The sequence below is a fragment of the Anopheles arabiensis genome, chromosome 3 (genome assembly GCF_016920715.1).
Source record: "Anopheles arabiensis isolate DONGOLA chromosome 3, AaraD3, whole genome shotgun sequence".
In the NCBI taxonomy this organism is placed as follows: Eukaryota; Metazoa; Arthropoda; class Insecta; order Diptera; family Culicidae; genus Anopheles; species Anopheles arabiensis.
In genome coordinates, this window is record NC_053518.1 from 14,686,400 (window position 1) to 14,830,578 (window position 144,179).

A 144,179-nucleotide genomic window follows, 5' to 3' on the forward strand; every position below is an offset into this window, starting at 1 on the left:
TAACAGATGTGTGTGAGGCGCTCTAACTTCTTTCTGCAATACGCATTCCTTTCAGTAGAAGTTTTCCCATTTGAGCGAATCGAATAATATGTCACCCAAAAGTCATCGAATCAAACGCCAGCACTGGAATGGTGCCAATCCGGCTGAAATCCGGCTGAAACGGTCGAAAAGTTTGGATCGAACCCCTTGAAACGACTGTTTACCATATATTAATACCTTCGAACTTTCGAAGTCGTCCGAACGGCTGCAGCAAAATAGAAAGGTGTTTTGTAAAATATGTGCGAATGAATTTCGCCAACACACTGTCTGCTGGTAGTGCTGCTGCTGCTGAATCTCTAGCTGTGTGTGTTAGTTGAACGCTTTCGGATATTTTACGTTTTTACTCCAAATTCGATATCGATACACACGAACAGGTTTACCCATCCGGGTGCCACCCGGTCCGTGACGTTTTTGGAACGTTTGATGCCTATTATCATCGCAATTTACTATGCGGATACATTCGCAACAAAACCCTAACCACGGCACAAAGAGGTAGATGGATAGCTTGTAGGATACTTTCGTTTTTTTTGAGTGAATCATCCTGAAGTTTCCTTCAATGTTTTCGCTTAAGACAACTGTAAGAACATGCGGAAATTCCACCCCACCGAATGAAGCGTAATGATGTCATTTGATTCAAACCAATCCCGCGCAGATCTCGTTAACCGAAACAAGCTGCTGCTGAAAGGGGAATTTCGACTTCAAGGTTTCGGTTTGCGTGATGCGGGATCGGGCGGCTTAATAGTTCTTGCGCTCCGGTGCTCACCTTCCTTGATCAGTGTTCCGGTTCAATGACTGTAGAACAAGTCTAGTCTAGCATAGCTAACTTAACGAACCAACCAACCAACCAACCATGCCACTGATTGAGAGGCTAGACATTCTTCGAAGGTGTTCTGGCTGAGAGCGCTTGACCAAGATCAAGATCGTGGCAGAATAAAGCACGCAAAAGAATTACCCATGAATAGTTCGGTCGGCTGGGTGGCTACGATGCTTCCGGAGCACACTCTTAGACTCAACATTTAATTGTAAAAAGGTTAATCTGTTTCTTCAAACATGTTTGTGTAAGGGTTCAACCGAACTAGCCTGCAATAATAAAAAGCATTAATTGCGTGTTCTCTCAAAAGTTGGTCAAGTTTCTCAAGCAAGCCACCGGCAACGGGGAGTTTTGTAGCCGTTCGCCGCCGTAATCGACGATTTGTTGAAGGTCGCATAATGAGCGCGGCAAGAGGGAGGGGGTCTTCAATGCGTGTGTGCGTGCGGGATGGCGCGCATAAGCCTATGGGGTGAATTGTTGTTTTTTGTGTGTGCGGTTTTTGCTGCGCTATGCAGCGGACCAACGATACGCAATACAGCGTGGTGTGGCGGTAGTCCCCTCTCCAGCATCCAGGCACCGAGCTGTTGGCATAAGCGACGCGCGGGTCAGGGTGAGCAATGCCGACGCTGTCGTAACGATTGGAATCCGCGCGGAATGACCGTGGCAAGCTCTTTGAGATGATTAATCAAATGCGAACAAACACATTGCACGGCCGGACGATGGCGCTCTGTTGGGTGTACCGTTCCGGAGAGTGAGCGCACTGAGGCTCTTATGTGTGGCCCTTCTTTGGACAGTGAAAGCAACTGCTGTATCGTGTCGTCCGCCAGTGCTGCCTATTTTGGGCAGGGAAAACAGCGAACATTAAATCCGTCAAAACGCCACTGTTCTTCCTCCGGGCTTCTTAAACGAAGATGTTCCGTGTGGATAATGGTGTGCTCCCTGCCGCCACCTGAACTCCCGGGAGCGTAGGTTTTACGGGAGGATAAGTGTCCCAGTGAGAGACACACAGGACGGTCGACTGCGGCTGACAGCAGCACGTACAAAATCTAGAACCGGCCGGGCGACGGGCGAATTGATGACTTTTCCATTTTTCATGTCCATTCCCATCGTCTGTTGGGGCCGACCTTCCGCCCCTGGTGTCGCATGACTACCAAGTTCTATTCTTTTGGGGTTAGTGGTGTGTTGGTGTGAGGATGTTAGGCATTCAGGCGAATAACAGGCAAGAGACTAGAAATGATAGAACGCGCATTCACGCTTGAAGGGAATTTGCCTTTTCCTTTCGGCGAAGAGATGACATTTTAACGAACGTCAGCCAGAAGGTGTGCCAGATCCTTATCACTTTGGTTGAGCTGTACCGCAGAAGTGGGTCATTAGTGCCGGGGTGAGGATCTTAAGATGACGAATCCTCTCGTCGTATCGATTCTCGGTGCGATGTGGCCCGGGATGAAGGGTCTATTTTGCTGCGTCGAGTGGTGGAAATTTGGCAACGCTTCAATGAGAAGACGGGTCGAGATTAGTGGTGGGAGCTCGAAACCGGACCTACCCCTGATTCGGATTCCGTGTTCGGAATCAATCCCGGAGCCTATTCCGATGCTAGAATCGATTCCGATTCTGGAGCCGATTCTGGATGTGACTCCGGTGTATGCGCCAGAATCGGCCAGACTCCGAAATCAGAATCGGCTCCGGAATCAGAATCGACCTGGGAAAAGCAATTTCCTCGGGTAATGAGAATTGGTTCTTGAATTGAAATAAGAAGTTTCAGAAGCGAAAACAGTCCGAGAATGTCCATGAGCATGGATCGTTTATAAATATTGATTCTTTGCGGCTATCAATACGTAGCATCATTGCATCCCAACGTCTATTCTTCTAAGAATGCCGAAACCGACTCCGATTTCGAAGCTGATTCTAACCGTTTTTGATTCCGGAGCCGATTTCGATTCCGGAACCAATTCCGGAGCTGATTCCGATTGCGAAACCTATTCCGGAGCCGATTCCGATTCCGGAAGCAATTCCGGATCCGATTCCGAAAACTGATTCTGGACCTCAATTCCAGAAAATAGAGATTAGAGATAGAGGGACATGATTCTGGTATCGATACAAGGAAACTTCGGAGCTAGCCGGAATTGATTCCGACGAAAACTTCATTATTCCCCTCACTAGTCAAGATACAGTTCCTGGATTTTTGAAGCATCGAAATTAATCACCTTATTCTGCTAGTTTAGTGAGGATATAAAGTGTCTTCTATACAAGAATCTTCTTACAGATGCGGTTTTTATCAAATTAAACCTGAATTGCTTTAAACATGTTTCAGAATACATGTAGCTATTCCCGTTCCCAGATAACTACTTAGGGGTTTGAAGTAGTCAATTAGCAAATTAGCATGCCAAGTGCGATAAAACGTGTAGATGAATTAATTACCAATTATTTAACCTCTAAAAGGACAACTCCCGTTTCTTAGTCGAGCTGTGAAGTGCTATCCTTTTCAAGTACTTTCCTAACTATTCATTTTGTTCTTCTGTTTTCTCTTCCAATTTCTGCCTCTAGGTGGCGTTCCTAGTTCTACAAGGGGAGAGTGATTAACATTCTACTTCATATCCTGTCCCAGTTTTCTTCGCTTCAATCCCGGCGGCATAGAGCTAGCTTGAAAGTGTCGCGATATTATTGTTAACCTTTCCAACGTACGTCTCACCTTCTGCTACATTATTTACACACCGCACCCGGCCACACAAGCTCAGAATCAAAGGCTCGAAAAGGCTCCGCCGATAGAGAGCGAGACAATAATGACACTGTCGCTGCTAGGTGCCAACACGGCCTGGATGGTCGCAATCTGGGCCGGCTTGCTGCTCGTCTTCAGCCCGGTCCTGTTCGTAGTGAGCGTGTGTCTGCCGGAGCTGCCCTTACTGCTCATTAGGCGCCTGCATTACATCCCGTTCGATTCCGTTTGATTGGCGACCACAATGGTTCCTCCCGGGAAAGGCGAAAGGGCCACAGATAGAACCAAGCAGGGCACCAAGTCCGCAAGTCCTACACAAAAGGAGAGGGAGGATAGTGATTAGATGGTAGCTAGGAGTAGGACTTCTTCGATTACTGTTGGAATATGATCAGACTCGGGTAGCTTCTTCTCCTATTGGATTTCGGTCAATTTTGGTGCCTTCTGCCCGCTACTAGGAAACGAATAGGGGAAACCCACCACACGCCACCAACCGGCACTTCTCAGAGACTGCTTATTTATTCTAGTGAGAACACGAGACAAAAGAAAGGCTAAATTAATTTATCGCATAGAGTGTGAGGCAAGATTTTGGGACAGGATTGAATTGTGCCCAACAAATAAGATAGATAGGCGCACACACGCGAAAAAATGTCGATCTGTCACAATGTGTGTGTGTGCGTTAGCAGACTTACCGTACGTACCTGTCGTCCCTTCTCCCCGGAGGCCATTAGCCTAATTAAACGTGATAGAGCAACGGAGCGCCACTACTGCAGCCTTGTTACTACTGGCTCTGGATGCAGCGTCGCTGCCCCGCAATTGTAATCCTTAATGGGTTGGGTAGAACATACCCCGGTGCTTTGATTGCAGGAGGATGCAGGATAACCAGTGTTGTCCTGTGCTCGGCATCACCGTGCAAGCACATTGTCTGATTAATTTCTACATTAGAAAGCGCAAACATCGACAGCAACGCGAACGCGAGAAGCAGAAGTGCCTTAAACGAGAAGGGAAGAATCTGAAATTTTTGACTATACAAACGAACGATGATGATATTTTGACACCATATTTTGTACATTCTTTATACCTAAGTATTATACCACATAATGTGTGCAAGTGCCGTTTTAAATAAAGCGACCATTTTATACAACTTTTAATTTTACCGTTCGAAATAGAAATTCTGTACAAAATCCGAACTGCAATTGACAACTGAACAACTGAACTCGCAGCAAACATGTCCTGATTTCGTTTTCGCCCAGTGATGGCCTCTTTGCACACACAGAAACACAGCTCGAAGTAGCCATCGAATTGCAATCGAAACTGCCATGGTTACGCATCGAACGGCGGGCCTTTTTTCCGCCGTCGGCAGTGTTGGTAACCCTACGAAACTGCGGGTCGCTATTTACCTGCAATAAACAGCAATCGAGCGTTATCCTTCAATCCGGGCGCTCGCGTGTGTTTGTGTGTGTGTGTGCGCGTTAGAGTGAGACCTCCGCGAGACGAAAAGCAAAAGGGCAAGCAGAAGTTTCTTCAGGCCAAGGAGTTTTCAGCACTTGAGAAGTTTTTTGCTCGCGGGGCTCGAAATCCGAACTAAAGCGTCGAAAATAATTAAAGCAAGCGTGGTGCAAGCGGCGAAGGTGACGGAGTGTAAAAATCAATCGAAATCCGGTTATCTAAATTTATCCTTCGGGGGCATTTAACGTTTAACGAAAACAAAAAAAAAACAGGATTGAATTTAGGCAAATTTTAACCCCTCCGTCCTGCCCCCCAGATTGCTGCGATCCGCGCGGCGTAGTGTGAGTGCTGTTTGGAGGGCCTCTATTTTAAGGCGCCTGGTAGGTAGGCAATCGAGTGTATCGAAAGCGGTTGCGCGCGCGTTCACCCCGCTTTTTTCTTCGTTTTCGGTTCGACCAGGCGCGTTTATCGTTAATTTGTGAAAAGCGGATAAAAAACAAAAAGTTGCGTTTGTTATTTTTTTCGTCTTTTCGTCTCTACTCGACGCTAAAAAAAAACAGGCTAATCGTGATCCGTACCGCCGCCGCCGCCGCCGCCGGGAGTGTGCCGTTATAAATTTCATCCATTTCGATCGTCACCCTCGTCCCCTTTTTGGGCTTTCCGTCGCGCCCATCGATTGTGTAACCGGAACCGCGAGTAGGCGAGTAGTGCTGTTAATATTTTGGACTGTCACGGGTAGGATTACGCCCGATAAAAAAAGAAGACTCCCTGTGAGTTCGTTGTGAGGTTAGACGTCACGACTGGCGGCAAACGGATCGAAGCTCGGATCAGCAGGACGAAGGAGGTGGTCCAGTTGACGGGTTGATTAATTAGCCCAGCGACAGCACGCCGCTGAACACTGAAGGAAGGAAGTCTACCCCAACACACCACCACCAACAACAGAGCCAGGATGCCGCTCAAGAGACGTAACACGGTGCATACTTTGTTTTGACAGTTTGGTGTAGCTGCCGTAGTTTGATGGTAGAATAGTTCCTTTTTGCGATACACAACCTAAACACATCGTATTTTGTACATTTTTAGCGTAACCTGGCCAAAAAGCTTTCGGTGAAGCTGGTTGCAAGGTGCAATGGGAAGAGCGATAGAGTTCCACACCGATAAAGAGCGGGTTGATTTATGGGCTTTGCTTTTGCTGCACCGCAATGCTCCCGCATGTCTCCTCCCCTGCCCAGCATATCCGTTGCATGATTCCGAGACATTACACCCGTATTGATTAGTCTTCTGCGCCAGTGACAACCTGGAAGGGCACCCATTTTTTGGGCCTGTTTTTCATTTTACATTTTTCCTCTGTCCCCCGTCGTAATCGACGTCGTTGAACTTTGGTTTCGCGCTTTTCGTTTTTTTTTGTTTTATAAAAAAAAGGCACGACTCGTTTGGCGATGCCCCATGAATGGGACAACAGTTTTTGAGTCGTTATGTAATGGAGCGTGGCGTTCTTTTTTTATTGGATGTGTCTCCAAGTTTCTACTATTATCTGTCTACATGTCCTTTGGCAGAACGGGGAGGACTTTCCTTTCTTTTTTTTTGTTGCCCAAGAAAGTTTGGTTTCCGCCTGAATTGCGCTGGCAGCGCTGGAAACAGTCAGGAGACTCTCTCTGAGCTCGGGATGGTATGACTTACCTCGGCGAAAAGGGCTGATGAAACTTTACTTTACTGAGACTACTGGCTGCTGGCTGTTTCGTATCTGGTGGAATGGTGATAAGCACCACACGGGACGTGCCCGGAGGTGGTGGCTGCTGTTCAAGTTGTGGAAAAGTTTTTCCACACAAAACGTATGATTGTCGCTTGTGTGTGGGGATGGGGAAGAGTTTTGGGATTGGTAAACGAGAAAATGAATATTGCACATCGTTCGTGCAGGTCTCGGTCGTAAGTGGGTAATTAGAGGAAATGGCAGTTTGGAGCAATACGATTCAAATTCCTTTACTTTGTATTGAAATATGCTTACGATCATTGCTATAGATTGGAATAATAAGGCCAGATTTAAATGAACGCCTTTTAGGGAAGATATTTAGAAAGTTTAAACGGAATTAGACTTTTCCGTTTAATCCCTTTTTGAAGCAGTTTTACACATTTGTCTATATTCCATGATTTCCAAGCTCCTCTCAATGCTTGAAGTATTCAAAACCTCAAGCTCCTCAAGCTCAAGTATCTAAGACCTAAAAGCATTCAAACCCCGTGTGATTCTTCCGATCTATTTTTTCTGCTCGATTTTGTACGACCAAAATACGTCCAATGCTCTGGATTAAGTGGATCGAGGTCACATGCCTTGCAGTGGAAAAAGCTTTGAAAAAATGTCCGGAAGCGGATTTCTTCTCTCCACAGCGGTTGGTTTGCGCTGCCACGTGTGCACCAGTACCACGTTTTTGCGGCATCTTTCTACCTTAATTCTTCCGATGCAAGTAGATTCCTTTTTGCAGTGCAGCGAGGTCTACACTACACAAGTTCATAATGAATAAACATGCTAATAGCAATGCTAATCTTGCGCCAAATGCGCCAATGCCAATGAAAATATTTGGCTCGTTGATGGCATGTGGGTTGTGCAGCCGGGAGAGAAGCAGCCTGTAGAGCTTGGAATGCACCAAATTTTCATTGAGAGAACATCTTTGCAGTTGGCACGCCTTTCTTTGTCAGCTATCTAAAGCTAAATTGGGTTTAGAAAGTAAAGCGTTAAAAGTATGCCATATGATGCTTCATTTGTTATTTGTTAGTTTTTTATGTCTTTAAACCTATATTAGTGTGTTTTTTTAAGTATATAAACTATTTTTATGCAAAAAATATTGTGATGTTAGTATGTGGGAAATTGTTTAGTAATATACTTTTGACTTACGCTCTCGGGCGGTATTTTGGCATGTTTAACGTCCCCTCATGAATTATTTATTACTTTTTAAAGAAAGTATTAAGTATTAGCCGGTCTCGTAGTACAGTCGTCAACTCGTACGACTTAACAACATGCCCGTCATGGGTTCAATCCCCAAATAGACCGCGCCGCCATACGTAGGACTGACTATCCTGCTATGGAGGGGAATCAATTAGTCACTGAAAGCCTAAGCCCACAAGTGGGTACAGGCAGGCCTTGACCGACATCGGTTGTTGAGCCAAAGAAGAAGAAGAAGATTTTTTACTATTAATTCTATAATATTCTAAAACAAATTTGTTCATTTAGAAATTTGTTGCAAATTTGTTGAGGAATTTGAAGTAGAATTTGGACCTCCATTTTAACGAACTAGTGAGATGCACAAAGGGCCAGAATATCTTTTTAATTCGTATCTTTTGAAACCCCTTTATATGAAGTTAGTCATTATTCACCTAAAAGTAGGTAGTTATACACGCTATAATAAGATTCACAGGTCCATGATTTTTTGGATGTTTTCAGCGTTTTTTTATTTAATATTTTCCATTTATTTTTGTATTCTTGTCCGATTTATTAAGCGTTTCTCAAAACTGTTTGAACCATTGGATCAATAATTTGTGCGACAAATCCCAACAATTTACAAAAATAACTAATAAAAAAACACGGGAAATTTTGCATCATACCGATTTCTGGGAAATAAGGTTCGTTAGCGGTTTATTTCGAATTTGGAGCTGCAACATTTAACTTTGTTAGTTTATAGCATTAAAGTACTCAAGCCTTTTACATCTGGAAAAAAGCAAATTCCGGTTTAGCTTCATTTGCTACACATGTTTGTTTTTAAGACATGGCAATACAACTATAAAACATATTAAAACCTCTAATTATTAGTTTAATGTGTATGATATAAAACTAATAATCAAACAATAAATCAATATAAGCTCATGAACATAAGTATAGACCAAATAGGGTAAAAGTTTTATAAATATATTTTTTCTAAATTTATCTTTTTTTTCATTTTATTAGCTGTTTCATTTTTAATGATTATTTATTTAACAAAAACTAATTTATATTATAAAAGATTAAAGTAAAAAAAACATTACTTCAATTAAAATGTGTGAAATATTCGCATGTGCCCTTGTCTAGCATCGATTTTGTCATATTCAAACTCTAAATTTATGATAGCGTAATTTAAGCAATTATTAAAAGCTATAGTTCCTTGTACATTCTCTCACTCTTTCTCTCTCTCTCTATCGCTAGCCCGGGAAACCGTTTGAGCTCGCGTGTTGCCAAAACTTTCCAACGGTTTATTGCGATGGAAGCGAGCAGTTACGATTTAAAATCCAATCCCTTGCCGCTCCTCTCCGCACGGGATAATCAATTTAGCAGTTTTATTCCACCCTTACCCGAATTTTGAGCGAAACTCTTATCAAGTGGCCACAAAAAGCCAATCACGAAAACGCTTCGCCGAGGTTGATTTATAAATCGCAGCACGATGGATCAGTCGTGTGCTTTCGTGTGTGTGTTGAGGGAAAATAACTCATCCAGCTACATAAACACGACGGGACATGATAATGCTGCCAGGCCAGCCATTGGGCTGTTTCGCCCTTTCGTGCCAGCGAGCGAGGATGCCTGCTTTTTTTCTCCTGTTCCTCTTGTTGTGCTTATTTTTGGAAACTCAATATGGTTTTGTGCGCCTGCAAAAGCATCAAGGTTGACGGAAAATGAAAGCTTTTACCCCACCACTGTCCTTCGCCATCCATTCGAAGGATAATCCTGTCCCATTCCGGTCGGTTGTTTGGCAAATTGTAAACAAAAGTTTTGTTTCCTTCCAAAAGAGCGAAGAGCGCGGTAGGGTGCTGAGTGGGTGGAACAATCCATTCCTCCTTTTTGTACACGTTTGCCCTTGTGTGTGTGTGTTGGGGTGAGCGAGTAGAAGCGATTTTGCCGAAAAATTCACTCACAATTCGTCTTCAACCCCACGTTTAAACTCGGCCTCGCCTTCCAACGGTGGTGAGCTGTGCAACAAGGTACACCCGATTTAATGCTTCCACCTCCGTGAATACCTCCCCCCCCCTGTGGGTGGGTCGGCCTGAGGGGACCGGCGGTAGCCATAACGCTCCGAGGGACATGATCGTAGATTAGTTTTCATATTTTTTACCAGTTCGCGACTGCTATCTGCGGTGAAACGATCGGCTTTTTTGGAAAAGTTTTCCCGTTTGCCGGGGGCTCTGTTTTTAGTTGTGGTGCCGCCACTGCCGGTGACGAACCCCCTTTGCACCCCGTGGACGTGCTGTGTGGATAGTTTTGTATCGTAACATTTAACAGTAACTTTCGTTGGTTCGTTGGAAACTTGTGCTGTTTTTTTGTTTTGCTTCTTGATCCTGTGCTTACTCTTCTGCCAGATTTACAGAAGTAGTTTACAGAACGACCGAAAGAAAAGGTGGTAAAAAAAGAAGGCAAGCTCCACCGGCAGTAAGGTGTGGTTGTGTGTACTGGGCGGTTTTTTTGTGGCTTTCAACAAGAGAAAAGGTAAATCAACTTGTAAGATGCAAGTGGCGTTTTTTGTGTGTGTGTATGTGTATGCTCCAGCAAGTAGATGGAAAATAGAATTTTAATTTAATGTCGTAAGTTAACTGTTGAGCACGGCGTTTAAGTTTCGCCCTCTGTTGGCTACAGTACGAGAAGCATATAGGAAAACGTGTCCCCGTGCGGTTGAGTTTCTGTTTGCTTTGCGTTTGCGATGTTGATTAATTAACATATTTTTGCAATTAACTTCCCTGCATATTGAAGTGTTTCTCTTTCTTCTCGCCACTGGGCGTGTGTGTGTTCGGAGCATTATTGTGTTATTAATTAATGTGCGCTTGAAGCACTGCTTTGACAGAAATGAGGTAGAGACAAGTGAGGAATTTTAAAAATATGTGCTTGTCACAATATTGATTTGTATGGTTAAAACAGTGTGAGAGAAATGCTTTTGCTCTGTTTATGGAGCAATCGATTGGGCAGTTGTTTCATTAATTTCAATTTGTGATTGTTTAAACGAGGTTATTCTTTACTCTGCGCAAATATGGTCTCTATTGAGTGAAAGGACTTTTTTGCCAAATTGCAATTATTTTCAATATTGTAAGAAACATATCACACAGCAAGTAATAAAGTAATTTATAAGTGGTGCTACCATATTCTTGACAAATTTCATTTATATCCGAGAAAATTATTGTAAAATGTACGAAACGAATCTTTCTAGGTTTGAGAGACACAGTATTTTTTTATGTATATCTAATGACAACAACTGATAACAGTTATACAAACGAAACATTCCATCTTCTAAGGAATGTGAAATTTTATGATTTTTGTTTCAGTCTTATTTAAATATAATTTGCATTCCACGTTATTTTCAATTTCGTGTACTTTGTACTCAAATTTCCAACAGTTCACATTTGTATGAACTTAATATGCATACTTAGTCTAACTAAAAAGTACCGACATAGAATGTTATCAAGATCGAATGGAATAATCGAGAGTTTAGAGTTTTGGAGTAGTTAACAATTAATTCACAATCTGTAATCCTTTTCCAACATCAACTTTGGATGCCAAATTATTATAATATTAGTTTAGGATTAAACTTGCAAGTTGAATGTTTTATAGGTTTACTTTTATTTTGTATCCAATTCTTACTGAAAATTGATGAGTGACTTGCAGCGATTAAAATAGCACGTTTATTCTAATTAAAAGAATTCTTAATTAATCTTGATTTTATTAGCAAATATAGCAAATCAAAATGAATAAAATTTCATCAGTGTCATTGAAGCACGATTTTGGAAAGCTTCTCAATATCTCTACGAGATTGTTTTATTGGGTTTTCCAAGTCAGTTTCGAATGTAAATACTGTTATTCATCGGGTGCAAATTGTTATTCCATATCGATCGGACATGTCATCTCCACCATACCAGTTTATCCAAGTCAGTTCTGTTCTTACACAAGATTTTCAACACTCTACAAAGAACTGTCAAACTTAATCTTGCTTGATACGTGTTGAAAATCATGTGGATGTATTGAAACACTACTGTGATGCAAATAGAACATTTGACTGCTGTTGAAAAACATCTCGCATCCAAAGAAATGTTGTAAACATTGGAAATCAACTCGGAAACCCCTAATACAGTTTTTAATTTCTTCAGCATGATTTTCAACACTTCAACCGGCTACTGCCATTGTTTTTTGAAGCCGGGATTTGAAGCCGGATCTCATCACCCATTAGCAGGTGAAGTATTGAAAATCATGCTGAAGGAATTAAAAAATATTGTGATGGAAATGAAATGCCAGATTGATGTGGAATAAGATTTCGCACGTGGTGAATAAAAATGTTTTCATTCGAAACTGACTTGGAAAACCTTGTATTGGTTTTGCCTACATCGGAGAATTCAAGATTAAGAAACTTGCTGCATTGTCGGTTGTAGAACCCGATACATCTCCTATGAAAAGAGGCGAATGAGCCCAATTGGCTCAATCTCCTATGAAACCACAGTGTCGAATTACTTAGTTAGGAATTAAAGTCCATGACAAGTCTTTAACAGAGCAATTCACGTTAAAAATAACAGGCTATTTGGTTGATAGACCACGATGAAAATGTCTGAAATGTTTGACATAATTAGTCATTAATCTGTCAACAGAGTTAAACCTTTTCTGTGAAGTTTTTGGGGTGTATCATTTTCAAAGCAAAATGACATGTTTTTTCATTACGCAATCGTGTTGATGAAGGAATAAGATCGTGTTACGAGTTCGCGTTAGTTCAATATAAGCCCTTGATTTAACATTGAACCGCAATGTCTCTATAAAATCAAATCAAATTGTTATGGGCTCTGTTTTATCAAACATTTGTCTATCCAATAATTAATGAATTAATGATAAATATATCGTGAAACACACTGAAATGAAGAATCATATGCTGTATGAAATGCTGCTCGTCATTTGACCCGTTTTTTGAGTAATTATAGTTATATCCTCACAAACAAAAGCAAAGTTAGGCCATTGAAAATGTGACAAACATTCTCCAAAAACACTCTCCGGCAAAAACTCTAACACCACCAGGTGACAGCAACCGGACCCCGGCATCAGTCCATCATACCCTTAAGGCATGCATGTCACTTTTAATTTAAAAACTTTACTGCTTCCGTCCGTGCGATTGCACTTTCTTTGCTTGCCTTTCGCTTGCACACACTTTGAAAGACGAATTGTGCGAAAAATTATTATCCTCCTTGCTGATAGTGAGCATCAAGCATATCCCCGAGAAAGAGGAGAGGGACACAACGTCCTTAAGATCAACGCAGGTCGGGAGCGAGTAAAACGCTTGAGATGAGTTATGTGGTAGTATGAGAGTTTTACCAATTTTCTTTTTTTTTGTTATGCACAACTTTCTATCCATCCACTCTTCTCTTATCCTTACTCTGGGTGAGTTTATAGTTCAGAAGGAATAGTTCAGGCAGCGGATCTGTCTAGTGCATCTAAAAGTTAGGGCAAATATTTTGCGATGTTAAAAACTGAGCGCAAATTTCGCCTTCCGCTCACTTGCACGTTGTTAGTGTGTGTGTGTCTGTGTTTCCTGTTAAAACATAAGTTTAACATCGTTAAGCGAAAAGAGGAAGTAGGATAATAAAGAGTGGAAAAAGTCAACGGGACAGGAGGTGTGTGGTACGGTTTTCGGTGATAGTATTGATTTTTCTCTTCAACCTTAAACCGTCGTGGTGCGTGGTGATAAGTTATAATCGTCGAAAACACACACACACACACACACACCACCACCAACAACCTTTAAAGAGGTTGTTTTTGGGAAGAGGGCAATATTAGCAGCAGTTTTACCAGGAAAAAGGGAAGGTTAATTATGATTACATTCTTTTGTCTTCAGCATTTCTTTATGTCACTTCTTAAACAGGGCAACGGTGAGGCCAGGATGTTTCTCCTTTAGCAAAATTGTACCTTTCGTTCGTTTTTGATTCCTTGCTTTTCTTTTTTGGTATGTCCTACTTTTCCCACCGTGCCACAAACCGAGGAAATTAAAGCACGTGCCTCCTCTGCGTTGGCTTCACTGCTCTACCATACAGTTGAGCTTTTTGTGCTGTTTTTTCTTCAGTTTTTCCGCTTGAAAAAAAAGAAAAAAAAAAAGAATGAGCACACTTGTTGCAGAATTTATTGTTGGCACTCGGTTCCACATCGAACCGCATTGCAACGGCATTAAAAAGGCATAAAGCTGGTATGGCGTTTGCTGGTGAAAGTATGTATGCGGCCGTGCCTGCTTCAAAGCAAACGCGTGACGATTGATCGACCGTTGGGATGGATGGATGGATGGAGAAATTGCTGTGAAGGTTGCTGAAAGTAAACTTGTGTGTGTGTGTGTTTGCTCCAAGTAATAACGAAGCAAATGAGAAAATTCCTCGTCCTTTTTCTTTTTTAAACGAAACTCCTTCCTTCATCCTAGTGCAGGCAGAAGAGTCTGCTGCGTTGAGAACTTTGTGGAATGCAGAAACAATATATCTATAGCACCATCGCTGTGTCCGTTCGGGCGTGTCCTCGTCCGTGTGCGTCCGCAAGGTCCGAAAGTGGAAAACACTAACCGACACCGCACTGGACCGACCGACCGAGGGAGGCCGGGAAAGCACCAGAGCCGTGTCGTTTATTGTGCTTAGTTTTATGCGCACGAAAATGTCGGCAGCAAATGAAGTTATGGTTAGTAATGACATCATTGGTCGGTTTTATGAGGCTTTAGTAGTAGTGCCGTGCCGCTACTCGAAACCGGTACACTTCCCCATCGTGGCCAGGCAGGCCCCCATCTATCTCTCCCTCTCTCGCTTTGTGTGCCTCCCGTTGTCGTGTGGCTACACACAACATTGTCCCCATGCTGTTGGCGTTGGCGAAAACTTTTTCCTGCTGCTGCTAGGTTTTATTTTGGTTAGTTCGTTTTTTCTTCTGCTTCAATATTTTGCTGTTGGCTAGCAAGCTTGGAAAGCCACCAGGGCAGTGATGTTGGAATTTTGTGGACGCTATTTTTGTGCACACTTCTAATGGTGCGGAGTAAATGTGGCGTGTTAAACGAGAGAGAGAGAGGTGGATCCAATGGAAATAGTAGTAAAAGTAATGCTGCGTAAGTAACGAACACGATCAACACACTGCGCTGGACAGGGAGGGAAAGGCCCGTGATGTTATGAGGCTTATTGCTAGCAAAGTTCACATTTGTGCATTGGGTGTGTTGGGGAAAACTACCTCCACCAGTAATACACCTTATGCAGCACGTGTTTTGTGAGCCTATCGAGTGAAGTTAATAGCGAGCAGTGCGAATGTGGATCAGGTTGGGGCTCCGTGTGGAGCTTATCACGCTCGTGGGGATGCTGTGACGTGGTCGATTAAACTTGGAGCCTTTATTTAGTGCAGAGTGAGCTTCTCCACTTCATTGCTCCTCTAGGTGCTCTCCATCTCTCTTTTCGACTGTATGAAAGTTTGGCACCCACGTACTGTAGTAGTTTTATTGCTCTATGTGTACGGTATTGCGTGTTTTGTTTTATAGAAAACGTGTGCAGTGCGATATCACTTTCTTGCAATGAGTATTTCAATCAAGAATAATTGCCAATTCTGTTCTGTTTTATGGACCGCATCGTTTCGGTATTATATTGTAATGAGTTTGCCACATATGTTGAGGTATGTGTAGAATATGCTGGGTGATCATCAAACATGGAACTCTAGTTTTGTAATTAGTTGTATCTACGCATGAGCATATGTTATTTGAATTCCTTCCACAAGCCTTAATATCACAAAAATATAAAGCAGATTCTGGGAAAAGTTATTTAAACACTTTATATTGAATAAATAATCTACACATAATTTATATGAAAATGCTGAATATTTGAGTACTCGGTAAATGATCCTTTTTTATTCTAATTACATTTCAGGGGCTTCGAAGTCATTTTCGAATGTGCACATAATTATTCACTGCATCCAAGCTTTTTTTCAACAGCTGTCTAATAGTGTATTTGCTTTGATATAAAAGTTCCATACAGGGTTTTCCAAGTCAGTTTCGAATGTAAACATTGTTATTCACCGCATCCAAGATGTTTTTCAACAGCTGTCAAATGGTTTATTTGGTTCAAAATAAAGTTTCAGTTTCAACACATGATTTTCAACACATAACGAAGAACTGTCAAGCTCAATCCAGCTTGAGTCGTGATGAAAATCATGCTGTAGAAATTAAACATTATTGTGATGGAAATTAAATGTCAGATCGATGTGGAACAACATTTTGCATGCGGTGAATAACAATGTTTACATTCGAAACTGTCGTGGAAATCACTGTAATGCATACAGGGTTACCATCATAATAATTATTAATTTCTTCAGCATGATTTTCAACACGTCTCAAGCTGGATTGAGTTTGACAGTTTGTGTTGAAAATCATGTGTTAAAACTGAAATTTCATATGAAAGCAAATACACCATTAAACAGCTGTTGAAAAACATCTTTGATCTGGTGAATAATTACATGCACATTCGAAAATGACTTGGAAAACCCTGTATAGTAGTAGCTGCATACTTCTTTGATACAACTTAGTTTTAACAAGCTACATATATTTTGAGATACACACAATGGATTCTTGATAAGGTGTAGCAGATTTCAACAGGTAGATGCTTTGGCAGCTGTGACTGAATCAGTTGACATTTATTAACAATCTATCAACCTAATCAAGTGTCCAATTCTTCTTCTTCTTCTTCTTTGACACAACAACCGTTATCAGCCAAGGCCTGTCTGTACCTCCAGTGGGCTTGGATTTCAGAGACTTGTTGATTACCATAGCAGGATAGTCAGTCCTACGTATTTTCAGGGCTTTAACCCATGACAGACATGTTGTGAAGTCGAACGAGTTGACGACTGTACCACGAGACCGGACCTAGTCCAATTAGTATAAATAAAATATACATTGCTTGCCAAGACTGAATTACAAAAACGTATGCAGCTTCTCTAAACTTAAGTGTAAAACCCTGTATTTGCCTACAAGCTCATATTATAAACTGAGTGATAATTTGTAACTTGAGCATGATAACGCATAGGACCTGTTTTCTTTTATCGATATTGACCAGTTTGATCACTTGTTTATGTTTGGCCATTGAACTGTTGCGAATCGGGTGAGCTAGTATGTTGTTAATCAATTTAATACATTTCAACCAGAATAATCTCTTATTTGCGTATCGAATTACTTTAATCTATTTCAAATTCAGTGAATTTTAATTGCTTTAAAATTATTTAACACAAATTAAGTGAAAGGATGAACAATAAACCGTTCATTCCGAATAACAAAAAATCTACGAAACCTTGATTTGCTGGTCTTTTTATCCGATAGCGATTAAATCTCGCCCGGATACTGGGATTCTAAGGATAACAGGCCTAAGTGAAGGTCACTCTCCAAAGTTTTCATAGCAATGTTTGAAAGTCCTTGGGTTGTTTTATGTGTAGTATATTTGTTAAACAAAAAAATTGAAATTTGCAGTGAAATGTAGTAGTTTTAGTCACGATAGTCACTATCCGACCGCTGAACAAACAACTTTTCAGTGTATTTTTTGGTATTTTTCGTACAAGAAAAACATAGTGTAGTTCGTGTTTATGAAAAATAAATATTCTTGAATAATAAAACAACACTTTTAAACAAACATTAAGGCCTTCAGTCTCGTGCACGATTAGCCTTTCGAGCAGTTAAATAAATCCATAAATTTAACAGATAATGTGTGCCAAAGATCTCATGCTTTGTTTTATCTTATGCAATGGACTTTTCAGCACAAATCTTAATGTTTCGATCTTCAGTTTAATTACCCCATTTTCACGTAAAACTTCTCCTTTTTGCTTTGCACGGTGGTTTGCGAAAGAAAGAGTGAGTGAGATGTAATTTATGATAATGCTTGTTTTCATTCCTCTTCTTCCATCACAAATATCTAATGCAATAAGATTAATGCTGTGTCTGGATCTGATACCTTCCCGTTACCGCCTAGCGACCGTGTGCGATGCAACCTTCATCCTTTAAGCATACCCGCAATGGGAAGGAAAAAAAAAGACATAATGGCCCGATACAAACAATATGCAAACAGACAACCAACGGCCCATTCCGCGCGCAAAGCGCTGGCTTGCAATCGGATTATATAGTGAGCTTCCCAGAGAGGAAAAAAAACATAAACCTGGCACGAAAAGAAAGAAGAAAAATAAGCCCGAGTAAAAACAATACGGTGTGGCAGTACAATATGAATAAAACAATAATATGGTACCTTTTTCTTCTCGGTTCAGGGGGTAGGGAACGAGTGTGGTAGTTGAGCGGCGAATGGAGGAATAGACAATGGAAGGAAAAATAAGGTTTTGGAAAACTTTTCAAATATAAAGCGAAATCCATTATATGATGATTTATCTGTTGTCATCAGTGAATGTGCCCGTAGTGCCCGTGGGCATGGGCTTTTCTTTCGCTTTGCTTTGGTTTGGTGGGAGGAAAATCGGTCGCAAACTCTTTCAACCCTCCCGTCCGTCAACGTTGGGGGGGAGTTCTGAACAAATCCGTCCCCAGCTGAGGACGTACAGAGCCGTCAGAATCGCAGAGGGAAGTTCTTGGAGGAACCAAGGACCCCGCATGGTTCGCATTATGCAAAACCTTTTCTGTTGCTTTTTTTGTTAGTTTGTTTGGTACTATTTTTACGGAAGCGAAGGAAAACTGTGGAATGAAGAATAAAACAAAAAAAAAACAAACCCTTCCAACCATTTTCTGGTTCATTCATTGTCTGAGAAGTTTGTTCGTTCGTGAAAGATTGGATCAACTAGATTAGGATGCAGCTGACAAAGGAGGTGCTTTCGTGGGAAGGGTTACGGGAAAGCGTGGCCGCTCGCGTTATACAGGGGTTTTCACGAGTTCTCATAGCCGTGGTACACTTAATGAACTCTTTCTACCGTGAAATGAACTTAATGTAATGGGAATTGAACTCTATAGCACCCTTGCTGGACAAATCCAATAGGAATTACGAAGGAGCCTGTCCAAAAAGGGTGCCATAGAGTCCAATTTCCACCATATGAAGTTCACTTCCAGTAGGAAAGATTCAAGGATACACAACTATGATGAATCCCTGGAAAACCCTGTAACGCAGTTTTTTGTATCATCGTGGAAAGCCCAAAACTTGTGCTACCTTAATCTTTACCAATCCAACATTTCCTCCATCGGCTCAGCTTGGCTACAACACACAGAGGCAAAGTAAACACCTTAACTCTGTACTAACGAACTGGGTGAATTGGGGTTCGATGGGCGGTTGGTGGGGGAACGAACGAATTATATATTTTTAATATGCAGTGGCAATGGAAACTTGACACGCCAGCTGGCGTGTGTGTGTGTGTGAGTTGCTAAACATGACACGAACAAGTGGACCGGTGCGACAAGCGAAATAACAACTGCACACGGGCAGAGGTAACAAACAAACAAGCAGCAGCAAAAAAAGGATTTGACGACAAGCCTGCCAGACGCTCCTCTTTTCCTCCCCGAAGGGTTAAAAAGTTAGGCATAGCTAGGGTTTCGGAAGTGGGGGGAAAAAGTTGTCGCATTCGTCGCATTCTCCAAAAACCGGCGAGAAACCGCGCCGCAAGGTGGTAAATTGAATGTACCTTCGGCGGGCTGGCAGTTAGTCTAGCCAGGGCTGTCGCTTGGGATGGATAGTTAGCACTGGTTGTGTCCGTCCGAGAGGCAATCTGTGCTTTTTGTACTGTGTGTTGGGCCAGGAAAATCTAGCGATATAAAGAGAGAAAGGGTCTTGGGAGGGTTGTAGTGAAAAGTTAAAAAAAAAACATACCAGCATGGCATCGCCAGCCTCTTTGGCCAGCTACGACAGTGATGGTAGCGATGTAATCTTCGTCCAGCAGCAGCAGCAGCAGCTTTCGCATGTTCAGTTCACCGTACTAATGCGCTCTGTGTATCCTATTCTTTCATCCATTTCCCCAATTTTTCCGGCTGTAGAATCGAATCTCCTCGATGCAGAAGATCGGCAAGGGAGAACCGGTCGACAACGATGAGTTCGACACGTGGATGAAGTCGAAGCAGCTGCTCAAGCCGGACGATCAGCTCGACCTGACCGAGGCGGAGCTGGGCGAGGAGATCCCGAAGCTGCTGTCGACCGAGAACCGCCACCTGCCGCGCAACCTGGTCGTGTACGACTTCCGGGAGGGTGCGTTCCTGCCGGTGCCACCGCCCGAGAACACGATCACGCTGCTCGAGTTCGAGGGCACCTCCATCCACAAGGACACGGACGAGGCGAAGGAGCAGATCTCGCGCAAGGGCACCGACGGTAAAGCGGATAAAATTTGGTTATTTTTCCTTCTTCCTTTTTTTTCAGCGAGCATGTAAACACATACACACTCACACACACCGAGACACACAGCTGCAGAGAAAAGACATTCGAGCTGTTCGTTCCGTTTATTTCGCGTTCTGTTTCCGCCCGTGGCGGGTCTTTCCGTTCATTTATCCCGTGTTAAAAGTAACCCTCTCTGCGTGGTGTGTTGGTGTGCGCGCCGCGCCTGGATGTATGCTATCCGTGCGTGGTTTTCTACCTAACGTGCTTAACAAGACTGAAATTTAAGCAAATTGATACCGAAAATAACCCATTTCAAGGCTGTGGATCTTTTACTTTACCTATCCACGAGCGCACTGCACCATGAAGCAACTGCTCCTCTGTTCACCTTTTTCTCTCTCATACTTTCACTCTTGTCGCTGGTGCATGGAAAGACTTTAAATATATTTTTAATAATGGCATGTTTAAGTACTTTTGTTTCTTGATTTAGTTCAATATCAACTATTTTTGTAAGTTTTTGTTGTCTTTACATTAATCCTGTCTATTATACTCAGTTTTCTTAAAAGCTCCTGGTCTTGTGTCTTTCTCTTAGCATGTACATTAATAGAGACAACTAGCAAAGTGTACGAGCAGTACTGCTCGGATAGTTTTCATACTTGTCACCTAAAGATACTAACAGATGGTATCCTCTCAGTCTAGTATGTAATGTAAACCCCGAACGATAGAGAAAGTCTTGTGCCTGTGTAATATTTTAGCATTAATTGGTATTAGCCCATCATGATAGATTTCAGTTGTGGGGATTTTCCCTTTAAACAATAATCCTCCCTGTACAGAGTAAGTTAACAGCATTGAAGACACGCAAAGACTTTCTTCGGTCGTTCCCTGACGCTCGCAATACCGTATTAGACCGTTTTTTCCCACCTGTATACCACTCTTGTATTAATTCCATTTTTTCCACAACCCTCACCGACGTTCTGCGCCGGCCTGTTCTTTCCATTTTTTTTCCTCCCTTCACCGAAACACAACCACCGCCACAATATTCACACTTCAAAATGCATGATGAACGTTTAAAAAAACTCATATCTACAATAATGCGAAACACTCGAAAATGAAAACAAACAAACAAATCAAAAACGAAAAAAAAAACGAACAAAAACTCGTCACCGTCATCCGTGCGGCTTTTCGTTCCCGACACTGCGAAGAGTTGAATGTCACGCTGGACAAACCGAAGGAAACTCTCGCCGAAGACCAGGAGGACACGAAAAAGCCCGACACACCGGAAACTGGTGACGGCGAAGAGGGTGAACGGGATGAAGGTAAAGCGCAAAGCATTAGGCAAAACAAACCCCTAAACCAATTGCAAAACCAAGCAAATCCTAAATCCGTGCAGCATCGATTTGAACCTTTTTGTCCGCTACCGTTGTTTGCTGTGATATTCTTCTCAGCTGTTTTATTCGTCTCTTTGTTCTTGTTCGTTGACTGCCTGTTGTTGTTGCTGTTGTGCGTGTTTCGCTAGCCGCTTTGGTAGATGTACGGTACTTAGATGTAATTTCTATTACTTAACTTTTTGTAATTAATATTTAGTAAATTACATCATTTAATATGTAGTTAATTTATCTAGTATTGCCGTTTTTATATCTAGCTTAACATTTTTACATAATAATTAGAGTAGTGTAATATTCTGTACGATTATCATACCCTAGTTTCGTTTTCCATCAGTGTAGTTTATATTCTAAAATATTAAATAACATAAAAGCTGATGATTTAAATGGAATGTGTTGAATTTTTTTTATATAATCATTGAACTATTTAAGAAAGCGATTTAGGATCTAAATGTAAAAAAATATATTTTTCTATAATATTGAGGCATTTTTCAAACTTTTATTAAAACTTTTTGATTGTTATTTATCATAGTTTTATTAAAATCGTTCCATTTTCAATATTGTGGGATTCCCATTGGTTACTACCTGAACCTTTTTAGGTTTTTCTCGTCTTATTCGTATTAGATTAAAATAATGCCAATAATGCCAGAGAGAGAGCAACAAGAAAAAAACTTATTTATACCTGTCAATACTATTTGATTACTATTTGAAACTATAGATGATTCAATACGTTTTGTGGCCCTATAATTCATTTATTATACTCAATACACTCCACATGCAATAACGTTAAAATATTTATTTAAATTAAATTAATTTTTTTAGACTGTACATATTACCTAGATCCTCGTTTTCTGTAAGTAGTAGCTCAATAATTCCCAATCAGTTAAATGATGTGTGTATTGAATGTATCCATTAACTTACGTCTTTTTTCGCTCTAAGCAAGACATAATGGCTGCAGTGGAACGAGGAAAATGAAACAAAATCCTCGATCATCTTTTAATTTTGCGTATTTATTTCACTCGTAGATGAAGCGGAAGGTGAAGGCGAAGGTCAAGAGCAGGAGGAAGAAGTACAGCCTCCGCCGGAAGAGGAAGCTCCAAAGAAAAAGCTCACGAATCAGTTCAACTTTTGTGAACGTGCCGCCTTGACGATAGCGAACCCGTCACGGGTAAGTCATTGTGCCTTAACCGTTTGAACTACTCTTGAACCACTCAACCACCTTCGATCCTCTGCCCAGTCCGTCGACACTCAAACGATACCACCGCCAAGATCATCGTACGGTGCCAGCGTGCTCCAGTGGGTGATCTACGATTCGTACATCGAGGATTACGCGCAGCAGCAGCGCGAGAAGGAACGCGAGAAGGAGAAAAAGCCCGGCCTGCAGCGGCGCGACGAGAAGAGCCGCAAGGACGAGAAGGCCAAACAGGCGGAAGAGTTTAACAAGCGCTACCTGCAGGCGTGCCAGATCATCGAGCGGATGGTGAACCAGAACATTTACGACGAGATCGCCCAGGACTATCGCTACTGGGAGGATCCGTCCGACGAGTTCCGCGAGGAGGAGGGCACACTGCTGCCGCTGTGGAAGTTTTCCTACGAGCGGACGAAGAAGATGTGCGTTACCGATCTTTGCTTCAACACGCTGTACTACGATCTGTTTGCCGTCTGCTTTGGGACACGTGAGTACGGAACGATTTTTCGATTGAGAGTGTTTGCTTTAACGGAAAATGGAAAATGTGCCAACTCCCTACGGGGGGAGGCAAAAAAACACGGGAACAGAGGGACAAAAGCGATGGGATTGTCACAAATTGACGACATGAAATTGAAATTGATTGAAATGTCCCGTCCGTCAAACTTCATTGCGACCCCTCGGAAGTGATTGGGGTGAGCGTGCTACGGGGCCGTACCCGGACGCAAGACACAAACGACGCACCGCAGACCAGAACGTGACAAGCGCGCCGTACTGCAGAGGCAGAGAGCCCGTGCGTGGAAGAAAGTTGCTCCCAGCCGGTGGTGCCACTGTCCCAGTGTTCAGACCGCACTGAACCGGGTATCCGGGTGCGATTGGTATGCATGCCGTCGTTCGGTTTGTTCCGTTATTTATGGCTTCATTACGTGCTGCGGAAGTTTTGATGTTCCGCCAGTAAACGCCAGAGCCTGCGGTAGAAGAAGGAATCGGAAGGGGGGGGGGGGGAGTTTGACTGACACACAAGAACGACACAAACATAACACGAAAGATATAACACCACCCGGATGGTATAGGTCAGGATGGTTGCCTTCACTCGGTTTTGGTTCCAGCTGAGACCGAAAGGTGAAAAGACGCTAACTGCTACTGCCGCGCAACAATGAGGAAGACGACAATGACGACGACGACGACGACTACGACACACGGACGATGACGGGCCGTAATCAATGAAGAAATGTTGGGCAACGGATATTAATTGAGAGATATGGCCTGCTGCATTGACGTTGCCAGCTACTTGCACGCGGCTGGTTGGCAATGGCGGGGAAATGGATGAGCCATGGCAAGGCTTCCGATTGGATCAACGGGAATCAGTTTAGCCGCTGTGGTTTATTCAGTAGAATGTAGAGCTCCATCGTGATAATGGTGCAAGGCATGGCGGGAGAATGGGAAAACATGTTTTGCTTGCTAAATATATTACAGTGCGAGGGATAATGGGACATAATGAACCCCGATCGGAGCTGGTTCGCTGTCGGGGATGGGGTTGTGATGTTGTGGCGAAGGGAGGGCGGCCTTGACTAGATTGATTAGTTTCACTTGTTATGAGAGGGGATGTATCGATGTTAATGTAGAAAGCTAGCAACCCAGAAAGTTTTAGTGTTACGCCTGGAAGTAATCTGTACCTGCAAGAGGGTGTGTGATGGTGCTTTGAAGTATGAAAAAGCTTTAATTTATATTAAAGTTGAACCCATCTACTAGTTCTATGTGAGAGTGAAGCAGCTCCTATGGGGAAATAATAATTAATTAATGGTATTGAATTATTTGTCGTTGTTATTGAGCATTGGAAGGTTTGAATTTGCCCAATTCGGTTGACTGATTCCATTATATTATTGCAAACTTGCACAAAATGTTTGCCCAGTTTTATTAACCAGCTTAAACAACAAGTGATTGAAATGTTCCTTTGCATGATAATTCCATGTTACTCATGAATTCTGTATTGGTTTAAATAAAATTGCATGGAATAATTAAATATACTTCAGTTATTTGATGTCATGATATGCAATATTTTTTTATTCCACTGATACATGTTTCGTTTATTCAATCGGAATGCGTATTAATGTATACTCATGTATGAGTCGACTACCACTTAAGCGCGACTACATTTAGAATCATTTTAGGAAATTAGTACTAAAACAGACTCTTGTTAAGCCTTCGTGGTTTACGGGTAATTTTGTTTAATAAACAACAATAAGCAACAATACTTTAGACTAACAGACTTGTTAGCCACAGCTTGCTTTATGCTGCTTAGCTAATATGCATCGGTCAACGTCGGTATTGTAATATGCGTAGTCATTTAATCAGTTTTTATTTTAAATTTTCTATATAAGGAACTAGTTTTGACATTTTTAATTCGAGCAATAAGCTCGCAAAATATATGAAATTATTGGAAAAAAACAACAAATCATTTCCTTAATCTCACAATAGTCTCTATAGTTAATTTTGTTCTGCCAGCCGCCTGTGAAGGAGACGCCTGGTACTTGTAGTAGTTTATTGGTATCACTGCACAGAACACTTTTTTTACTGAAGTTCTGTAAAATTTTACTGTTTTTTTTTTGGCTGTAGATTCAGTGATCTTTTCATTAAAAATATTCTTTACTGAATCATTCAGTAATGTTCGGTAGTCGCCAAAATGACAGCTCGTTTACTGAAACCACGAATTTTCAGTAAGCACAGTTAATTGTAGTAATCAAATAGATCTTCTTTCAAAGTAAATGTCTGAATCTCAATAATCTTCACTCGCTTATTAAAAAATAACTGCTTATTGTTCATACCAATGTGGCTATTACGAGTATTGTTAGCGGATAGCTAGTAATTAAAAAGGGCACGTTTGTATGAAGACTGTACGGAGAATGTAACCCAGTTTTTGGGAAAAATTATTTAAAATCTCTTGATTTATTAAGACAAACGAGGCTATTCAAAATTTCAAAAGTAAATGTGCAAAACGAGTTTAGACTGTATCGATCTAAGTTGTAGATTTAAATATGTAAAATGCCTTTAAAATATCTTTAGAAAGTGATTGCAGAAGCTTTAGAATATTTTTAAAATTTCAAAGAAGTTCAACTCTTTAACAAACTGTCACAAAAACTCTACCCAGTGATACAACCCATATGCCGGTTCAGTGTTTTAAATATTCTCTTATCCTTAAGTTCTCGTTCGAAAGCCTCCAAATCTCGTCATCCTTATCCCCGCGGGGCAATTTGGGAAAGAATGTAATGGAACATTTATTCCATCTCCATCACTCAGCATTCTCTCTCTCTCTCTCTCTCTCTCTTTCTGTCCCAACCCATTTCTCATCTTTTCAATCCATTGAACAGTAAACCATAAAATCAAGATACCGTTACAACCCATTAAACCTTTACTGCGTCGACCGTCGGCGACTTGGCGACCGCTGTTCAAGTGGATCCGTGGGAAATGGTAACAACGAATGTGCGCTCCGTGTGTCATTTGAGGCTCGTCGGGTCCACCAGTCGGCTCGGGACCTGTCCGTTCGGCATGGTGACGGCGTGGAACTTCACAATGTTCGCTCATTTTCCTTCACTCGCCTCCTCCACTTTTCCATCGCATCACATCGTCCCATCGTTGGTTTTTGGTCGTAAAAAAAGGTTCATCGCGAGCTGTGAGTTTCATTTTCTCGGCCGGACAGCTTGCTGTTGTTCTCGCTAAAGCCTCCAGCTTAAGGTGACGTTGTGTTGTGGCTGTCGGGAAACCTTAAACAACAAAAAATGGGACACGCTCTACCACGCTTGTGTGAGGAAAATTCGCGAGTTTTCCGTTCCCGTTCACGGTGCTTCCCCGCGGGAGTTGGTGGGCAATAAAAGCGCAGTAAAATCAAAATTAATACCACTCCACTCTTTTATGACACTTTGCACACCTTTTATCCGCACGGGGTAGTTTCACTTTATTTTTCGCTCCCTGCATTTCTCGGCCCGGAATGTACGCGGGTTGTTTGTTGGCGCTGGTTGCTTTAAGAGGTGCGATCCCGTGAGGTTGCGTTCCCGTCACAAGAAATTGGATTATTAAATGAAAATAGTGAATTGTTTTACCCTTTTCGTTGGACATGATGCTGTCTCCGCCCTTGTCCCGTGACGGAGCTGTTGCACTGAGCTACGGAAACGGTATTTAAAGAACGCAACCGGTCATGTGGGAGGGTTGAATTTACGGGAAAACCATATGGTGGTAGTTGCGAGTACATGCTCTAGATTGGAAAAGTTAATTTAATGAGAATAACATTATGCATTCCCTTGTGGGCTTGGTCATTTCTGTGCGGTCGAGGATCTATTAATGTGTGGGCAATCTGTCGGGTCGGTTATACGTTTGGGGATACATCCTGGTTGAGGTCGTCCTGGTTTATGTTGGATTTTGTGTCGTTGGCTTTTGACGGCCAGGGTGTTGAGTCAGGTACCAAAGAGAGAGTTTGTTTGAAAATTAAATATAGAAGCATAACATTTTTATACTTTTCAATGTTGCTGAATAATATAACTAATCACACAACGTTAAGTATTATAATTGATTCCTCTATTTTGCAAAATGTTAACTAACGCCATTATATAGAAACAAGCAATTTGAGATACGCCTAGAATTATGGAATTGAATGTACTACAATTGATGCTTTTATAGTGAATAACAAGCGCCATTCTCAGCCAACACTGAAATTATGTACTTAAATGACAGTTTAGATGAAAATTTCAGGCAAAGTCGGACGTCGACGAGCATGTTTTTTAGTCGTGATAGTGTACCATGGGACGGTCGGTTTTACTATATATGTTATACTGTAGTTTATGAGGTGTTTTTTTAACACTTTGACCGCCGGCCTGACGTCACAGTTTTTCGAGTGAGCATGTAGCGCATGGCAAGAGAGCGATAAGAGCGACAATTTCTCGAGCGATTGTTATCACTCTTTTGTTTCATTGCGATAAGCGGCGTAGCACATGTCGTACTCGTTCTCTCTTTCTTACCTCATTCGTTATCAAGAGAATCACTGAGCGTCAGATACAAAGTGGTATGCAAAGCCGTCATGCGAAATCATATGACGCGGCGCTTAAAGTGTTAAATCTAAAAATGGCCAAACTCATGGTAGAAAACATGACAATTTCGGATTGAGTACGGATAATTCTAAAGATCATCAAAATATTGAAGGGGTTTTAAGGGTAGTTTAACAGTTGGCAGCTAAAACCATGGCCAATACTTTATACAAAACCACACGCCGAACTAAACGTCCTATGATTTTCAGCCTTAAAAATACGTGAACCAACGCTGATTCATCGCAGGCTCTCTCAGGTTTGCTCACGATTGATTGATTTTATTTCAAAGAAGCATAAATATTCTGTCAAGAAATGTTAGAAACTGTTTATTTCTATATTTTTGAATTTATTAAAAGTGCTTAAATGCATTTGAAATTGAAAAAAAAAAATCATTTTTAAATGCATCTTTGTTTGTATTAGAATGATGAAATCCCGAAAATTACATAAAGAAGGACCATTGTTTGAATATGATATTCTGCAATGCTTTGAAGACTATAGTAATAGATCACCAAACAAATCAATTCACAACATACAGCCTCATTGATAAGTTTTATCTTCCCATTCCAGTGGACTTTATGAAACAGAACGCTGAAGGTGCCGTTTGCTTGTTTACCATAAAAAATCCCTCCTTCCCGGACTACAGAAGTATGTACCACAATCACCCGTCAGGTTACTAAAAAAACACAATACTAACAAAACACTATCCTATCGCTTTTGCAGTTGCCACCGAAAGTGGTGCCATGTGCTGCGACATTCACCCCAAGTACCCGTACCTGATTGCGATCGGCCTGTACGATGGGAACGTGATCGTGTACAACCTGCAGGTCGGTACGAAGGAGGGCCCGGTCTACATCTCGCACGGCGTCAACGGCAAACACGCGGAGTGCGTGTGGGAGATCAAGTGGGGCCCGGACATGCAGGATGGCGAAATCAACTTTTTCTCCGTGTCGGCCGACGGGAAGGTGTTCAACTGGGTGCTGATGCAGAACAAGCTGGCCATTACCACGATCATTACGCTGTTTCTCGAGCTGGATCAGGTCAGCGGTCCCGATGGCAGTACGCTGCGGTTGAAGGGTAGCGGCACTTGCATGGTGTTCCATCCTCACAATCAAGAAATTTTCCTCGTCGGTACGGAGGAAGGATACATCTTTAAGTGCAGCACAGCGTACAGCTCAAAGTAGGTGTGAGAGGACGTTTCCCGGTTTTGGCAGCATTTATAATCACGACCATTTCCATTTTCCTTTTGGCACAGATATCTAATGACGTATCATGCACACTATCTGCCGGTGCATCGGATGGATTACAACAAGTTCAATTCGAACATTTTCGCCTCCTGCAGTGGCGATTGGCGGGTGAAGATATGGGAAGATATGCGCCCGTAAGGATACGAAAGCTTTTGCTTTGTCAGAAAGCCAAAATGCGTGTGCGAATGCTTAATGTGAGTTATGTTTCTTCCCTCCCCCCTTCCCCCAGTGAACCACTTTTCATCTTCGATCTGGGCTCCTCGGTGGGCGACGTGAAGTGGGCACCGTACTCGAGCACCGTTTTCGCGGCCGTCACGACCGAGGGCAAGGTGTTTGTGTTCGATCTGAACGTGAACAAGTACAAAGCCATCTGTACCCAGGCGATCGTTTCGAAGCGCAAGAACAAGCTTACCCGGCTGGCGTTCAACCAGAAGCTGCCGTTTATCATCGTCGGGGACGATAAGTGAGTATGGGGTTGGGTTGGTTCGGGTGGGTAGGGGTGAGATTGTTTGAATATTTGATTGCATACGATGCCCGTAGCCGGGGCGTATGCTTGCAAGGTATCGTTCTGTTTCTGTTCTAGTGGTGTTGATGGGTTCGATTTGCGATTGCATGAAGTAGAGCTCGCCGGCAGCAATCTGGTGAAGGCGAGGATAGATAGTAGTGTAATGTATGGAAGGCATGGAAAGGAAGGCAATTTTTATTGATTGCACATTGAATCTATGGGGCAGGAATACTCGGCTTGCATATTACTCCTATATTACATTCAGACGGAGACGGAGCTATAGCATAGAGAAAACTGAAGGTAGTGTCCGTTATGGATAAGGATACTGACCGACAGAAGCACTGGGATTGCTACTTGGAAAGTGATTTAATCTTGACGCAAATGAAGATTAGATTCAGAACCATGTCATATCATCAAACTCTTCATGTGCTATTATCTATCCTCAATAATTAAAAGTACTATAGATGTTGTCTCTTCAAGATGAATTGTATCTTTAGGATGAAAATTTTGACGGTCCCGATATATTCCATACATTTTATGTCTTTTCAAGATGAATGTCTCCCCAATGCGAATATCCTTCAAGCTGCATATGCGATTTGGCAGCCAAAATTCTCTAAAATAAATATTTAGGCGTTCACAAAAATATTGGTCAAAGGATGCCATGTTTTTCTCCTAGTATCTTGGATACTTCATACTTCTTTATCAGTTTCCTCAACATGAATATCTCTCTACGCCGACGGTCCCTTGAAGATTTACCTTAGAGAGATTTCACTGTAATTAGTTTCCTTGTGCTTAGCTTACTCACCTACGGGCATATTCAGGTCATACCGGCCTTATCCAGGTGTATTAGATTTATTTGTAGTCCTACATCACCGGATATTTTATCCTTGACACTCCTGCGAGACCCAGCATCATTTCTCGCTCTTGAAGGAAGCCTTTATTAGTAGTTTTTAATAGACCGTTTAGGGTGTAAATGCCCGACTAATAGAAATTATTTATATCACAGCCAGAAACAAAAACATGATAGTCATCGTCTGAGGCACTAAAAACCAAAAAAAAAGTAATTTATCTCAAAATCTGTATAGTCAGAACATGCGAGTAGTGATGGGAAAAATGAAGTTTTTGTCGGAATCGATTCCGGCTAGCTCCGCAGTTTTCTGGAATCGATTCCGGATAGTAGGTCCGGAATCAGTTTCCGGAATCGATTCCGGAATCGGCTCCGGAATCGGAATCGACTCCGGAATCGGCTCCAGAGATGATTCCGGAATCGGCTCTGGAATAGGAATCGGTTCCGGAATCGACTCCGGAATCAGCTCCGGAATAGGAATCAGTTCCGGAATCAACTCCGGAATCGACTCCGGATTCGGCTCCGGAATCGGAGTCGGTTCCGGAATCGACTCCGGAATCGACTCCGGAATCGGTTTCGGAATCGAAGTCGGCTCTCGAATCGGAAATGGCTCATAAATTAGAATCGGCTACCAAACGGAGTCAGTTTCCGCATCGCCATAAAAAAAGGCGTTTGGGTCCAATCATACTACTTATTAATAACCGCAAAAATCCAAATTTACTTGTAAAAGATCCACTCTCATGGAGATTCCCGGACTGATTTCGCTCCGGAGTCAACACCGGAATCGGCTCCGGAGCCAACTCCGGAATTGGCTCCGGAGCCAACTTCGGTATCGGCTCCGGAATCGGCTCCGAAATCGGCTCCGAAATCGGCTCCAGAATCATCTCCGGAATTGGCTCCGGAATCGGCTCCGGAATCGGCTCCAGAATCGGCTCCGGAATCGGCTCCGGAATCGGCTCCGGAATCGGCTCCGGAATCGGCTCCGGAATCGGCTCCGAAATCGGCTCGGGAATCAGCTCCGGAATCGACTCCGGAATCGGCTCCGGAATCGGAATCGATTCCAGCATCGGAATCGGCTCCTGAATTGATTCCGAACACGGAATCGGAATCAGGTAGGTCCGATTCCGAGCTCCCACCACTACATGCGAGCTTATTGTAATTGGATCCTTTGCCAAGCCGAAAGTCTTCCGACAGTAAGTCAAACTTTCAAAAGCTACCTCATTAATTTCGCTCCAAAGGCGACCCTTTGTCATTTGGTGTTCCGTTTTACAAACTCGACAATATTATCATTTTGTCGTTCCGCAGTGCTTACTTGCCAATGTTCCAATGTAGTTCCAATGTTCCTGCGTTCGGTCCAAGTAATTATGACTAAATGTTTCCCACGCCACCGAAGCGTCAATAATTTGTTAATGACAAACTTACTCGACGAATAATTGATAAACATAATCCGCTTACCAAAAGCACACATACACACACACACATACCGCTCTGCAGAACAGCGACAGTGGCAGTAGCCAACCGACTGACTGTTTAGTGGCACTCAAGTGTGCCACTTTGTTTTACACGACTGCGTGGCGGGTGGGAGAGGAGGGTGCGTTCTCCATTTATCAAATCTTATAATTAAACGGTTAACGATGATTGATGTTTACTTGCTTTTTGCCTGCCAAAATATGTATTTCGATCACTTGAAGTCGCCGATGGTTGGCTTGGGGCGGCGGGACAGTTTGATGAAGGTCGTAGCGCACAGGCGCCTTCGCTGTCGATTAGGTTGAATAAGCTGTGGCGGAATGTTATGAGGGTTTTAAGTTTGAAGTTGCTTTTATTTTAGTTTTTTACTGCCTCAGAGCGTTTTTATTGTGAATAAACAAAGTGGTACTAATTTTTCCAATAAGAATTTCAAGTAAGGACGCTTTACGGGTCAATAAATGATCACTTTATGAGTTCCTATAGTAACTTATTTATAAAACTGAGTGGTTTTGTTTCATTCCAATTTTGAAAACATATTAACCTGTCACTGAACTCTAGGCAAGGTGGTCTTTAAAACAAAACCATTCACCATAAACTTATTGCCATGTTCGTTCGTTACCATTATTAGTACCACATGGCACGGAAATTTAATTCAACCAACCTGGTCTGACCCACCAAACTCATGCATTTTAATTTGCCTCAGGAAAATGAATTTATTCGAATTTGGTCCCCCCTTTTTATTCCTTTGTTTCTTCCCCTTTTCCACCACGCTTTTCCATCATCCTTTCGATAAAGTGTGTACCGAATGTTTTATGAGGTGAAGTGTGCACCGGCCGGTGGTCCTGTGTCTCTCTACCAGTTCCACCCCGCTGTTGACGATGTATTGGCATCATTTATCATTCGGTGCCAACCACGTTCCAACTGGATCCGATGTTGTGCGGGTTTGTTGGTTCATGTTTGCTGGTTCTCCCCCATAGTTCCCTACAAATTAATGTTGACGTGTTTCATGTTTTTTTCGCTCCTTATTGCAGGATGTTGTTCAGAAATTTAATTCAATTACAAGGGGAACGGGTTAGCATCCTGCAGGGACCGGTTTGGGTCTTTTGGCTTAATTTTTCATTGTCCAAACGGGATGGGTTATCATTAGTTGACCGTTGTGTCTTACTCTGTTTGAAGCACTGTCTGCTTCGTTTCTGATCGCTTTTTTGTGTGTTTGCTTCTTTATCCCTTTACATAGAGGCACAACGATTACGCTGAAGCTTTCACCTAACCTACGCATCAAAACCAAGATGGGCAAGAAGGCGGGCGTCGTAGATCCGCAGCTGCTCGAAAGCCAGAAGCTAGACCGGTTGCTGTCGCTCGTTCGTGAGCTACCGGAAGGGGAAACGGTCAAGGAAACCGTGTCGACCGTCGCATCGAACTAAGAACGAGCAAGAAATTGAGAGATTGCGAGGAAGAGCGACCTGTTTTTGTGTACGCTATCGAACCCACCTTTGGCAAACGTACGTTTATTGAGAGCAAAATTCGCAGCACGGCAGACAAAGAAGACACCCAACAGAGGGTCGGTGTAGTGGACCGGTTCGGTTTTTATTGTTATTTTTCGGATCCCGCTCACGGAGTTTGAAATAAACGAGTCGTCGAAAGTCAAATTACCTTTTTTGTTCCCCCCCCCCTAGGGCACAGCGATACTGTCGAATCCAGCCGGCATAGCCGGAAGGAAGCATGTCTAGGAAGCGTGATAGTGCGGTACTGTGGTAGTGTTTTCTCTTTATTTATTTTATCTTTTTCAACAGGTTCAAGGTTTAGGTTTACAGTTGTGTTATACGTTTTCTTTGCTCTTTTTGTTTTTGTCCTATCCTAGGCTATATAGTGAGATAAATGTTATCGGGCAACAGTGTGTATGTGTGTGTAATAGAAAAGAGAGTTTTATTTGCCTGTTAACAAGTTTAACGAATGTTTGTTCGCAAGTGGGTGTTTTGCAAGACTGGAAGGGAATGTTTGAATGTTTATATTGTTTGATTTGTTTATGTCTATTTTCTTCTTATCTGCAAGTAGTAGAGTTCATTGGTACAGTACATCGAATGAATGGAGATTTTTTTAAATGGAAAATAAGTGTTATTGGAGTAATAAAACAGAAACCGCACAGTAGCACCACTATGTTTCAATTAAATATTTAAGTACTTGTATTTAACTGCATTTAGTTAAAGGGGAAAACAGGCGAAAACATCCATTCTCTTACTAACATCAACTATTTGTTCTCTTTTGCTACATTATTTCGATTTCTGCACTGAATAGATTTGGTTTAGTTTTTCACATTAAATTATTCTTTTATTTAAACAATTTTCAATTTTCTTTAAACATTTTTTCTATTTGCTTTGTTCTTTTTATTTTAGCTAAAAACTGTTTCCTTTTTCAATGCATGTTTTTTTTAATCAGACAATCTATTACACTAATTGACAAATGGTTGCTATTAATTTACTTTATCCTTTTTTTTGTGTGTTTTTGCTGTCTATTTAAATGTTTTAACTCTTGAGGAGTGTTCTATTTTGCACATGGATTTTGTAGCTATTTTATTGTAGTTTTATTATAATCTTTAAGTTCACATTTACTGATCATTAAAGTGTGGATTATTGAGTTTGTTTTTTTTTAGATTTTGCCTTTGTTTGTTTGTTTGTTTGGGTTGGTTTTGAGTTTTGGTTTGGAGTGTCCTACATTAACGTTATCACATTTGCTGCTACAATTGGTTGAAAGGTTTTTATTACTTGTTTCCCCCCAATTTTTTTACACCACACACAGATCGTTGCGAAAAGCGCTTGCATACAGGGAAAAATGGCATCAAAATTTTGTCAGCTTGCTAAAACCAATTCATTTATTGCTTTATGATAAGCGTGAGCAGTTTGAAAAAATGGGGAAAGAAAAGGCCAGGTAAGCTTAATTTAAAAATGATTCAACGCCTTCTGGCTACCCATTTGCTTTCCTTTTGGTGTTGTCCATCTTTCCATTTTTTAACGCCAGTTTTTGTTTGTTGTATGTTGTATGTACATGTTGCACGATTTTTTGTTTCCCCTCTCTAGCGCTACCTACATTGTTTCCACATCCTTCCTTGCATTCCCTCCTACTTCACCTTCTTCACCTCCAGATACTCTATCACATTGTTCGGGCACATGATGGGCTTGCCGAGGAACAGCACCGTCGACATGGGGTGCAGAAATTCGACCGAAAACTTGCGCGCCTTCCAGCCGTAGAACCCGCTCGGCCGCACCAGCTCCCCGCTGGACAGATCGAACGGCAGCAGGTTGACGGCGATCGTGTTCTGCTTCGAGTACTGCACCCGAAAGTAGTGCCCATCCGTCGCCTTCAGCCAGTGGAAGCCGGCCTCGTCCGTGTGCGGGCGGGTCTGCGCTTTGCGCAGCGCGACCGACCGCTGCACGTCGTCCCCGTTGAAGCTGAGATCGATCTCGTACGCGTCCGGTGCGAGCCCCTTCAGCTCGATCGCATCCCGCAGGGCCCGATTGTCCAGCCAGTACCGTATGCCCACGTTCTCGAACTCGTCCACCACGTGGCGGAAGACGGCTTTCAGCTTTTCCAGGCAGCAGGGCGGTGTGTTGCGCCCGAGGTAGCGATAGAACGGGCGCCCATTGTGCACCTGTCCGATGCAGCTGCGCGTTTGCTTCTCGCACCCGTAGAACGTGATCTCAGTAAGCAGCGAGATGGTTTGATTGTTGTGCTCGTAGCTTTTCACGTACTTGCGGCGCGCGTTGGCAGCAGCGGAGCCGGCGCCGGCAGAGCTGCCAACTGCCGAGCCGAACGGGACAGGACCACCACGGCTCGAGGCCTTATCGTACAGATAGTTTTTGCGTATGACTTTCTTCACCTGTAGCCGACGGTAGAGCGCTTTGAATTGTTCCTTGCGCTGGTTGCGGCGCTTCGTTTTCGTGTGGTACGAGGTGAACAGCTTACGTCCGTCCTGGAATGCACCATTGAGCAGCACTTTCTGTGTTGGAGAGGAGAAAGAAAAGGAAAGAAAAACGAGTAAAAGATTAGATCGGATTTTTGGTGGCTGTATTATGGGTGGTCTGGCCCGAAAAGAAGAGGAGAGGAGAAAAAAGCTTCCCACCAAGCAAAGAAACTCATTTCCATTTCCATCCGGATCCGGAAGGAGCAGAATGTTACGGGGAATGGATTTGTGTGGTTTTCCCCCAAATTGTACGAAGTGGATCAATCGATTGCCGCTCATTCTTGGCGTCGTCTTGCTATGCGGACCGATATGTTTTCTTCTAGCCACGTGGCGTTCGTTGCCAACGAACGTGTACGCAACCCAGTAGGCGGTGGCTCCACAAAAGGATTTTGGATTTTTTTTGTTTTTTGGAAATCGATTTGTGTTGCAATTTTGCCTGAGCATCCTGCATGGAGTAGAATCTTGTCTGTTGGGCAAGAAGCCTTGCTTGCTACGGGAGAATGAGTGGAAGCAGAAATTGGTAACAAAAAAGGAAAAAGTGAATCTGAAACGGCTTCCGCGAGCGAATGGGTCGCTTTTTGCTTTCTTGTCGTAGAACTTTCCTCGAAAGAATGCAAATTTCATTTTCCTATGCAAACGGTTGCGAATTTGCGATTTCCTTGGAAGATAGTAAGCCAGCAGAGCAGTGGCGGTGGATGAGGTTTGCGTGAAAGAGGGGAGGGTGGGAGGAGAGGTGCGTTTCGCTAGCCCTATAATCTAGATAATGGAAGGTGCTTATCGGGTGCTTTATGTTTGCTCTCTCTATCTATATATATATATATATATATATATATATATATATATATATCTCTCTCTCTCTCTATCTCTCGCTCTTTCACTCTCTTTGGAAAGTGTGTTTCCTGTGTGCGTGTGGGATGTTGTTGTTCGTGGAAAGATGATTTAAATTGAATTAACCGCTCTCGGTAACAGGGTAAAGCAGCCAGAAACTGTTTGTTTTGACATTCTTCTATTGCGCGCTTTATCTTCATCCAAATGTATTAAATGTTTCAAGCTTAATTAATCCGTTACATCTTGGACGTGCTGAATGTTGTGCCTTGTGCTCAAAATGATTTTTATTTGCATTAAAGAATCAAACGGGAAAATAGAGTATAAATCCTTATAGTATGAAATAACTCAATCGGAATTCATTGTGTCTTTCTTTGGTGATACCACTCCTACACCGAATACCAGCATAACTAGCTAGGAAAAATCATTAAGCTCAACTGGGTCCAAAAAACTTCGGAAGCAGCTTGCAATCATTCATCAGAAGTCATGGTCCGATACCGGTCACCTACGGTACATGGCAAAGTGAAAGAGAAATACAAATGGCAAAGTCTTCAGACCGGAAAATAGCGCTGGCGCTCGGTATTATAAATTGCTTTATTAACGAAGATACTTTAGTGTTGGCAATTACTTCTCCTTTCAAGATTGTGCAAAGTGTACATGTTACTGTTGTATTTGGAGCAGATGTGAAGTTTCTTTTCCCATGCTCTATAAATGATTCATAAGCTTGCCTTCAATGCTTTATCATCGTTTCAACAGCTTCCTTCTTGGAAGCTTTTTTGGTAGTTTGTATAAGATTTGACTGTTCATGCTTCCTCCCTGATCAAGATTCTATTTATGAGTACTTTCTAGCTTTTTTTTGTTTTATCTTGTGTTAAGATTTATTAAAAGTGTAGTGAGCTGATATTTAATAATGGTGAGTATTTTCAAATAAATAAACTGATGGAATTTCTTGACTTTTTTTAAATATATTTATTACAGTGTAACTGTTTTAATCTTCTCAATCTCACTAAATAATGAATAAGCGCATATAAATTAAGAGTGTGTTCAATCGTGTAATCTTAGTACTACACTAGTACATCTCACGAAGGCTGATGGAAGCCCATTAAAGCGTGAAGTAATTTTATTATTTTGTTTTCAGAAAAAAGATAGAAATTGAATAACATTTCCTGCCCGGTTTGGTTTTGCCAAAATGCCTTCTTTTTGAAACAACACATAGTAATGATAGTACGGGTTCATACATAGTTCAAACATTTACCGCTAGGTGCGCTGTAACTTAGCAGGCATAAAATAACGCGTGACATAACGCATAAAGGCCGGGCTACATTGATCGTACTCGCACGCGTAATTTTGATTTTCACTAGCGCATCTGGCGGCGGCTGACCGAAGCATTTTGCTAAACAATTTGGAGTCGCTCCAGAAAATACGTTATTTTTCCATGTTTTTTACTTAAATCGGAGGAGAAAAGTTCTATAAAACGTAGATACACATGTCTTGCACGCATTGCATCCATTTTTGCAATGGAAAACGATGGAAAAACTACTTTATTTTGAGATCCCAAACTCGATCTCGATGAGGAACGATAGTTGCAGTTGCCTAGATACAACGGTTGATTTAATTTATTTAAGATAAATTTCTGCTACGATACGATATAAAATCCTGATACGAGTATCTTGTTCAGTAATGCGAACAATATGGCAAAATGTTCAAAAGAACATCCCAGGAAACAAACGCCATTTTGACAATCGCTTCGATCGTTCCCAAATTCGATCGAGTTTCGGAAAGTGGCTGGTAGCAATTGAGAAAGAAAAAGATTCGAAGAAAATAATTATTGAAATATTGAAGGCAAAGTTAGCCTCAACATCAAAATATCACAATGAAACAAAGAGTAAATAATTATATCTAAATTCACTACTAAGAGCTGAGAAATAGATCAAAATTAAAATGACCGAATTATCTGTAGCTTTAACATGGTATGGATAACTTAGAGCCAAGGAAGGTGGTTAAATATAATGCATGTCATCGGTCATAAGTAGTTGAAAAGAATTGGAGATGATCATCCTATTTTTGAAGATTACTGGTTATTTGATAAAAAGAAAACAAGTAAATAAAATAGTTATTGTTGTTAAAATATTATAATAAAATATAATTAGCAGCAAAAATAAGTCACTTACATCATTAGAAAATTAAAAGATTGGAAAAACAAAATGATACTTCGAAAAAAAAAAATACATCATTATAGGAAAAGGACTCTTACCTTTACCTATACCATATGCACGACATGCCCCCATTCGTCCGACGGCAATCAAGGCGAAGCTTCGCCCAACGTTCGCACACAGGCGGCAGCGCTCTCGAAATTGAATTGCAAATATACAAACACATCATACTCTCAACACATACACATATGCACCATCGTCATCATCAGTCTTGTCCTTGACGTTCGCCCAAACCGTGCACATCAGAAACGGGCGTCCGGAACATCTCCCCCATCCCTCCCCCCCTCCCTCCCTCACGTAAATGAGCGCCAAACCTCATTCAACGTTACGAGCGTTATGCTTCGGAAATGGTAAGGAAAGTACGTTCACAAAGCAAAATCGTTAGGCGAAAATTAAATTCATTCCAACAATGCCTTTTCATCGCTTTCAAGCATTTCGAGCTTACGGGTGGGAGAGAACGGAATGCAGGAAGTAGAAGGAGTAAGCGCAGCAGCATAATGATCGCGCACCGGTTTGGCCGCGCATTTTGGTTCGTGGGTGAGTAGTAGGCTGGGTAAAAGAAAGGGAAAGAAAGGAACATGGAACTGTGTTAATTGTATTCTAGCCGGTTGGTGAGTGTTTGGGTGGTAGGTGGGGAGAGATTCTTGAGTCCTGAGCCGTTGTTGCCGGCTTGAATGGGAATGAGATATGGATTTGTCCGAAAGGAAATGGAAATGAAACGCCAGACTGAATGAGAGCGTTTTCTTCACTTTTCCTCGGATTGGGAATGTACAGAACGTTACACAGTTGGAGTTATTGGTGGGGAAAATTTCTGGAAGGATAAAAATGATGAGTCAATGGTTTTTGGGGCACGATAAAGCTTTTAATTACGCATTGATGTTTGATTTTTCTAACTCGCTAAATTCAATCATTGATTTTGGGATTTTAAATTCCCTATTCATTTCAATTATTTTATTGATTTGAATCGCTTGGTTTGGCTGGATACGAGTTATTGCTTTAATTTTTTTATTATTTAAATAATTATTAATGTTTTTGGTATTTATTGCATTTGGCAATGGATAAAATTTCAGATATCTGATTGAATTAAATCTGTTCAAATATGTTTAAAATGATCCAACCATTTATCAAAATCTTAGAATCATTCATCACAAAAATGTCGTAAAAAAAATTGAAATTGACATAGAAAAATCGGAGAAAAGTCTATAAATTATTGGGTCTATTCACAAGAAACTATTAACAAGGGTCTATTAACAAGAAACTAATCAAATAAGATGAGTTCGATAATTATCACAAAACAACCAAAAATGTGTAAGAAATAACCAGACAACCATGGGAATACTGTAATTTCTGTACATACAGTATATTAAACACATTTTTGTTGTTATTTGTCTGAAAAACCTCTGAAGCCTCGTCGTTTGTTTGCTGTATTGGCAGCTATTTGGGTCGCTCTCGTTTGTAAGTAAACTTGGGTATTAAACTTATCAAATCATTTTCACTTATTCTTAATTCTTTTGAAAAATGCAACAAATATTTAAAAAAAAGAACAAAACCTTTTCTATGTTGGTTCTAAACAGCAGCTACAACAAACGCAAACATTGAGATCTCACTGTACAATAATCCAGAGTGTCTTTTGTCCCTGCCTCTGTCTGGCTGCCAACCGGTCATTCTACAGCCTGAAAAAGCAGTTCACCTCAAAGAACCTGTCGCGACGGACGAAGCTGGGACTATATAGTACCTATATAGTACCAGTACTCACATACGCCTCTGAGACATGGACACTGTCCAAATCTGACGAAACCCTCTTAGCCGCGTTCGAGAGGAAGATGCTCAGAAGGATACTTGGCCCCGTATGTGTGGAAGGACAATGGAGGAGTCGCTATAATGACGAGCTATACGAGATGTACGGCGACCTCACTGTCGTACAGCGTATTAAGCTCGCCAGGCTCCGGTGGGCTGGCCATGTTGTACGCATGGAAACGGACGACCCAGCCCGTAAAGTCTTTTTAGGCCGTCCACAAGGACAGAGGAGGCGTGGTAGGCCCAAATTGAGGTGGCAAGATGGCGTGGAGGCGTCCGCCATTAAGGCCGGGATAACGGACTGGCAGACGAAGGCGCGAGACCGTGAGCGGTTTCGGACACTCCTGAGGCAGGCCAAGACCGCAAAGCGGTTGTAGCGCCGGATAAGTAAGTAAGTAAGTCTTTTGTCCCATGGATTTTTCAAACTGTTCATAACCACAGACCTTTGGAGTTATTTTTTTGTTACCCACTGTAGATTGATTTTACTTTTGATTGCTCATAACAACCTACCTCGCATCACCACAACAGCAGCAGGCCATGACGTTGGGAAAAAGTCCGGTGCGCTCTAGAGACTCAGCCAAGAGCGCGAGGGGAGAGTTTTAAAAACCACCCCCCTCCCTTCTTCGTCTGACCCAGAAATCAGTACGAAAGGAAATTAACAAACGAATAAATGTCGGGACAGAGAGAGAGAGAGAGAGAGAAAGAAAAAAAGCCCAGCCAGATTAGAAAACATGTGAAATGTTACCAACCTCCCGATGATGGCAGGCCTGATGACGTGGACAGTGGACCACGTCGCCTCAGCTCAGGGAGGAGGGGAAAATTTTCATTAGCCATTGTTTTGGGATGAAAACTGTTAGCTTTTAGAGTTGTTTTTTGTTTTTGCTTCTTGTTGGTTTGCTTCCGTTTTTGTTTTTTAGTCATGTCGAGTCCATCGCCGAACCGATTTCCCATTATCTTTAGTCTATCTGTCGGGACACAGTTCATTTCGAACTGAAGGTTTTTCATTTCACGATGTGTCTAAGCTATTTGGGGGTAGATAAGGAGGGAAGGGAGATGCTGCAAAAAATGAAAGTCAGAAAATTCCTCTTCCTCTTCTCTCTCTCTCTGTATCTCCTCTACGAGTGTTTTTCCTACCATTAAGGTTTAGGAAAAATCAAGCACAGGAAAGCGACTGGCGGCGGCTTGTTGATGCTTTTGCCTTTTCTTTGTTATTCAACTTTTCCACTTTTCACGGAATCGAAGAGCGGCACAGTGACAGGGCAGGAAATACGGGGAAAGCACAGAACCAAAAGCTACGAATGGTTTGGCTTGATATAAGTAAAACCGTGCGCAAGGTCATACTGCCAGCCGCTGGTGCGTGGAGTCCGTACCAGCGGCTGACATCGTAAAACTCAAATATTTATCTTCATAATACCAGTTTTCTCTGCTGGTGCTGGCATTTCTTTTTTCTGTTGTTCACCGTCTCTCTCTCTCTCTCTCTCTCTCTTCTATTTGTGTGCAAGTCCACAAGGAAGACGTTTTCGTGGAAGTTACTACCCAACACCAGCCCGCCAGGGCGACACGGTGTGTTTATCCTCCTTCCTGCCGCGCGGGATGATACGCACAGGGAAAGGATTTGTCCGCCTCCGCTCTGCGAGTGCTGTTTCTTAAAGTTAACGTCAAGTTATTGGTCTTCGAGCGATAAAGTTTGGGACTGTACGCGGCCTGTTGTTGTTGTTGTTGAAAGATGGATGGATGCGTGACTACGTGGTGGAGCAGAATTGGTGCCACTTGACTCCACCATCGTCACCATTAGCTCACAACATCCGCCTCCATCCGCCTCTTGCAGGATACTCATGATGTTCATCATCACCACCATAGAGAGGACAGGGAAGGTAACAAGTTATCCGATTTAGCCCTCGTTAGGTACCGCGGTCCCAAACTCCGTACGCCGCACAAGTATTCCCCCGTGCGAGCATACGTGCTAGTGATGATGATGGCAGTTTCACCTGAAGCCTTTTAAAATTAGCTCAGAGAGTAGTAGTGGTGGTGGTGGTGGTGGTGGTGGTAGTACGGTATGTCGGAAGATGACGCGTATCCGCCCTGACACAATGCCGTCAGCCACAGTCAGACTGTGGCGTGTGGAGATGACGTTATACAGGAACACTCGTACTCGTGCCGGTGAAGATGCTGTTCCCACCCCACGATAGAGAAGCTGCTGCGTACGCTTAAATCCACTTACTTGGGGCTAATTTTGCGTTTAAATTGGCTTGAGGAATGTTTTCTTCTTTTTTTTGCTGGGGGAAACATGTGAGCACACTTCCTGGAAGTGATAGCTTACGGGGAAAGTTAACATGATAAAAAGGTGAAGAATATGGAGATGACGAGGGAGGGAAGCACTCACTGGTTCCATATATATTAAAATCACAACTTACGGATATTATGTAGACAGATGTCTATCACTGCATATTAATAAATATTCATATATCAAGGGTTTGATATGCGCTACTCGAGCTTGAAATTAGAAAGTCGATATTTTATTAGTATGATAATCTTTAGGGATATCTATTTGATGCAAGTATCGTGGTAGAACTATATATTTTGATCGGAGGATGGTCTGACTCGGTCCTGACATATTCGCCACACTGTATGTTCAGTATGATATGATGGTAGTTTAAATATGTTATTGTCTAAACCAGGGGTTGCGGCATGCGGCCCTCGAGAGCCTATTATGCAGCCCTTGGCGACTTTGTAAAGGTTAAAAGAAATAGTTAATTATTGTGAGTATTTTTAAATAAAATGTAATTGTTGCTGTTCAGAGACGCAAACCAAGCATACATAATAAAAATATATAGAAGTTTTTTTTATTATATTATGTTAGTATTTTCCTGTAAATACGAAATTTGAACGTTTGCATTAGTTACAGGCAACGGAAAAATGACCCTCAACACCAAAGTGAAGCAATGCGGCCCGCGAACTGAAAAGTTTAGAGACCCCTGGTCTAAACAGTCACACACTAACAAGTACTGTATTTGTAATCATATTCCCTTTTATTTGGCTTAGTTGTGGTTGGCTTAGGATGGCAACTATGGTTGGCTTAGTTCCACCTATGCCACTCATTAGGCTGTCAGTGACTGATTGACAGTGCAGCAAAATGTCAACGTCAATGTCATAAAAAATTCTGACTGAAACAAAATCCATGTCAGCGTCAGGAACTCGTAATTGTGATAATCAGAGGTAATGCTAAAACCAATGTTTGGTCAGTCACTTTGTCATGGTTATTTTTTACTGTGATCAGTTCCGCAAAATGTCAATAGCATAGTCATGACAAGTTCCGGCAGAAACCACATCATGTTAGCGTCACGAGCTCTAGTGTGATGATCAGAGGTGAGACTCAAACAGTTGGTGCGACCATCGCATGATTTATGACATTTTGTGTAACCAGCTCTTAGTCAGTCACTTGGTCGCGACATTTTCTGTCAGTGATCATCCAGATAGCCATGTGAGATACGCGGTGCGTGCGAGTCCAAGCAACAAAATGAAAATGTTTCATTGCTCAAATGCTTTATCATGTTACCCAACAGACCATCAAAGAGGACAGAACGACCAGAAAGCATGCTCATTGTGTTGTTTGGGACCACTCACCAAGTATATTCCAAGCACATCGAGATTATCATAGGGAGAAAATGTCATGACCAAGTGAGTGACCAAGTGTTGGGCATCTAAGCATGTGATTGGTCCACCAACTGCTTGAGTCTCAACCCGATCATCCCAGTTGTGTGCGTGAGCTGACTTGAGCTTCGTTTCAGTCATGACTCATGAGTTTTAGTGATTTAAACAGTGGCATTTGGCATCACTCTTCATATCCATATATCATATATCACATATAAAATACTTTTCATATATCATAGAATAGAATATAACCTTTTCATATATCATAGAAAAAGTTCATGATTATGCATGCGAAGGTATTAAGCTCAGCCTGTCAGTCAGAGTATCAAGTTTGACTCAAACAATTGCACGTCATGTCAGCAGCAATTTCGCCAGACTTTCGCAATCCGATAGTGTATCTTTGCTACTGTAAGATGATTTGGATGAGGAACTATTTGTGATCTTTCTTTTTGAGCACCGTACCGCTGCGAGTTTCCAATAAGATTAGGAATTTCCTGTCAACCTACCCAAAACGGGTGCCATAGAATCCCATTTCCCACATATAAAGTTAACTTCCACTAAAAAAAGAGACAAGGAAGTGCCCCAAATCCTTTAGAACCCCTAAAAAACCCTGTAAAAGTACAGTTGATTGTATGTACAATCTATATTCCTTAAACTTTTGACAGTCATTCTAATCGTTTCTATGTCTAATACACTTGTAGCCATTTAGTATGGCAGTTTTTTGTTGTGTCATAGAATTCAAAAGTCTTTGTTGTCCCCAATTTAACGCAAGCTTTTGGTTTCCATTGAAAAGCCCCTTTTTTAAAAAAATCACCGAAATATGCTGGCACATAAAATTCCACAACAGATGAGGGTATTGGGGCAGGAGTTGAATTTTCATCTTTAACAGAGTGCCGCGCCTTCGAAGGGTCGCCTTGAATGGCAAGATTTTGTATGGCCGTGCTGCCCAGTATTTAGGCTGGTAGTGGTAGTAAAGCCATGCGATGAATGGAATAATATTAAGCAAAAATAGCCCATCGAATGCGTCCCCCGCCGGAACCGGAAAAGAAAGCGATCCCATTGAATAGCCATTCTAAGCGGTGGGAAACGTTTTGCAAAAAGCCTTTCATCGGGAAGGCTAACTTTTCGATGAAATACCAAAAAGGTAGAACAGGTACGGTGGTGGTATAATCGGGATGGAATAGGAAAAGAAAAGAACGTATCTTAAGAAGAAAAAAAGAACAGCTCAAAGCAGCATATTTTATGTGGCATCAACACTTTTCAACGCACAGCGGAAAGGCTAAGCCTTCCAAAGGATTCAAAACCCAGGAAAGCCCGAACAAAAGCTCGACAATCATAACGGAACGCATGGTTTCCGACACATTCAGTGACACATTGGTTTAATTTCGAGCACGATTTCAAAGCACTTTGAGCTTAGCTCGTTTCATTTGCCACAAAAAAGAAGCTCTCCCCTTCGCGTTCCATCGGCCTTAAACGATCGTCAGCGGGAATTCACCTGAACGGCGCGTGGTTGCCACTTTTAAATTCATCATCCCTTTTACCCGGGCTAGCTATACGGGGTAAGGCGAAGGACCGGCAAACAAAGAGAGAGAGAGAGAGAGAGAGAGAGAGAGAGAGAGAGAGAGAGAGAGAGAGAGAGAAAACACGCACGCAAATGCTCGAAATTCTTCACATGCGAGAAACATTTGCAAAGGACATTCCCGGGACATGGTGCGTAGGAAATGGTGGAACTTCCAACAGGCAGCTCCCACGTGGCAGAAGAAACAGACAGACAGTGTGTGAGAGAGAGAGGCTAATTTTTTTGTAGTAGGAAACCTGAACAATGAACCGAAGCAAATGGAACTCACGGATGAGGGTGCCTGTGTGGGGACGGGTGGACAGAAAGATGAAGTGTTCATATATCCATTTGCCACGGTGGGTCGACATTTTGGTCTCTGGTGTACCGTACGGAAGCTGGCGTCGAGCTGGGTGCGCTCTTTTCAGTTTTTCGTGCGCTGGAATTGGAATGGTTGGAAAGGAGGAGCGGGTTCGGGAGGGGAAGGTCGGTAAGCTTTTTATTTGTTTGGTTGGCAGAATTTGGGTTCCCTTTCCCGGGTTTTCGGTGCTTGTCGGTGGTACTAGCACGCCAGAAAAAAGGGCAGATTGTGATAAATGTGTGTGGCCGTAGTACACAATGGGAGCGCTAATCACTATGGGATGTGTGGAACGAGGCGGAGGGACAAACTATAGCAACTTGTTTGATTTTGTGATCAATCGTTGAAAACATCTGTGACATTTTCTATTTAACCTTTTTAAAATATCTGCCAAATGTTCTTTACAGCCTCCAAGAGTAGCACAAACCAACAGTTTGAACCTTAGTTAAATATCCATGCAAATATGCAGCATTCATCCAGTCATACATTAAATAATTGAAAACATCTTCCTAGAGGGAAACACTTTACTTGAGTCCCTGGAATGGCAGGCTTCATGAAATCTATTGTACTAAACACAAAAGTCTTTTGAATTATCTATTTTTCGCAACAAAAGAGGTCAATTATCATGATATACTCAATCGGGTCGGTCCCGTGGTAGAGTCGTCAATTCGAACGACTTAGCAAAATGCCCGTCATGGGTTCAACCCTCATATGAACCATCTTCACGTAGCAAGGATTGACTCGAAAGCCTATATAGTTCACGACTCCGAACCGACTCCGGCTATTGTTAGTCCGATTGCGACTCCAGCAAAATTCGAGACACTAGTTCTGCGTGGAGTCGGAGTCGTTCGAAGTCGTCACCAGTCGTCCGGAGTTGTTGAGTCGTTCGGAGTTGTCCGGAGTCGTTCGGAGTTGTCTAGAGTCGTCCGGAGTCGTTCGAAGTCGTCCGGAGGTCCCCCGGAGATGTTTGGAGTCGGAGTCGTTCGGAGTCGGCTAAAGTAGATCGAAGCCAACTGAATACGAAGATGGTGGGAGTCAACAGGAGCCGTTCGGTGCATTGTGCTTGTGATCAGACGTTTCATTTGATTGAATTTTTTTTTGTTTCACTTTGCGCGTGCACTTCTTACACAGGCCTTTGTGACGAAGGCCGACTCCGAACGTCTGCGGACAATCCGACTCCAACCAATTTCGGACGACTCCGGACAACTCCGAACGATTCCGTATGACTCCAGATAACTCCGACTCCCAACGACTCCGAACGACTCCGGGCGATTCCGAACAACTATGGACAATGCTGGACGGACCTACCTTCCGGACTCGGTGCCGAAATTATCTGAGTTTGATCGGAGTCGACTTCGGATTTTTGACAATCTCATCACTAGCCGGCATGTCTGCGTAGGACGTTCTGCTCATAACGTTCTGTTCACCCAAGCGCTAGATAGAAGCGAAGGGCTAGATGAAAGGTACACTGGAAAGCTGTTTATCATTGTACCTTATATTACTATTTATCCGAGCAGTTTTCCATTCTGTTGGGAAGGATAGGCGTTATAACGCGATTAAAAGTTTTTGGAAAACAAGTTTCTTGTACTGGTTCCTGTTACTAAGCGATTTGTTAAATCTAATTTCCTGCTAAAGCATTAGTCCAAGTCTTCAACTTTAGGACACAGAGTGCCAGGCCCAGTTATGCAGCTATTTAGTATTATGGTACCAATTATTACAGTTATAGTTCTTATTCGCTTTATGGGTCAAGCTGTTATCCTGAACTCAGTATTATATTCTTACTTATTTCCCTATTCTGTCCATTTGTTCTCTGCAGTTCTTTGCAGTTCTAGGTACACTCTAGTTTATTCCTAATTCTTGGTCATATAGTTCGGTGACAGAACTGAGCAACGCGTTGTGCTCTAATGTTTGAGTATATTTGTATAAAAAATGTAAGAGTGCATTTTTTTATTTAACACATTTACTATCAAGTACACTTCCTACTCCCTTTTTAGATTGTGGAACATATCTCTCTGGACGTTCTGTTTAAATTGTCCCTCCAGATGCTAATCTATGTTTCACATCTGGTGACATGGTGACGGTCTTTCACTAATTATGCATCACTGGGCAGTCATTTGAAGACATTGAATACGTATGCCGTACATTATATGTGATAGGTAGGTTTTATGACAAAATTGGCAACACAAGAAACAATAAAGCCAAATGTAGAACCACTGCAAGTATGTCCCCTTACATTCCCACTATGCCTAAGACAGGACCAAAACAGACCAAACATTCAAACGATTGAAGCATACTGAACCCCGGAATGAATGGCAGCAGCCGCACACAGGACGAATCTAAATCGCTTAGAGAACCGGCCAAAGAAACACTTCACTTGTCCCGCACCTCTCCTCCCCCCCTCTCCCTTCCGTTTTGCAGCAGGGCGAACGGAACGGAACGGTACGGCAAAATGGGCATTAAATCTACACTGAAGGGCCGCTCCGTTACCGTAGTGCGTCGGTTAATCGGTTTCGGGCAGCAGCTGGGAGTTGAAGGTGGTTTTGTGTGGTGGGACTACGGCGAAGGGGAAAGCTCGTAACGTTTAATGATTTTACGCTCCGATGCCTAATGTGATGCGAGATGGTGTTGCTTCGTGTTCTTTCCAAACCCGACTCAGATCGGAGCCCTCTGTTTCATTGCTTCACTTGCTTCTCCTGCAAGCAGCATCGTGGCGCTTGTGGGAAAAAAGACCTTGGGAAATTGAAATCGGAAGATGGGTAGTTTACATCCACACATACACACAGAGGAATTCTTAAACCTTCTCAGCTTAGCCCAGAAAATGGAACAAGTGTCGAACGGAAAGTATGATGTACGGTCAGCAATACACACCGACGAACGAAGGAAGGAACCTTCACCATCTCACGCTGCCTCATCGTAACCGTATCTCGGAATTGCACTTCCGGAAACAATCGTTCCGTCGGTGTTTTCCGTCCTTCCGGGTGAACCCAACCCAAGGGTGACGGGTGAAACAATCACTACGGACCAATTTTGGCGCCCTGTGTTTCTCCGTTTTTGCTCGCGTGAAAGAAAGTGGGCAAGCAAATCGTTCTTTCCCTGTTTCTTTCCTTATTTTTTTTATGAAATGGAATTTCTTGCTCTGTTTTTGTTTCGAAACAGCCCCGTTCCCACGTGCAAAGAAAACGTACCTTGACGCCGGCCAGCTTCGCCTGTATGTAGAACACGTCCGGGAAGGGGGACGCCAGTGCGTCCGGCATCTCCCGCAGCAGCTCCGTCTCGACCAGGATGGCGTGCTTCTGTTTGAACTGGAAAGGCAAAGGAACAGAGAACAGTGAAGACCCAGTTAGTGAAGAAGATATTGGGTTTTGTTTCTTTAGAAGAGCAATATATATATACACATACACATAGAGCGAGAGAAGTTGGGGCAAAACACAAGGAACCGAAAGAGGGAAGCCGTTTATGAGTGACGCAGACAAGAAAAAGGTGTGGGGGACTCTACTACACAGATGCGAGATGCGATGTGAAGTGTTGCCTTAGAGCGCACACCTGTCCCTGTGTCTGCCTGTGTCAACTGATTGCAGTGGCTTTGTTGGCGAGGGTTTAAACGATTGTGCAGAGTGGCAGCAGGTTCCGCGAAGGTCTCAGTTTGACGGCGAACAGGCACGGGAACGGAGTTTTATTGTTGGAGAAAGTCAATATTGCAGCCAAGATGCTGGATGAATATGAAATGTGTACAAAAGTTGGTATGGCAGCGCCCGGTGGTGGGCTGGTTATGTTGGGAAGGAACAGCAACGTGAAATACTTCGAGATTCAGAAGGAAGTGGATGGGGCTCACATCTGTAGGTTTGAACGGTTTCCTCAGATTGGACTGGTGCTCATAATAATTTAGACGACTCAATAAAAATACATGTTCAATCATTTTGTAATGGTTGTACATGTTATTCTATAGAAAATGCTTCCAACAAACTCCATAAAACGAAACAAATGAACTCAAATTCAGCTTCACTATCTTATCCATTAGAGTCAAGAATGTACATCTAAAATGCATCTGTATGGGTTGCTAGATGATCTTTAATTACGACCAATAAAAGAGCATTGTTGCTGTATAATAGCTTAAATGGTTGATTTTTGTTTACCAATCATTTGAAAACTGATATTTATCAGCCATTGGGGAAGAAGATGGAAGATTGTGCGTGGTACAGAATTTTGTTTAATTTAATATTCTTCACTCATATACAATAATACTCAGGATATTAAGTGATCTTTAGTAGATCGTTAATTGTTTAATTTATTCTTTTGATTGGTAAGTTTGCTGGATTTTTTCAAATATTTTTTCAAAACTTTATAATTCCATACAAACATACATCGAACGACTAAGGCTTCGCTTTGGCATCAATTCGAACAAACTCATATAACCACAAACAAGAACAAGAACAAACAAACAAGACAATCGTCGAGTCGAACATGTCACTTGATTCTGTCTGTGATGTTCGATACCCACCTGTGCGGTGAGAACCTTGGCTGTCAAACGCTTCACAGCTACAGTAGATAGAATTCATTTCGGGACATTTTCAAGTTTGTTTACGTAGTTTGGCTCTTTTTCTTCTTAAAATTGCGAGCAAAATATTTAAAACCGCTATGAATAATTATTGCAATGCTTCACAATCAATTATAACATCAAATATACAGGTTTGAAATGTATAAAACTATTACGTGTACACAATGCATGTGTATGCACTGTATGTGTTTTGCATGGACGTTTGTTTACATTTTTCAATATTAAATTTTAATGGTTTTTATGTTATAATTGATGTGAATAACTAGTACATTATTTGTTCAATCTTCTCCCTGCAGATGGATATTCATTTAAACTATGAAAATGCTTCATTTTCGAGATGAAAAGATAGGCGTATTGCAGTGCATCATGACAGGTCTATGGGACATCGAACAGCTGATAGAGCACCTATCGAACAGAGTCGTGTTTGTTTGTCTCGTTCGATTGATCCCAGAGCGCCGCCTAACAAACAAGCAAGAAAACTAGAAAACGTTCAATCATTGAGCTTTGGTTGTTTTCCTATATAATTTTTCAGTTTTATGATTGTGTACGCTATTGTTTTTCCAAGGAGAATACTTGAAATGTGCCATGAATGGTCTTCTTCTTCTTCTTCTGGCTCAACAACCGTTGTCGGTCAAAGGCCTGCCTGTATCTCTTGGCTTTCAGTGACTTATGGATTAAACCCCCCCATAACAGGATAATTGACTTACGCCGTACGTATGGTGGCACGGTCCATTTGAGGCTTGAACTCATGACGAACATGTTATTAAGTCGTTCGAGTTGACGACTGTACCACGACCGGCTTGACAAAATGCTGTGATAACTGTTATTTTAAATACCCTCCACACCACGCAATGTCATCTTTGTAGCAAAGATAAACGGACAGTCGTAAAAAAGGTACCCAGATAAACGGTGCTCCACTGTATATTTTTGCTAAAATATAAATTATGAGAATTTTACTGCCAACTGAACAGAATCTCCATTTCCACTCGAAACTGTTTTTGCGATGTATTCAATTCACCAGAATCCACGACGAAAATTCACAGCAAAACTTCGCCTTTTTAAAAAATAGCATTCATCCCAAAGCACTTTCACCGGTATGGCAACAAATACCCATCCACTGTCAAGTGGAATCAGTGACATGATTAATATTTTTCCCGACAGCAATTTCCATCTTTGTTCCAATAGTGCAGCGGACGCCACTCTTCCATCGTGATAGGATGTGGCTCAAAAAAAAAAAAAACAAAAAAAGGCCAACAAAACCCGGAACCACGCTAACCGTCCGGGCGTCTCGCAATGTTTCAAACGAGCAGCGTGACAACGTGTCCACGATCGCATAGAAACGGAAGCAGAAAAAGCTCCATCCATTCACTGATACGAATCGGAAAGGCATCTTTTAGACGTTTTTATTAGGAACGGTCGTTACGCCATCAACTAACGCGGAGTGCGGAGCGAGCGGATCGACCACAGCGGCCACGCTGCACTTCCGTGATGATGAAATTTTGCAGCTACCTAGCTACAAATAAAAAAGCCCCGAAAAAATAACGAAAACATTCCAGAAGCAGGACACTGCTTGCACGAGTTTGAAAGGTGGTCTTTTTTTTCTTGGAAAAAGAATAGTTTTTCCCTCGTTTGGAAATAACAAAAGTGGCCACCAGTCTCTACCGTATGCCTCAATTTGTCGCACCGAAGTGCCGTGGGGATTTCTGGCGAGGTATACCGGGTACGGCGCTTGTCGAAAAATATTCAGTAGAAGGGGATTGACGGTACACACACACACATACATACACACCGGGCAACGGACGATAGTGTTCGATGCGGACGAATGCAGTGGTGCTGGAGATGCTGGCTGCATCCTATCCCGGTGATTGCAGTGCAAGAATTGGTTTGGGGAAAATGAAAACTATCGCCACTTGGTAGCCGTTGGCCTTTTGACCTTATTTTTTTTTGCTGAAGCGTTTGGTTGCCGAACGGTAGCGAATGAAGCGTTTCAAAAGCGTTTCGTTTGTGGTGGAGCAAGTTTTAGATACATGAAATTGTTTTGTTAGTAAACATTTCAGCGTTGAGCGATATGGTACAACGTTAAATTATTTTTTGCGTAAACAAGGTGTAATATACGCCTTTCGGTTTTAAAAAAGGTTTTTGAAAATAAATAAAACAACTGCACAGCATGTGAACGAAATTATGTTATGAAAGGCATTACGAGAGTCAATAGATGGACACTTCGTAGTTGGCAAACTTTTAGGTGAGCAGTCAGTTCATTTAAAAAGTTCGCGTTTGCATGGAAAATATATGGATGGTATATTAAGATAATGTTGGTTTTTGTGCTAGATTTATTAATGTGTGTTTTATACAAAGTTCATACTAAAGAAAGCTTTTTAAAACATTAATATTCGTGACAGAATTTCAATATAAATTCTCTGTTACGTTGTTAAATCTCTTGCACAAACTTTATTTGTGACATTTAATTTAACTCACACGAAAGACAACACTTAATACTATTCACTATTCTTAATTAAATTTTATTTGTTACACTATTCTACCACTATATCATATTAATGTGTAAGATTTGTTATTATGCTTATATTTGTTAAGCCTAAATGGTAGACATCTGTAGTTAAACAAATATTTAAATAAATAATAATAATGAAAATGTAACAACATGCACCCAATAAATGGCATACAAATATAAACTCGATCGAATAGGACGAGTAGCTGCAGTTGCTTAGTTGCAACGGTTGCTTTAATTTATTTCCTAATTGCGTCTTGCTCAGCAATGCGTACAATTTGGCAAAATTTTCTAAAAAAATACAAGGAAACCATCATTTTACGTCATTTTTGACAACCACTTCGATCGTTTCCGCTTTGATTGAGTTTGGGAAAGTGGCTGTATTCCTTTAACGATATAATAGAACTTACCATCTTTGAATATGGCATTTTGAAAAAAAATAATTGGAAAAAAGAAAAACAATAATAAACATAACAATTTGTAATAGACAGAATATGACCGAAAGATCGATTATATTTAATCATGAAACTACTTTTTTTCTTCTAAAATTGCTAATTCCAAAACGGCATAAATGACCCCCACCACAAACACATCCCTCACACGGCACTGAATTAAACGTATAAGCACCTACCAGAAATGAGTGCGTATGAGCGAAATTAAATTAAAAAATTACACCGCTAAGCTCACGAGCGCGCTCACTCGCTCCGTTGGGAGAAAATTAATTTTAGAAACATTACCATCATCCCATTACTTTTCATGACCACCAAAACGGTAACAATGGGTCGCGTGGTATCATGCGTGGCTTATCTTTTCATCGAACTAAACCAATGAGACCCAGCGCAGGCATATTTTAAATGGGCACACTCTCGCGCCCACACCTGCCCTTTTGCTCATATTTTCGCACATCATTGTGAAACGGTGCTGCGCATATTGGGCAAAATTTATGACGCTATAATAAATATATTGCGACCGGTAGAACATTGTTCGGTGACAAACATGGCGCAAGCGAGGTACTGAAGTGTGCTATCGCGAGGTTTCAAACGCTGCGAGGCACACGAAATGGGTGAGGAGAAGAAAGTTATACAGGCAATACAGGAGGGGCGTGCAGCCGGGCGATAGGACGGCCTGTTTGGTATGCAAAACCGCGCTCTGTTGGTAATGATTTGGACGGCCGTCGACCGGTTTGTATCCAAATGGACCGAGTCCGCACGTGCTAGGCACAGTGGTGGGCAACATTTTCCTTATAAATATATCGTATAATGAAATTCAGGACCGGCAAGTGGAATAATTGCGGTTTGTGCTGGTATTTTGCTGGTGGGAATTTCTAGCCGGAGAGAATAATAATAATGATCCGACCGCTTTGTCCGTTGTGGTTGATGATGACGATGAGGATCGTTGGAATAAAGCTGAGCATAATTATCAGTTTAAAGCAGTCTAGCAAATACAACTCAAATTAACGCTGTAATTGAGATGCACTTAGAGAGACGAGAGCGAGAGACAAAGAGTAATGGATTTATAATTTGGGAAAATAATTTTGCGAGTTTTTATGATAAATATAATATCTTATTATCATCAAATTATTATCAATTAAGAAGATATTTGCTAGTTTAAGCATTTCCTCTTAATTTAAATTGTAATGTAGAAATAATTAAGCAATTGTCTTATTTATAGTTCAAACGTATCATTTCAAAACCAAATCGTACAGTATCATAATCATTAGCCAGTATTTGGTCGATGATCAACGATAATTAGCTTACAATTCGTAAAGAAAATATTATTTCTACTAATCGTGGCTTTCACACAAGAAAATCTAATGGATAAACCCACTCTAGCCGTCATTAAGTGATCAAAAGAATCAAAAAATTGTAATCGCCTCCTATTGAAACGGTAAAATCCGAGGAACCTTATCATCAATGATAATTGAGGAATAAAAATCAATAATAATCAGCGCAGTTGAAGAAATGTGAAATTTCATCACGTTTTAAAGCTTAAAAAAATCGTAGCAATTCAATAGACCATCGAACGACACACAGGCATGTTTCCCATGATTGGATTTGGCCACATAACTATGTGTATTATAAATCAAATTAAGTGAACCTTGAAATGGGGTTGCCCAATGTCACTCAAGTGCTAAAGGATAATAGGGGATCCTAATGGCAATAGAAAGTTATCACTAGCTTGGCGAATGAACCAAACAGAAGAAAGCGGGTTTAATATCGTTAAGAAGGTTCCGTACAAATAGAGCGATTATATGGTGGAAAGTGATGCCGGTCAGAGGAAGTCAGATGCTTTGTGGTAGCGAATGTTAGTTTTGAACGTTAGCGACAGCGGTTAGGAAGTCATAAAAAGTTGACGTCCAGTTATCTTCATAGATCTGAGATTTTCTTGTAGTATCGTTTTAAACAAAGTGTTTAAGCTATGGTTGTTGTTATCCTATAAAACCAAGGGCGAGTCAGTGGCGTATCATCGAACAGTTAGACCATGGAGGAGCTCTGAGCTAAATACATCTTATTGTTGTCCATATGTTGCTAGTAATATAGACTTTTGGTTAGTATTTTGACACTTTCTTGTAGCTTTTTGACTCTTTGTCACACATTTTTGAGTCGAATAGGATTACTCACAATGTTTCTTGATTAAAATATGTTTGTTGAAAAAAAAATTATATGAATGTGGAATTGTTCCGCACACAGCTATTGATTGATAATATTTGAATACAAAATTTGGCAAAATATTCAACTTCTCTCAGTGTCTAGATATTTCCATTACCTCATACAACGCTCAAGGGTCTATTTCTTAGGTAAAATGTTCGGTACGGGAAAAATTTGGTGATGGGAGCTCGGGATTGGATTCGTGAATCCACTCCGACTCCGACATTCTTAATCTGAATCCGAATCCAAATTAAATATAGCTTTGAATCCGGCTGTTCGCAGCAAAAATAGATCTAATTGAATCCGATTGAATCCGAATTACTCCAATTGAATCCAGCTGGATCCTATTGAATCCGTTTTACTATCGTGCTTAACACGATAGCAAGCTCGTAAGCTATCCTAGCTCCAGTCTTCATAGCTACACATATATGTCAAAATTCTATCGTCTATGTGCCGACAAAATGTGTATGATGAGTTTTTCATGGTTTCTTCAAAAATCTGGAAGCAATCAATACATCGCGATCCGTGCCCACAAACAATTAGGAAAGTATTCAAAAAATCACAGGAAACAAATGGCTTATATCTACATAAATATAGAGCTACGAAAAATTCGTATGATAAGTTTTTCATAGTTTCTTCAAAAATCTAGAAGCAAACAATAAATTGTGAGTCGCGCCTACAAACAACTAGGAAAGAATTAAAAAAATCACAGGAAACATATGGCATATATCTACATGAATATAGAGCTACTTGTAAGGTGGTCCTGTGTAGTGCAGCTGAAGGAATGTAAATTAGGAAGTGTAATTTTAAGTTTTTTGTTATAAATAATTGATTACGAATGATCAAATTTACCAAAGAACTTAACAAAGTTAAACAATAATTCCTTCACAATCAGAGCTGAATCGGAAAGCAACTGGATTCGGATCAATCCAAATCCGGCAGCAGGCACCATTTTGCCCATCACTTGAAGAAATAGAAGCAATGTGGCAGAAAGAATTTAATCCCACGCCGGAAAAGGACAATGCCAATAGTATGCCGAGAATGGGGTCAACCATTGACAGAGGTTTATTGACTAGGGGTTGCCGCCTTAAAGGAAATGGAATTCATTTGTATCAATAAAGAAAAGTTACCATGCAAAAAGGATCCTCAGCAGGGGTTGGAAGCCATTTTTAAGTAATATTAGTGGTGTTTTTAAGGGTGAGCCATATCCACCCTTAAGGCCCATCATATACTTTAACAAAGATTTGAACATATTCCTTCTTTCAATGAGAATTTCACAATATTAAACAACATTGCAAAGATTATTTAGTTAATAATAGTTGAACATTTAATCCAAGCATTTAATTTATCTTGTGAAATAGAATTGTGAAGTACACTCGCACCCTGTACTTACCATATCGCACCGTTCCGTCTCGTTGCCGGTCACATACTCCAGCGTCCAGTTTGGCAGATCCAGCTGCAGCTGCACACAGTTCGCCGCGCCCTTCGCATTCGACCCGAACGGTACGGCCACGATGCGCCTTTCCGGCTTACGGTTCACATCGAACGACGCACCACCACCACCACCACCACCACCTGCACCACCGATACCACCGTGCCCGTTCTGCTTCAGCAGCAAATGCTGGTGCTGCTGCAGCAGCAGCTCACTCCCGGACGGTGTGTCGATTTCGCGCAGCATACGCGAAAGCAACCCCCGCCCCGTCAACCGCACACTGTCCGGCATGAACAGCACGTAGCGCGTGCTCACGTGCAGCACCGGGAACGTATCCTTGAGCGTTTTCGTCACATCGTACGCCAGGTGAAAGAAGCGCACGTTGCTTCCCTCGGTAAACCAGGCCGGCGTTGGCCCGCCGGCCGCAGCCCGACCGCTCTGATTCCCCCCGCCGCCCGTTGCCGGTGCCGGCACCGGGTTAAATATGTCGAGCGGTGGATACGGCAGCTCCGGTGCGATCACGAACACGCTCACGCCGGGTATGAGCGCCGTCACGCTGCCGATCGACTGCAGCAGATCGTTATCGAAGTCGTAAAAGTCACGGAACACGAACGTGATGCTTTTGCGCAGGTAGCCGTTGGTGTGCTGCACCCGCTCCCTGGCACTCACCGGCCGGCCGCCGTCCTCCGTCAGCGTCGGCTTTAGCCGCAGCCGGTTCAGGGTGGCCCCGCCCGGATCACCCGCCCGGTACGAGCTTTCGTAGCTGACGAGCGGGATGGAGTCGGGCGCGACGACGCCGAACCGCCGGGGCAGGGCGGCCGGCCCTCGTAGCCCCTCGCCACCGGTGAGCGATTCCGCCAGATAGTGGCCGCTGGTGAGGAAGTACTTCCACGAGTAGTAAAACACGATCAGATTGAAGCAGATCATGAAGAAAATGAACAGCTTCCCGTACTTCATGCGCATCTTGCCGCCCGGTGTTTTCATCTGCGCTTGAGGGAGGGAGAGGGATGTTGTTTCACACCTCAAATTTTCCACCCCACCTTGCAAGCTCAGCAACCAAACGCCAGCACCACCGATGGGCTCATAAAAACATGATTAGCTTCGATCCCTTTGGGGCCATTTTTGGGTCGCTTTGCGCTCGGTTTGCCTTTTATCCTTTATCTCGCTTCGTGCGGCGTCGGCTTCCTGCCAGGCTGCCACCACGCATCACACTTCATCGGTGGATGAGCCACACACTCTCACACACACACACGTACGCACAAACAAATACACACACAAGTGGAAAGGCTACACGCTTTGCCTTTTGCCACCTTCCTGTTCGCAACAATCCAATAGCGTTCCACTTGGCTTTACTTTTCGTGTCGGCGTTGTTTGTCTTGCGGGTCGGAATGGGACCGATTCACATGGTAATCGAATTATTGTGAGCAACCATTGTCCTTTGGCGCTTTGCCGGGGCACTTAACTCCAATTGGAGAATAAAGGAACCTAGGGTCTAACTGTAAAAAAGGGCACAGCAAAAACGAGGGTTAAGAGAGTTAAATAACATTAACGTAACAACAAAAACAAAAGCAATTGTGAGGAAAATTAAAGGGGTTGATTGGACTGGCCAGCAGGGTTGAATATGTCCAGCAAGAAAGCGGAACACGTTACACACATTTCCGCCCCGGTATGTTTTAACAGCAGCCCGTAAATCTTATGAGCCGGAAGTTGTTCAAAGGCACCGCTTTTACGCTTACAAACTTTTATCGGATAATTTATTCAGACACAGCAAACACACTAATGCAAACATGCTCGCCATCGTTCGCGTCCATGTGGCGCACAAACAAATTGGCCCCAGGGCTACTAAATCATGCACTTTTCTGCAGCCCAGCATGCAGCTTGCTGCGATTGAGTGAAGCACACGAATCGCCACAGGCAACCCATTCACCATCTCACTTTTCCGCTCTTTCTCGCTCTCTCTCTCTCTTTCTCTCAGCGTGAGCTAGCGCAAAACTGAAGGGTTTGCAGTAAATTGCAGCAAAATTACTGCCCTACTCGGTGGTACTGGTGCACTCTACACTTTTGCCTTACTTTTAGCACGCACTGCACATACAAACACATACACACACGTGCGCGCGTTGACACACTAAAGATGCAACCCGTAACCCACAAAGGAGCACACGCGTCGACACTCCACGCGAAACCGCATACCGGAAGGGGAGCGAACTGTGTGTCCCTGCGGGACGGGACACAGCGTACCCCCCCCCGTGTAACGCAAATTTGTGTGGTATATCGTAAAAAGCACTCCAGAAGTGCACTGAATCCGGTTGCCTCATTACCTCTGCGCTACCATCACCATACAAAAAAAAAAACTGAAGATGTTGCACTTGATGATTCGGAGTAACGACAGCTGACACCGGAACTGCGGAACGGTCTGTCTGCACACGCCAGCGAACGAACACGAACTGAGATTTTGGGAAGCATAATATAGCGAAAGCCTGTGTGTCCTTGCAGTTGACACGAAAGCTTACGACACCCGAACGGCACTCACAGGAGAGACAGAGAGTGAGTTACCCTTGTGCTATTTACTCTCCCGCTCAGAAACTCTCCACGCTCGTGTCCTTCCTAAAATTGTGAGTGTCTCTTGACTGTCCTGTCAGCGGTTGATTACGATTTGTAAACAGAGAGCCATTTAACGAGTTTGCTCACAAATCTGCCTCGATAACGGTTCGGCCGCAGATTTGTTGAGGGAGCAGCGGCGGAGTTACACCATGTGGTATTTTTGGGTAGTCTGCCCATTGCAGCCGCACGTTAGTAGCGCGCTTAGAACAAACGGTAAGTCGGTCTGTCGTTCTACCTCTGTTCGTTCGGTTTCGGGCTTAAAATGAGCGTGCCAGGTATTTGTTGAATGTAAACAATGTTCAATGTAAACGTTTACAACCTGTGCCCGCATGATGGTGCGTCCCTTCGGTTCGGACAATGTGACCATCGGTTCGTTTTTGTCGTTGTTGAGATGGGTACAAATATTGAACCATGGTGGACTATATCTATTTGTTGTTTGTTTGATATTTATCACGCTGATCATGATTGACAAGATTCATTCATTCGTATAATATAAACTTAATAATCGTGAATGTGGAGTTATTTTTGTAAAATAATGGAGACGCCAGGTAGCTTGTTTACTGGATCGCTCAAACTGCCTTATTTGAAGGCTCTTATTTTTTCAGGTGAGGGCACGTTCTGGATAGGACTCGAACAAAAAGCATCTAGTTATACTATCATTTTAACTCCAGACATTAATACATAATTTAATTTGAACAGATATTTTCATTCTTTATCATTAAATTATCGTTGTAATTGGTTTCTCAAATGACTTCATAATTTTTAAAAATGTAAAAACCCTTTCAGCAATATACTTGGGCAGTGGTTTTATTCACCGTTTGACCTCATTTGTTTAAAATGTTATAGTACAAAAATAATGAAAAACAAATCGATCACTTTTAGAAATGTTTGGACCATTCCTCCTGAATAAAAAAAGTCAGCCATTTTGAGAAAAAAACATTAATTTAGTGATGGTTTTGTGGAACTTCCACAACAAAGACTTTCAAAAATCATTCAATTGATAACTAATGGCAAAATAATAATTTAAGTTAAACAGTGCTTTGGTGAAAAAGGATTGAGGGTAACTTATTTTGAAATAAATCTACCCAAAAACTATAATTTTAAAATAAATTAATTTAAATATAGTATTAGTAATAAAGGAGCAGTTCCGTGGTACTAATATAAACTCGTACAACTTAATAACACCTCCATCGTGGGTTCAAGTATAGAATACCCCACCCCCCCTTCCCCTCCGAGCAAGGATTGATTATCTGGCTAAGTGTCTCAAAGCCTGCATAGGTCGGCAAGCGCTCGTTACGCCAAATAGATGAAAATAATCCCCTTCTATTATTTTATTCTATCGTAACATCCTGTGTGAATGGAATATAATGTACCTTTAAATAGTATTGGAATTAAAAAGTCAAAAAGTTAACGTGATAGTTATGTGTTGATAGAGGCGAAGAAAAGATCAAAATTAGTTATTTTCTTTCATATAGTGATAATTTATTTTAGAGATAATAAATCATGACCAAAATCAATGGACAAATTGTATTCATTTAAAAGGGAGAGGTTTTCTGTAACGTAGGCTATGTGTAATTTGTTTTTCTGTTTAAAGGCAGGGCTACATTGATCGTAGTCGCACGTATAATTTCGATTTTCACTAGCGCATCTGGCGGCGGCTGACCGAAGCATTTTGCCAAACAATTTGGGGATGCTCCAGAAAATACGTTATTTTTCCATGTTTTTCACTTTAACTGGACTGAGAAAGCTTTGTTACTGATACATAAATATGTTTTGCAAGTATTTCAGCCGTTTTCGCAACGAAAAACGGTGAAAAAACTAATTAATTTTGAGATCCGGCACGACCATTTCCCCGACGACCAAAAAAAGCTTCCACCAGCCGCCACCAGATGCGCTAGTGAAAATCGAAATTACACTTGCGAGTACGGTCAATGTAGCCCGGCCTTAAGAATAATATTTAATAGGATCACGATGGAGGCGCCCAGCCCTCCATTGATATCATGGAGACGCCTGGTATGTCGTGGAATTCAAATGTGATGTTGGTGACTATTGGTTAGGGTCTTGTAGCATTAGCTCCGGTAGCAGCAGCAATTCAGGCTACTGCTAGTTACAATTTGTACAATCATGTATAGATATCACAAATGGTATTATTTCTTTAAAAATAAATAAATACAGAACATCATTTTAATTTCTCAACGATTTTTCACACAGCTTATTGCACAAAAACAACATATTTATGGCGATAAAAGACATAAAAATAATATAATCATTCTGAAGAACTTTAAACACAAAAACAATTGAAATTACTAGAAATTTTATGGTATAGTATATAAACACAAACATGTTATTACACAGTTGTATATTCACATTTATTCATACATGGTCGCAAGAACAGCGAAAATACATCAAAATAGTTCTCATTATGGTACACCGGCTAAGTCCGGGTGGCTATAAATGCTACACAAAATAGTTTACCATCTTCATATCATATCTCTCCCGCAAAAACCTTTCCCACTTTTATACTACCCGTCCCCAGCTCTGCAGCCAAATATGGACAATTGGTTAATAATACGGTACGGGTATGCTGCTCCAAATTACAACTACACATACACACACTGATACATATACATGTTGATCCTGATTTCAATTGACACATAAATGCGGACGACATTCCACCCGTGGCCCGTGACTGAAACCGTCCGACAATCTTCTTCGCACACCGTCACACCATCATCCGGGCCGAGAGGCGAATATTACGAAGCGAAAGACACAGAGTTGGCTAACATTGACAAGTAACGAGACAGCAGCACGCTGGACATACTGCAGCATGCTGCAGGGAGTGAAGGGAAGAATCCTTTACTTTCCGATCGCTGGGAACAGTATCGGGAATGGTACTTCGTTCTCATTATAGTTTCTCATCGGTGTCGGGGGTCTGTCATGAGAAGAGAGAGAGGGAGAGAGAGAGAGAGAGACATGAATCAAATAACAATGAGGTTAGTTAGAAGCGCATGAATGGCCAAGTAGTCACCGTGGGTCGGGTTCAGAGCACTCCAGCAACCAGTAGGTCGTGACGATCCCTTTACCCTTCAGCTCAACGTCTCCTCTCAGCTCCGTCCGAAACGTTCCAAATTTGTCCAGTATTTGCTTAGCTGCCTCCGACACATGAATTTTGAGTGCTGTAATGAAGGAAAAGAATATTTCTGCTATTATAACCACTCTAATTTCATCCACACAGCTCACGTACGGTGTCCAGTTGATTCCATCCGCGAGGCCGTATTGACCGTATCCCCAAACAGACAGTAATGGGGCATCTTCTGCCCAACGACACCGGCACAAACCGGTCCCGAATGAATGCCGATGCGTATCTTCAGCTGATACTCCGGCTTATGCTTGATGGTGAACGACCTGACCGCATCCAGTATCGCCAGCGCCATCAGCCCAATCTCACGCGCATGATCGTGCCCGTTCCGTTCCGGCAGCCCCGACACCACCATGTACGCATCGCCAATCGTTTCCACCTTGTACACGTCGTAAAACCCGATGATGCGATCGAACGTGCTGTACAGATCATTCAGAAAGTCCACCACCTCCATCGGGCGGCTCTGGGCGCACAGGGCGGTGAAGCCGACGATATCGCTGAAATAGATCGTGACACACTCGAACTGTTCCGGCTGGACCATCTCACCGGCCAGCAGCTGCTGTGCGACGGGGCGCGGCAACACCTGGTAGAGCAGCTCCTCCGTGCGCCGCTTTTCCATGCTGAGCTGTTCGGTTTTTTCCTCCACCAAGCTTTCCAAGTTGTTGGCGTACTGCTCCATGCGGCGCAGCAGATCGTCCATGAGGTTCTCGCAGAATCCTCTACAGGGTGAGCGTGTGTGTAGGAGAAAGGGAAATGTTGAACGTTGTATTGAGATATCCTTAATTGTGTTTCGTATTTATGGAAAACATTGAGCAAATCCAAACAAACCAAAACATGTTATCGGGTTGCGTACTGCCTTGTGCCTTTCTAAGAACTTCTCAATGTGTTAACATACTTTAAAATAACATTCTTTTTTATTAACATTGAGAAGCTTCCCAAAAAACCAAAACACGCAGCAGCACCACAACCCCTTCCAATATACCCAATTCTCAATAGTACTTCATGATCAGCCGCACGCTGCTCCGGATGCCGGAAAACGTTGGCCGATCGTCCGGGCTGTCCGACCAGCACTTCTCCATCAGGTCAAGCAGATCCGGCGGACAGTCCCGCTGTCCCACGAACGGCCGAAACGGCGGGCTCTCGTGCAGGGCCACCCGCTCCACAATCGCCTGCGGATCCAGAAACTGGCGAGCCGTTTCGTACGGGCCACCGCGCACCACGATCTCCTCCAGTATGATGGCGAACGAGTAAACGTCCCCCTTCTGGGTGGCGGGCGTACCCGGGATGACGGTGGCGGGCAGCAGCTCCGGCGCAACCCACAGCAGCTCTGTAAAGTTTAGCACTGGTGAGAAGCAAAACACACACAACGACTGACAGCGGTCGGGAGCCGCCGTCTGCACTTACTGTTGTAGTAGTTCTGGTCCCGCACGTACTCCGACGGCGTGGTCAGCGTGCGCAGCCCAAAGTCGGAGATTTTCAGCACGAACCGACCGTCGATGAGACAGTTGCAGGAGCGCAGCTTACCGTGCACGCCGACGTCACTGTTGTGCAGGTAGGCCATACCCTTCACGACGTCGTGTATCAGCGACATGCGGAAGTTCCAGTCGAGCTGAATCGCTTCGTTCTCCAGCACGTCCTTCAGGCTACCCTTGGGGCAGTACTCGGTCAGGATGAGGATCGTTGGGCGGGGCAGATCGATACAGGCGCCGACAAAGCGGACCGTATTTTCGTGGCTCACGTCGCGCGCCTGCTTGATCTCCCACAGCAGCGTGGAGGTGATGTAGACCTTCTTTTTCGCCACCTTTTTGATGGCGACCCGTTCGCCCTTGTAGATGCCGATGGTGGTGAAGAGCTGGGCGGGCAGCTGCGAGTTGCCGGATGCTATCGAAACGCGGCCCGAGTTCAGCCCGAACTGCTGCAGTGAAAAGTTCTGGCGAGAGTTTAGGATCATGTGTAAGATGGGTTAATAAATAATGAAAATCTTGAGCGTTTTAACTTAACTGTATAACATGCATCAAAGCCTTTCAAATTGTAAATCATGTACACATAAAGCAATATAAAAAAAAAACAGTGCATCTCCTGCTTCTTTCTGTTTCTACTTTCATCGTATAGTTTAGTTTGGTAGCTCAATAGCATAAAAAATAGCTTCGCAAATGGATGCGGGCAGTGCAGTCCTTGACCCTGCCCGAGTACATTTTCATTCTCTGTAAAAACATTATATGTAATTGGCATTTTTCACTTCTGATATCATCGAGATTTCCTTTTGATTTCTTTGCATATATTTCTGTGTAATGTAAAAAAACAGAATCAAAAATATCTTATTACGTTCTCAATGTGACTTAATGAAATGTCCGTCAATGGGTTCAAGTTTCAAATAAACCATCCCGTCGCAGCTAGGACTGACTCTCCGGCTACGTGGTACTAATAAGTCTTAAAAGCAGTGCTGCAAAATGTCATGAGAATCACGTGATAATCACCACCGAAAACAATGTACATATCCTTGATAGCTTGATGCTCATTGTTGATACTCAATAGAAGTGCGTCATGACATGTCGAACGCGACATACGAATGCTTGAGTCAAACGCGATACTCTGACTGACAAGCTGAGTTTAATGCCGTTGCCAGTCATGACTTTTTCTAGCTGTGAAAAGTGTTGTCAAATGCCACTGTTGCAGTCACCAATACTCATGACTGAAACGAAGTTCAAGTCAACTCACGTCCACAACTGAGATGATCAGAGGTGAGACTCAAACAATTGGTGGATCAATCACATGCTTGGTGACATTTTGCTTAGCAACCAAATCGTGGTCACTCACTTGGTCACGACATTTTCTGTCGGTGATAATCACGACTTTCTTGGATTATACTTGGCGTGTACCCAAAGTACAACATGAGCATGCTTTCTCGCTCTGTCTACTTTGATGGTCTGTCGGGTCCAAAAGAGCGAGAAAATATGCTCATTTTGTTTACATGCACACGCACGCACCGCAAATTTTCCGTAACTACCGTGATGATCACTGACAAAAAATGTCACGACCTAGTGACTGATCAAGAGTTGGTTGCACACAATGTCACCAAGCATGTGAAGGTCGCACCAACTGTTTGAGTTTCTCCTCTGATCATCACAGTAGAGCTCGTGACGCTGACATTATTTTGTTTCAGCCGGAATTTGTCATGACTATGGCAGTGACATTTTGCAGAATTGATTACAGTAAAAAAAATCATGACAAAGTGACTGACTAAGAGCTGGTTACACAAAATGTCATAAAGCATGTGAAGGTCGCACCAACTGTTTGAGTCTCACCTGTGATCATCACACTAGAGCTCGTGACGCTGACATGGAATTTGTTTCAGTCAGAATATTTTATGACATTGACAGGGACATTTTGCAGCACTGCTTAAAAGCCTGTTTAGCCGGTCTCGTAGTACAGTCGTCAACTCGTACGACTTAACAACATGCCCGTCATGGGTTCAATCCCCAAATAGACCGCGCCGCCATACGTAGGACTGACTATCCTGCTATGGGGAGGAATCAATTAGTCACTGAAAGCCAAGGCCACTAGTGGGTACAGGCAGGCCTTGACCGACATCGGTTGTTGAGCCAAAGAAGAAGAAGCTTAAAAGCCTGTAAAAGCATGGCCGTGTTGGCCATTATGCCAAATAGAAGAAATTAATCAACCAAAAATCCTGAAGAGACCTTGTATATATTTTTTAACCAACTTCTGTAAATCTTCAAACAATAGATATTAAATACTTCTCATTTTTGTTATATGTGGGACGAATTTATAATCTGCATCTTGGCATTAATGGGCAAACATTGAAACTCGTCTTGAAGGGTATTGAAGTCATTTTTTGGCAAATATAATCTACACAATACGATGTCCGATATTTTACAACCGACAATTTCGTTAAGTTATCCCACAATATGAGACTCGCGAGGTTATAATCAAATAAGCAGACCTGTTTATGTGTGCCTTCAGGCTTAGGAGCTCGACAACTGTACCAAACTAGAGGTCATTACGGCGCCATGCAGTCGTTTGACTAATGCAGGCTAATTGAATTCAATGCCCCAGTGGGTGAACCAGCCCATTGTCTAGCCAGCTTTGAAGGTTCAAGCGGCTTTTTAGGCAGTTTTATGCTGTCGGACTACACGAATGATGCCCTTGATACATGCAAAGTTTATTAGTATGGCTCAGTTCTTGTTACGATCATGAATATTTGATCCATACTATTGCACGTTAGCCGTGCTTAGCTTTATCCAACTATGGTTGTATCGCCATTCTATCTCTTTCTCTTCCTCTTTCAAGTAAAACTTGTAATTAAATTAGCACAGCTTTCCGATTTCGAATAATTTCAAACGAAATTTACACTATATCACACATTCAAAGCGTGTTAAAATTCAGCATCGATAACAATTTCCACGCTGCATAATGCATTAGCGGTGCTCCGATCCGATTGCACTCGGCTCAGCATTCAGCTGAACAATTATATCCACCCGCAGACACATACTGCCCGCTTGCTGAGGCCACCGCTATCCTTTCAACGAGTAGTTGAATCAGCTGCCATATCAGCCTGTCACAAAACATCAATTGGAAACTGCTGTGCGGTGGTTGAATGCCCCACGAAATTCGATTGAATAATTCATTAGACGTGCCTTTTCATGAAACCCGGCTCTCGTCCAACGCAGTGATAGCAATTATAATTGAACCGTTGTGCCCGTCATTCCCGTCCCAATGGCAGACGAGCGAGTCCCACCTGTAAGCCCATCGTTTCGCCCCCCCTTTCGAATACTTACCTCATAGTTTAGCTTCTGCAGTCCCATTTTGCTGCCAAACATTTTGCCCACCTCCAGCAGCACCTCGTCCGGCCGGACCCGCCAGGACATGTTGTTCAGCTCGCTATTAAGCTTCATTTGTCTGTGTGTGTGTTTGGAAGTTCGTGGAAAGAGTTAAAAGTGGCGTGGAAAAAAGGAAGTGAATAGAAGCATTAATTAGGGACAAAGCAAAAACTCAAAACAACAAAAATCAAACAACTCAGGTATGGTAAGCATGGGAGAAAAAAAATGTATTTTATGTATACATCTCCAATTAGCTTTTTATCAGTGAAAAATAGTATCTATTATTTTCATCTCTCCTGATTACAGGGTTTTCCAGAGGTTCTCATAGTTGTGGGACATTTATTTGACTCTTTCTAATGGGGATTGAACTTCATATGTTGATAATTGGACTCTATGGCACTCTTTTTGGACAGAATCCAATTCCTATAGGATTTGTTAAACAAGGAGGCTATAGAGTCCAATTCCCATTACATTAAGTTCATTTCACGTAAGAAAGAGTCACTAAAGTGTTCCACAGCTATCAAAACTCCTGGAAAACCCTGTAAGCTGCCTTGCACAATCGGCGTTCACACATCAGCACATATCGTACCATCCAATGTTATCCGCCTTTAATTGAACCAATAGCAATAATTAGATAAGTTGACCTCAATTGCAATGACAGTTCACTTTCCTAATCCTACACACGTACACACCCCACGGCGAGGAATTGCGAGGGAATTGGCCGATACGACACGGAATAGTTGGAATTGTTTAGACGGAGAAACAACCGAAAACCCAACCCATTACTTACTTGCACAGTATATACGTGACCGCAGCGGCAAAGGCGGAGATTATGCCGAATCCAACGAGCCCATAAAGGATAATCATGTCTAGTTTTGGGGAGTACAGGGAGAGAGAGAGTGAAAGTAAGGGAATAGAAAATGAGCACCCAGTGAGCGCATAAGCAGCAGGAGCAGCAGCATCATTATCGTTATGCTTGTAGCGTGATTTAAGGGGTAATTGTTGCTGCCCGGGGGGTTTCGCTCACGACGTTGCACGGGAAAAGCGCTTGATGCTTACCCCCATTGCCCTGGCAGGCGGGCGATGTGCCGAGGAATCCACACTTGGGCACATCGGGCGGTGGACCTTCGCGACCGCCCGGCCAATGAATCTTCTTCCCCTTGACGGGTGAGTATTCCCTAGTTTGGGTGAAGAAAGATTCCGGAATGGTTATTTTTTAGCACAACCTAACTAACAGGCCTATTAGTGCACGTTACCGCGTAATGCCGTAGTAGTGGGCCACCACCTCGAACCGCCCGGTAATTGGATCCAGGTCGAGGATGGAATAGTCCGCATCACGATCACCGTTGTCATCAATCCGCACGTGTCCGGTGATCCCTGGAAAGAGAAGCGACGCATGAGCTGTGGCTTCATGCCTGCATGCTATCACTTACTTACCCTCAAAGTCACGGCCCCACATTTTCCGCGTAATCGCCGTACCGTCCCGTATGTCGCCGCCCTCGTTCAGCGTGTCGTTCAGCGCCATCCCGAGCAGGTACACGCCGTCAAAGAACGCGCCGATGAAGAAGTTCACCTCCTCGTCCTCCACGAACGTGTAGTTGTAGTCCTGCTTCGCCAGTGCGCGCACCTTTTCCGCAAAGTACTGGTAGGTCGGGCTGGTCGGCTGTAGCAGCGAGACGCGCAGCAGCGCCTCGTACGATTTGCGCGCCTTAAAGTCGTCCTCGTCGCCCAGCTCCCAGTAGTGGTCGCCCCAGTAGGAGCTCTGGAAGATTTCCACATCGAGAAAGGTGAACTCGCCGCGCGTCATACCGAGCGCCAGGGCGGAAAGCATAAACTTGCGCACCAGCGAACCTCGCACGGACAGTATTATCACTGGAAGGGAGAGGGGGAGCAACGAGAGGGGGGGATAATTAGTGTTCAGCTGGAAGCAAATTTTGGGGTTAATAAACTCGCTGTTGCAATTCACGCCACTCCGGAAAAAGCTGGATGTAGAAACGGAAGAGCACGATGGAAGTAATTTCCAGGAACTATTTAATGCTGTTTGACGGTTTGAAGTCAACGACATGACAGTTCCATTTTCTGATTCTATGACACACTTTTCCCGCTTTTGTGCGAAATAAATCTCTCTCTCTCTTCAATCCCGCTTTACAAGCCAATCAGTGAGCTAAATGGGAACCGTTTTCCAACCGTTACTTACCCCTCGCGTACATGCTCGCATCCTTCAGGTAGGCTTCGATGTCCTCCTCATCGTTACCGTCCAGCTCGCGCACAAACTTGAGCAGCTCCTCGTCCTTCAGCCCGTACTCCAGGTTCTTCCCAACCGTCAGCGAAAACAGATCCGACCGGTCGATGATGAGTGCGATATGGCGCCAGCCGAACTGGCGGAAGATGCTCGAGAACACCAGCTTCAGCCGGCACTGGCAGTAGGACATGCGGGTGAGCGTCTGGTAGCGGGACTTATCCTTGAACATACCCTGCATGAAGGGGTGAGCAAAACGGGGAAGCGGCATGAATCCAACCACTGTCAAAGTGCAAACGACCGCCGCCCTTTTACGTCCTTCCTTGGGCCAGGTCGTCAAAGCGCCGCGTCTTACCGAGCTATCATTTTTCCACCTGTTGCTCAAGCGGCCCAGAATGCCGGACGTTACCGAGAGTTCACCCTCCGATGGGGGCTGTAAAGAGAGAGAGAGAGGGGGGGAGGTGTGTGGAGGAAAAGGGAAAACGAGCCCGGTTAGCATGATTACAATGTTCACTCGAAAGAAGCGATACCATCGTCGATATGTCGACGAACGAACGAACGGACGAACGTTCTGTTTGAAAAGAAAGGAAGTTCACAGAATCAAAAGGTGTGGAAAGAATGAACGACCGGGTCACCGGGGTGGTAGCAAGGGAACAATAATTTTCATCCCCTCCCAGGCTGTAGGGGGGGGGGCGGTCACACAGGTCAAACCGGTGCGGTGCTGGGTCAACCCGATATTTGCCACTGCTGCAAACCCGGTAGCAGCAGGTGGTGATGGGAATAAATCTTGCTTCAAACTTGACACCTTTGCTATCTGGGATTTTCTTTATTTTGGTCTTCATTCACCACTTGAACTCTGCTGCTGTGCTGGGTGGGGATTTTCTTATACCCGAAGCGCTGAAAGTCGCGAAGGTGTTATTAGATGGTGCACACGTTGGCAAAACGATAAAACTGTCCAATTAACTGTGAATTGGTGGGAGGCCGTTAGTTGTAGTTGGAATGAAACAAAGGTAAAGCAAATGCAGTTCAGGAGATACTAGCGCGAGGAATATGTATTTGTGAATAAAATATGTGAAATTTATGTGATAACAATATATAGTTATTCTTACAGAGCTGTTTATATTTTATCTCAAACTATCATAGAATTATTGAAGCCTGAAACAACAGTGTAAGGCTACACATCAAAATTACAATAAATAGCAACAACATATTCTGTGTCTGAATCCAATACAAAACCATTGAAAAGGCTCCCATTCACCTAACATTTTCTTGAACTGCTTTACTCTACTCTTTCTAGTTATTCCAGTTAAGTAAGTAAGTAAGTAGGTAAGTAAATGCAGAGCTGTAACAGATGCCTCGAATTAAAACCGTGAACTACCCATCAAGCCGTTTGCGATCCGCGCAAGATTTACAAATCCGTGCAAATACGGAAGCACACTTATAGATTTATTGAATATTGATAAATTTGCGAAAACAACTCCGTCGGCTCCTTGACGGCAGCGGGCAAGAAATTATCGACCGTTTTCATCAAGGTATGATCTTAACCTTATGAAACACCGGAACGATCAATTTTTAGTGTACAGCGCCTATCACAACTACATATATGGAAAGTCGTTTTTTTAGTAAATCCGTAAGAGATAGATAAAAACAGTCAATGTTTGTGTTGTGCAGAATACTATTTTCTTCTATGTATATTTTTTAAACATTTTCACACGACTTATTACGAAAAAAACAAATTTATGGTCTTACCATAACTATAAAAACACTTCGAAAAACAGGGTTTTTGTGCTAACTTACGCATTTAAAAATCGTTCAAAAATATAAATAACATATCCTAGAAGGTTTTACAGAAAAATATTTCTTAACAATTTTTAAAAAGTGTTTTTATAGCGTTTTTAAAGGTGTTAAGAGAGTTTATTGGAATAATTATCAAAATTATTTTTTTTTTGCATACTAAACATTTTCAAAAAAAAAATCGCATGTAATGATTATTTTGCAAATACAAATACAAATAACAAATACAAATTCTGCCAAAATTGTTACAAATGTATTACAAAAACAATGTAAAAAAAGAAAAAAAAGTTGAAAAAACACCATAATATTTGATTTTTGAATAACGGATTTGCATTTTTAGTGCAATAAATTGTTATATTTTAATTCGGAATTGCTAAAGGTATCACATTATTCCATAAAACTGTTTGGAAATTCTTTTCACCTGTACCATTCACATCAAAATGCTGTGGAACTCCTCGTAACGAGTTTAACTCACTTGTAATACGAAAAACTCGTTATGCGGGAGGCTCTTTTTCATGTGCATATAGTATTAAAAGTGAAATAATCGGTTCCTGGACCGCAAATGTGCTTTGAATACACATAACGCTTAAGATAAATTAATTGATCATAAAAACATCATTAAAATATATTTATGATAACAAAAATACTGTCAACTGCGTTTGGGTTCAGTCCAAATCAGTTATCAAGTGCAGACAGGGTTTAGTATGTTATAAATAATGTAAAAGTTTAAAAATAGACCATTTAATTGATGTACTGTTTAATAGCATTATCCAGATCTTTCGAGGTTAATACAATGAATGAAATAGTTTAAAAACTGGAGACGAACTAATTATTGAAAGATGTAATCAATGCAAACGCACGATGCCGAATTCGCTTGATTTAAAAAAAATCCTTAGACATTCAAAAATCCTTGAAATCCTCAGATATTTAAAAAAGCACAGCCATTGACAACGCAAACAATCTAAATATGCAAAAAAGCTATTCCAAAAAGGTACTACAATCTGCCTCACACGAAAACTACCGCCAACATTCTCTTCAATGACTAACTTTTGCTAGAGTTTAGCGAAAAAAAATTAAAAACACAGAAACAAATGAGACAGATTTGGACGGCAGCAAAAGAAAGAAATTTGCGCGCACCACGCGCAAACAGCTCACAGCGTGCTGTTGCCGATGCACGCGACACTCGTTGCTATGTATTTATGCGCATAAAATTTCACATTCATGCCGGCAGCACATATTGAGCGGGACGAGTTTGGTTTGGTGTCGCAATTGCTAAAACGTTTGGCGCATTTGCTTTGGTTTTAATAAAATAAAGCATAGCACAGTGCGGAAGCTACGGACTCTAGGAGACGGATGGAGTCGTTCGAACGGTTACGCTTACTTCCGTTCCGGCTTTGCGAAATGGATGGTGCGGCAAAAAGCTATCTACCATTTGTAAGGGCACGCCAGGACGCGACTGTTGGGAAGACGATGAAATGACGAGCGGAGCAACAAAAAAAAAAAAAAACGCCAAGATCACTTTGAATCATTCGAGCATACATTTCTGCACCATTAGACGCTTTACTTGTTCATTTTACTGGTCGGGTAAAGAGAGCCAAAGAGGATTGGAGATTGGAAGCGAACTGCAACTGGAAACAATCACTCTCTCGCGCGGGCATAGCATGTACTACTGTAGGAAATGGTCTGCAATGAAACGACTGTGTAGGGAAATCACAAACAAACGATGCTGGACTGCTTTGTCCGGCCGCTTAGAGGAAGGAACAACGCAATCTCCTCCACCCAAGCCATGCCGCCGAAGGGAAGCAGACTCAGGCTCGATCAACCAAATTGAGTTGTATTTATAGAAAGCCGGCAAAGTTCTTGCCGACTGCTCGATGGGTGGACGGAAAGGAAGCGAAATGATGTTGACTTGTGCCACGCGACATGATGACATTTAATCGGGCAAAGAGACAAAAGGCCAACCGGGGGAATCACCGACCGGACCAATCAGGAAATTATCGGACCAACGGCAAACGATAAATGAATGTCTTATCCGGCTGCTGGTGTGTCTCGCCCCGGTCAACAGCATCATTCCGATCCGCTCGTGGATGGCAAATGAAAGGGAGAAAGGGGAAGAAAAACGACCAAAAAGCAAAACAATAATGACCACCCCACGTGGATGGTAAATAGAGAAGAAGCAAGCACACACACACGATGATAGCGAAAGGATCAAGGTCCGCTGATTGCTTAACGCTAGATTAAACACTAATTGTGGTGATTCATTAAATAAATTTGCTTTTCAAATCACCGCCGGCCACTGGCCGGAGCAGCGGCTGGCACCAAGTACGAACCGAAGAAAGCAACTACTGTCCGCCCTGGTCCTCACTTACTTACCTGATCGCCCATCCCGGTGATGATGGGTGTATTCCAGTAGTCGGCCAGCTGGGCGACGGGCTCGAGCGCAAAGGCACAGGCCGGTCCGATGAACGCGATCACGCTATGCTTGAAGTGCAAATCGGCCGCCAGCCCGGGTGATTTGGAGCCGGAGCAGGTGGCATAGCTGGAACGGAGAGCGGAGAGAAAACACGGGCTGTAATTGATATTCATTTCCAAACGGGACAGCAAAGGGAATTGATGTTGTGGGGCGAAGGAATTGATTCTTAATGAATATGACATTGAGTAGAAAATGCTTCAAAAAGTAATGCAAAAAGTCAGGTAGAGATAAAACACAAACTGAGAGATTTGATCGTGTTGTGTTAGTAGGTTTTTTGTAATTAATATTTAATTATGTTCAACAATATAGAAAAAAGTGGTTAAATGGTGTAATGAAGTGATTCTGACTGATTCTGGGTGTCTGACATGCCGTCCAAGCTATCGTGAATTGGTATCAGAGTCGGATTTATTCATATCGGGGTTCTAAGCGAGGGATCGAAATAGTTTTGCTTCAAAATTCTCCAAAATGTATCAATGGCGAGCCGGACTCGTGGTACATTCGTCAACTCGTACGGGATTATAACATGATGCCCGTCATGGGTTCAAGCCCCGAAGTCCCATTCGTAGGACTTGACTATCCTGCTATGGGGGGAAATCAATTAGTCACTGAAAGCCAAGCCCACAAGTGCTTGCCTGTACAGCAGGCCTTGACCGACAACAGTTGTTGAGCCTGAGCCGAAAGTAGAAGAAGTATCAATAGCGACAAAAATTACACTGTTCGCATTTTTATGAATATCATTTTACGAATACCAAAAACATAATCTTCCCTTCGTTGAGGATTCATTTTTTTGTGTCCGTTTATATGGCAGTTATTACATCATTTTAATGATATCTTAAGTCTTGGTGTTATCAGGCAGGGTCAGGGACTTCGTATTTTTCATATTTTTAGGTTGTCCATCATTGTTGTTTCCTCATTTGGTAATTTTTCTAAGTTAAGAGTCTTTTATATGGAAAATAATCAAACAATAAAATGGAAAACTGTCTGAAGAATAAAACTCCCGACTTTCGCAAATTTCAGAACTGATCTAGTTGAAATCTTCCTTGATTCATTTGCCCTGAACTTGACCAATTGGACCACTGTGACAACTTGACAATTGATCTGGTACAGGGCTTTCCAACCTTTTTAGGATCGTGGACCACTTGGCTTTGAAAATACATACTCCGTGACCCACATCTATTGAGGGAATACATTCATAAATTATGTTTAAATATTATTCCAGACATATTTTTTCGCAGACCACTTCTGTTAACGCCACGGACCACAGGTTAGAGACACCTGATCTCGTACACCTAAAAACATATTTGTCTTACAAAAAACCGAATTTTAATCATTCGTACTTTTGTATGTGCAAAGAAGATTTAGCCATTCCTTTTTTTTGCCTAACCATTTATATAAGAGGTGAAAGTCACTGCACAAAGTTTGTGTGATTTCATGTTTCACATATACAAAAAAATAGCGTGAAATCCAAGTGTTCGACATTGACCTGTATCTTCTGTACTTGTTTATTGGTAGTCTTGTCATCCTTGCCATCGAGACCATCGACAGAGTTCTTAAAACAAATTAAATTAAACGTCCCAGAAGCTTCTTTATGCAGTATTGCCATGAGAGGTTTTATTGCTAATATGGAAGAGTGCGAAAGTATGTAAAGTTTGTCTAGGCTTTCAAAAATTATCTCCAAAGGTTTTTTGAACTTGTAGGATTAGTAGTACTAACATTTAGTACTAATATTTTAAACAATTATTTAAACAATTTGGAGGGATTTTTTCAATATGATGTGTGTCGATTTTAAAAATAAAAAAATCTTTCAGTAATTTTCCATTGAAACTACCTGGCTATCTACATATGACCTGTTATCTACATATGAACTGTTAACGAACTTTCATTGTTTTTTACTAAAGAATATGAAGAACAATGGTACGGGAGACATGACCTCTATCCATTTTTATGAATTGAGTTTTTAAGTTTTTTATTCAAAATGTTGGAATCATTGTAAAGAGAGGTTGATGAATACTCAATTACTAAAACTAGTGATTGCAAATGCTTTATAATTTAGATATTGTAAGTAAATGCGTTCTGCTTAATATTATTAATATAAAGCTAAAATATGAGGTGGTCACGTGGTACAGTCGTCAACTCGAACGACTCAATAACATGCCCATCATGGGTTCAAGCCTAGAATGGGCCGTCCCCGGGTAGCAAGGATTGACTATCTGGCTTGCGTGGTAATGAATTAAGTCTTGAAAGCCTGTATAGGCCGGCATGTCCGTGTAGGACGTTACGCCAAATAGAAGAAGAAGATGAAGCTATAAAACAGTTGTGGTCTTCTTTTGCAATGGTTTTAAGATCATACAAGTTATTAATTTGTATTCCAAGATGTACAACTTTCAGTTTTTTCTTCGTAAAAAAATGAACTCAAAAAAATTCTAATGTATCGAAAGCAAGATGCCACCACTCTGATACAGCTCAAAGCATCCACTCAATGCCCCACTGTTAGTATCTACGGCAGGGAGACATTCGTTGACAGCAATAAACAGTAGAATATAAAACCCACCCAAAAACCCTTGAGGTCAAATTATCACTCGATTAAAGGCAAGGCGAAAACGAATAAACGAACAGCAAATAAAATTTAGAAAACAGTATCCCGACGAGTTGGACTCTGGTTCGACCGACCATTGGCACGGTTGAGTGGCAACGGTGAAAGCGCCCATCCTCTTTCGACAAACAACAAAACCCCTCGACACTAGCGGGCGATGCTAAAATGGCCCCCGTTTTATTGGTGTCATTTAATTGGCCGCAGCGGATGTGGCGCTGAGGATAAGAGGATTAGCACACTTCTCCAAACTGTGTCCAACCGTGGGCTCTGTTGCTCCAAAACTTAGGGCGCACACGGTTTTGATTAGGGTGCTTCGGCCAACGTGTGTCAGCTGGACAAAGTGTTTGCATACTTCGCGGTCCTGACTAGCAAAGTATCACAAAGCACAAGGCCAAGGGTTGCAGAAAAAAGGCGACCCTTTCATACTTTTTTTCCCCACGGTTCCTTTATATTCGCCGACAAATTGACTTTTCTTTTCTAATCTTGCCCGTCATGATGACACAAACATACACACGCACGGCCTGGCGCCATGTTATTTCGGAACTGTGGACTCTGAGTGTGGAACCGAGCGAACAAAAAAGGCTAAACGACGACATATAATTTACATAAGTATGCTTATTTACTCGACCCTTCCATTCAGGGGCTCCACGCACGATGACCTACAACTGTCCAGCCAGGAGCCGGGGGAGCAGGGAGGAGAAACCATTTGAAGGACATTTCGGGGACGGCGGCGTTAGAAAAACATGGCGAGAAAGTACACCGAAGCAAAGCCCTCTGCATGACGCACGTTAAGACGCGTGTGATGGTATGCAAGCAAAAGAGCTGCCGAAATGGGAGCTGCCCCATTTCGGCAGTGGCCGCGTAACCTCGGGATGCGGGAAGGATTGGACAAGATGTGCTAACCCTCGCCTTCTTAGATATAACCTGTCAACATGTCGGCAGCAAGGGGAACGAAGAAGGATGCCGTTTTCACGGTACAAACCACCGGTGGTGGTGGTTGTGGTGTTTGGTGGTGGTATTTACTCATTACAAACAGCTCACGTTCGGCGCACGTGGTACGTGGTCTGCCGTGGCTGCCGAAGGCTTGTTGCATGTGAACGTTTCGGCACGTCGACAAGTACCAATCTAACCAGTCGCTGGTAGATGCCTCTAACAAGAAAGGGGAAATAAACAAAAATCCCAACCATAAACACCCCACATCTGGGGAAGGAATGTAAGCTATCTTGATTGGGACGCGTCCGGCTACGTGTTGATTTGGTGCGACGCAATGAAACTGTTTTGAGATTTGCGAAATTTGCATAATGCTTGGAATTGTAGGGACAGAGGAAGAGTGAAGAGAGTTTCTGACGAACTCTGAGGATGAATTATTGCGTAAATATGATTGAATCTAGCACAAACTGAAGGAGTTTAAAGTCATATTCAACGATGTGACAAACAACTGTCCAATCAACTCACTGCTCTAACGGAAGCATTCAAAAATGCATGAAAGAAACGCTTTCTTAAAAGATTCTGGCAATTGTTACGATCGATATTGCTACTTACAAAAAATATCATTATCAGTTAATTTTTCCTGCTCAGGACAACTACTATATGGGAGAATGTGTTAAAAAGTGTCGAAAAAGCCTTCTCCATTTATCGGATATGGTAAATTAGACATTTATGACATCCTTTCCAGAGCAAGGCCATGAGATAAAGGTTGGGCTTGGGTCAGATTTGATTGTATCCGAGATGGGAGGACTGGACAAACAAAAAAGTTGTAGAAAATTGCCTACAGTAGTTTACAGAGCTTATATTATGGACCCTGAACCCTAAACTGGGAGGATAGAGCAAAATGTACATTTTGGTCGAAAAAGGGTCTGTTGGAGCTAGTTACGGACTGGACATAAAACTATCACCCTTTAAATGGGTTTGATTGTTGTGGTTAAAAAAGTCGGAGTCAGAGTGACCCCCGATAATGAGATCTGGACGGTCTCGTTACGTCTCGGATACTATTACAAGCATGTAGTGGTCAGAACGGTATCTACAAGGTCACAAAGGGATCATTAAATAAGTCCACTAACCCTAGGCGTTTCGAATGCATAGTTTTTATGACATAAGTAATGTCAATTACTTGATAGCTTATTTCTAAGACCATGGATTACTTTTATATATCATTAGAATGGGAAGCAAAGTCAATTTAGAATACAATCGCCTAGTTTTATAAAATTGGGTCCTAGTCCCCTAGTTTGGGTCGGTCTGGTGGTATAATCGTCAACTCGAACGACTTAACAACACGCCCGTCATGTGTTCAAGCCCCGAAGAGACCGTGCCCCCGTACGTAAGACTAACTATCCTACTACGGTAACAAAAAGTCACTGAAAGCCAAGTCCACTTCACTAGTTAGTGGGTACAGGCAGCGGTTGTTGTGCCAAAAAGAAAAAGAAGTTTTATAAAAACATAAATTAATAACACTGACGAACCAACCTTACACTTGTGTTACAAAAGTGTCCTTCACGAAAGTACTGCAATTGGGGCGATCACTTCTATCAGATTGAGCTCTGTTCGCGGCTGCTTAGATGTATCTAAACAACTTTTCTAAATATTGCAAATTGTCAAGGAAGTGTGAGGCAAGATTTTATTAGAATAATGGGACAAAACACCCAGGAAAATCATTTTATAGGTTTCAAATCAAAACAAATGATGTGAGAAGTGTACAAAACATTCCACGTTGGAATTTGGAGGCAGGTTGGTCATCGCATTTAAGCGTTAGTGGTTAAAACGACTGATCAATACGTGTAAAATAGAAGTAGCATAAACGATTGGATTTTCTACTTTTATTAGTTCTAAAGTTTAATACCGAACCCATAATGATCTTAGCACTAATGCTGAACTTATAGCCAAATAGGAACTAATCACAAACCAATACCGGTACCGGAACAGAGCCTGATCTTATCTCATGCCGTATCTGAGACTTTAACTGATCCTATACCCTTACCTTGAGGTCGCTTTAGACCTTGCGTGAAAGTAAACGTGCACGGTTCAAAATGGACCAACATACACTGTTTGTAAAGTGAATTAAGTGCATTTCGTTGTGATTCTGCGTTTACCATTATTTTTTCACCGTGAACAAAGGGGAGAAACACAAGGAAATGCATTTTTTTTAATTCAATATGGTTTATAATCATGAGGAATTGAATATGCTTTCTTTTGGTGTACGGTAAGCCATGTTCTGATTAATATTTAATTAAATATAGTAGAAAGCCCCAAAATGACACGTTCAATTTCACAGGAACTGTAATCCGGACTATAGCCGGGAAATCGATCCTGAAAATGATCTTGAATTCGTACCGATGAATTGAAATCAATAACTCAGTTCTAAAGTGTTATTATCGGTTCGAAAAACTGCGCTCAACAAACAGATCCACGGGAAATAAAGCATAGCCATACGGATATACTGATGGTGTCATTTCGTTTAAGGGCAGCAATGAAGACGGTCACATATACTGACCATATAATATGTAGATACTTTTAATATGAAAATTTATCACATTCTGTACATTCTGGGATAGAATCGAGGTACAAATTTAAACAGATTCAATTCGGGAGCAGTCATAATAATAATACAGAACATTTTAAAAAGTAATATACAAATAACATAAAGTTATAGTAGAAGAACTTAAAAACAAAATAAAGTGAATGAACAAGGAAAACAATGAAACAGAGAAAAAATAATAATTTAATTAAAAATAAAATCTAATCCAAAAAGAAACAACAAAAAGCTGCGATAACATAACTACAGTCATAACTAGCATAAGAACAACTGCACAAATGACACTGGAAAATAAATATAAAATCAAACCTGTAAATAAATCATACCCAATTGGTAACCATTTCCTTGCATTCATTAAACTTCTACGATTGCTTTAACAAAAATACACAAATCCAACGTTGCCAGCTACTTCACACTCACCTTCGCTGCACCTTGCTAAGCCGTACGTTGTGCACTTTCATGAGACTTTGGTTGACCAGCTCGAGCGCCAAATCGATAGCCGGTCCACAGCGTTCCAGGTCGAAAGGTGAGTCTGTGAGTTGAAATTGTAGCGAAACAAGATATCGAATGGAAAATGTCATTACAGCAGTCAGCCACCACCAAGCCCAGTCAGCCGGTCACCCAACCATTCGCTCCGACTCACCGAGATGCGATGCCATCAGCACACCCACATGGTACACGGTGTAATTTGTATCGTCTATGATCGGTTGTATCTCAAGGTTGCTAAGGCTCCGTTTGTGCACCCGGTCGATGTGGCCCCCGGCGAGACTCGAACCGTTGCCACTTCCGGCCGAACCGGCCACACCACCGCCCGTCGACTCACCGTCCTCCTCCAAGTTGTAATCGTCCCCGTCCCGGCCAGCCCCGTCCAGCAGGCTGCTCAGAAGCTGCCCAATTTCGGTATCCTCCACCGTTCGCTGTACGATGGGCCGATGGTCACGCGGGTGTGCCGTAACGGGCGGCGGCGTATGGCAGCCCACCCAGCACAGTAAAACGGCACAGCACACAAACGGAACGCAGTTCAGTGACGCCCCATTTCTGTTGCGCCCGGCCCCGCTGGCCATCGCTGACGGTGGTGACCGCTCCTGTCGGTGAGGTGCTGCCGTTTGTAACAATGCTCTTACAGGGCGTTGTAGAGACGGTGGGATAGATGGTGAAGATGGTGCTGCTTCTGCTTGCTTTGGCCATTGGCCTCGGTGAACCGATCCCAGTCGATTGGGTGTGCCATCATCATCATCATCGTTGGGCGATACAGCTGACAAGGTGCTGCTTGATCGTCACGCGATAATTTACGTCCCGTTGACATTTTATATGGCACCGCGCGTGCTGCAGACGCGGCTCATTTGCATAGCGAGCGAATAAAGTTGGGTAGTTAGTTTAGCGAGTGCGTTTCTTTTATCTAGCTGATAGCACAGCGGTACACCGGTACAAACTGTGGCCGGTTTCTGTCTGGTTGCTGGTTACCGTTGTTGCTTTGTTTCTTTGTTGTTGTTGCTATCGACACAGGCTTTTCACGGCCAGTTGCTCGATTTTACGCAAGGATTATTTTTATACGTTCGTAACAGCGTTATGGATCGCATTCCATTACCATGTCGAGCCTGCTGTACTGGGGATGGAGCGCGTGTACCGGATCGGGCTGGTTTGGCGTCTGTAGCAATAACGAGATGTAAACATTACTTTTAGATCACTGAACCAGTGGATTAGTGGGGTTGTTTTGCGAAAGTTGTGAGTTAGTTTTAGGGATTGCATTAATCGAAAGTGGTAGAACAAATTGTGTGAGTAATATTTAAGTAATTGTATTACAATTCTCTTAGAAAGGAAAAGAAGCTTATTCATTCGGGATTGTCGATAAGTCTTGTAAATAGACTACGGAAGCCTGAAGCAATTATTGTACTAAATAAGTAAAAAAAATGCAAATAAATATTAAAAATACGTAATATAATGTATAATATACCAAAAAAAGAATGGAAGTATATAAATAAGTAAAACAATAAAGATATAAATGAATAAATAAAGATAGAAACAAATAAATAAATAAACAATTAAATAATTGATTAAATAAAGTACAAAAACATTGCTAAATAAAAAAAATTAAAATAAAATAAATAAACAAATAAATGAATCAATAGGCATTCTAGTTGATTGTAAATAAATAATCAAATAAATTATCCTAATTAATAATCATAATATTCGGTGAAGGTGAAGGAGAATAAAATCAGACAACCAAGGAATACAAAAGGAATGATTTTAAGCAACTTTATGAGGGAATTACCGTATGGAGGAAAAACCTTTATAAGAGAAAGGCTGATTGACATAAAATAATAGATTTAAAATTATTTAACCACATTCATTATGTATGGATGATAGCTAGCATTATGTGCTAAGATTACGTCTAACATTCTGCATCGAGTACTAATAACTGCCTACAAAGACAAAAAAAACTACATTTTTATTTGATTTTATCTTTACACTCAATTGAAAGTCTGAAGTTGATTGAATAGTCTAATTGTAGAAGTTTTGGGTTCGATTCGAAGCCTTGTAATAGACCTGTATGGTGTCATCATGCCTTAGTAGGATTTAACCACAACATAAAGGCTTTTTTAGTTTTTAGAATATAATAATAAATCCACAGTAAAAAGAAGCTCCTTTTTGATATCTTTCATTTATTTTGCCATTCTTTGCTCTACAATACTTCAGTGAAAGAATAAAAACGTGCTTATTTATATATATTTTTAATGTAATTTTGTGTTTTTTTAATTTATTTTTAGTTTTGGATATTTAAAAATTGAAATCTGTCCAATTAGAAGCACCAAACACGTTAAATGACCAAATGATTTATTTTTTATCATTTGTTATCTGGCTGTTAGATGATGTTTATTAAAATTCTCAATTTAAAAATATGAAACATAAAATAATATAAAACTATGAGTAATTTATAATGTGCCCTATAAAACAGAGAAGTGTTTTGATTGATCTGTGCAGCATTATTTAATTAAAATGGAAGATAAAAACTGAATCTGATTGATTGAAAAATACTACCCCAAGTTGGGTGCATCCGCCATGCTGCACATTTCCTAGAATCCAAGCAAGCCCACCCCCTCCCCCTGTTACAAGAAGGGACTCGAAATGAGCCAGAGCAACCAGAGCAAGCACGAGAAGTAAATTTAATTGAATTAAAAAACGCAACGCGAAATGCAACTATCGCACCCTACGGCACATCCACTGCAACAAAAATGGCACAATGCACCACCACACAAATAATAAAAGTGTCCTGTGCGAAACTCATCACCGTTCGGTACACATTTGTCTTTTGTCCGTGGCAGCCATGGCTGTGTGGCCATGTGTTGTTACGCCAGCATCACGGTCCGGTCCGGGCGATACACATCCACATCGTGTTTTTATTGCAATCTTTCGGCTGCGCACCGTGCCCAGCAAATGGGCACGTATCCAACTCGTTCTTTCACCGTTGCCCCCGTCTCACCGAACCCGCTCTGTCCGCGCGTACAAATGAGATTGTGAAAAGATAAACACACACACACACACACGAACACAGACGCACACATTGTACCTCCACAAAACCCCGAGGGGACATCATCGCCAACGATCAGCGGCAACGTTCAGATCCAGCGTGTCCAGTAGGGAGTTGGTACGTGACCGTACCCACACATTTCGGTTCACCATGGTCCATTTTGGGCCAGTACTGCAAACACATGGAGCACGAAACCGACCTATTACCTTCATCATCATCATCATCATCCTCGGCATCATGATTATTTTCAGCACCATCATTTGCTGAAAACATCGTCATCGTAGCTGTTGCCGGATAAGTTGTTCTTATTTTCTAGCCTTATTAAAAAAAAGGAATAATCCCACCACCACATACCCACATTCACACACAACTCACACGAACCACACACAATTGGGGGCCACTTGTTGCACGCCGCATAAAATATGCTCGGTTGGATGGTCAACGCTTCCAGACGGGTCAGCGTAGAGGCAGTTTTTGGACGGTCATTGCACTAGGTCACACATCCAAGCACGTCACGTTTCATTGCTGGATGGAGCAGCATGATGCTTGGAGTTCTTCACTGTTTTCTCATCTTCGGTGGTTTATTTTTCGATATTGATATGCCACATCGATGAGATTCTTCCTATTTCAGTACTTTTTTTTTGTTGCAATCAGCGCCAGATCACATATCACCAGTTTTAAACGAATAACAATTCCACACAACAGATTCCACCTGGGACACCTGCTACACCTAATCTCATTCCAAACACACAAGCGCACACGCAGTGTACACGAACATAGTAGGCCGGAGGATAGGTGAAAGCAACCGAGCGACCCACGCATGATGAAGTGAGTGACAATTTGACGGCTAGATTACTGGATGACTAGATTTACCTGATCGATAGACGCATTTAGAGCTCCGGGGCCCTTCTTCAAGGATGGTTGACGGTCTTCCGTGGGGGTGATACAGGACCTTTTCCCCTACAACACCCGCACACACACACACAACTCTCGGGGGAGTTTTCTTTCGCATTAACAAGACGAGGGGATTTTATTACACACTTTGCCAGGACACACGGCACACCATTGCTGCTGAGGCGGCGTCGTCGTTGTCAGCCTTGAAAAATGACTTCCAGGTTAGTGATGCAAAACAGGTGGCACGCCGCAAACAAAATTATCCTAATGCACACACAGCCTTGATTCTGGACTGGTAGGCGGGTCGGTAAGGCTTATCAGCAATATCACATCCTATATTCTTGACCATGAAGCACACAGGCACACCACAATTTACAGCACCTGTTGAGCGTCCTTCCCTTTAGTAAGATTCACTTGAAATCACTGCCTTATCCTGATTCTTGCTACAGGAAGTTTGTAGCCCACCACTGGGAAGTAGGCTCCAAAACTGTTCACAAATTCCCCAAAAAACCCCAAAAACGTTCACCGGTTAGGATCCGAAGAGCTGCTCCGACACGGACACTGCACGGACAGGCCCAAACACTCGAAAACACCGCACCACTGCAAACTGACTGCCGACCACGTGGTGCCGATAGTATCCTTCGGCCGATTGAGCACGCCGTCCGATAAGGGGACCGCTTTTATAGCGGCCCGGTGCACGAGCCCGGCCCGAGCGTGTGCGTCCTTCCCGAAGCGAAGCCAGTACGATGATACGGACGAGGACGACCACGACGCCGACGACGGCGACGACGGTCCCGTACAAGGACTCCATTTCTGTTGCACATGCGATCGTGAGAGGGCGACGGGGACGGGGCCATTACCCACCCAAAACGAGTCATCTCGGGAACGGTGATTGCTATCCCGCGATACGGTGAAGATCCCACTGACTACTGGCTATTGCCGGCTGACTAGACAGATTGAATGGCTGCGGGCTGCGATTAGGGTAACTGTAACGTAAAGGGGAAGAGGGGGGGGGGGCGCAGTCTTTTTCGCAGTCCATCCCGTCTGTTTACACATCGCTAGACAGGGACGAATCGTCGTAGAATGGGGATCCCGAGGGGCGGAAGAAGACAGCTTTTCGCCGCGTGTTATCACTCGTCCGGGTCGGGCAACATACACACACCATTATCAGCGCAATCGAAACATCATTTCGCGCGCCCTCAATGATGGGTTTTCTTGAAACTGCTGGGGCGGGATGACTGGTTTTTTTTTGAGTGTGTGTTTCTCCCGGATTCTACCCCACCCGGTCCTGTTCCGTCCGTCCCAGGTGTGGATGCTTCGTAGTTTGCCAACGTTCTGCTCGATTACTTTCAGACAGAGAGTGTGATATGAGCTGCTTCTCTTTGCGTTGTTTTTCTTTCCCTTTTCCCTCCGCTGACGGGTATCACAGGAGGCTGGGTTTTTTTTTTTTTGAAGCTCTGGAACATTGAAGATCTCCGCCTTCGAAATTCATTTCCATGGCTGCTAGATGTTTTTGGGGTGAATTTTGACAAATGTTTGGTTTTCGACCATATCTTTTGGATTGTGGAAGCGAAGGAGGATATTGGAACCAGGAGAAGTGCGTACAATTGACGGGAAATATAATGGAGTGTCTGGGTCCGATTCAATCGCGCAACTAGGTCATGCGGAAACTTGCAATTTCTTGGGAAGATTTGAAGAACACAGACGACCAACCTCCCGTAATTGGAATCGTTGAATTATAAACCTCAAAATCAAAACTTTGAAAGAGTTGGCTCTTAGGCACAAAGTGGGTTTTACTTCCTACATTTGTCGCAGGTTTTAAGGAACATTGCACAAAAACCCTTACACAATCTAACAGTCTTCCTTTGGCCCATCAAGCGGCGCTACGCACAGCAAGTGCGGATGCTGCTCGTACAGATGGTAATACAAAACCAGCAGGAATCGGCACGACACGTCGCTGGGGCTATAAAAGCTCCCCATACAGCAATTGCACAGGAACATCAGGCCAGCCTCCGGTCCGATGCCATCGGTATGAGCAGTAACGCGTACGCGACTGTAGTTGCTGTTGGCCCTAAATTTGAGCAATCGCACGTGAAGGTGATTGTCAAAGATGCTGCTCACTTCGGCCATTGGTCACTTCGAAATGATCTGAAATAAAGACGACCCAATTGTAAACATCCGTTGCTTCACTTAATTAACAGGAAAAACTTACATTTTTTAGGTTAGTATTAGTGCTTTCTGGTGCTTCACGTGCCGCAGGTTTCGAAGGAGGCGGAGAATGCTTTCCTGCTCTTGTGCGTTGCACAACTTTGTGGCTGCTGATAGGCCGCGGAAAATAACCTCCAAAATTAAACGTCAAACGATGACGGTGGGGTTATTTTTAAACTCAAAAATAGTGATGGGAAAAATTAAGTTTTCGACGGAATCGATTCCGGCTAGCTCCGAAGATTTCTGGAATCGACACCGGATAGTAGGTACGGAATCGGTTTCTGGAATCGATTCCGACATTGGTCCTAGAATCAGAATCGGGACAGGAATTAGTTCCGGAATCGTAATCAGCTCCGGAATCATAATCGGTTTGCGGAATTGGAATCGTTTCCTGAATCGAAATTCGCTCCGAAATCAGAATCGGCTTCGAAATTACAATCGGCTTCGAAATCAGAATCGGCTTATCATTCCGGAGCTAATTCCAAATCTGGAGTCAATTCTGATTCTGTTACCGGAACAAATTACGATTCCGAGGTTGATTCCGAGTCCGGAGCCGTCTCTGATTCTGGAACCTATAGCGATTCCGGATAAAACTCCGTAATTGGCTCTGGAGTCGGCTCCTGAATCGGCTCCAGAGTCAACTCAGGAATCGCCTCCGGAGTCAGCTCAGGAATCGGCTACGGAGTCAGCTCAGGAATCGGCTCCAGAAATAACTCAGGAATCGGCTCCGGATTCATCTCAGGAATCGGTTCTGGAGTCATCTCAGGAATCGACTCCGGAGACAACTCAGGAATCGGCTCCGGAATGATCTCTGGAATCGGAATCGATTCCAGCATCAGAACCGGCTTCGAAATTGATTGCGAAGACAGAGTCCAAATCGGGTAGGTCCGATTCCGGGCTCCCACCACTACTCACAAAAGAAAATGGCTACTACGATTACTGCAAACAATTGGAAACGAAAATTAATAAATATTTTATTTAATTTTCTATTCTCTACTCTACCACCTCTATTGGGCGGTATTGGGTTACAAGCTAAAATAAATTAATTGCGCCATAGCGAACAAATACAAACAAGCAAACATCGTGTTAAACAAAAAAATACAGGAACAGTATGCGCAAAACGGTGCAAACAAATCAAACCGCACCGTCGCCTCATTTGCTAAACTTCTTGTGCTTCACGCGCACGTGCTTTTCGCGATCGCCCCGCTGCCGGAACTTGCGCTCACAGTGGCCACACTCGTACGGCTTCTCGCCCGTGTGTATGCGCTGGTGGTTCTTCAGTGCGTCGGCCCGGTAGAAGCGCCGATCGCAGTCCGGGCAGCCGTACCGCCGCTCGCCCCGATGGATCAGCCGGTGCTGATAGTAGACCGAGCCGGTCAGGAAACGCTTGTGGCACACGTTGCACTCGTACGGGCGCTCCCCGGTGTGGCACTTCCGGATGTGATCGCTCAGATCGGGCCGTATCGTGAACCGGCGCGAGCACCCGTCCCGATCGCAGGCGAACGGGCGCACTCCGTTGTGAAAGCGCAGATGCTGCCACAGATGGCTCGACTGGGTGTACGTTTTGCCGCACTTTTCGCACAGATATGGCCGCTCGTTGCTCGATTCTTCTCCCTCCGGGCGTTTCGGTGTTGCCAACTGTTGCTGCTGCTGCTTCTGCTTCGGTGGATTTCCGGCCGATGGTGATGGTGCCGCCATGGTTGGCGGTTTGTTTGTCACCGCCCCGCCGGGATGGCATTCGGCCCGATGCACCAGCAGCAGCTCAATGTGATCGCACACAAACACGCACAGTTCGCAGGACACCCACAGCCCGCCGTAGCCGTCCGCTTGCCCCTTTGCCCGGGCCATTCGGCGGGGAAAGATGTGAATCTCGTCGTACCGGTGGGCGTACAGCTCGGGCAGCGTCGCAAACAGGGCCATACACACGTTGCAGCAGTACTGCAGCTGCACGTTCTGGAAGTAGCACCCGATGAAGCTGCTCCCCTCCAGACACTCTGCCCGATGGGCCAGCACATCGGTCAGCGTCGGGAAGTGAAGCCGACAGAACGTGCACCAGAAGCCACCGGTCGGCGAGTGTTGCGACTCGTGCGCGAACAGCCCGGCACAGTCGGAAAAGCACGCGTCACAGTACTCGCAGTGAAGGACGGTGTGCACGGCGACGATGGAAAACTGCCGGCGCAGCAGGGCGGCCGGGCGTTCGCGCTCCTCCGGCTCGGCCGCGAACAGCTGCTCCCAGAACTTGTAGCGCATGGCGTGGCACAGGTACTGCTCGGCGGAGGGAAAAATTGCGCCGCTGTGCCGGCACTTTACCACCGCATCGATGTACGCTTCGGACGCCGACGTTGGCTTCGAGTCACTGCAGTCGGTAGCCGGCAGCTCCGGGTGCTGCTGCTGCTGCTCCGGTGGCGGCTCCACGTTAGTCGACACGTCCGGGTGAAATTTTGCAACATGTCGAGCGAGACCACTCTCGTGCACAAACTTACGCAGACACTGGTCGCAGGTGTACTTTTTGTAGCTTGCGAGCCTAACACTGCCGCCTGCTCCGATGCCCGTGCCGAAATCCTGCAATAGTGTGCGCTGCAAGGACTCTATGTTCTGCCGGAGCCGGCGTGACGAACTGCGAAAAGTTTCTTCCGCCTGCCGTCTTTGGAAACATGGGGGGAACCAATAATTTGTTGCGAAATCGTTATTGCGTTAGTTTTTAGGTAGAGCTTGGTGATAAAAAAAAGAACGACTCGCTGCTTACCTAAATTTCCAGTACGAAAAGAGTGTATTGCCCGACATTTTACTATGGGATTTTTTTCACAGCAAAGCACACTGCGGCACACCAATCCAAGACACATCTGACACCGCCAGAAAGTGAAGTTCAAATGAGCGAAGCCGGTCGCAAAATTAGTAACCGCAGACTCTTGTGTGCGGCGGTCAGGGCTACTACGTTCTATTACCATGGCAACCATCAGCAGGCGCTAGGCTCAGGGCAAATTAAAGACCATTTTTATTACACGTTTTTCTATTAATGTCGCTTACTTTTATTATCATACAGTGAACCTTTCTTATTTGACACCTCTCCAATTAGAAAAACCTCTCTTATTTGAACATTTTCGACAGCCACTTCATTTCCAGTACATTTTTGTCCTGCTAATATGGAAAACCTCTGAAATCTGTATCCCTCTTATTTGTGTATGGTGTTGCCATGGTTATTGAAAGATGTATGCTCAAAATGGCGATTCTGTTCGCAGTTTCCTATAGCAACAGTTAAGGCTGCATACTAAATGTTCTGTCTCTTTCTTGGTTGTATGGACCTTTCATTCACTTTCAATCTCTTTCAAATGTATTTGAAATAATCATAGTAACCATGTTCAGAAAAACAATAATCGTCTATTTAACGAAATATCAAGTTAGATAAAAAAATACTGGAAAAAAGTAAAACACGTTTTTAATGCATTAACATCAAAATAAAATTGCCCTATAAAACAAGTTTTAATTTAAAAAAAAATAGACATTTGACTTCTGTAACACCTTTGTGCAAGTTTAAATTCAGAATCGTTTTCTAACTACGATTTAATAAACCGAACAGCATAACATACACATTAAAGCTGCTTCCTTTAATGCAGTACATAAATCGTTTCGCAAAGCAGAATAAACCTGTAAATGCGTGAAGAACGACGCAAGATGTAGGTCGTTACGCTTGCTAGGGATTAGCTTTGAATTCCTGTTGTGGAGGTGCATGCTATTTCCTGTGCTTTTAATTGCACAAATTCCCGAGCAGCAACGCAACACTTTCCAATAAAATGGAACCGGGTTTTAAAGCCAGTTAATCGTAGGGCGAACTGTACGACTGTGCTGGCGCAATAAAAACATGTAACGGCGAGGATTACGGTAACAGCCCGTGGGTGCAGAATGTTGAAGCGAATTGCGAAAATAACGACGACGATGATGAGGCTACGCAACAGTTTGCGATATGATTAGCACCGGGGAAGTACTTACGTATTTTATTGATTCTCTTTAACAGTCACAAAGAACGTGCAGAAGAGGGTCGATCGAACGGAATGATGTTCTCATATTGGTACGGTATTTCCACAGTGAATAGAAGCTTTCGAAGAGCAAAAGGTTTGTGAAATAATACGATCTCTCTAAACGTTTTATTCAGTAACTGCTTCGATAAGGAATTGTAAAATAATTTATACACTTAGTTCCGTAGTTCGGGTTGGTAAACTTCCTCCTCCTTTTGGTTTCGACAAAATAAGGAAAAATAAGTATTGTAGCTAATGGAAAACATACCACCAGAGCAACGCAATCCAACGGACCCGCTGCATTGTCCGATTTTATGTTGCATACAATACTTGCATGCATTGTCACGGGGGGAGGGGAGAAAATTCGTGTTTTTGATACAGCTCTCGAACAGCACGAATAAGCCCCTTTCCGAATCCTACGAACATTAAGGATGAGATAATGAGGATGGGTTATCACTTTACCACATGTTGGAATCGCCCGATTCGAAGCCGAAATAGTACGCCAGAATGGTCGCATAGGCGCCAACGTTACCGGCCAGCGTAAGTAGACAAGCGCCCCATTGGATCTGCAAAAAAAAGGCAAAAAAAAACATCCGGATAAGAAATGTAAGCCACGATAGCTGTTTGTGTGTGTGGAGCAAAGACAAAAACGCACCACTTCGGCACGGGCAAGCACGATCGGAAGGGCGAAGCTGCTCATGACAATACCGATCGTAGCAAACATAGCGCTGGCGGCGCGGGCCGGATCATCCGATTCGATGCGCTTGGCAATCAGCGTCGGGAAGGGACACAGTATGTAGAACAGCACGACGAATATTGGCCACCATAAGCTGAAAGCAGAGACGGATGATGAATTTGTTTTGTAACTTTAATCCAATTAATGCGCCACTTACTTGTACGTCGGCAGCGCACAGGCCAGTATGAGCATCGTCATCCCGATCGAGCCAAGCATGGCTAGCATAACGATTCTAAAGGGAGTAAAAAATCGAAACAAAAAACTTTCATTATGAGAGAAAGCTTATCAATAACACGAAAACTTTCGGCCGGACACTTACACTGTGCATGTTTGGGGTGATTATTCATCGTCGAAGGACGGCGCACAGAGCATGAAAGAAGAAACACGAAATCATAGTATTACGGGTATGAATACCATTATCTACGTATGATATTGCAATTCCTCTATGGAGCAATGATAATACCAGCTGCATAACTGGTTGGAAAAGCAATGTAATGAGAAAAAACAAGATTTACCTTTTAGTGATTCTGCCATTTTTGCTGTGGGCTTTTCCTTGTTTCCCAATCTGTTTTTGTTGTGTTGACGTTCTGGTAGAAGCGGTTTGACGTTTTGCAATGACAGCACGGTGTGTGCCCTGTCGGCAATGCAGCCGGTTTTATGGGAACGGTTTGATGATGGCAGGTATTTTATGAATTGATTATTATTATTTAATTTTATTTGTTAGATTGCACCAAAATTTGAATCAGAAATTGATCGAATTATCAAAATATTTTCACTTTTTATGCTAATGAAGGTTCCATTTGCTTATTTTGTGGGCGATTGTATCTCTTCTTTTCTGGGATAAAATATTTTATAGCATGCTGGGATATTATTCCACAAGGTAATTTTCTTCTGCTCACTTTCCATGCTCACTCACATTCTTTCGTATTTTTACATTTTAATAAGTAATGTTATTTATGCCATTTTTTTAAATTACTGTAGCTGCGATAGGGCACAAGAATTTGCTTTTAAAAAGGCATTGAAACAAACTTTGCTAGATGCCTTGAAATTAAAGTTTCTTTTTCAGATAATTGCGAATCCAGTGTCTCACTATAGGAAATAGTTAGACCGACCCGCTAGAAACCAGACTGCAAGCCGGCATTCCACACCGGCTACGAGCAGACGAAGATGTAACGCTACACCGGCCACGAGCGGACAACGGCGACATGCGCAAGTAATGCGACACGCAGACCGATCGTGAGAACGGACCAATGCAGCCAGCAACCAGCGGCCTCGTTAGAATATTAGCTCGTTAGGTTTAGGCAGTCGAAGTCGAAGTCTAGCATCAGCAAGATGTAGTTCATAGTTTAGCTTTAGTCAGGAGTAATCCTGTTAGTGTAAAATAAAAATCTTTTTTATGGCCAACCGGCCTAGATAAAGATTAACTAAATGATTCCTAGAGTTTTAGAGAATTACATTAAATATGGTAACATAAACGACTAATTGCTCCTTTAATATCATTTACTTTTAGCATGGAAGAATATTCATAAAAAATCAGAGTTTTCCCATATGATAGTGAGATGAATTTCATGAGCGAAAATAACCAGTGAGAAGTGAGCTCTGGGAAAGGGAAATATGCTCCACAAAAATGTTCATTGGGTAACGGACCAGCAGAACTGTCAACACGTTGAATCAAACAGCCGTTGAACGGTTTTGGCGCTGTACTGTGTTGTTATTTTGTACGGCATTCAACAGCGACCCTGTAAAATCATACAAAATGGAAGAATCTAGCAAGGTTTGGCCGACTGTGCACCTAATTCGTAGCAAAGAAACATAAATAATGATCTCCCATTCCCTTTAAGGTACTGGAAACGCTTAAAAAGATCGGCGGCATCGACGTGCGCCACCTGTGGATCATACACGATGAAACGTTTCGCGAGTTTTTCGATTGGTTCACCAAAATTGACGATGACAATCTCGTTACGGACATGCTGTTGAAGAAGTAAGTGTTGTCGCACAGTGCTTGTGTAATGCATTTTCTCACCCCTTTTGTTTGTCTTCAAAGTTACCAAGAGCTCGATCGCAATGGAACCGTGCTGAACGATGCACAGTTAGAAGAGCAACTGCACGCACTGAACCACGAGTTTAGCGGCATTCTCGAGCACACGGATCGCGATGTGGAAGCATTGGAGCTGCAGCTCGAGCAGCTGGTGGAGGTGGAGGAAAAGTACGAGAAGCTGCTGAACGGTGCCAAGAAGACGGACCTCGCGCTCACGAAGGAGCTGTCCGAGCTGGAGCGTTCCGTGCGGGACCAGGAGTATGTGCTGGAGAAGGTCGCCACGAACAGTGTGGAAATGGCTCGACAGCTGGAAGAGAGTCAGCAGGCAACGCAGCAGCAGATATCGGATTTGCAACACTGCTACTATCAACGGGTAGGTGTGGAGGTGATCGTTTGCGGCTTGCAAAACGGTAACGAGTTTGTGTTTTTTCTTCTCAGCAAAATCCACCCCTTTTCATCTACCAAATGCCGATCGATCAGTTCGACGCAAAGTGTGACCAGTTTCTAAAGTACCTGGAGCTGTACGTGAAGAAGCACTTCACCGTGAAACGGCTCGACAACTCAAAGTCAACGGACGATGGGGACAACCAGCAGGTGATTGATGAGCTGGAGGGCATTAAGATGCGCCTGGACGAGGAGGAGCTGAAGCTGCTGGAGGCAAAGCGCGAGTATGCGGGCGTGATGAAGCTTGTCGAGCGCTTGCAGGGCCATAGCTGGATGCCGCTGAAAGTGTCCGCGCTAAAGTAAGCAGCGGTTGCCAGGCAACCATTGCCAAAATAGGTCTGATTTTCTGAGTTTATCTTTTCTTTGGTTGCAATTGTAGGAAACAGTGCCTCGAACTGAGGGCTACCAACGAGCAGGACCTTCTGCGGATGGATTTGCTGAAGCACGAGCTAGACACGCTCATCAGGCAGGTGAACGAGCTGAAGATCGAATCGGTACTGTACGAAAACAACCGCGTCAAGCTGAACCGTGCCGTCAGCCGGCTGGAGTACATCCAGCGGCTGGACGCAAGCATCTCGCGCGAGCTCATGAACGCCGAGCTGCTGTGGGTGCTGATGCAGCTCGATCTGGAGAAGATACGCGACCAGTTCGACAATGCGGACGAGATGAACGGCGAGTCCAAGCGGTGCTTCCGGCGCATCGACACGATGCGCCAGATCGAACGGAACGGTGCGCTGGAGGAAGCGTACGGTGACTATTTGGCACAGCTGTACGCGCTCAGTGCAGCTCAAGACAGCTCCACCGAGCAGCGACCGGGCGAAGAGTCGATCCGTGGAATGAAAGTATCGCTTCAGCACTTTTCCGGTTTGCTTAAGCGGCTGTCGCAACAGTGTGACTCGATTGCGAAAGGAAAATACCATCGAAAGGCGGACGAGATGCTGAAGCAATTGTACGTAAAGGGAGGGAGTTTTAAGGGGTGCCGTTACCGAAGCGACCTCAAGCAGTGCTGCAAAAAGGTCATGAGCATCTCGAGATGTTCAGCAATGAAAAGAATGATCATATCTGAGGGTAGCTTGATGTTCATTGCTGATACTCAATGAAACGCGACATGCGAATGCTTGAGTCCAACGCGATACTCTGACTGACAAGCTGAGCTTAATGTCGGCGCAAGCATAATAATGATTTTATCTGGCTGTGAACAGTGCTGCCAAGAGCCACTGTTTCAGTCACCAACACTCATGACTGAAACGAAGCTCAAATCAGCTTACAACCGACTTGATCAAAGGTGATATTCAAACAGTTGGTGGATCAATCACATGCTTGGTGACATTTTTCTTAACACCCAACTCTTGGTCACTCACTTGGTCATGACATTTTCTGTCGGTGATAATCACGATATTCTTGGAATATACTTGGGGTGTATTCAGCAGCAAAATGAGCATTTTTTCTCAGTCTGTCTGGTTCGATGGTCTGTCGGGTCAAACAGAGCGAGAAACCATGATCATTTTATTGCTTGTGACCACTCGAACGCACCGCATATCTCCCATGAATATCGTGATGATCATCGACAGAAAATGTCACAATGTCATCAAGCATGTGATGGTCGCAACAACTGTTTGAGTCTCACCTCTGATCATCACAGTAGAACTCGTGACGCTGACATGATTTCGTTTCTGTCGGAATTTGTCACGTCACTATGTCAGTGACATTTTGCAGAACTGATCAAAGTAAAAAAAAAGTCATGACATAGTGACTGACCAAGCGTTGGTGGCAAAAATGTCTCGAAGCATGCATTGATCACACGAAGCATCATCTCTGATTATCACAATTGAATGCGTGACGCAGACATAGATTTTGTTTCAGTCAGATTTATTTATGACAATGACAGTGACATTTTGCAGCACCTGACCTCAAGCTAATTTTGGTTTTATTTGTTTCAGAGCGCGCGAAGAGAAACTGCTGTCCCGGTTCGTCTTCGATGGTCCCCTAAACTATCCTCAATTTTACGACCAAGAGTACCTGGAACGCGTCCAAAAGCTCACCTACGCACTGGGTCAGCTCGAGCGGGACTTCCGCAACGTACGGAAAGATGTCGTGCAGAACATCGAAGAACCGAAGGTTTGTTGAAAAGACCAACTGTATTCGTTCTCAGTTTGTCTTCTGCAATTAAATCTTCGTTTGCTTTAATTACAGCAAAACAAAAAGTTTTGGCTGTACAACCAGCGGCTGTGGATTTGGTTCCTGACCGAGCCGAAAAAGGTCGCCATTGCCATCAAGGAAATAACGGCCGAAGCGTCCAAAACGGCCAGCTACAAGGGCATTTCCGGCATCAAGTGTAAATCGATTGCCGATGATGTGAAGTTTTAGCTGGCTCCGGTAAGTTTAACGAACGGCTTTGTTCCTTTCCAACCAGATGTGGTATTTGCAACGTTAAAACACAACACTATGAGGTGGTATTGGATGGCATATTAGTTGTAACAATCATACAATAAATATTTACTTATGTATTTTAGTCTAATTATCACACAAAACAAAATATTGTAATCCGCACCTTGAATCCGGGAAAGAAACTAGAACCTACCAACGAGTAAAAACTCGCGTTTAAAACAATCAAACCAACCCGATCGAACAATCGAACTACACTTATTGGCTAGTAAATTATTGCAGGCTCTACCCCACACGCTAAGCCTCATATGCCCCACTTACCCCGCGAAAGCGAAACATATTCCATTTAAAATGTGTTTGGTTTTATTTGCACCATAATCCGATTGTAATCCAATTTTTGCCTTCGCGCTATATCGCTCTCAAAACAGCCCCCGGTATCGATTGTGTTGCGTTTTTTATAGGAGACACATAAACACATACAAAGAGACTTCACTTGCCCACTTTTTTACGGTCACCGAAACTAGCTTTTCCGGGGGTTTAAGAACGTGGCCCGATCGCATCCTGTAGGCTATTGACTTAAAGGATATTTGCTTGCAAAAAAAAAAAAAAGAACGGAAGAAAGGGGTTGTTTCACTTTATAAAGGCGCGTGGTATTATGGCTTGTTGGTTTTGTGCGGGCATAATCTGCCTCTCACCACCACCACCAGTGGAATGCAATCGAGTTTTACTTACTTATTTCTTCACCCTTTGTCGTGTGGCTGGGTTAACTTTGGCGCCGGCCTTGGAATAATCCAACGCGAGCATCTTGAAATTGACCTAAAACGGAAAGACATGGCACAGACATGGGCAGGGACTTGGGTGACCAAAAACAGTAACAGTATCCCTAGACCCGGATACATACACACATCCGTCCATGTTTAACCCGCAACAGCAAGGGGGGGGGGGCATGGTTACGGGAAAACGAAACTAAAATTGACATCACATCACAAACCACCAATAAATGCAAATAACCGCAGACAACCCGCAGAAGGGATGAGATGGTGTTGGGGTCCTGTCCCTGTCTTCGAATGTGAACCGCTATGAACCGGAAGGAGTGGTGTGTGTGTGTGTCTGTGCACCACCCTCCGATGTGTGTTCCAGTCCTTTCGGTGCGCGGAATTGCGTTTGAGAAGCAACAATTCTAGCAAAGCAGTGGATGAAACGGACGGAACAGGACGGGACGGTGAGGGCAAAACTCCGAATTCCTTTCGGCGGTGGTACGCCGTTGCTGTGTATCCAATTTGAATAAATTCGTATTTGTATGAAGTACGAGCGTGTAGGATCCCCGGGTCCCGTCTGGCGTTTTCGGGTGGGATTGGTCGGATATATCATTGAATTTAAGTTTAGCGAGTTTCGCGAGAAAAACGCTTCGCTGGAAAAACCGTTCCTTACACCGTCGATCCCGCCCCACGCCGGTCGTTATCGTCGTACGGTTGGGATGGCTTGGCCGGTGGCAACCCTTTTCCGTGTGATGCTGGTGCATTGGTTCGAAATAAAGAAGGAATGAGGGAGGATTTTTCTGGTATGACCTGGCATGCTCACACTTATGCGCGAAGGCGAATTTTGTACGAAAATAGGGAAAATGGGATTAAACTGGAATTGTAACGGTTATGGACATGGGGATGGGAGATTTGAAATACGGAAATATGCATGCAATGGCCACGCCGTAATGTTATACGTTCGTAACTTATGAGCCAGCTTTGTGTGAGGTGGACCTTATTTTTTAAAGCACATTCATTCAAGTAAATACAGATTTTTGTAACGATCCAGAAGCATTTCGCTCGTTTTCTTACCACACTTAAGGAATAGAATCGTTTTACAAGTTGTTGTCAAGACAATTTAACTATGTAAAAGCAATCCTACCACAGTGCAAATAAACTAATGCTATAATTGGTTATTTTAACTGCATTAATGCTTCATCACAACCCACACCCGCGTGGACTAAAAAACCATCAATACCGTCAATAGTCACCTTTCATTGATAATGCAAATTAGTGTTTCGTTATGCATGCTACACTAACTACTACAGCACATTTACATACCGACTGACAGGCAGTGGCCCGGTGTCCGGGACTGTTCCGGAAGTATCACGGTTTTGTTTCTCCTTTCCTTCCACCGGTGTTGGGTGTGTTAGTGAACTGTGCTACGCTACTTGTTGAAATAAAGGATTATACTATCTCGGGTCAATTCATTATGTATGCTAATAAAATAATGTCACTAATGCTGGGAGTGTGTTTATTTTTTATTTTGCTTTGTTAATGCTTTTGCCATCCGTCATTCGTCGGGCGGTGGACTGGGGGAGGTTTTGAAATTAAATGGTGCGAATAGCAAGGCGTTGTATCGTGGCGGTGTGATTGCACAGTTCGTGTCAGCCTATCGCATTTTTTATCTCACATGATTGATTTGCTGCTGCAGTTGTGTTGGGAATTGTTACAATAAAAACTGATGCATTCGTCCGGTTCGTGTACCGGGGTGCAACAAGCAATGAATTATTTGAAGGAAAGCAATTGGTGGTGGTGGTGGTGATGGTGGTTGGTAGCTGTAATTTAGATTCATTTGATTTACAAAAGGGAAGTGCGTTTGCATGTTAGAGCAAATAGTTGGCTGATTAAAAACTGTTCAATCAGTGCGTATGTAGCATACTATCATTCCGCTTAATCAGCATCAATTAAATCGTAACCGTGGCTGTGGCATCATCGATACGCTTACTAGCGATAATGCTAGCTATTGTAGAGCGTGAAGTAATTCATTACAAAGATGGTTAGTGTATGCGTTGTGGTGTCCAACTTCCATGTCCAATGTTGGGTGATTATTAATTAAAGCTTGTACTCTAATAATTTTCAAGCGTAAAATTGGGTTTTTTGTCTCTTGTTGTAGTGGTTATTTCATCAAAAAGCGGTTTGATCTTTTATTGATGGAGTTTCAGGGACGTATTTTGGGTTTGCATAACATGTAATGTAAATTATTTAAATTTAATTTAAATTACAAACATTTGAAAAGTTTGTAATTTTCCCTGTAATACTGTTTATTTGGGAAAAAACAGGGTTACTACAGGGCTGATACAGGGTTTTTTAGCCATTCCTGCTTGGAATTCAATATTCCTGATTGGAAAACCCCTTGAAAACCCGTGCAATATTCCAATTGGAAAACAAAAATACTTGAAAAAGTATATTAAATACCGGGGCGGTCCGGCGGTACAGTTGACAACTCGAACGACTCAATAACATGCCCGTCATGGGTTCAAGCCTAGCATGGACCGTCCCTCCGTAGCAAGGATTGACTATCCGGCTGCGTGGTAATGAACTAAGTCTAGAAAGCCTGTATAGGCCGGCATGTCCGCGTAGGACGTTACACCAAATAGAAGAAGTATATTAAATAATATACCTTCTACGTCGGTGCTCAACCAAAATGATTGTCACTTTTGCATCATGTTGGTCCAGAAGTTCTCGATGCGATGCAGCTGAACGATGTTAGGTTGGTTCGTGGACTATGGTGTCACACCAAAATTGCGCCGAAATTCGCTTAAAATGATCGCATTGAGCTTTGGCGCCATTGCTTGCCGCTGCTGCGAAGCCAGTGGACCGCGATTGCTGTTTCCTGCTATGTTTGTTCATGTTTCACAGGTACTATTTCACTGTTTAGCCGGTTGCATCGACCTCCCGGCCAAGCGAACGCAGTGATGTAGCCACCACTTGTCCCTCGGTCTTCATTTTCAGCTTACTTTTTTAACCTCAAGTCGCTTATGGTCGTGGGCCATTCGGAACCGGGTTTTCTTTTGATGCTCTGATTGTTTTCTAATACTGCCAAGATGTTGTAAATGTCGGAACAGGCTTATATGAGGTCCACAAACTGCCACACAGAGTCCGTTTTAGACGCTACGGGGTGCAGTTCTTTCATCGCGCACGCTCCTGAACGAATTTGCTTCACCTTTTTTTGTTACCACGGTTAAAATTCAACTGATGGAAGTGTAATACTGTGTCTACTGACTTATGGGATACTATTATTGAAAGTGCAGTTATTTTTTTGTTAGTGGAGGTGAAGATAAATACATGAAAAATCGACATTTTTGTCCATTTTTTGTTAATGCATACGGTTACGACGGTAGAGCACATCTTAATTAGACTGTTATGGTTACCGGAAAAAAAACTCAAGCTCGGAGATCATTCCGATACTGTTCTGTCGAACAATCTTGAGCAAATACGAAAAGTGTTGAACTTTCTAAAGGAAACTAATCTTTATAAGTAAAAAAAATTACTTTCTTTATTAACTTTTTACTTCAATATATCATTATGGATTTGTGCATTTTCAAAAAATCGTGGGTCTGTTAGAGGGTTTAAAATTTGGCTAGTTTTTACCAATACATAATATAAATTAAAAAAAAAAATGTTGTAAAATATGTACTCATTATCAGTGTTCTTCGAGTATCCGGGCGAGGTCGAGTCCCGATGAACCGCGATAAACGGCGCTCCACTGTATATAATACTCATATTAGTGTACTTTTAACACCTATAATTAATGAGACGCAAATGCTAAAAAGCCTCGTAAAAATAGGACACAATACAACAAGAATAATTCAACGAGTAATGTTGAAAAATTCATAAAAAAATATTACAATTAATATTTACGCACGTAACTTTGAAATTTAGTAGATCCCCGTTAATGGTAGGGTAAATAACGATTACGCGATACCAATACATTCTCATCGAAGATCGTTTAATAAGCTCAAAAAGTTTTACCCGCAAATTGTGTGAAACAGATTCTGATTGTACACACGTGTCTCGTAGGCGAAAGAAAAAAAAATGTGCCAATAAATTGTCACCTAGGCTGGTGACCACAATTACGACACTGCCAAACGACGCGCTTCGATCGATCGAGAACGCGCGCGCAAAAAAGCATCCCCCCTCCCTACCTTTCCCTTACCAGACAGGGAAAGTTCATCAGTTTCAACCGGAAGCCAATAACTGACCGAAACCGGAACGCATGGGATCGTATTGTATGCGCGATTTTTATATTATCTTTCCCCGATGGTTGTGGGGCAGGCTTCCGGCTTTCTTCTATCTAACGCTTCACTTCCTTTTTTTTTGCTTACCGGTTCATTGAATATTCATTATGGTCAATTTTTATTAATAATAGTGTTTCGGTGCGGTGGTGGTGTGTGGAGCGTTCCTTTTTTTTATTTATTCTTTCCCCATTTTGTTCGTTCGAGCCATTGGGACGAGCTCGCTGCCAGCGAATGACATTCCATTTACATCCTTACGCCGTCTTGCTCTGTTTTCCGTGGTTGTCCAGGGCTTACTTGTACGCTCGGGTGATGATCCACGTAATCTTTTCATTCTTTTCCAAAAATTTTCTCCAATCCACGCGCGCGGGCGTGCGGGCGGGACACACGACGGAGGATAGTGGGTGGGATGGGAAGGGCAAATGAATGGACGTGGGGTGAAAGTGAGATTTTCGACTGGGTAGATATTTGGAGCCTGATCTCCGCGCCTGGGCGCGGTAGTATCGGTTGGGCGTATGCATTTTCCCGTTGTTTTCTCTACACACGAAGGAATGGCAAGAGAATAGAAAGGACGGAAGAAAAAAAAAAAAAAACCGCTGTAGGGCTAGTTCGGAACGCTGATTGTAAATCAGGTCACGCATTTTCGCACCCCTATTTTGCCCCTGTTCTGGGAAAAAATAAGAAAAAAGAACACACCCACCCAACAGAGAGAGAGAGTGAGTGTGTATTCGCTGGGGAGGAAGGAACTTTTTGGTTGTGCCAGAGACCAGTATCATTGGGATTTGTGGAAAATGGGCAACGAAACGGCTAAAAGTGGCCAACTCATCGTCCTGCCGTTTCCGTGGTGGAATAGAGGACACAAGGGTGCAAGGGATAAGAACTCCCTGGTCCCGGGGCCCTGTCCCGAGCAGAGTAGCAGTAGGCAGCACAGAAACGTGATGAGATGATGTATTAGATTACTGCCAAAGCCTAGAAAATGATGATACTCAGCCCTGTTCTCATTCCGGCTAGCGTCCGAGCTTTTGGAGGGCTTGGAATTGTTTGCGTACGATAGAGAAAGAGAAAACGTGCCCAAAAAAGAGGAACCTGGTTCCTTTTCAGACATGCATCGTCGTGGTCCTCCTCCTTCTTTGCTGCGTCCGTCTGGTGTTGCTGCGAATGATTGCTATTTTGTCGGCTTTCCATCTCGTACTCGAACGGTGGAATCGGCTACTGAGTAGCTTGATATGGCGGCGGAGGAGGAGATGCTGGGATTTTTTTTGGTTGCGCTCTCGCTAATACCCCCCGTGCCGACATGGGGTAGCAGTTGGAGACCATCACGGCCCTTCGTTTCGTGTGAAGTTTTGGTTCCGGGAACGGCATGCGGCATTTGGCGTGAGCGAACGATAACGAGCCAGGAAACATCCATCAGGAAATGGACGATTGTACGGTAAGGCAGGCAAAAAAGAATGCGATGCTCTAACTCTTGGCGGTTATTGCAGTTACTTGGAAGAGTTAATGAAGAAGCGAAGTAAATGTAAAGGTTATAAACATATTGCAATGTAGAAAAATATGAATAATTCTAATTTAATACATTTGTGTTGAGATTCAATGCAAAGGAATTCAAAACCCAAAGCTTAATCTTAAATTCATTATTTAGCAATGAATGACATTAACAAAAGAAAGCCAAAATAAGAGCAAGAAAGAAAAGAATAACATAAAATAAACAATAATTAACTGAAGGTGTTCTAGACCAGGTGTTCACTAAAAGTATATTTAACAACGAAAGCAAACAAACAAATGTCGTAAAAAACCGAAAAGTAAATAAAACAATAAATGAATGAAAAAACAAATGTATAAAAGGCAAAATACAGACGTGTATAAAGGAAAAAAACGAGAACAAAAAGAGCAAAACGGAAATAAAAAAATAATAATTAAAATGAATGTATAAAAGGTTAAATAAAGAATAAGTGAATGAAATAAAATTAATTAAAACAATAAAATAAACTGTAAATTATATATATTGAAAATATATTCTATATAAATTGAAAATATATAAGTTGAAACCAAAACGAGATTAAACAACAAAAGTGAACAAACAAATTTAGATAAATAAATATGTATTGTATGTACACAATATAGGAGAAAAACATAAAAAGGAACAAAAAGAGCATAATAAAAGTAAAAAAATAGTAAAAAAATATCCAAAAAATAGTTGTACAAAATGAATTTGACAACTATCTGAAGCATAACTTTCCATACAAGGGTTTGGCCAGTAGTAGCGAAAAACACGTGCCAAATGTGAAAAATTTCCCTTCGATCAAGAAAAGCTAGGCGGACTCCGTGAGAACGCAACGCCTTCGCCACACCTTCCCTAGACGTAGGGGTGGGATATACGGGATCATTCGTGCGTCCTGTGCAGCTGGTACACAGCGAACGAAAAGGGAAACAAAACAAAAAAAAGCCGGGAGTAAAGAAAACACTCCACACGAAAAGCTGAAGATCCGGCCCCAGAAAACAACAAGGACATTGTTGCGGATCTCATCCATCTTCTGCAGCAGCAGCAGCTGAAGTAGCATCAGCAGCAGGTTCGAGTGCGTCTCAAAGCGTTAACGTTCCCGGTGCTACTGCTGCTGCTGCTGCTATATCAAACAAGTGAAGGCAACAAAGTGAAGTTCATTTAATCAAATTTATGCAAGCTGATGAAAATGTTCACCAATTTTATCGCCGGAACGTGTCCTAAATTGCGAATTGTGAGCTTTGCTGCTGCGTTCGCAATGCCCGAGCACACGAGACGAGACGGGATGATGCCACTTTACCGTACTCTTTACCGTTTTCTGGGACTAAGACTGGCTCCTAGATCTCCCAGCTTGAGAGAGGACCGTTGTAGGGGGTGAGTTCCGGGTTTCCTGTCTGTCTACCATCCGTTTCTGATGTGCCCGGTTTCGTCGGTTTTGGAAACGTGTTTAGAAAGCAATTACTGGAACTTTCACACCACCGTGCATGCGTGCAAGTTGTATCCTCCAAGGGTATTGCGTGGTGTGGGCCTAGAGCCGGAAGTGGTGAGAATGTTTCGATTGCAGTTGCACCAACATGGCAGAGACACATTACAAAAACACCTTCAAATGACTTACGGCTGTCAGGGTAGGTCGTGGTAAAATGTTAGCGGGAACAGGAAAGTAACTGCCATCCATTTAGTATAGAATGCTCAAGAGTCTTGGTGGAGTCGCGATGATTTATCATAAACTATTTTAGAACCATTTAACTTACCTCCTTCCCTGATTGTGGTTTTTGTTCTTCGGCTGATTCGAATGGTGGTGGTGTTGCGTGCCTTGTGTGGTGTTAAAGTTTTTGTTTTCGTTTGAAAGAGAATTTAATTTTTGGTACAGGATGTATTGATTGATTGAGTGGTAGCTTAAGGTATGGTAGCTCACGGCAGATAGTTGCCTATGGTTGAGATAGTATGCGCAGAAGAAGATGTTTTTTGCTGTTGAATTGGATTAAATCCATGGTTTTTTTGAATGACTTCTGGAGTGTATCAGAATGGGTATTTTATTGCACATTTAAGCGTTCCGGTTGCAAGCTTTGCAAAACAATTTGTTGTTATCGTTTAGTAGACTGACCAGACGTTTGGGCAAAAATTCCCAATTTGTCCCATTTTCCGATGTGTGCAAAAATCTGAGTCGCAAAATTCTTGGTCGCAAAATTTTCGTCGCAAAAATCTTTGTCACAAATTTAGGAACATTAAAATAATTTGTTAACGAACTGTAATTTAATTAGAATCGTAGAATATGTTACGTGAAGTTGTTTGACAAAGCATAGTTTGTGGATGAAAGAAAAGTCGTCCAAAAGATAATGCCGCGTAAAGTTCTATGAGAAAACCAAAAACAAGGGGCATCCAATTTGATTTTAAAACATTAAAGTAAGGCCATATGACATTCATCAAATTGCCATAACATTCAATTGTAATAGCTGTTTACAATAGCTATTTGATGGCAATATATTCTACGTTTACCCTTTCCCTTTGTCAAGTGATCATATTCATTAGAGAACTTTGTGTAATATTTGATGTTAGAAATGGCTCATTATGAGTGTGCACATTGTTGCACAGCGACCGCTAGGAACGTATTTCACATTATCCAGCTGTGGTTAGATGCGTTGCAAATGGGTCGCCATATAAATCATTCCTATTAGTGTTTACGTTTATTTTAGGTTAACCAACGGTTGCAACCACAATTGAATGAAATTTTCATCCATTCCGTTCATTCGAACGAATAAAATGTCGCAGTCTGTAGTAGTCGGTTTTAGCAATTTAGCAGAACCAGGGAATGGGACGCCGAGCAAACAAGCTCATTGAAACGATGACTTTAATCATGTCATCAAATCATGAATCAATTGCAAGAAAAGTAAAAAAAAAACACTAGAAAACGAACCTTTACCCTAATGGAAACAGATGATGGAAATGCATCGGGCCAAATAAAAGCGCCGCACAGATCGGACAAATGCAAATGTTTGCTCAGCGTCAATAGACGGATGCTGAGTGTGTGTGTGTGAGTGTGTACATTTGAAAATGGAATATAAATTTGGGATTGGCATCAATGTGAGGCGATCAAACGATAGTTCGGTCCAGCGATTGGATCTCCATCGCTGTGTGTGCGTGTGTGATTAGATGCACTATGCAATATCGATCTAATAACGTAAGGCAAATACTTTAAATTTACATTTAACCCATTGCCCGCACCCACCGCTTGCACTTCCGCTTGTGTTCCGTTGAGCTATATTGAACGGAATTTTGTTGATGTGTGTGTGTGGGTGTGCGCGTGTGTTGGTAAAATATATATAAATTTTGAATAAATTATGATTGCACTCGCTTCACTTCGCTTGCACACATTGCCGTAGCACTTTTCCCGCTGTCAGTCACCGACACGCGCTCGTTCATAACTAGGTGACTGAACATCGACTGACCGGAATCCGGAATTACACACGCACACACACACATACACACACCAAACAAAAAACACATCCCATGCTGTTTGCATTAAACGGAAACTGCACTCCATAACAAACACAGACACACACACACACACATACACACAATCTATTGCTGTGTATTTGCAAGTGCAGTTCACTGGATTGCTGAATGAATGCACTTGAGTACGGGGTACATAATTGAGAAGCAGTTGTTTGGACTTTTGGGATTACAGCTTTACGGTGGCTACGCTTTGACGCGTGGCGCAGCTGGAGTCGGTAGCGCGTGGACTACCGGGGTAGCGTCCGGGTGTAACATTTGTATAGCAAAATCTGACAGCTTATGAACGTTAATTATGATGGTGAAGTGCAAACGCCGCACCATTGCACACAACCGACAACACCGGTCGCTCCATCCCGTCGTGCGGGCGTATCGGACTCGGCTGGGGATGAGACTTTGCTACATAATGAGCGGCGAAATGAGGGCAATCCAGTGTATCATATGTGCCACTCCCATTGACAGTTATAAGCACGGTGTGCTGGACGGGTGGTGGTGCACATTGTTGGGAGCTGTAGTGCATCTTACTAAGCGAACAGAAAGTTTCAGCAATTAGTTTTGATTGTTAAATGGGTTTTGCTTTCTTTTATTAGAAAAGTCAATTGTACTGTTTCAGTTTCAGTTCACAAAAGAAAGGATTCGATGTAGTAGCGTAATTGACAGCACACGTTTGAACATATTTCATTAGCTTGGGCCGCAAACAACCGGACGCCTCAAGGTATTATCAAGTGAAAAAGATGTAACAGTTAGAAGAAAAGCATTGGGCAAAACATTTTTAGCGCATCCGTTCTTCATCCAAATGTTGTCGTACAATCCGATCAAACTGTAATATTTGTTGAAAGCTTAAATTTTGCGAAGAAGAACAGATTTCCTGCTACGAAACCTTCCGGCATTTTATTATATTTTTAAATAAGAAAAAGTGTGTTTTATTTGCTACAGCATCATAATATCCGGTAAAAGTAGCTAGTTTTAAATCATTCGCAGTTCAGACCCTTTCTAGTTCGGACTTGATCGCTGTTTACAGGGTTTCCCACGATTTATAGGTAAATTCCCATGATGTTTTGGTCGTATCCCATGGATATTTGGTTCGTTCCCATAATTTATAAGTATTTTCCAATTGGATATCAATACAATTGGACCAACAAATTCTAGGAAACGGCCAAAAAATCGAGGGAACGCACCAAAAAAATGTGGGGACCCATCAAAAATTGAAGGGAACCAACCAATAAACCGTGGGAAACCCTGTAACTCTAATGAAACTACTCTGGGTTGTATCATATTTGACTCTGATATTTTCCACCAGTAAACCTTCTTCTAATATCCGTCATTGTTACTGTCTAATGCCGTTGTGCGTAGTCTAGTGTCTTTCCTCGCAAAGGACTAACCGAAGGCTGCCTCCTTTGTCGTTATGCTTCCGGAACTGGTGTTAATATCTGTTTCCAATGTTAATATCTGTTTCAGGTTGAATTTTAGCCCTTGGCTTGATGAAATATAGCATTTATATTGAGTAGCTTGTTATAAACACTAACCGGAAATAGTTTATGCTTTAGTTTATCGTGGCTGGGAGCAAAATAAATTCGGTAAACTTCAGGGTTTTTTACACAATCAAACTAAAGTGTTTTGTAATAATAATCTTCAAAAAATGTTTAGAAGTTCAATTTTAATTCCCGAGTTTCTGAGGAGGCGAGTTTATCTTTCATGCTCGGAATGGCACGGTGGCACGAGTAAGTTGTGGATTAGCAAATTAATCTTATTTCGCATCGAGGTATACAACAGCATCATACTTGTTACGGTGAACAGTTTTATATTCTTTTGCTTTGTTTTTCGAGGTCTTAACTTTTAGATGTTTGATACTTAGTTGATTATGCAAGCTGCTGAAGGTATAAGACATTAAAAAATAATTATAAGTATCGGAGAGAAAATCTGTAAATTATGTAGTTTTGGGAGGCATTCTATAATTAGATTTTTACGCCATTCAACGCTTGAACTACAAGTTTAAAAAGTAAAAATGTTTGAATGTAAAAGAATCTTGTCCTAAAACATACCTTCAACTAACGATTCAAATCAAACAATGGCAGTTGTGCTTATTTAAATGTACCAATTCGACATCGTTTGCACACTAACTTTTGTAGGCGAAAAAAAAGAGAATATAATGCCACATTTTACATTAAAATGAACTTAAACTCTTTCATTCACCATTTTACAGCGTGGATGCGTTAAAGTGTGAGCACGGATTACGCTCCATTATGTGTTGCAATTTATTCGTAAGATTGTTCAGATACTCATTTCTCAGTTGACGTTAAGCTCGCATGCAAAAGTGGTAGCAGCAAACACACACCTACATATACCAAAAGCGGGAAAAAAGCACCGGAACAAACTCCAGGTCCAGGAAAGTGTCTTTTTTATGCTCTCGATTCCGTGTACCTGTTCAATTGTATCTTCTACCGCGCTGGCACCGGTAGCACCGGATGGCGTGAAAAGGAGTTTAATTTTAATCCTTTATTATCGCATTATCCAGGATTCCATTTCATCCCCCGTTACCTCGACACGGCGCACCGAGGCATCGGTTGGGTAGCAGTGTGCTAGCTTTCTGACCAGGCTTCTGGTTGGTGGTGGACCTGGTGGAGGTTATTCAGTACTCGTATCTATCTACATTGGGTGATGTTTTAATTTTGCTCACAGTACCACCGATGTGTGCACTGCAGGTAATGCCAGCCGCGCGCACAGGTGCTGGACTACTACTTTGCTGGATGTAGCCGATGTCGCATGTTCACCGCAAAACAATCCGACAGAAAATCAGTTTTTCTTCCAGGTTCCGATTTTGATTGTGGCCAAGCCGGGCTGTAACAGTCTGCCCTGCAGTCCAGGGGAAAGCGTTTTACATTTAAATCCTACCGAAAGTGTTGTGCCCCAGCTTACGATGGTTGGGTTTTTTTTTTAATTCGGGAAGAACGGTTCAAAAAGGCCGTATTGGTAATGGTTGGAGTTAGTGGTAGTTAAAATTCGTAAGCTATTTTCTCTGGCTTCCAAATCTCTGTGGTTGCAGCTAGCGGTTAAGAGATTTGTTTTTTAATCTAAACTTTGCCTTACTTTTAATACAATGCAAGTAGAAATATGGAATTTTATTTCTTAACTAGAGAAACGTAAAACATTCACTTTGAAATTCATGTTCGAAAATGAGTTAAATCATGTAAGATTACAATACATTTTTAGTACATGTTTCGATCGAAAATAACATAATATAGTTCGGTTATATTTTTCCTTCCTTTTTTTCATACACAAATCTGTGCAGTATGCAGAGGATGCATATTTGGAGCAAAAAAAAAAAAAAATCAAGTCAGCTTGTGTAACTGAGCATATTTCCGGAACAAAGAGGAAACTACTTCCCTTTTACTTTTTGTTGGAGAGCGTTTAAAGTAATGGAAACGGAAACGGGTACTGCTAGAACTACAATGAGCTTATTCACGGTGGATCGTATCACACCCAGCTCTTTGGGGCTGTAATGTTTTAGGGAAAGGCAAAAAAGAGGGCCCGGATGCTGTTTGGTTGTTTGTAGTGCTCGTGGTTATCGGTTTACGTTTACAGTGTAGGTGACATGCTACGTAGAACAGTGTGAGACAGTGTACAGTTTTGGTCTTTGGTAGAGGTTTTGTTATTTCCATGTTCTATTAGTGGGGTGTGTTTTAAAACTAGTTTTGAAATTAAAACTAGTTTGTTGTGTTTTGTTTTAAATTGATTATTGCAAATTCGCTATTATATGTTAGTTTAATACAAGCACTATTGCAAAAAACATAAAAAGACAATAAAAACATAAAGGACATAAAAAACCAATATGAGCAAGTAAAAGTAAAAAAAAAATGCACAAAATAGTGTTAAATATTGCAAAAAAAAAATGTAAAGTAAATGTTTATGTTTCATGATGTTATGTTTTATTGGATATGTTGTGTAACGGCTATCTTTTTGATAAAAAAGAGTTTTTTCATCCAAAAAACTATTTTCATCCTTTGTTTTTAACAAAAAACACATAATTCATACTTATAACCGAGCTATTTTATATATTAGCTTAACTCTAGCTAAGTAAACTAATACTTCTATTCGTCTGCTTGCTCAGTATATTATGGATTTCGAAAGATTGTTTTCCTTTATCATTGCTTAAGTCCTCCTTATAGGTAAATTTTATGTAATTGATTAATTATTTGATAAAAATTGCCATTATCTGAATTATATTTTTGTTTATATTAATCATTTATGGTTTTATAAGTTCATGAAATGTTGGTGTTAAAAGTAATTCGTCCTTAACTGTTTGTGTAAATAATATGCTTACCGTTTTAATAGTCATGCATTTTTTAAATTTGTGCTCAAGCTCGTCTATAAGTCGACATTTTTCAAAGTTAGAGCTTGTTTAATTCCAACTTTAAATTTAAGTGCTTCGGTTATTATGTTTCCATTAACATAATACTTCATTAAAAGTAAATTAATTAAGACATTAAAGGCAAAGTAGAGAAAAAACATGCAGATTAATGACATTACAATAAAACAAAACGCAAAAGAAGGAAAACAACACACAGCAATAGTTACAACAAATAAGGCAAAATTAACCCTGAAGATATGTATCGTGCTACATGCTATGTGATCGTGATGCTGTTGCTTCATGCATAAGTACTTAGAAATGTATTATATTCCAGCAAAGAAAGAAATGTACTTCCTTTACGAAAAAAAAGAACCTACCAACGGAAATGCAACAGCACAAAACGACATCACAAAAACAAACGTGTATAGTAGGGACAGAGCCGATAATAAGCCCTTCCATTTGGAATCGGTGAAACTTTGTCATCGAGTACACTCTCACACATGCACACTCGCGCAGTGGGGAAAAAGTGGGTCGGCTTTTGTGTTAAGTTTTATTTAATTAAACTCCCTTTCGCTCTTGTGTGGCAAATGGAAATGAAAAATCGCTGAGCACAAAAAACGTTGAAACACAACAAAAAAGTATTTTCTCCCCGCGGGGCGTTAACCATAATCTCGCTTATTCTCGCGAATGCTGTGAACGACTCTCTGTGGGGCATATTTGAACCGTTTAATTGCACTCTTAGTATAATCCTTTCGCCAGGCTGGATAAACCGGTGTGCAAGTGGTCATATGGATCCGGTTTTGCGGTCACCGAATACGTATCGCTACGTAGGAATGGGGCTGGAAAATACTGTTGATACTGTTTGCATTCTTATAATGCTTCCGTGCTATGGTACTGGGCATTCCTTCAAATAAGCATTCCTGGTTGGTTTACAATGAATGAGATATACTGACAATAGCGCTCGAGTTTTGGAACCCGCCGCCGGATAAGTATTACGTTTCTTTGCAGTTTTAACACAGCTACAAGGGGCGCGACGTTTGACGTGAAGTGAAGTTTTTCAACGTCGCGCACATAACATAAACAAGTAGCGCGGTAAAAACGGGAAACGCAATTACTGCGGGCTGCACCTGAGCATCTGCCTGACACCTGGTGGATGGAGCGAACAACTTTTCAGCATAAATAAAATAGCAAAGGCAACTGCCCTTAGGGGGGGTGCAGCGCCCGTACACCTTCTCCCCGGGACCTTCATCCATCGCGAGCATCATCCATAAATCGAAATTTATTGGTATCATTAGCGCCACCAGTCAACGCTGACAGTTGTGATAAATTGTTTCTATATATATGCAAACAAAAAAAAACAAACTGGGGACTTTTCTGGGAGCAAGAAGGCAAAAGGGAAAGGGGTGTGACATCATATTCAACACTTTCTAGTCGATCGCACGTTCGACGAAGGTGTGCTGCATCGTTTCGGAATCCTTGGGACATGATGCATTTATTTTCATCCCAAGTTGGTCCCGGTGCTGCTGCTGCTGCTGCTGCTGCTGCAAGAGATCAACATTTTATGACTGAAAAAAGTATGAATACACAATTCTCCTTCTTTTTTGTTGCATCGATGAAGACGCATTCCACTCTGCAAAGAAGGGAATATGCCCGATACAGCTAACCATAAAGGGAAGAAAAAAAGAAGGACGAAGATTCTCCGGCACAGTGTGCTTTTTTCGTGCTCGACCCTTTGCGAAGAAGTTGCTTATTTATCTGCAGTATGTTTCATTTCCTTTTCTCTTCGATAATGATTTATAAGGAAAGTTAAACATTCTGTCGCTGGGCTATAAATAAAAAAGAACGCTTTGCTCTTCTATTCCCGTTTATTTCGGTTTTTTTTTGTATGCGACTGCACTGGCATTGAAAATGTTTTCCTCTACTCACTGGTGCATTTTATGTACGGGCGCTGTGATCATGTTATTAAAATCAATAAATAATTGGCTGAGCAATAAATGGTGGACGGGCAGTTGATTTGTTGTGTGGATGAGCGTATTTTTCATGCTTTTCAATGTTTTCTTACACTGTCCTGATAGTTACAACTGTTGTTCCCGTGAGGCTGTCGTACGTCCTAACAAAATGTACCCTTTACATGGAGTTCTGATTGTGCTACTACTGCGTTTGTTAAGGTATTTTGTTTGCTTTCCAATAATCATTGTATACATTTTTTGTTTATTTTAGGTCCGTCCAAAGATTTATTAATTGTTCGTTATATTTTTATTGGGTTCTTTGTTTTGGAAATGATGGTATGGTGTCTATAAGTAGTACAATCTATTAAAAATGTTTGGGATTTGTTTTTTGTGCTTAATGGAAGGTGTTTGTATTTTTTTCGTATTTTCGAAGCTTTAGTTTTTGACCTCATACTTAAGTTAGCCCTTTTTATGGATCAGAATCATCGATTTACAGAGCCAATGAGTTCAATTGTTTCCTCAGTTTCCAAATCTCCAGTGCTATCTTTGCGGATATTCATGCACCAGGCTATTTTCGGAAGTAATCCAATGTTATGTCTCAGGGGTAATCGAAAAGGTACTAGCGGAATTTGACAGCTCACGCCTATGAAAGATGGTGGCACACTTGCCCCAACTAGAGGGGGCTCTTTTGCCCCAGAAGTAGTAACTTTTTTGAAATTGAATTTTTCAGTGACAAAAAGAAAGTTTTTTTTTCAACTAACCTTGATTGTTTCAATGTTTTTTTTTGAAATCTTTTTTGGTTTGATTTAAAACTACAATTTAGATACACAACATAAAACAATTCAAAACAATGGGAAAATCGATTAATCTAAACCAGTGGTCTCCAAACTACGGCCCGTGGGTAATTTTATTTTATTTTTATTTTATTTTTTATTTTATTAATTGCTCGGGCACGTTGGGTTACAGCAATAGTGCTTACTGACTATAGTGTACAATTATTCACGAAGGAGTTGGAAGGAGTTTATGATACGGAAAAGGAGCGAAGACGGGATCGGTAGACAGGATAGGATATGTTGAAATCGAACAGATCCAGAACAGAAGTACTATTAAAAGACGACATAGCTCTTACAAAAGGCTCATTGCGAGCAAAACGTGCACGACATATAGGTAACTGGAGACGAAAACGATAACGTAAGGTGCGACAAGGTGCATACAAATGTAAGCGCGACAGAAGTGAAGGAGTATCAATCGTATTGAGCAATATGCCAGCGACGAAAGAAGCCTGAGCGACCGAGAGGCGGTGCTCCAACTTGGCAAGGCCTGATAGAGTGCATCTATCGTCATACGAAGGAAGCGGAATAGAGTGATGACCCAGCGACCTACGAAATACGATCCTTGTAAAACGTCTCTGGATCCTCTATACATAGTTGATCATTTAACTAAAGTTTTTATGGGGGAAAAAATGCTTGGAGAAACTCTTGCCCCTATGGCACACTTGCCCCAAATTCCGCTACCGATGTGTAACGATCCCTTTGATCTGTTTTTCGCCATTGTCGACCTAAAAGGGGGATACGTTATACACGTTAAAATGCGTTTTTTGTTTGAAAATATATGCAGTTTATGTATCGGATTTCATTGTTTTCCTATTACTGACTTTATCGTTCTACTTGGGTCCCACGGACATCGTTCTTCTATTTCTAAACCAACATTTTCATGGGTTTCTCAACAGACTTTGTCATTCAAATCGAAATCATCTAGACAAATGTATATGCGACAGCTATGCGAGTCTATATAAGTGACTGTTTATAATTTGAAGAATGGCTTGTTACTAAAATTTCTTAAATTATTTGATTTATACTATTGTATGATTTACCTAAAAAACTCATTCGACAATTCAACATCTTTATTATCTATTTAACTAACAGTGTTTATCTTAAAAAAAAAAAACAATTTAATGTAAGGTTTGTGACGCCAGGAGTTCTATGTGAAACAACGCTCGAACTTTTGTCACATCTGGCCAATGTAAAATGGATAGTTATTCGAACTCAATTAAAAAGCATGATGAGCCATAAGTTAAACTCACTGTCATCTGATTAGTTTCATCGCAAAAAAAAAACCAACCCACCGGACCGGTTTGAAAGCCGATCCCGCCCATCTTCCTTTTCCACATCCACTCGGGTAAACTTTCTTATTAAAAATGTTTAAATGTTTTAATACAACCAAAGTGCAACATTGCGCAAACTTGTGCGCTTCCGTTTTTGTCCAATCTGCTCCGCCGCAAAGCTCGCTCCGATGTCGTCACACCTTGGCCGGTGTTGGACAAATGGAAAAAATCATTACCAAGCAATTGAATTTTCAATTCCTGATAGGAGGAAGTGGGGGAAGGGGGAGCGGGCAGGCCGGGCAGGTTCACGGGAAGTTGTTTTTCCCAAGTTACCACCGCCGCTCGCAAACTCGAGGCGTATGTCACGAGGCTAAAAGCATATTACTTACAAAATTAGTCTCCTGGCTCACTTTTTACATTACTTTTCATTTAAACTTTTTGCCCCCTCCCCCAGCGCCTGATGATAAGCGATGAAGGGGGAGGAAGGGAAAAGCAAAAGGTGACATCTCGAAGTGTTGTTTTTGTTAGGGCGCTTTCCACGCCACACCTTGCCGCGCGAAAGTGCCAATAAGACTTTCATCGATAGCAGTTGGCTACGTTCGACTTCTGTGTGTTTGTTCACGAATCAAAGCGGAGTGTTATCTTTCTCTCCGCTTCTTTTCGCCTCCCCCCCCCACCCCCAACCCTCCCATGTACCGGGTTTGGCCACATTCACTTAGCACCAGCGGTCGCGACAAACCTCGGGCGAGAAAACCCGTGTGAAACTTTTCCATTTAATTTTTTGCCCACATTTTCCACATCTCGCCTCCTCGTACGTGCGTCCTCGTCCGTTTGTAGCGTGTTTTTCCTGGAAACGAAATTCGCTATGGCTTCTTCGATCTTCTCATGGGAATATACATCTCTCGATCTCGAATACTCGATCTCTCTTTCCCGACGTTTTCCTTAATTTGACTTCTTTTCTTCTACCGCCGACGACGACGCCGGCCGACCGACCGTGATGAAATTGAAAGTTTCCATTCGTTGACAGTGCCGCCACCAAAGTTGGCGTTGAAACTGTGAAACACCTCTGCCGGGCTGCTGCACCTTTCGATTTTTCATAATAATCCCGTCGCAGGGAGGGTGTGGAAAACCCCTTTCTCTACCTTTCGGTAGGGTAGCAAAACTTTACCCGCCGTGCTCTTCCAAGTGTATGTGGTGATAGTGGTGAGGCAGAAAATTGTTGTATCCTTTCGGTTATCTTTTTTTTTTTTTCATTTTTCGACCGCCAAATCCTACTTACACCGAAAAAGGTTCAATCTTTGTAGTGATGGTGGTACATGAAGTTATTTCACCCGGACCAATCCACCCCGCCCGTGCGCAAAGCAGGATCATCGGCCATCGGGGCGGAAAAATGTATATTCCTTCGCCTTGGCTCTTTGCCGGACTCACGGGAGTCGAACACTTTCCCGGTCGTTCGGTCAGGTGTGTCTAGTTGTCGATTTTTCCGGCTGTGTCTGCCTGTCCTTTTTTCCCCGGAGGTTAGCGCTAAATTGTTGATCATAAACTTCCGCCCACAAACGAACGAACGGGCCCCAAATCCATTGGGAAGCTGCAACAAAACCGCAAGCGCACTGAAATGTAATGTTTTTTTCTGTCCTTTTTTTGTTTTGGTTTTGGGGTGATAAAACGGAACCATGGGTTTTACATGGCTTCGTTGCTCGGTGCTCGGTGCAGCAATAAAGCACTGACCACACTGAGCAGGCCTTTCAGGGATACTGGTACATACCACTTTTGTATGACCTGTGACCTGTGTGCAAAATGCTCGCTGCAATGCGCGCGCGAGAGAGAGAGATGGAGAGCGGCTGATGGAAGCGGCCCACAACATGCTTAGTTGTAAAAGCTGGTGTGCTGGTCGCTGTAAAAGCACTATTTACGAGCTTGTTGTGGAAAGTTTCCCTTTTTTGTCCCGCTGCGGTGTGTCCCGTTGGGTGCCCGCGCTCTATCTTTCTAAATTCCCTTCAGTGATGGGTCGCTGCACGAGGAACACTGCTGGCCTGGGTACTTTTTCCTTTGATGGATGCAACATGTTTGCACCATCCCTCATTCTCCCTTCCCCCCCCCTCCCGTTTGAAAGCCTCGGTCAGTGGAAACGGTCAACTTTTTGGAAAGTGTTGGGAAAATCTTTTCCCTGCTTGCGTGTTTAATTTGATTAGGAAAAGTGAAGCTGTTGCAGTGCAGGGGACGCTCTGCTTGCGAGAGAAGTTTCGATGATGGTGAAATAATCGGATCGCATTTTCGGCAGCGTTTCGGCTGGGTGCAGCTATGTGTAAAGTTTCGTCTTCAAAGGGGACACAGTTGTTAAGCTTTAGCAGACTTGTAGCACAAGTAGCAGATTTGGGAATTTCGAACAGAAGTTGAGGATGTTCAACTCGCCTGGTCAGGACAATCAAGCTCGTGGCAGTTTGGTATTTCGATTATTATGGGTTGTAATTTGATCGGATGCTACTTGACGGAAGCTCGTCGAAAGGATGACATCAAGTTCATTACTTTGGGGGAAAATATTAGCAAAGACAAAAGGAAAAGCTAAACGGATTAACATTAAAGGATGCTTACATCAATTGAATTTCTGTGTATCAGACAAAATTGAGATACGTGCAATATGTTTCAAAGTTATTCATTCGTGATTGATTGAATTATTTATTTATATACTTTATTTTTTTATTTTATATATATATATATATATATATATATATATTTATTTATTTATTTAAAATATTGTATGGGTCTGGTAAAACATTGATCCTTGGTTATTTTCAAATGTGTAAGAATTTAACAAGAATGATAATATGTTGAATAAGAATGACAAAACTATACTAATAATGTGATGTATGTTGTGTTTGATTGCAGTATGAAGAATATTTAATATTTCCTCAGAATCGGATCTTAATTAAGGCATTTGTCATACAGTACGCGTGTAGCATGCATCAAATTTTGTATAATTAACATGATTAACAGTTAACATGATGAGAATTACAATTAAAGTGAAGCGCCGTTTAACCGGGTACCTTTTATCCGGCTGTCTGTTTATCCGTGATGTTGAGAAGTGACAGTTCAATGCAATGGTGACATTGCGTTACGTGGAGGATATTTGAAAAAACGGTTAAAAGAGCACATTTTCATTACAAAAGACACGATAATTCAAGCAAATCTCAAATATTCTTATGAGAAAAACATGAAGTTAATAGAAACTGGGCTATTTTTTATCAAAAAATAAGATAATATATTAGAAATAATCAGGAGTTTGTGATAAAATATATCATTTGACTCATTATCCGTGTTATTTCCGTGTTATCCGTGCATATCCGAGCGAAGTCAAATCCCAAGAATCCCGGATAAACGGCGCTCCACTGTATTATTTTTAACTAATTCCTTTCATAAAACTGCAAATAACTGTTGCAGTACTCTAAACAATTGTAAAACTTGTGTTTATGAACCAGTAATGCAAAAAGAAAGCGCAGAATGAAAAATAGACAACAACAAAAAATCAAACTATGAGTCTGAAAACTAACAGCAACAGTAAATAAAGTAACGAATGGAGAGACTTTAAAAAATACAAAAGATGAATATGAAATACAAGAAGACTGAGAAGAGCAGCCAGAGCAAAAACTTAGATGGCTTAACTAGTAAATGAAAAGAGAGCAAAAAATAAAACATAGAAGAATAGAACAAACAAAGAGATTCGTACAATCATCAAAAAGTTCGAAAATACAACAAAAAGAAGTATAAATAACTACATGTTACATTATGACCAATCAAGCTACTAATTGAATTTCCCTGTATTACTGTTCTTATCTGTTGAAATTATTATCCCCTTCCGTCGGCATTCAGGAGTGGGAAAACTTTTCAAACCACTGTAATTTTATCTTTAAATTATGCAAACCGTCGTTTCCATCGGTACTGAGACCATTAATTTAACCATTCACTACAACACTTCGATATTAAACCGCACCGCATTGAAATAAACAATTTTCCTTCAAAACCGCTAAACCAATCGGTTGAGAAAAGGCTCCAAAAAAGAGAGGCAAAACAAAATCACCGACAAAAAAAAAGCAAAAATAAAATAGAAAGATGGCGTCTGCGGCAAAAGTGTCAGAGGTTCGCGCGGGTAACACATACTGGCAAAGCATTGGAATAGGGCAAACTCGTGGGGGGAAAATACTCTGCACTTCCTGGTTTGTGGGGCTGAGGGACTTTATTTATCGACAGATATTGGGCAAAGTTTCGTCGTGATTTACGGTGGAAAGTTTCGTATTTTGCAGCGCAACTTGCATGGATCGGCCGTCGGATCGTCTGCCCAATGGTCGTGTCATGTGCGGGGCGCGTGAAGCCACCAACGTTGAGGGGTTGTTGTGAATGGGTTGGAAAGGAGACAACGGACCACCACCACTAATGTGTCGTTGTCATCGCTAGCGTAAAAAGTGAACCGCTTCGGGAATGTTAAATCGAGCCCAAAACTTTTGCCCGTATTTGGGGAGGGACCCACGGAGGTTTGTGTGTGCAGATGAGGCGGCCGGGGCCGAAACACAACCAAAACAATCGAACGAAAACAACCACACAGTCCAATGTTTTCGTTCCGATCGCTTGAACTTGTCCCACCCCAGGGTGCGGGTTGGGGGCTGGGGCTGGGGGCTGGGTGATAATTGAAATTCAGATCAGACTAAAGCGTGGTTTGTTTCTAATTCTAACTGCCGGGGCGGATTGTTTGTTCAGCTATTGGTGGCAAATGCTGACCTTGTGTTTGTGTTTGTGCGGTTCGGGCGGTAGTACACACAAACACACAATTCCTGTCGCAGGGACTTACTCCTGCCTGCCATGGGTGAAATGGGCTTGTGTGCAGTCACAGCATCGCGGAATGGGTGGTGGTGGTGGTGCAATGGCAAATACCTAGGAAAAAGAAATCACATTTTACAGCACACTGACGATGACTGTTTGAGTGAGCGGTAATGTCACTCGCTTAATTGGATTGAAACTTTTTTTTTCGTCTCCCGGTGGCAGACGGCATTTCGACGCGGTAATGACACTGTGTTTTTCTCTTTCTATTCACCGGGTGGTGGGGAAGGGGCTGTGATGGCAGCGTGCAGCAGCCAAATTACATTTTTCACTGCAGACAACAGTTGCGTTGTGTTTGCGGTGGTGTACATATATTTGATGAAAATCTCATTACTGGTGGGAGTGTGCGTGCGTTACATTTGGTTTTTGGTGCGGTGGTGAGCAGGGTTTGGCAATGTTGGTTTAATTTTATTCATATTCGTTTATAATCTAATATGGGCTATGTTTTGTTTGCGAGCTGGAGTGCTGTCAGCAAAAATGGGATAATTATTCTTTGGTTTTTGGTATGCTAAAATTAATAGGGAAATGGAAATTAAAAAGTAAGAAGCACTAATTAAAATCATTCAATCAATTTCTTAAGCAATAATGAGGTTTACCGTGAGCGAATTTAAAAGAAAAGCATTACCTGTGTTTATGTAGGTGTTTGTGGAATTTTCTTACAGCTTTAAGGAGTTAAATTTCAGAAAAAAGATGCTAAATTTAAATAGCACAAGTTGAATTTTTGATTACTTTTTGTGCAGAGAGCAACATATATCACGGTTTAGTTTATTCCAGTCATATTTTTTCCATTTTCTTAAAAAAAAGCACTAACAAGAGTGACCTAATGGTTTTCAATACGGGTAATGCAGACTTTCTGATATTTGAGTGAATTAAGATCCACTACGTTGGCACTCCGTGTAAACGGAAACGCTTAAATGAATATTGAGTACATGACAATGAGTGTACCGTCAAGTTTTACTACTTACTCTTAACTATTTTTTGCACATCGTGACGTATTATGCCATCTAAAGTATTAATTTTACTAACCTTCTAATCTGGTGCTACATCCGCTTTGCAGTCTTGGCCTGCGCATGTTTCGAAAACTGATCACGGCCTCACGCCTTTGTCTGCCAATCAGTTATCCCGGCTTAGTGCCGAATGCCTGCACGCCATCATGCTACCTCAGGTTGGGACTACTGTCACCGTACACACGACGTCCTCGGATCTGCCCATACCCGAATGCAGAGCCGACAGCATACGATTCTATCTTCACCATTAACGTGAAAAGGATAGAGCTGATACTCCGAACGTACCTGAAAGGTATGCATACTTCACTAATCAGGATCTGAAGGCACGGACAAGGAAAAAGAGCCACAGAAAAGTTTGTTCGCGGCTACACATATCCTCTAGATGCGTTGTCTATGTGTCTCGCTCGGTATCACAGCGGCATGCGGCAGGTAAGCATTACAACTGCTGTTACCAAATACGCACACATGCTTAAAGAACACAACTATTCGGTTCGGTTCGGTAAACGTCGGGTGCAAGCTGGAACGCGATGGAGCCGACTTTTTCATGATTATGTATGGCTTCGGCTGTTTTGGATGGCACGTGTGTACGCTCGCACTAAGCACCAGGCCAAGGATCCTTCTGAGCATCTTCCTTTCGAACGCGGCTAAGAGGGTTTCGTCGGATATGGATAGTGTCCATATCTCAGAGGCGTATGTGAGTACCGTTACTATATAAGTACCATATAGTCCCAGCTTGGTTCGTGGCGACAGGTTCTTTGAGGTGAACTGCTTTTTCAGGCTGTAGAATGACCGGTTGGCTGTCATCATCTTTGCGCTCTGCTACCATGCTATTGTCGTTGCTGACTTTTGACCTGAGATAGGTGAATTCATAAGTTCACTTCATAAGTGCCTTCTATCAATTCACCGAAAACAGAACCATTTCCATACATTGAAGCGCGTGAAAAGCTTTTAAAAACTATACGATGCAGCTCATGCCATTCTCAATCGAAAACAAATTCATCGGTGTGAAGAAAACCTGAACAGTTGTGAAAACGAGGTAGTGTTTTATTTTTTCAGTTGACTGTTACATAGTACACAGACGACCCTCGAGCTACGGCCCACTCGAGTTACGACAGTAATTTTGATAGTTTACAGTTGCCATTCAGCGGAAATTGCTAGTTTTGTTTTTAATTTCTTACCGGTAACCGTACAATAAACACATTGTCGAAAATAATTTTAGTTAAAATACACGATATAACAGATTTCGATTCTTCGACTTTGGTAAAAAACTATGTATTGACAGATATTCGACATACAACCTTTTCGACTTACACTTTGCCATGGGCCTTTTTCATGTGTCCAAATACAGGATTGTTTCGATTCACAAATACAGTCGTATTTCGGAGGTTTCCTGCATAGTGACGAGTATTATCAAATAATGATCCATCAATCCTGTAAAAACTGTACCACTAGAATCCTGCTTCATTGTTTATTCGGAAGTTTTGCGTTAGTGGTTTTGCCAAAGTAATTTATAATTTTGAGAAAAAGATTGCTTGATTACCAAAACATTAGTACATTAGTAGTGATTACCATAACATTGGTCCAAGCGTCAATTAATTTACAATTTTCCAATCAATAAAACGAGAATCGATTTTGAAAATTGAATAGAAAAAAATGCCAAACTTCAATGGAGCAGCTGATGAATTCATGGCTTAATATGATCGTTACAGGGAGTTCAAATTGTATAAACTATATTCAAATTCAATAACCATTTCTATATCATTTTTTAAACAATTTCCTCAAAACAATCCTGTACAAGACGACAATACACTACTGCATCGAACACACCCTTTAACACAGCGTCAACATGCAACAATGCAGTTAATTGCCATGCCATCAACGCAAATGGCATCGGTGCCGTTGGTGTGTTTAATTTTTATTTCGTTACCCATCATTCTCCACACAGCAGCTACCTGTTGGGGCAGGAAAGTGGCAGTTCATTTTCGACACGTTCACACGTTCTGCGCCACTGTCCGTTGTGGGAGTGTGATGCGATTGTGCCCTGCATCCTGTCGTTGGCTGACGTCTGCGAACGTCATCAACGTCATCGCACCGTCCCCATTGGAGATGGGCCTTGCGAATGTGTGGAAATGCAGCAAATTGCAGTCAACGACTAAGCCTGCCACAGGCCACGGCGGTGATACGTTTGTAAGCATCATAACCGAATACAAACCTCGGCCCCGTCATGTTCGGGTTTGACGTTGGCAATTAAAGGTCATTGTAATGTTAAGCGATTCGGCCGCGCTCTCAACCGAGCCTCCTAGCGTGGCATCACGTCAAACGCGACAGATTCGGGCCGCCACCAGCGGTGCTGTCATCAACGAGGAGGTGAGGATCTACCTTTCTCCCGTGTGCATTTGTGGTCGGTTATGTTCGGTCTGATTATCAACAGTTGTATCCCGCACTCAGGGGTGATTATTATGTGTCGTTAGCGTTGCTGGTGGTGCAGATGGCACTGGGTCGTATGGGCACGAGCTGATCCGGATTGAGTGGATCAAGCCGGCCGGCTGGTGGAGAGTTCACGCTTTTCACGTGCTCTGGCTCACAAGTGGGAATATCATTTGAAAATCTAAACCACAAAATTGGGTACGCGTGCGGTTTGGCGGAGAGTGTTCTTGTGAGGGGTTTTAGCGGTAGTTTGAGCGGGCTAGTGGATTAGTGCTAAATAAGCGATTTCTAAACGGTATCACTCTATATGGCATTTGTGTCTATTGGATTTAAATAGTGCTTTATGTGGTGTTCGTTTTTGTGTGTTTATTTTTTACAATTTTCTATGTTTTTTTAATTAGTTTATCGATGTTTTGTAACTAAAAATTACAACTCCTATTTGAAAGTAAGATAATTTGTTTATTCAAACATCCACCAACATAATTATTGTAAATGAATATACCTCATTTAAAACAGTGTTAAACAAGTGAACTATTAGCAAACGCCACCTATTTTCGCCTGGCTGAAACCATATGTTTTTGTCAGTGGCACAAAACCTGCGGACGCGGCAAACTGCCATCTAGAACCATCTCTTTTCTAATCAGCCCCATCCAACTAACGGTGTGCGCGGCGACCCGGACTGCATCAGCGCATAATCTTCATAATGGATTGTGTGCGAGCTGAAAATCCTCTCGCATGAATTAATGCGCCTATGGGCGCGTTTCAAAACTCTACTGCACTACGGAAACGATTGCGTGTGGCGACCGTCTATCTATCGGCTCAGCGGAAGCCGTCATTTGGCCACTGTTTCTTCGTGACCAGCACCACCGGACGGGGGGGCAGGCTGAAAATCAATTAAACTTAGTAATTAATGCGCGGCTGAAAGTTTTCATAATCCTCAACGCAAAAGTGTACGTTTTGGGTGTGCACGGACCGGGCCGGTTTGAGATGTAACGATCGGAAGCGCATGTCAGATTTTATCGTTCACGATGGTGGAAATGTGTGTGTGTGTGTGTGTGTGTGTGTGGCTGCCTTTTGTGGGTCTTGTCTTGGGGGAGCAATTAACGTAATGATAACCGGAAGAGTTGGTGGAGTTGAGAGGATGGTGAACAGTGTATTACATGCGTAGCAAATGGAAGGAACCGATCGTCATTTCTAGCAGAATATCCAATTAAGCTTAAGCGTATGTTACGCACGGGAACGCACGTACGCACCACAGGGTAGTAACCGTTCAGTGTGTGATTACTATCGAGCTGAAGAAACTTCAGTTTGCATAGAGTTTGAAGACCTTTAAGATGAAGCTTTTGCTTAAGCTGCGGTGTACTGTTTGTTTATAGAACAGCTATAACTCGAATTATACAAAAAAAAACTTTTTATTAATCGCTCACTCAGACATGCAGTTTGAGTTCTCTTTTGAATCGAACTAAATTGGTGTGAAGATCAATTGGCATTACTCCTATATCAATAAGCATGTCTAGAACCGTTCTAAGTGTAGTGCTTTTCTCTCTCTCTCTCTCTCTCTCTCTCTCTCTCTCTTATTTGAGAGGCGATGGGACTGTCAAATAAGACGAGTTTTCAAATTACAGAGGTGGAAAGTGAATGAAAAGTCCCTACACACTAGCAAAGTCAAATTTTTTTTTAGCAGCATTTGATCAAAAAGCGTGGGAATGTTTTGATAGTTAGATGAAAAAGCTTCAATAGTTTCATTGCAACACTCATTTAAGATCAAGTTGTTGTACATACAGTGCACCCAGAAATATTTCGATCATTTTTATATCGTTCTTCGCTTTATTTTATTTAAAAAATAACAAATTAATGAATATTAAGAAAAAAATAGAATTATAGTGCAATTATCGATTATAACAAGACCAGTGCCCAAAATTAGGAGGAAATCATGTGCAGCTCAAACGGACCAAAGCTAAGAGGCTAGTTTCCTGATTGTGGTCATTTTTAAGTGATGAATTACCCAAAAAACGACTCCATTCCACGTTCATGAGAAGGAAATGTATAGTTAAACTAGGTTTTGTGCAGAAAATGCACAATTGACCCTGAAACGTGTTTAGTTGTGCGGACATAAACCCTTTTTCAACTAACTGTTAAAAATAAGCTTTGAAAATGCTGGAAGCGGTAGTGAAGAGCGTTGAAATTTTCACTCTGGATCCTCATAATTATGGCAATCATATATGCTAGGTATCTGCAAACTTTGCTGCGGCTGGTAAGCTTAAAAAATGGTCCGAAATTGTTAGGATGATAGCAATTGTTTGCCGTTCGATTCAACGTCTGTAGTTTGATCACAGTCAACGAACGTCAACTGTTCCATTCAACTGACGTATTAAGAGCCACATGATTGAGCTGATTATAGAAATAGAAATAGAGCTTTAGTAAAATGATCAATAAAAAAACACATAAAGTCAACCTTTATCATCAATAAATTGGAACAAACTACTATCAATTGTGGGGATAAACTTAAAAATTTCCTTTATTTTTACATTGATTTTGTAGAGGAAGAATTTATTCTCACCTTTTTTGTTCAGTATTTATCCATCCACGACACACTTTATTGTAAAACATCATTCTAAGCACCATGTCCGCGTTGACCAAAAATGCAACTTCTCTCCGCACGACGCTAAACTGAAAGGCCCCATTATCGTTCCCATCATCCACCGGCACTGGGGGGAGTCAGTGCCGTCCCAGCCACTCAGCTCAATCCATCTGCCAGGGGTGCAGATGGGGGAGGAATTTCAAACTGATCGTTTCGGTTAGTACCTTCAACAGCTTGTCACACCCACTTTCGGAAAGCCAGCACACACCCAGAGCGGGAGTGGCAGGGAAACGTCAGCAAGCTAGCTAGCCATCAAACCCCGGCTTGCGCGCCCGGTGTCTGCACTCGTCCACCTTGTTTTCCATCATTTCCTATTTTTCAAACTTCATCACAATCGCCGTCTGGCAGCCCGGAGTATCTCCCGCCTTTGGTCCGTTTAGATCGTCCGTGTACGGATGTCGTATCGCCGAAGGCATCCTTAGAAGCGCTGCCTCGGGTGCGCTGACGGTGCTTGATCCTGGAAACCTCTTAGCCGTGCGCCGAGATTAAGAACTTCGATGTCAACCAGCTGTCCGAGCGAGAATGGTTGTACTTTATCAAGGCGTGTTTTTTGGGGGCGGCGAGGGAGTGGAAAGCTGCGGATGTGGAAGTCTGTCACGATTGCAAGCAGAAATGTGCACTTTCTTAGCTTCACCACATTTTAAGTCCACAGCACCACAATCCACGGCAAAAACGGGAACCCGCCGTTCCCGATCCGCTTTGGGTAAGCAGCACCATCATAGCCAAGCCGCCGTCGGCCGGCTTTTTGCTTTTGGGGGTTTGCGGAATATCGTACAGCACGTAATAAATGTTGCACGTCATTATGTCAAAAGCGTCAGTGCTGTAAAATGTAAACTGTTGCAATCGTGGTTCGTGGGAGCGTCGGAGCATTTCGTGCTGTGTCCGCTCAGCGGCGTCCGTGAAGAAAGACGCTTGGGCTGGTGCCGGGAACGCTTGACACTGTGGTGATTTTTAATCTGTTTCCCCTTGGCTGTCACTCGGCCCGTCGCGCGTTGCAGCGTTGGCCCTCAACCTGCGCGGCGATGGCTGGCAAACGATGACAAAACGGCTTGTCAGGAAAGTTTGGTGCAGTTTTGGTGCGGTATGCACGCTGCGCTTGAAGAAGATGTCTTGCCGTTGGTTGGAATGTTGTTTTTTGCTTACATTTGGAAATGTCGGTGAATTGGTTTCATCTCGTTTTCTTATTTGCCGTGTAGTCTGTGGAGAATAGCTTTGCAGTTGCAATGCTTTGTGATGAAGGATATTGGTAGACGTACATTGCAGTTGATGTATAAGAACGTGACGATGAGAAACGATTGTTTAGCATGCCGAGGAACGATGAAAGCCTATTTCGTCGAATTGTGTTTTAGTACTTTAAAGCATATTTGGTTGATCGAAATCTAATAGTAAGTTTTTGATATTACACTTTTGGTGCAGGTTTTTTTTTTATTCTACTGCTAATACAGTTAACAAAAATGAACAACAGATTGAAAATAATACTCATAACGAACGATTTCAACTATTGTGGTTTAATAATTTGAGATTGTGATACATGAAAAAAGGTATTACACAAATGTCGCAAATATTCACAAATGTCGGCCAGTCCACCGGAGCTTGACGAGCTTGATACGCTGCACGACAGTGAGATCGCCGTACATCTCGTATAGCTCCTCATTATAACGGCTCCTCCATTGTCCTTCTACACATAGCAACAGCTTATTACTCTTTATAATGTTAAATCCGGCAAACTTGACCACTGACACGACCTTAGTGTCAAGTTATTCAAACGAATTATGACCATAATAATGTCAATTTAGCGATCATGTGAATTGTCACGATTAAGAACCTTTCTGCTTTGGATCGTTGCTTAAGCAACATCTTCAGCGTTTCACCTTAAGTCTTCAGCCTTCAGTTCTCCCGTTTTCAGTTCTTCCACCTTCAATTCTTTTTCCTTCAGTAATTCAGTCTTCCGTCTTCTACCTTCTATCAGTAAATTTTTGTAAAATCAGTGCTCATTACAACAATTAAAACAAATTACCCTATATATAATCGTTTACTTGACTATATAACCTTTTGGACCGTTCCTGCTTCATAAGTGCACAGTTACGATTTATACCTCATCCGGTCAATTGATAACAACATTGATAAATAAATGATGAATAATCGTTTAAATTAGCAAGCTGTAATTTCAGTCCATCAGTCGAACAATATACATCATTCGGGTTTCAGGTTTTTATCAGGGTAAAGTTATCTCGGCTAATCAGTAGGTAATTAATAACATCCAAGCAATCCCTGTTGCGTTCAAAACACATGCACTTCAATTTAAATATGAAAAGAACATTCACTGTGCGTTGCAGTGCATTGTCTAGAATGAGAATAAATGGAAGTAGCGTGTTACTTTAGTAATAAACCAGGTTTATTTAGCCAATTTTGTCCCTTAAGGGATCACTCTCGATCCGCTTATTTTGTACTATTTGAGAATGATAATCATGCCAGCTGTTGGTTTAAAATAGAATAAATTGTTTGCAAAAACATGTTCAAAAAGGTTGTTGTGTCCCTTTGCGCCTCGTACCGAATTGAGGGTCGCTGATGAATACTATCTTTCTGGAGGGGCATAAGTTTGATAGCCCGGTAACCATCTAAACGTTTTGTGAGTACAAACCACCAATTGCTGACGCGATATACGGTTTGGATGAGAGTCAAATCTCGCCCGGGCGTGTGTCAAGAGACCATTTCGTCCATTATTTTTCATACTAAACAAACACGTTCTATCATCGCGGATGTTGCATTCACTCAAACTATTTCCTCCCTCGCACCAACCGCTTCTGTTCTCAAACACTTTGTGATTTATACTGCTAGCCACTTTAACAGTGTGCTTTACGTTAAAACACTTCAACTCAACTTATCAAACATTAGCTTTAGCGTCAATTCGGCTGCATTAAACGCTACGTAGCGTGAAAGGCCATTTCTTGCACCAAGAGAACAATGTGTGCTTCGCCTCACAAGCAGCTGCTTTTCAGATAAGAAAGCGCAAAATGGACAGACGAATCACTTCAACCGAAGAAGCATCCCTTTACAGCTTACAGCAATAACTTCCGCAACATTCTTTTGCAACATTAACGAATGACGGGACGGGCCACGGGCTTCCGGCTAGTTTGTCGTCCCCGACTCCCCCTCCCCAGCTCAACATCTCCGGCGAGCAGTACACCCCACGGGACGAACGGACGAAGTAACGCGCCAAGAATTGTATTTTCAAGTGTAATCTCACATAATCTCGGGTACAGCTCTAATTAAAGAGATAGCACCGGCTACACAAGCGCATCAGCATAGTGTACCAGTCGCCGTGCTTCTTTTTTTTGTTCCTCTCCAGCGTGGATTTGCGATCTTTCTCGATGTTTCTCACCCACCCCAAATCTGGTTGGATGGGGGGTTGGATGGGATGAGATTGTGTTCGCGCGAACGAATCGAATGATCCGTCCGTTCGTCCATCCGGTTTCCGTGTCTGGCCATTTGCTGCCGGGCGTGGGGTGAACACAGGGGCGGAGGGGAGGACTTGCCCGCTGGAAAGCTTTTAGCCAGCCAGTTCTCCATAGCGAATCGTCGTACGCCCTTCGCACCAAGTGTTTCGCACGGACACATAGTTTCCGTGTCTATCCGATGGTCCCGGGGAACCGGCGAGAAGATGTATGCTTCGTTTGTCTTGGTGTGTTTTTATATGTTTCATGGGGCGTGTTTTTTACGTGTGTGTGTCGCGGCGCTCTCGAGTGGCGCATTTGGGAGGTGCACCCAGTGTGTGTGTGTGTGTGCTGGATATTCCTAGTACATTTATGTTCCATTAGATGGGATTTCGTTTGTCTGCCAGTTTTAAACGGGGACGGCCAAAAGAAAAGCACACGAAACACGTCGAATAAATTGCTGTTGGAAAGCTTTTTAAGTAAATTCATGGCCTGGGCAACCCAGTGGTAATTTTGTATCCGCCCGTTACGGCCCGTATTCGAATGGTTTAGGATGGGATCATGCTACGACAGTGCGGGAACATGTACCACCGCTCTCCCAGTGGAAGCTTTGAAATATGCTCGAAATCGTTGCTGTGAGATTGGTGTGTATGTTTTTTTTTGAATTGTTTGAAGCAGCCGTACTCCGAACGGTTTGGGGAATGGATCGTTGATAGATCCTTAGATGGAAATGGTACTAATTTGTTTTCCTCATAACTTTAACTCGGCGAAGGTTGGTTTTATTTGCTGTTTTACGTTATTGATATGTTTCCGTATTCTGTTGGCTACAGTTACTTACGTATCAATCTTGCTAACTTAAATAACAACTTTTAGCGGAATATATTGTATTGAGCAAAACGGTTTTGTCAAAAATGTATTGTTTTGCTAGTATCAAAATCCGTCGATTTTGTCCTATCGTTATCGTTAGTTTTTAGCCGTTATTTTGGGTGAGGCGCTCATGGCAGTTTTAACATATTTTTTGAAAATATTTTTACATATTTTGGTTTGTTATTTATAACTAACAATTATTATTTGTGAGGTAATATATTTTTTGGAAATACAATATTTACAACAAAAAATAGTTTGATAAAAAACAGATAAATACGCATAAAACACAAAAAAAACATTTTAAACACAATCCTATTCAAAAATAAATATATTCAAAACACTCCCATAAAATGTGGTGCGTTTTTAAATGTATTAGTTATTACAAAACACTTATTTTTCCATGTTACGAACAACTTTCTGCAAATCGGGGGAAACGACTGTCCATATAGTTGGGATAGTACTTCGGGATTCGGCGTATGTTTACATATTTTTCAAACTGAAATAATCTAGCCTTCAAATATCATACACGTTTGCCGTGTGGTTTTGTATAGAATGTTGACGTGATTTCAGTCGTCAAGTGTCAAACTCCATATAAAAGAGCTGGCTGATATCGTAAAAACCCTTCATGAATAGTATCCTTGTTATAGCCTTAACAGGAGTTAGGTAAAAATATTACCTGCTTGGTACAGCCCATTACCCTTTCAATGAACGGTGATACTATCGAACTCAAGTTCCGTTAATGACCGTTGGAATGGAGGGTTCTTTGAAGAGGACGATTTGCAAACACTTGGAAATGGATGCTTTGCGGAAGCTTGTATGCGACTTGATTTTGATGTACTATCACAAAGAAACGATACAGTAACTAAAGTAATAAATAATAAAATTGTTATCCGAAGCGAAGGCTTTTTAAGAGACTGAAGATCAAAGGTATTATCTGTAAAGGTATATGGTCACATTCAGTGAGCATTTGTACGTTCGAAGCTAGACCGACACTTGTTAAGAGATGCATCTTGATCGAACTGTAGATTTCACTAAAGCAAACGATGCAAACAAAAAGCACTTTAATCCACGGTTTGTAGCTCCATTACACTACTGCCGTCATTAAATCTCGGCCCTGCCCTTTCGCTTGTAAACATTACGGTGCCCCATTACATCTGATTCCATCCGCTCTGTCTTTCGTCAGTGCCGCCAAGCAGGCCGTGTGTAAGCTGCGTCATTATTACAGTTTACGACCGTGTTCAATTAATGTCGCTCCGATGTTCAGTGAGCCCAGCTCCACCCCCAAATTGCCTCAGTTTATCTTTCATCTAGCTCCCACCGGGCTCCGCACATAACTGCTGACACCGGCTAGATAAAAGACTGTGTCCCACTTCGATTCTACAAATCAAAGGATGGGGAGGTTAGGTTAGAACTGTTGGAAAAAGCTGAAGACAACTGACATCCTTAAGTGGAACGTGTGCCTACCAGTCCAGTGTCCGATGGTGGCCGGTGCTTCATCTTAATCATTTGCCGAATCAACCCATCACCCGCCGTTGGGTGACGCCCGGGCCGTACGCACGCACGGAGAAAAACTCACACTAAACGTCAGCCATCCATTAAACTCCGGCCATCTCTCTCTCGCTCTCTCTGCTGCATTTTCTCCTTCGGTTGGGATCTTGGGTTGGGGAGAAATGGAAAGAGTGGTCAGCGCCACCCATCCAGTTCCCCGCAGGGATGGATAAATGTTCCAGAAGCCGAGGTCCATGCTTGTTTACAATCATTATTATTGTTTTCAGCATTGTAGCCATAAATCCTGCTAATGTTCTCGTTATTCCTGTTTTGCATCGATGTCTGACCGGAAGGAGGGGCGGTTTGGAAGTGAAAGCGCTACAGGCCAGTAGTGTCCACAGTGCTGCACTGCCATTACGCACAGTGTACGGTTCACTTCCCGAGCATCGTGTCTGAGAAGTGTCCTTCTCGGCTGTGCTCGGCTGTGTGTATCGAAGAATCGTCCCCGGATGTTTGCTGTGCCGCGTCTCTCAAGGACCGGATCTAAAGCTCTAGCACAAAGCACTCGTTACACAGCTTGATGACTGTGTCGATAGCGGTGTGTACCATGTCCCGGACAGTGTCCTGTGGGACCCAAGGGTCCTGCGGTCCGGAAGCAAGCAACGGCACCGGCAGCAAGATGAAATGTTCAATGGATAGATATCAAAGAAATGTCCCCTCGACGAAACGCACGATAGCACCACGCTAAGGGAGAGAGATAGAGAGAGAGAGAGAGCCCTATACAGCTACAGTAGAGAAATGGAGCGCAGAGGAAAAAAAATAAATCAAAGAAAGCGTAAACCAAGGAAGCGTGATGGTAGGGAGAGCTGATGGTGATGGTTTTGCTGAGTGATATGAATGAGTAGCAGTAGCAATGGGGCCAATGGGCGATTTTCGGATTCTCGCAAATGGATAAGGTTCCAACTCACCCGGGCGCACTCGATAACATTTCGGCGCACGGCGGGAGAACAACAGTCGCAACAAATGACAGCCGGCGAGTGGCCACCGTTTGCCACAGAACCAGCGAGGGGAAGGCAAAAAATGCGCGAGCTGGGCCGCTCTTCCGCATGTTTGGTTTGTTCTGTTTGTTCGGCGCCTGTGAGCATGTCGTCTGTGTCCCAGCAAACTGTGACAAGAACATTTGCCAGCTCGTCGTAGTAGTAGGCCATCTGTCTCGTGTTTGTGTGTGTGTGTTTAGGGCAAGATGTTGGTTTTGTTGTATCACAGTTGTATCCATTGCTTGCTAGTGCCATCTTACCTAAGGCTGGACGTACAACAGCAACAACAACAGCCACCGTCAATATCTCGTTTTGACGACGCATCGTTTACAGAGGTTCGCGCCTTCCTCCACCCCTGGCAGCCGTTCCGGGGAGCGTGTTCTGGTAGCGCAATATTTGCATTTATTACCACTGAAGAGGAGCGCCGATACACACCGATACCACACCCTCCCCGATAAGCAGCAGTAAAACAAACGGTGTGCTGTATCATAATTCCAAACTTCTCTGCGCCCTGCTCACGGGGCCACTCGAACGAAGGATCTTCTGGCTCCACACCCCCTCTGCTGAGCAGTGCCTATTTGCCCTACATCCATTCAAATATCTGTTTGTTTGGTGGTGATTCGGTAGAAGCGATGAATGAATTTCCCGGTGGGAATTGGCAAAGAAGACACACTGGTCGTCCATTTCCTTGTTGCTTGTGCTGTGGAAGGGCGGATGGCGCTGAGCATGGACAGTCATGGACACAAAACAAGCACCAAAAAAAGCTCTCCTCCGTTACACACACGCATACACATGTACAGAGCCAAGGACCGTGGCGAGAGCGGGTTGAGAAATTGATGAAACCGGATCCAGGGACAGTTTATGTGTGTGTGTGTGCTATGTGTGGCTTGGAATCCCCCGTCGTCGGGTGTTGTTTTCGAAGGAAAATCGCATAAACATCGGTCTCACGAGGTCGAAAATCTAACCGAATCACCCGCACACACACACACATCACGCGCATCAAACATCGTAAAGATTGATCTATGATAATGCTTTTGTTTTTGGGGTGGAAGCATTTCAGTTGGCATCAGCCGTTTCCTTTGTTGAAGCGGTTGGAGGGACCAGCGTTCCAGCGTCTAGTTGACCGAAGGAAGTGCCGGGCGGATGTTGTAGGTGGACGTGCCGGGGTCGGATGTGTGAGCATGAAATTACGACACAGCGAATGTTGTTTGCCATGTTGTTCCGGCGAACGGCGAGAGGAGGGGTTTTGGTTTGCTGAGCGGACGAAAAACACTTGAACATTTGGGGAGAGGGAGAGCATGATTTAATTATTGTGTTTTGCTGGTTCGCAGACGCCAATCTCGTAGTGTTTGTCGGTGATGTTTTCAACCGAAGCAATCGGACTCGCGGGGAGGCGCGCGCTGTGTGTGTGATCGACCGACAAATCGCAATCACCCTATCGGCTGAGGAAGGCCACAAGCGGGGTAGACCGAACCCATTTGGCAGGTTCAGCTGACAAGATATGATTTGTTTATTGCTCCATCCGTTCGCTCCACGGTACGGTGATTTATTGGGCCCCGCACAACGGTGCGCCCTTGGCAACGCTCGGGTCGTTATCTAGCGAAGCATAAAATTAAGATCCATTGCTCCGGCAGGGTTACGACACACTGTACGTATATGCATCGAAATCTTTCTCGATCGTCAAACTTCCGCGCAGGATTTGTGCGTGGCATGGGAACATGGGTTTATTGCCCGAGGTTTGGACGCACTTGTTCCACGCCTGTCCGCGGTGCCGGTTAACCACTGATTAACTCTATTTATCATTATTAATCCTAGCTGCAAGGGATGCTGCTGCTACCGATGTCCATCAATTGCATATCATTGCCGGGAAGTAGTAGTGGTAGTAGCAGTGAAGACGACGGGAAGTAGAGCAGCGACTGTCGATCCGGAAGATTGATGGTGGCTCGGTGCCGTCCGCGACATCTCGAACGCGGTATGCGATATGCATTGGAAGGATCAAGCGCACATAGATCAAGACGTGCCGGAAGTGAGGTGCAGTTAAGCGTACCATTAAGATTCAATTTTGGGCACTTGCTACGTGGTGCCAGCTTTAATGCACGACGTTTAGTTTTGTTCTGCCTTTGATTGAATGTGTGATTAGTTGTCATTTGTCAGGTTGTTGTGTTTGGGTGGAAGTGCTTTGTAGCATTTGTGACCATTGCATTGTGTTGTTGTTGCTAATTGACACATTTACCGTACGGTGTTCAATAGATTCTCTGCAATAGCTGTTAGCTACCATTAGAGGGTAATTAATTATATGAAACATTATGATTGATTGGGATTTAGACTATAAACTATTATCTGTGTCATTAATTAAGGAATTGTGCGAAAGTAAGTTAATAGTGAAAGTTATTTTGTAATAAATCCAGTTAGTATTGGCTATCCATACCACGGGGATGTTGTAAATAAACTTATACTAAAGCCAAACTAAAGCTCTCAAAACGGGTAAAACTGATAGAAATTTAAAATATTTTTATTTTGGTATTTGATGATTTGATGTTCATACAAACCAACAGTGATCGCAGCAAATCTATTCTCCTAATTTACTTCTGTTAACTTTTTGGGACCAACATTTCATATACATTGTAGCTGGTTTACCATATTATACATTGTTCAATCTAGGCAGCAATACTACAGTACAGTTTTTCTTCGAGTAATTGATGCGTTCCGGAGGCATTCGCAAAACTTGGATTTTCACGTAAGTCGAATATCACGTTTTTCGGCCAAAATATAGTTGATACAAAAGGGATTTTTGATCAAATTTGATGCAATTAATTATTTATTGAATATAATTGATGTGTTTTTTTTTTCAATTTTGACTTCTTAGTGATTTTAAACTTTTACCAAAAATGGAATTTATTTTGCTCTTGAAAAAATGTTGCGGGAAAATGTACTGATTTGACATATAAGCTGTCAAAATAACTCGAGACGATACTCGAATGTTTTACTCTAGGAAACTCAATGTGGTGCAAGGAGCCTCCGTAGTTATGCTGATCTGTTTGAGTCATTGGCGACCTGGTCAGTCAAATATTTCTGATTTGCAGACAAAATTTGTTTCGTGTTACAGGGTAAAATGGATAGGCTGATGCACGGAAATTGCTGCCTTATAACTATAATTTAAATACATTTTATTCTATTTATTCCATGATTACAGACCATGTGTAGCCGTTATTAAACATCAAATTACTTTTATCACATCATAATACGCGAAACTACTAAATCTAAACGATTCTCAGGGTTTTAGAGAATTTTATTAATTTAATTTTAATTATATTTAATTAGTGTTATGAACATGTCGAGCCCCATGAGAAAAGAGCTTGGTTTATTGATAGCGTTTTTGTAAATTGACAGATAGCGATTTGACATATAAGCCTTAAACCCCATAACTCATAACCCTGTGCTAAAAATATCTAATTTTATGCGCTGTTATTTGTCTGTATCAACTGATACGTACATATTATTTAGGTTTATTATTTCAATCATTTGTCGCTTGTTGTAATGCTTATTTGTCATCTCTTCGTTTCGCTTTCTTTTGCTGTGCAAATAGTAGATTGCCGCTGTATCGATCATTTCCAACGATGCAGTAAAATAATTAAGAAACTTCCGTATTCATGCGATGCTTATAAAAATACAAACGAAACCAACCGAAGAATTGCACTTTACATCGTTTGCGTCACCTGCGAAACTGTAATTAATCAACTGTTTTTTTTTTCACCCGCTTTAACACCATACACCGTACCCGGGAATAATGTCCAATAACAGGGAAATGGAGAGAGAGCGAGAGAGGAAAAACAAAAACAAATACAATATGCGAAAGAACCATTGTTTTCGCAATCGCTTTCGATACATCCCTTTCCACAACGCGCGCCCCTCTTTGCCGGTGCAATCTGCTCTGCATACAGACCGAGTTCCGGGCAAATGCGTCAATAAATGCATCCATCGGCTGTGCACCGGTGTGCACATGTGGCGCTTTTGTTTGCCTTCCCGGTAAGCAGCTGAACTCGGGGAAAAATACGCCATTACTCGTCAAACCGGTACCCCCGGTGCTGTTGACCGTACCACACCGACACCGTGGCTCTTTTTTCACCCTCGTCTCTCTCAGTTTCTGGCTGGACAAAACAGTAGCAAGAGAAGAGTCTTCTCGAGTCATCGCCGGCAGTTGTAAATCATTAATTTAAAACATTCCGGTAATGGTATTTATTGAAATTCCCGGTAATAAATGTTACGCTTCACAGCGGAGATATTCATTTGACCGGGTTTGCCTTCGTTTTCCCGTTCGTTCCATGCTGCTGCTGTTGCTGCTTGGATGATGTTTTCGCTGTGTGCCTTTTTTGTGTTGTCGTTGGTTGTTGTGCTACGGACAATCTGCTGCCGTGAGGATGCTGCATGTTCTCGAGGGTCGTGTGCGTGATTGAATTGCGCGATAAGTGTCTTCTTCATACGCGGGTAGAGTACTGGGTAATGGGATGGCAGGATGGAAAATATTGCCTTGCAGCAGAAGTCAGTTAGTGTGTTGTGTTTGCAGCTGAAAATTGTCTCCGTCCGACAATTTTGGCAGTTGTACCGTGGCGCTTGTGGTGTCGATAGACGTATGGAAATGATGCAATATCGATTTACAAGATACATTTAATTACTTTCGGCTTTTGCTCAGCAACAATGTAGCAATCTACCAATTGTTAATATTCAATTCAATTAGATTTTGTTTTATTCTTTTCTTTTTTTGTTGTTTCAATTTGGAATGATGTTCGATCACAATTTATGTTTTATTGTTTGCTTTGCTTTCTTATTTTCGAGGCATCTTGTTTGTTTTTCCCCAATAATTTAACTTAGTTTGATTTTCGACTTTGTTGATTGTATACTTTTTATATGTTAGTTATTTACTTTTTTTGTAACGAAATGTTAATGTTTGTTGTTCACTGATTGTTGCCTTTTCATATAGTTGGTTGCTCATTTTGTTTTAGGAGTTCCTTTTTTTCCTTTTATTTTGTTGTAGTTAATATTTTCTATTAAAAAAACATTTATAATTGTTGTAATGTCTTTTGTATTTTTCTTGTTTTCAATGCTACACAAAAAAGGTTAGAAATTGTCAATGATGTAAAGCAGTATAATAAAAATTCTGTTTTATAAAAATAATGTTGTAATCCAAATTTGGTAAGCGCTGCTTTCGTCGCATTACCATCGTTTGCATGTATCTGCATTTCGTCCGATGGTGCTCATCCTCTTTTGTGGCGTTATAAATTCAAACTCGAGACCATTTCACCAGATCTGCGTGCAGGTGATCCGGATGTGCAGTAAATCTATAAAATCCATTCACCTTCCATTTCGAGAGCCAAGACGCTACTCCACTCGATCGTGACTATCGGACGTAATGGGCGTCGTATGGGCGAGTTTCTTTGTGCGAGTGTGTGTGTGTGTCTGTGTGTGCTGAGCATTTTATAACCGGCCGGGCATTTCAAGATTCGCCCAGAAAAGGTTCTTAAGACTGTCCCCTGTCTGTCCTCACGCCCCGTTGCCCCGCGTTTCCTTTCTGGACACTCACAGCCCCCGAACTAGCTCTGCCGGTGAACGTTTCTTGACGTTCGGCCAAGCGGAAGAAAAATGAAAGTCACTTTAAATGTAAATTTTGCTTTCCCACTTGAAAATCAATCCTCCCGATGGGTGTGGCCCTTCTGCCAAGTGCTTTTCACATTACGGTCCACGCGCTGTGTAGTTGGCGCTGTAGACGCAGGAGTCGGTCGGCCGGAGCCGGAATCGGCTTTGGAGCAAGGGGCGACGCGTAAGAACGTAAAATCGAACACCATTCTGATGAAAACTTCACTAGCGAACATCCACTTCCATTTGGCAGCGGTTCTGCTGGCGGGTTCGCATCAGTTCTTTCGGCGGTGGCGGTCGTCCTGCCTTGCACCACCGAAGCAAAGCGGCGGCCGGACATTCCGGCAAAGGCGCACGCTGGTACAATGAAAATATGCTGCGCATGAGACGATGCCGTCCGCCATCAGGGTGTTCCCCCGTAAGTAAACGGTTTTTGTTAAAATAACATTCAAATATTCAAAATCACTCACGGAAAAATTCAAATCACGTTAAGTGGAAATCGATTTTTTTTTCATTCCGTCCTCGCCGACCAGCGGGTGCGTTTTTCGGCTAGCTGTCGATGAGAACATGGGCGTGTGTGTGTGTGTGTGGTGTTGGGTTTTGTTCCACATTGTTTTTTTTTCTCCCTTCTCTCGTCTCTCTACCTCTCGAGCACACTTGGAGGCACGGTTTCGAACTTAACTTTTCAAGTGGCGTTGCAGATCAGTGCAGTTGTGCAGCGGCATTTCCGCTGTCCCCCCCCACCCGAGAGTGTACAAATATTGAACTCGTTAGTCGTTGAGTGAGTTTGTGCATCAAGCACTCACTGTGTGCTGGAGTGGGTGCGTCAGGTGCGAACAATTGATCAGTGCTTTAAAACGGCTTGATAGATGGGATTGATATGGTGCTATAACATTCATTATACCGTCCGGAATGTAAAGTCACTGATTTATGGGTGCTCTTACGGAAAGTTTTGCCCTTTATACGCTTGCTGGGTTGCAGAAAGCTTTGTGTGTGTTGCTATAGGGTACACAAGAATTGCACTTTAGGTTTTTACAGTTCAATACTGGTACTACATTAAAAGGTTTGATGATATGAGACGCATTGGACTAGGGCAGTTGAAGTTGAAATTAATAATTCATACCAGCGTGTGGAAAGTATCACTTCAAAATGGAAAGGAGACATGGTGAAATAGAAGCTTAAAAGAAGATTCATGTTCAATGACAAACACAATGTTTGGAATGAACTCTTCATTTTATATTAATGCTGAAGCTAAAGAACTGAAAGAACTAAAAAAAAAAACAACTCTACAATTTTATAACTCAAGAACTAAACTGAAGAAGATCAAACCCAAAATGAAATAAAATCGTAAGACACTTTGCATTGGAGTAGAATTCATAAGTATTTGTGTTAAATGTAATGCTACAGTTTATGGTATCACTAATAACATCAATTTCAACAATCCTACTGGAATGCTTTTGGTTCAGTTAAATGACATGTAAGGGGAATGGGTCACTCAGGAAAAAAATAGCATTAATTTGGGACATTCCATGAAATTTCGTCACAAAATGCGGATGATGTTCTATCAACCTTTTACATTCCTTACATCCTCTCATTTTTATGACATGTCGTTTGACTTTTGGCAGCTGACAGTATGTCAACATTCCATACAAATTGACGTCCCAATCTTTTCCTAAAATGTTCCGTCTAGATTTGTTTAATAAAATGCAAACAAAGGAACTCTTTTTCTGTTGTTTTAAATATTGTTCTCATGGAATGTGTAGTTCTTAAAAATTGCACCCTATAGTGCTCACAAAGATGTTTTCACTTTAGTGCTAATGTTCCATCAATTAATTCAAGTCAAACGTGCAAATTTATCGGTACGCCAAACAGTCTGCCTAATTGTGAGGCAACGGGGCTGCCATCCAATATATCTCCCGAGCAAAGCAAGCAAACCAAACTAGTTGATTGCGTGTAAACATCGCCCGCTAGGTGGTACCGGCTGAGCTACAGGACAAGGTGGACGATAAGCAGCAGCCCGGTGAAGGTGTGGATAACGTTACACCGTTCGCTGATGGGCTAAGGATTCTTACTTGCTGTTGAAGAATTTCTTCGGTCCACCAGCAGGCAGCGAGGCAAGCTTATCGAAAAATATGATATTCATTTTCCGTCGCTCGGTGGTTTGCCACGCTAGGTAGGTGCAACTGGACGTAAGCGTTCGGTTTTGACAGGCAATATATTTTCCGGACCCATTATTACTACCCCGCCCATCTAGGTGTCGGTGAGCTGAAAATGCTTTACATTCACCTTGCGCAGCTCGTCTTTCGAGCCCGGTTTCTTTTGGTGTGTTTCATTTTAAGTCTTCCTTTGTGTTGTAGCACACTAACAGCGCAACACATCCCGGGGCCGAGCGCGGTTCGGTGTATGATTGTAAATGCGGACGTGCCGGAATCACCTGCCAGGAAGTTTAGCCAGAAGCCCGAGTGTACCCGAGACGGCTGTCCGCGTCGGCCCGGGCGCAAAGTGTGGAGTTAATTTGTGCCAGTTTGGCTGGCTTTAATTAATTTCTCATTCATGAAACCTGATTGGTATGGGGTGCCACGGTCTGCCGAGCATCCTTGGAGCCAGCCAGGGCCAGGCCACAAGGTATCGGGTTTCGCGGAACTGGCGGCGATCCACCGCAGCGTACCGCAGCCTACCCGCAGGTGACGCACACAGCACAGGCGTTTGCGTGCCGGTTAACGGTCTCGAGGGGAGACGTGTCGAGGGAGAAGGGTCGTGCAACGCACGGGTAGATCTAGTGTCAACTGCCGGAAATTGAATCTATTTGGTGGCATTCGGTTGATATCCGTTCTAAACCCGAACGCTCTGCCACTGACACTGCCGATGTTGGCGCCGGTATGCGATGGCGGGTGTGCGTATGTTTGTGTGCGTGAACCGGGGAGGAAATTACATTTTTGTCAGCTTTGAGGCTACGTGGCTGCGCTGGTGCCAGAGGTTGGTTATTTTGTCAATATTATCAATTATTTCAGGACGGGTGAGGGAGCGAGGGAGCGAGGGAACGATCGCGCATTCCAGGCTATGTCTGCCCGTAGGTATGGCGAATTAACATAATCGATCGATCGCCAGGCAAAGGGCGTTTGCGATGAGAAAATATTTGCTCTCAAGTCGAATACATAGTTGCGACAGGTTTTCGTTTAACATTGTGTTGAATAAACTGAAGAATGAACACTTTTTCGTGAATACAAACAATGCTTTTGTTTGTTTTGTTTTGTTTTCAATAAACAGTTTCAAAACAAGCTTAAACAGTTTATGTCTCGTATTCAGATATCTATCTATAATTGTCCGATTCAAGGATTTTATAGGGTTTCCCATGGCTTTTTGGTTCTTTTCTATAATGTTTGGGTTTGTTTGATGATGTGTACAACGTGCCCTATGCATATTTGAGTTGTTCCCACGATTTAAGAGCGTATTCCCGTAGAAATTCAATACATATGATTAAGGAGCTCTGGGGAACGCTTAATTAATCGTAATATAAGAAAGGAATCATCCAGCATATTTTGGGAAACAAACCTAATAACCATTGGAAACTCTGTTAGTGAGATTAAGTAATTTTAGAGAATCACAATTTCTATTATAATTTTCAAATATTTCAAAGTCGTAAACTAATCAATTTTGAGCATACTAATAGAAGCTTTTTTAGTTATGTAAATTATCATGCTGATGAAACTGGATACCTGTAGTTAGATATGGCAAATATGGCAAGAAATTTATTCATTGACATACATTTTTTCAAAGATTCTTTTTATCTGATATCTCTTTCTTGGGAGTAAACATTTATTGAGGCACCACCACCGTTATTGATTTGATCCCGCATGATTGGTAGGTCATTCTTTGGGGTTGACAGTCCATTTGGACGGTCGCTTATCCTGTTGATAAAATGGCAGTAATTAAAATTATTACACAACTTTGAATGAAACTTTTTCTTGGCATTATTAGCTTGAAGAATGATTTATTAGTTTTGCAGCAAAATTGACTTAAATATATTTAAATCTACCAATATAAATAGGGTAACTGTACCAATAGTTTAAAATGATCAGGAAGGTAAATTAATGATTTTTTTTTTCAACACATATCAATTGGAATATGTTTTAAATTTACAGTCACAACCATTTGTAGCATCACAACACGAAACAACAAATTTGGCGAACAAATACACATTTTTGTGTCTGATTCGTTGTACCTATAATGGTGGTATGGTTCCTATAGTCATCGTATTGTGTTCCTTTAGTGGTGGTAAACAAAGATATCTCAAAAACTTTGTATGTTATGAATGGAATTTAGTTTTGAGGCTTTTTTCGTATGAATAGCAAGGATTACTGCCATAATATTGATTTTTTACATAATTTGGTCGTTAAAAATGTATAAATTTGAGCGATGAAAATACTGACTAAAGTACTGTTTAACACCTTGTTTCGTCAACCCACGCCCGGCAGAATGTTCTTCATTCAGGGGTAATTTTTCACTCAAATTTGGTTAATTATTTATAAAAAACTCATTTATGTTGCTTATTATTGTGAAAACAGTAAGACATGTCAAAAATATCCCACAAAAAATCCTAAATGTTCCTAAACTGATTTTATGACTAAAGCCACTAAAGTAACATGCCTGTTTTGTGTATCTATAATGGCACTATGGTAAAAAAACACTTAAAAACACAAACCTGTGATCAAAAGGCTATGAGTTTTAGTCAATCAATAATATTTCATAGCTGTAACTAGTAACAATAACAATAAACCTATGATTACGTTGGTAAGTGGTCATTTAGGTAAGTAATCAACGGAATGGCCCCATTTAACTTTTAAACCCTTCGTGTAAGACCAGAAAACATATCACACTAACACAAATAACTTTATTATTTTTAAATTATCATATGGAGCGCAGTTTAGTGCAATACCACCACTTTTAATATTAAATATTTATAGCAAAATTTTTGGCATTTCTAATCAATAAAGCCGGAATGAAGATGATGAAATGATTGATATTGTTCCATTACATTTCTACTTACTGTTTTACTGTTAATGCCACCACCTATGATCAAACAGCAAATTCTTATGCCAAAATGGCATTCTTTACGAGTGGGAAAATATTAATGTGGAGCACAATCGCTATGATTTTTAACCAGTTCCGTAATAATGCCTTTTATATTCAACGCATTATTTTAGTCCAGATAGCTTTCCGCTGATGGATGTGAAATAATAAACTGCAGTTAAATCAATAAAACAAAGTTTTTGTTTTACCTTCCCTGCTGAAAATATTCCTCCCCATCTCAGGTTGGTCCGTTTGTGTCGTGCAACAAAATTGAAACAGCTTTCACGTAATCCTCCCACACAATTCTCCTTTTTATGTGGGTGGAAAATATCTTCTATTTGAACACCAC

At 42.4% G+C, this 144,179-nt stretch overlaps 6 protein-coding genes across 11 annotated transcripts; 2 read left to right on the top strand and 4 right to left on the bottom strand.

Moving 5' to 3' along the window:
* Positions 1–4,885: 4,885 nt before the first annotated feature.
* LOC120903432 (dynein intermediate chain 2, ciliary) lies at positions 4,886–33,610 on the top strand. Of its 5 annotated transcripts, XM_040312862.1 has the most exons (11): positions 10,094–10,254; positions 10,320–10,446; positions 19,925–20,252; positions 21,458–21,571; positions 22,663–22,805; positions 22,875–23,313; positions 28,466–28,543; positions 28,619–29,075; positions 29,151–29,276; positions 29,372–29,605; positions 33,199–33,610. In XM_040312862.1, exons 3-11 carry the CDS (start codon positions 19,940–19,942, stop codon positions 33,383–33,385), a joined length of 2,091 nt encoding a protein of 696 aa, XP_040168796.1. In that variant the 5' UTR covers positions 10,094–10,254; positions 10,320–10,446; positions 19,925–19,939; the 3' UTR covers positions 33,386–33,610. The 5 variants fall into 5 exon arrangements, with proteins under 5 accessions (XP_040168794.1, XP_040168796.1, XP_040168795.1 ...); XM_040312860.1 differs by lacking the exons at positions 10,094–10,254; positions 10,320–10,446 and adding an exon at positions 4,886–5,982; XM_040312861.1 differs by having other exon boundaries at positions 10,094–10,446.
* A 93-nt stretch (positions 33,611–33,703) lies between these two features.
* LOC120903433 (fukutin-related protein) lies at positions 33,704–59,885 on the bottom strand. The gene is made up of 4 exons (XM_040312865.1): positions 59,778–59,885; positions 57,421–58,955; positions 49,504–49,620; positions 33,704–35,955 (listed from the first exon to the last, which is right to left on the bottom strand). The coding sequence occupies exons 2-4, from the start codon at positions 58,441–58,443 to the stop codon at positions 35,077–35,079; spliced, it is 2,019 nt and encodes a 672-aa protein (XP_040168799.1). The 5' UTR covers positions 58,444–58,955; positions 59,778–59,885; the 3' UTR covers positions 33,704–35,076.
* Positions 59,886–62,410: 2,525 nt separating this feature from the next.
* Positions 62,411–85,818, bottom strand: LOC120903474 (atrial natriuretic peptide receptor 1). Of its 2 annotated transcripts, XM_040312919.1 has the most exons (17): positions 85,615–85,818; positions 85,068–85,290; positions 81,309–82,313; positions 81,086–81,197; positions 74,444–74,609; positions 70,632–70,709; positions 70,235–70,511; positions 69,475–69,909; positions 69,294–69,414; positions 69,097–69,215; positions 68,828–68,906; positions 67,996–68,116; positions 64,604–65,129; positions 64,199–64,526; positions 63,305–63,918; positions 63,089–63,236; positions 62,411–62,992 (listed from the first exon to the last, which is right to left on the bottom strand). In XM_040312919.1, exons 3-17 carry the CDS (start codon positions 81,727–81,729, stop codon positions 62,917–62,919), a joined length of 3,621 nt encoding a protein of 1,206 aa, XP_040168853.1. In that variant the 5' UTR covers positions 81,730–82,313; positions 85,068–85,290; positions 85,615–85,818; the 3' UTR covers positions 62,411–62,916. The 2 variants fall into 2 exon arrangements, with proteins under 2 accessions (XP_040168853.1, XP_040168852.1); XM_040312918.1 differs by having other exon boundaries at positions 85,068–85,818.
* A 2,427-nt stretch (positions 85,819–88,245) lies between these two features.
* Positions 88,246–90,229, bottom strand: LOC120904367 (testis-specific zinc finger protein topi-like). The gene is made up of 2 exons (XM_040314284.1): positions 90,043–90,229; positions 88,246–89,940 (listed from the first exon to the last, which is right to left on the bottom strand). The coding sequence occupies exons 1-2, from the start codon at positions 90,078–90,080 to the stop codon at positions 88,449–88,451; spliced, it is 1,530 nt and encodes a 509-aa protein (XP_040170218.1). The 5' UTR covers positions 90,081–90,229; the 3' UTR covers positions 88,246–88,448.
* Positions 90,230–91,407: 1,178 nt separating this feature from the next.
* On the bottom strand, positions 91,408–92,686 carry LOC120904035 (leptin receptor gene-related protein). The gene is made up of 4 exons (XM_040313753.1): positions 92,561–92,686; positions 92,203–92,277; positions 91,965–92,139; positions 91,408–91,875 (listed from the first exon to the last, which is right to left on the bottom strand). The coding sequence occupies exons 2-4, from the start codon at positions 92,268–92,270 to the stop codon at positions 91,768–91,770; spliced, it is 351 nt and encodes a 116-aa protein (XP_040169687.1). The 5' UTR covers positions 92,271–92,277; positions 92,561–92,686; the 3' UTR covers positions 91,408–91,767.
* A 1,013-nt stretch (positions 92,687–93,699) lies between these two features.
* On the top strand, positions 93,700–97,056 carry LOC120904273 (augmin complex subunit dgt3). The gene is made up of 7 exons (XM_040314155.1): positions 93,700–93,819; positions 93,887–94,026; positions 94,090–94,456; positions 94,522–94,826; positions 94,907–95,476; positions 96,468–96,645; positions 96,721–97,056. Exons 1-7 carry the CDS (start codon positions 93,802–93,804, stop codon positions 96,892–96,894), a joined length of 1,752 nt encoding a protein of 583 aa, XP_040170089.1. The 5' UTR covers positions 93,700–93,801; the 3' UTR covers positions 96,895–97,056.
* Positions 97,057–144,179: the final 47,123 nt, after the last annotated feature.

What these genes read in the sequence shown, in the direction of transcription:
- LOC120904035 (XM_040313753.1), bottom strand. Translation starts at nt 92,270, where the DNA reads ATGCTAGCCATGCTTGGCTCGATCGGGATGACGATGCTCATACTGGCC. An exon ending in TGTGCGCTGCCGACGTACAA is followed by an intron (nt 92,140 to 92,202) that starts GTAAGTGGCGCA and finishes CTCTGCTTTCAG; the next exon opens with CTTATGGTGGCCAATATTCG. An exon ending in TGCTTGCCCGTGCCGAAGTG is followed by an intron (nt 91,876 to 91,964) that starts GTGCGTTTTTGT and finishes TTTTTTTTGCAG; the next exon opens with ATCCAATGGGGCGCTTGTCT.
- LOC120903474 (XM_040312919.1), bottom strand. Translation starts at nt 81,729, where the DNA reads ATGGCCAGCGGGGCCGGGCGCAACAGAAATGGGGCGTCACTGAACTGC. An exon ending in TCACCGGGATGGGCGATCAG is followed by an intron (nt 70,710 to 74,443) that starts GTAAGTAAGTGA and finishes CTCTCTTTACAG; the next exon opens with CCCCCATCGGAGGGTGAACT. An exon ending in CGCCTGCCAGGGCAATGGGG is followed by an intron (nt 68,907 to 69,096) that starts GTAAGCATCAAG and finishes CCCCAAAACTAG; the next exon opens with ACATGATTATCCTTTATGGG.
- LOC120904367 (XM_040314284.1), bottom strand. Translation starts at nt 90,080, where the DNA reads ATGTCGGGCAATACACTCTTTTCGTACTGGAAATTTAG. An exon ending in TTTTCGTACTGGAAATTTAG is followed by an intron (nt 89,941 to 90,042) that starts GTAAGCAGCGAG and finishes ATGTTTCCAAAG; the next exon opens with ACGGCAGGCGGAAGAAACTT.
- LOC120903432 (XM_040312859.1), top strand. Translation starts at nt 19,765, where the DNA reads ATGGCATCGCCAGCCTCTTTGGCCAGCTACGACAGTGATGGTAGCGAT. An exon ending in ACGACAGTGATGGTAGCGAT is followed by an intron (nt 19,813 to 19,924) that starts GTAATCTTCGTC and finishes TTCCGGCTGTAG; the next exon opens with AATCGAATCTCCTCGATGCA. An exon ending in ATCATCGTCGGGGACGATAA is followed by an intron (nt 29,606 to 33,198) that starts GTGAGTATGGGG and finishes CCCTTTACATAG; the next exon opens with AGGCACAACGATTACGCTGA.
- LOC120903433 (XM_040312865.1), bottom strand. Translation starts at nt 58,443, where the DNA reads ATGAAAACACCGGGCGGCAAGATGCGCATGAAGTACGGGAAGCTGTTC. An exon ending in AGACGGAACGGTGCGATATG is followed by an intron (nt 49,621 to 57,420) that starts GTAAGTACAGGG and finishes TTGCCTTTCCAG; the next exon opens with TTCAAACAGAAGCACGCCAT. An exon ending in CGAAGCTGGCCGGCGTCAAG is followed by an intron (nt 35,956 to 49,503) that starts GTACGTTTTCTT and finishes TCTCCAACACAG; the next exon opens with AAAGTGCTGCTCAATGGTGC.
- LOC120904273 (XM_040314155.1), top strand. An exon ending in AACACTGCTACTATCAACGG is followed by an intron (nt 94,457 to 94,521) that starts GTAGGTGTGGAG and finishes TTTTCTTCTCAG; the next exon opens with CAAAATCCACCCCTTTTCAT. An exon ending in GACGAGATGCTGAAGCAATT is followed by an intron (nt 95,477 to 96,467) that starts GTACGTAAAGGG and finishes TATTTGTTTCAG; the next exon opens with AGCGCGCGAAGAGAAACTGC.